The 144179-nt window shown below is 38.5% G+C and overlaps 2 protein-coding genes across 3 annotated transcripts; one reads left to right on the top strand and one right to left on the bottom strand.

Moving 5' to 3' along the window:
- The first annotated feature begins 35582 nt into the window (after positions 1 to 35582).
- On the top strand, positions 35583 to 97054 carry SRFBP1 (serum response factor binding protein 1). Its single transcript, XM_054652604.2, has 8 exons — positions 35583 to 35711; positions 57245 to 57333; positions 58255 to 58327; positions 74306 to 74377; positions 93407 to 93488; positions 94381 to 95119; positions 95539 to 95576; positions 96304 to 97054. Exons 1-8 carry the CDS (start codon positions 35682 to 35684, stop codon positions 96495 to 96497), a joined length of 1317 nt encoding a protein of 438 aa, XP_054508579.2. The 5' UTR covers positions 35583 to 35681; the 3' UTR covers positions 96498 to 97054.
- Positions 97055 to 100534: 3480 nt separating this feature from the next.
- LOX (lysyl oxidase) lies at positions 100535 to 113996 on the bottom strand. Of its 2 annotated transcripts, XM_077171157.1 has the most exons (7): positions 112866 to 113716; positions 112373 to 112481; positions 110923 to 111060; positions 108482 to 108638; positions 106026 to 106121; positions 105763 to 105878; positions 100535 to 104237 (listed from the first exon to the last, which is right to left on the bottom strand). In XM_077171157.1, the coding sequence occupies exons 1-7, from the start codon at positions 113587 to 113589 to the stop codon at positions 104231 to 104233; spliced, it is 1347 nt and encodes a 448-aa protein (XP_077027272.1). In that variant the 5' UTR covers positions 113590 to 113716; the 3' UTR covers positions 100535 to 104230. The 2 variants fall into 2 exon arrangements, with proteins under 2 accessions (XP_077027272.1, XP_054508650.2); XM_054652675.2 differs by lacking the exon at positions 100535 to 104237 and having other exon boundaries at positions 105759 to 105878; positions 112866 to 113996.
- Between the last annotated feature and the right edge of the window lie 30183 nt (positions 113997 to 144179).

Genomic DNA, 144179 nt, shown 5'->3' with positions numbered 1-144179 from the left:
AAATAATTCATACTTAATGAAAGACTGCTGACAATTCATTTAGGCATAAATGTTTTTTGAAAAAATTACTGGTGTTACTTGAAGTAATGCTACAGAAAAGTAATGTCCCTACTAGCCATTTCCTGACCAAGAAATCATTATAACTGTGACATATTTACCATCAGCAAATGATTATTCATTTATTCTCCCACATGCATGAAATTACTTGAAGTTTCACTATTACACTACTCCTCATTTATACCACTCTTCTCTGCCATTGTGCATATGTTCTATAATATTTTCTTGAAGACCTGACATTAGAAAACAATATCTTCAAGGACTTCACACAATGATTTTAATAATGCATACAGTTTGGAAATATGTTATTATCTTTGTCGCAGATCATTTGTAATACCTGGATTTTCTCAAGTATATTTATAATGATCTCAAAATAAATTAGTATGGCAACCAGCTGGCCACACCCTTGTGAATTTACCATTTCTTATTAGTGTAACACATGCCACAAATGACACCTTTGACATGAATGACACAAGACATCCAGGAGCTTAATATCCAGCTTTAGATGTCACTTGAGGTGTGGGAATAGCTAACAGTTCACTGTAGACAAGAAAATTTACAAGGATTTACTATCTTCTTACCTAAGAATAAGAAATTAAGTATGGTGCAGAATGTCCAAACAGAATGTACTTCACACTGCTAGAATGTGGTTAAAACTAAGAATTCCTGAAAGGTGCTCAATCCCACAGCAAAACTCAGATCACCAAATAGCTTTTATATTCAGTACTGAGTATTCATGTTCATTAGCTTATTAATTTGCAAACTGGACTTTGATTCTGTCACCTTTGCTGCCAACATTTGAGCTGTTTGAGATGATCTTTGGTTTAATTGATTCCTGCTTCTCTGAAATTGTTTGTATACAACTTGACAGTCAGATTTGAGAGTGATTTGTTGGGTAGAAATGCCATGACCATCGGGCTGCATAAGCCCCAGTGGGCATGTTAGACATAGCTTGGCTATTTCAAAGGATGGTATCTACCTGCAAAAAAGTTTATAAGAGCCAAACTATAATACATTCTTACTTCTGGCAGGTCACACTAGTCAAACACTTCTCTCACTGCTTCTGCAACACAAAGCAATGTGCTGAAAGTTGTACTCAACTTTCCACGACACAAAAAGCTAGAATAAACATCATGAAATCAGTATTGGGCAGGATAAATGTCTGGAGTAAGGGTAGTAAAGTTTAATGTAAAGAAGATTCCAAGATTCTGAGCTAAGAAATGGCAACTGCACTGAAAAAAAAGAGATCTGCAGTTAGAGTAGATCAGCAAATACTTGCTGATAATATAAAAGCTCTCCCGCCAGTCACTGAAATAACTTGATACGCATATATTAACCTGTCTGAAGTATGTTATTTAAAACCTCATCTGCAATTCTTACTTGAGAAAAACATCTTAGTTTCTGACTTTTCTACTATTTATACATTGTTCTTCTAAAAAAGTCAGTACTTGAGATGACAAAGCAGACTCAAGGCCAGGTATTGCACTGGAGAGGTAACTAAGCCACAGGGACTGACAGTGTCCAGATCCAGCAGACCAACTGAAGAAAATGTGATCAGCTGAAAATTGTGAGTCTAAATCTGAACTTCTAACTCAAAATATCATTTGACAGCCATTTTCATTGCTAAAACCTACTCAAGTATTATACATGCTTTTTCTGGGTCTACCTCTACTCCTCTCAATCATCCCATTTCTGCTTCTAAACGTTATCTGATTTTGACTAATTTTTGAGCAGCACAGCTTCACTAGCTTCGGGGAAACTGAACTTCATTTACAAATGGAGGAGTTACATTAAAGTTAAACCAATGATTTTGACATTATCCTCGTCAATGCAAGCTTAATTTTTCAAAAAGCAGATTTTCCCCCCTATTTGCTGTCGCTATGGCAACAACATCCCTTGACTTGATGCAAAAGCACAGGCAGGAGTTGGAATGGTGATGAAGATGAAGCCATAAAAATAGTCCTTTTGCAGCAAATAAAATCTGAAGCAGAATCATATTACTACTTTCTCTCTATAAATCTATCTTTTCCAAACTATCTTTCCACCAGATTTTTAAAAATCCCTGTTGGCTACTTCTATCCTTGTGATACATGAATAGTTTTTGCTTTGGCACTTTTAAAATTGGAGAGTGCTGATGCAGAGTTCTCAGGCTAATAAATTCAGGATTTAGCATTTATGTTGGCTCTTTAAGGCAATATTTTATTACTTCTCGTAATTACAGGAAAGCCCTGAGGGGACCTTGGGTGATATATACAATATAAATAAGAATATTGATTCACTCAGTCAATCAACCAAACATTTTTTTATATAGTACATCTACCTTTCAGTGTTTATATTTGGTCACTGCAGATAAATAACGCAAAGGGAATTAGAACCATAAATAAAACCTCTGCAAACAAAGAATAATTCTGACAGAAGATGTAGTATGTAATAAATATGTGCATGAGGGCAACTTATTAATAAGATAACTAGTATCCTACTTCTGTAGCAGCGCCCTCAATCATGCCATGAACCAGATGCCAACCACATTCCCCAGAGGCCAGCTATTAATTCCTTGGCTAAGCAGCAATATAAGCAACATTACTTTAAACACGGGCTGTTTCTCCTCTACTCTTTAACTAACCCACAGTGCTAAAATTGTAATGAGAAGAGATCTGGAGCTCAGCCAGACAGCCATTTGCAATCCAGCCAACTGGATGTTACTGCACAGACATTTTTTTCTTCTTGCTATGCTTTTTATAAAATTAAGGTTAAATATACCTGCTTTCTTTAAAATCCTCCTTTCACTCCTGTAAGTATCCAGACTTCAAAGTGGCCTCCATATTTGTAGATCTACAAATTGGAAAGAACATGTGCTGCATGGTGCTAGTCCAGAAAAATATTTAAACGCATTCTTAACTTCATGTGTAACCTGACTCTCATTGAATCAAACATTAAGTCTCATCTTATTTTTGACAGTGTTGGCTAAGTTTGGAGTGAAATATGTGTATAAATGCTTTGCTAGATAAGTTACAGAATTTTGCATTTCTGGTATTTCCTTGATAAATAATTGACACTAAAAAAACCCCAAAATTAAAATTGTCCATGGTATGTGCGCCTGGTGAAGTGAAATCTGGTTAAGTTCTGAATGTTATAGTAAACAATGTAACAGTTAGCAAGAATTTTACTGTTTTTTCAACTCTCAGAACAGCATTCATACTTCCTAACAAACTGTGCTAGGTTGGCCCTTGCTGGTAGGTAAGTCCTCGCCTCATTGTTCACTCACTTACCCCTAGAGTAAGACAAGGAAGAGAATAGGAGAACACATAAATGTGTTAAGACAATTTAAAAGCAAAGGAAAGAAGCAGGAAAATTAAGAAGTGGGAAAATGCTATGAAGAAAGTTAACTCCACCAGGTTTCTTATCTTGATAACTTCCTTCTCTAAGTGATAGAGGAGTTAAAAAGAGAGGTGTTATGCTGGATTTTGTTCACACCAACAAGGAGAGGCTGGTGGGGATGTGAAGCTTGAGGGCAGCCTTGGCTGCAGTGACCATGGAATGGAGTCCAAGATCTTTGAGGCAGTGAAAAGTGTGCACAGAAAGCTCATTACCCGGGAATTCAGGAGAGTTGACTTGGCATCTTCAGGGATCTGTTTGGTAACATGCCTTGGGATAAAGCCTTGGAGGGAAGATTGGCCTAAGAAAGCTGGTTATTAGTTGAGCATTTCTTCCTCCAAGCTCAAGAAGATGAAGAGACAATCTTATTAATACATACAAATAAGGACAGGGGTTAAACAGATAAGCCCAGGCTCTTCTCAATTTTAATGTGACAAAGCAGTAGAGAAAAGCCTCTCCACTAGGTTATGTGGATGATTATTTTTAGATTTATTGTTAATAAAATATCTAAATATTGTCAATGCAGTATATAGTATAAATAGGTCTAAAGAGATAAAATATTAACAGATTGCCCTAGAAATGTACAGGCTTTGGCCTTGTAGAATGCACATCTGCAAAGCAACTAAGTACCGAACTACTTTAAGATTTTATCTCTTAGGTAGGTTATCAGGATCTTAACACTTTTACGTATTCATTCAAAAGGGAGACTTTCCAGTGTTATGGCTGGATCTACCTGGCAGACACTCCTGGCTGGAGATGGGGGAGAAGGAAGGGGGGGAGTGAAGGGAATGGGGTGGGTGGGGGCAGATCAATCTGGAAGCTGCCTGCAACCCCAGGAGACCAGTCAGCTCAGTCTCCAGCAGCATTTTGTACCCTCTTGCAGGCCAGTGTGCACAAAACCCATCACAATCACAGCTCCCTCATCTCTGAAATGCTTTAATCATGTGATTTTCCTGAGTCCCCCCTGCAATTTGTCCTATGTTAGGACAAATCATATTGCCCATTAGAGAAAATTGCAAGGAAGAGGAGGTACAAGTGTGGAGAGAATGCAGGAGAAGGCATTTTGTCACCAACACACAATACTAAATACTTTTAGAGAGATATCAATCAATGCCTGACCATTAAATTGTTACTCTGTTTGGCAAGCCTTTATGGGATTCTTAAACAAAAGCTGAATGAATAATGGAGTTAATCTAGGGAAGAGGAATTCACTAAATTATTTCAAAGTGGCATTTACCAGAGTGAAAAGCCCATTATTGTGTTACTTCCCCCAGCATACTGAAATAAAAAGTACTCTTTGGAGAGGTCAATAACACTTAACTTGATTGAGTTAAATGAATTTGATTTCTTATTTGATGGTTGCTCTTCACACCTTAAAAACTAAGCCTGTCCAACTCTATCACAGTAGTCAGGATTTAAACTAACAGTTAAGGGGACAGAATGTAAATATCTCTATATTTTTTATCCAAGCATACATATACTGAAAAGTGCATAATTGCTGTAAGGCAAGGATATTCCACAAAATATGCAACAGAGTTTCAGTATTAAAATACATTTGGATTCTTGTGAATTTACGTAAAAAATTGTTTAATTTACAAACAAAATTTACATTTTTTATTTCACAAAAGTGTTATGATTTTGGAAACACTTTTGTTTACTTGTTAGAGCTGACCAACAAGTTACTATTCTCAAAATCCCCAGAGCATACAAATGCAGGCTCAGATATCCTCAAACCCAGCACTAATTTCCTATGAACATAGGAAATGTGTGTTATCTGTATTTACTTTGGAAAAATGACATATATATAACAAATGAACAACATTACTAGCATCATAACTCTGAGAGGATGTTTACTGAATACTGAATAATTTAGAAATATCAGGTATGAGTCTCAATTTAGTCTTCATTGATAAGACCCAGTTTGCTCAAGATGTAGTTTCAAAGACTGTGTAAACCACTTCCAACCTTTTAGAAAAAGTAACCCTTTACTCATACATTGTTAGAGGAGAATGTCAACATTTCTAATTACCATTTAGAAGGACAAAAGGTGGTCGGCTGGGAAATGTCACCACGGAAATCTTGCTGCATACTTCCTAAATTCTGACGGCTTTGGGAAAAAATAGACTTTCAGACTCTCTCATCTCTGTTATTTAAAGTATATAGAGACTTCAGAAGTAATGAACACTCTTCAAGTAAGGCCAGGGGAAGTTTAAGATGTTCAAAGATGTAGCCCAGCATTTTACAGGATGAAGCTGATGGCCACCACACTGTACAGGAAGAAGGCAGGCATGCCTCTTGGTTATGTACACTGACTCCAAATACACAGTAAACTTAGTCAGATCTGTCCACTCTCTCTATTCTCCCTAAAATGCCTCACTCATCATCACTGGCAATGATACAGTTTAAGAGTTTGTCCTTCTCATTGTTGTTCCCTGCCCTTGCACTTGGCCAGAGACAAAAATATGGACAGAATATGAGGGTCATTCTGGTGGAGAGGTAACACAAAGCGTCAGTCTCCTTGTTTGCCATACCTGACATGGCTATTGTGGGAGTAGCAGGTATGGAGTATGGAGTGTTAAAAATTTCCCCCTTTCACTTTGACCATGATTATAGCCAAATTTATCTGTTCTATATGGGAAAAAAAATGGCCATCGCTTATCACAAATATGGAATACCCACATATTTAGGAACATATACCCTAGGACATTCTGCTTTAAGGCATTATTCATGCTTCCTCGTTTCTGATAGATAAAAAGAAATTACATTAGAATGTGCCTTGTTCCAAGTTTGAAGACATTTACCTATGTGTGAATGAAAAAGGATGATGTGCTCTTTTCTAGTGAAATCCCCGCTTTAAAAAATGTGCTTAACAAATTTGTACACAACATTCTTAAGTCAATATTCAGTCATGGTGGCTTATGGCAGAATTATCTGTTAAAACTCTTCAACAGCTATCAGGAGCACCAGATTAAGGTGGCTTGACAAGATACTCTTAGTGTAAATACAGAATTAAAGAGCTCTAGAGATTACAAGAATGTATAAATCAGCTTTAGCAGATAATTGGAATCATTGAGCCCCCAAACAGAGGATGCTGGTTTTGTGAAGGGTTTTGGTATGCCAATTTATGAGGAACAAAATAGTTGAACAAAGCACAACAAAATTTCTCTATTCAGATGGCACAAAGTTACGTCTTGATCTTGGATTTTCGTTTGTTAAAAACTCCCATCTAGAAATCTGAATATTCCTGAAGCCACAGACTTCATGCATATGTAGTGATTTTGCCAGACTGGCACACATACAGGTCCTAATTAGATTCCAACACAACAAAAATGTCTATATACATAAACATTGGATAGATAAATGCAAAAAAATCCATTACTCTCCACAAATAGAAACATGGAGTTGAAGAGTTGATGTTGTCTGTCCAGAAGACCTGCCTTGGCCTGTTCCTTGCCAGCAAACACACTAATGGGCAGTGTGTATCTATTGCTCATGCTTCCAGTGTTTGCGTAAAGCAGTAACCATGAAACACCACTGGTACAACAGCCAAGTTGCACTGATGCAGCAGTTCCATCTGAGCTGGAAAAGAGAACAATGACACAATATAAACACAGTTTTATGGTATGACAGGCTTTTTGAGGGAATGTATACCCTCAGAAATAGGGGATAGGACACTGCACACACTAAGGAGCACAGTTGTAATTATATGAGTAAAACAGCACATCTACAACTCTGATAATCATACCAATTTAAAATGTTTACATTATCTCAAGGACTAAAATCTTCTCCACTATTTTCATATGTAAGTTAAAATTTGGGAACAAACTGTACTGTTCTGCAAGATGAGAGCAGACAAGCTGGATTCATTTTTAATGAATCTAAAGAGCAGAAATTTGAACTGAAGGCATTAGTTCCACCAGCTGCTTACAAGATGTAAGAAAATTTAGTCCCAGTTATTTAATTGCTTTCTTATTTTAAATTAATGGTATTATTGTAAAGGTACGGTTAAAATGCAGTTCTGTTCTGAAAAGAAAATATGTGTTATTTTATTATGTTTCCCCAAATGCAAACTACCACTTCATTCTTTCTAATTAACAGCACTAAAATAACTTACCCAAGATGTATTTAAAGGAAAAAGAGATGTGCTGCAAAGTAACCATTTTGCAACTGAAAGTTATTCACAACCAAAGATGAAATACAAACTGATTTACAGATCATTTCTCTGTAATGTTCACTATTAATTTTTTAACATACATTAACACTATTTCGCTCTTTATTTCTGTAAGTAAAGAAACAAAGCTTGGAACACATATAGGTAATAAAAAAAATTCATTGCTTTATCAAAATTCTACTTACTTTATTAAAAAAACTAAGGCTACTCAAAATGCAGCTAATAATGATTTTTTCTTATGTGTGGAGTTTCACTGAATCAGTTACAAAGTTGTAACTTTTTATTTCACGAAGGTTTATTCAGGGCAGGGTCCTGTACAATGCCCAATGGAAATTATGACTATGAAGATAAAAAAAAACCTCAGACCTCTCCACCAACTGTTGTCCCTTGGAATGGAGCGTGGAATGCGTGAACACGTGACAGCCACAAACAAAAATACCAGTCCATATTTCAGTTGAAATAACTTGTACTCCATATTCCTCCTTGAGATATACATCTAAATTCACACTTCAAATCAGTACATGTGACTTTTAGCAATATGACACATTAGGATGAAATCCAAAATCACATGCCAGAAGTAACATGGTTAAATTCATCTCTGTATGGCAACATTAAATCCAGGTCTGTCATCAACAGAAAAAATTGTGTACAATTTCATGCCTCCATTATATCACTATATAAGAATCAAAGAGAGCCTCAAGGCTCACAGAAGGTCAGCATGTTTGCTTAACTCTGGTTTTGTTTTCACTATAATGTCATTACGATTCACTGAGTAAGAACTCAAACCCTTTCTTAAGCAAACTATGGACATTTTCTATGTCAAACTTATATACACCTTTAATTCAAGGAATGGTTTTGTTCAACTAGGCTATTCTAGAACTTCATAGTTTCCAAAGTGCTAGATGACAATGAGCTAGAGTTAATGCATGTACTTCATATTCTCTCAGGCTGCTCAGACTTTCACTTGTGGACCTTGGCTGCCCAAAGTGGTTAAGTAACTACTTTCAAAATCATGGTGTCACAATTAGGTCAGGTGCTAGAATATTGGATGAAGAAGAAATTAAATGCAGTAGTTTTGTAAGAAAAAAACTCCGCAATAAAGGTCAAAAAATGCAAATGAGATTACTATTAATCATAACTTTGCAGAGATTTAACTGACCATTGCAGCACAAAATATTATTACACTGTCACCCAATAAAATTCCTGTGACTGATAGGAAAATAAGTTAATTTTTATCTCCTGCCATGAACTATTAACGCATTAGAAGAAGATATGTAAGTAATAAAGAGACTGTTCAGCTTTATCAATTTTGACAGCTAACCCCAGGAAACATTTGTTTTCACAATAGCTGGATGCTCTCATTTATTTTGTTGTTTATAATTTTTTATCTTAATCAGTTGCCCTTCAGCTGTCCCAATAGCTAATAAAGCTCAATTTTGTAGAGATTCCTAACCACAATCTTTTTGGTCTCTCCTCTATTGTATCCAGTCTGCTCTTATTTGCTTTTAATGTCCTCAAAATCCAGGGCATTTGCAATATCAGTGATTAAAATTCCCTTTGGTCTTCTCCCATAGCAATTTTACTGTCCCATGTCTAGGTTATTATTACCTTACATTTGTTCCTTTACAGTGTAGAAATCAGAATCATCTTGCACACTTACAAACCATAGAATATCTCCCTTTTAAATCTGTTTATCAGCTTCTGAGTTCCCGTCATACAATTTCTTACTTCTCTTGTCATCCTCTTTGATTTCTTTTACTGTTTGTTTTTCCCCAGGTACCTCAACATCTTACCAATTCTTCAGTGTTACACCTTTGCCTGATTATTACTTCATGCTTTCCAATACAGATGTCCAACACAAGCCCTAATCTACTGAAAAATGCCATATCAGACAAATGGGTGCAGTAGTACTTATAAGATCTATAATTTTAGTGCATGAAAACATTTTAGTGCATAAGAACCCTTTTTACTTGCAAGCCTGCAGAAATAAGGAATATGAGGTTTAACTGTACATAAAAAGGTGCAAACTGGCCAAGATCCCTTTACTGTGTGAAGCCTGTAAGAAGGGACAGTGAAGCATCAATCTGGAGAAGGTTCAGGTTTTGAGAGGAGTGTTCAGTAAATACTCCTCTACAGCCTACACAATTCCCTCAAAAGTGATGAAAATAGAAGTACCTATGAAGTAATTAGAAGAATGTCTCAGTTTCAAATAGATCTCAGTCAGAGAAGACTGGGGTAAATGAGGAGGAAAGGTTTGCTTTAGCAATGCTGTAGGAAAAAGACAACATGGCTCACAAAACAAACTCACAAACTCTTTTCCCTCTAACCTATAAAAAAGATCTGTTGAACTACATCATTCAAAATGCTTCTTTGGTTTGTTCTGCCCTTGGAAGTCATCAAGCACTCCATCAGACTTAAAATAAGTATTAAGTATTATTATTTGAAAAGCTCAGGGAAAAAATGCCACTGGGGACACTTAGGGGGCATTCTGTGGGATGGAGGAGGAGGCAAAACAAGGGCTACTTTTATTTCATTTTGCACTGAGGATTTTGTGAAAATGAATGTTTTTTTGCAAAGTGCATTATCTTAGCTTACCTCAATCAAGCCATTGAAATCATTCTGCATATCAGAAGTGTGCCAGACAAGAATTCTGCACTTTAAACACCTAGAGCAGTCAGTCTGTTCTTCTGTTCCTTATAAATTGAGTGCACATACCTGTTTTCTACATTGTCATTATGAGTTATGTAGTTATTTCTCATAACTTGTAGAAATTGCAAAACCCTTGAAACAAGCAACATACACTTTACTCATGTTGACAAAACTATCATTTATGGGGCCCCTACAGAGATGTGCTAACCATGATTATTTACTATGGTCTCAGGTGAGATTTTCAAGCTGATTTCACGTGCAGTGAGCTGTAACACAAAATTTAACACTTTGCCGACTTTAATCAGCATTTTGTTCTGGACTTGGCTATAGATATCCAAAGATTTAGATGTCTTTCTAACCCACATTTTCTATCTGAACTTTTATAACTACTGCTAAAAACCAACAATGGATAAACTAGTAAATATTCAGAAAAAATTAATTTGGCCCCTAATGCATGGTTTTTTATACAGAATGAACATTGGGCAAGTGGAAAAGTTATTCAGTCTTACGCATTCCTAGTTGATACTCTTGACGTGATTCACTTCCTCTTATCATCCAAAATTAAATCACAGAATCCTAGGGACCACAAAATGGTTTGGGTAAGGAGGGATCTAAATGATCATCTAGTTCCAACCTCACCACATGGGCAGGGCACACCTTCAATGAGACCATACTGCTCGCAGCCCCACCCAGCCTGGCCTTGAACACTTCCATGGCTGCTCTAAACAACCTGTTCCAGTGCCTCATGACCCTCATAGTAAAGAACTTCTAATATTCTAAACCAACTCTTTTTCAATTTAAAACCATTACCCATTACTAAGTCATAGTAAGCAAGTCTAAAATGTTAATCTTTCATACATGCATTTTTTTAAAAACCCACCAATTTAAAAAAATACATGCATTTACTGTCACTATGTTATTCTCCTTCACTTTTAATCCTGTATCACCCATGTTTTATTAGCCATTAAACCAGTCTGGCTTACTCATAGCTTTCCTCTTGGGAAAATTATATTTCATATTGCAACCATTTAATTTTTTACTATCACCTTCATTTTAATTTAGGTTTCACCTTGAATTTCTAATATCTTCTTCTCTTCACTCATTTTCACTTAAATAAAGGTAAATTGGGAATGCAGTGTCATTTCTATATTTGTTCATTAATTTTAATCTATTTCACTTTTTTTGGTTTTTGTTTTACTTTGAAATGTTTAATATTTTTCAAGGCTCTTTTCATTTAGCAATTATTTTCTTGACTCAGTTTCAACATAAATGCAAATAGATGATGTTCTGGAGTTTCTTTGCTCATTAGCCACTGAAGAGTCTTCTCCACTTAACAGTCTTTCCTTTTATTTTTTCAAATCAAAGCAAGAAAACTTCTTTTTAATGCAAATAAATGTTTGATGGTGATTTGTTTCTTAGGCTTGCTTTTTGCACTAGTCTCCTTATTTAATAAGAAAATAAAAAGAAACAAAATGAGTTAAAGTGTACAGAGAAGAACTTGTGCATTAACCTTTTGTAGAAAGGTGTTCTTTAAAAGCAGAGAGCATTCATTAGATCCTCTACACAAAAGAAAAAGTAAAGCAAATGGTGAATCCATCCCTCAGAAAAGAGTGGCAATAAATCTCAGATTAGTCAGAATTGAGCAGTTTGAAATAAGCAAAAGACAATAGCTTATCCCCTGCTTTTGTTTATCCCCATGCAGCATGTTCAGTCTAACAATTCAGAGAAGACTGAATGAATTTATATTCAAACTCACCAGCCAGAATCAAAATATGAAATTACTAAGATACAATTATTTTTTGGACAACTTAAGGGAATTTAAACTTTTCTTATAAATTGAATGTAGAGAGATGGAAAAGACAGATATAGCAGCAGGGGAGTTTAATTTTCCAGTACCCATGAGATCATAAGTTATTTTTAAGGTAATGTCTTACTGGGATTACTGGCAGTGGTAATTAGCTAAAATTGACAAGGCACTCATTGTGACATATTATGACAGGGAAGAATTTGTATCACAGCTCTACTTTAGCACTTCAACATATTAGAATAAATTTGCCTCAAGGTCTCAAAAGGATATTCAAGGGTATTCCTCTCTTTTTATGTTTTGTAACTATCAGCTTTCCTAATGTATTATTATAAGTGTTTCTTTGCCATCTGTACCATTAGAGGAGACTCGCTATATTGTTTACATCTGTTAACCATACAGACTTGATCACTTTTATCTCAATGCACAGCTACATAGAGGAGTTTTTGCTGAAGCGTGAAAGTCTTGCAGCATAATATCCTGGCTACCTTGAAATAACAGAAATCTTTGACACTTCAGAAGTACTTATTCTTAGTTCGCTTTTGATTTATTATTTGTTTGGGAATTAATGAAGTTTTCATCTTTTTGCTTTTTATCATTGCTGCATTTTGATACATGTCTGAGAAAGGGCAAGAAATAGAGTTTAGGATCACTTTAACGCTGACTTATTACTGTGCTTGCTTGCTTGAAGCTTTTAATGGCACATCATAAGAAACAATAGATGCCTGCCTAAACTTTACACTCACTAATGCCTCTTAGATGAAAGGATATTTTGGCATGCAAAACAGCACAACCAGGCAGCCTAAGAGTAATTACAAAATCATACTGCATTTCATTTTCTTTAACTGGTTTCTAAAGAAAAAGGTGGCTTTCTAACTTTGATCATCATGTACTAGCACAGAGGAAAGTGAAAAGTGGTTTTCCCTTCACCTGTAGTTGCAATCCCTACTAATGTAAACACTGTGGAAGCCTTCAAAGACAGATTCTATATGCTATTGTTCAAGAAATAGTTCAGTGTCTTCAGCTTATTTGGAAGCTCTCCAACACAAGCAATGTATAATCAAGTATTTGAGGAAGTTAGTAAAAAAAATTCTGCTTTTAAAATTAGAACCTGAGGAGCATGGATACATCTTTGTTCTGTGACAGATTTTTTTTATAATTCAATAGCTTTTTATGAAAATTATCACTTAAAAGCCTTGATACATATAAAAAATTATAATTTGTCATTAGAAAGCTGTTACAGTATGTGACATGTAAGAGTTTATTTTGCATAAATGCAATAATCTAGCCCAACTAAAAGATAATTGCTTCAATGGCACTTTATAGTCTCATTAAATGAACCTCCTTTAGACATTCATTTGTCTTGATAATAAATCACAAACTCCAAGTTCTTTGAATAAAAACACTGCATTTGGCTATCATCAGCAATATCTTTTCACCCAGCCTCTACAGGGTTGCCAGTTCAATTCCTTCCAAAAGCTAGTAAAGCAGCTCTTCAACCAGCGAAGGCTAGTAGAAATTCTAGTTGACAATGCTAAACCTATTTCCAAGCCCTAACTCACAAAAGTTGGGTTTGAAATGCAGATCTTGTTTTAAAATCACATTCTTTCCACATCATAAAAAATGCTTAAGTAGGAAAAGTCTTCATTTGTGTTTCAGATCCTGTGTAAGAATTTTATGGTTTTAGTGAAGAGAAAATTTTGGGGTGACCTAATTGAGGTCTTCCAGTGATGCCTTTAGTTTTAGCTCTCATATTTTTCAGATTCTGTACTGCATTAGTAAATAACTCTGAACTACATATAAAGTGTTAGCAAGTTCTCTTCACCGTTTAGTTGGACCACACAATCCATTTCCAGCCTGAAAACCAAGGTCACCATCGCATCTTCAAACCCAAGAAAGTATAAACAACAGCAAATTGAGAGCAAACCAGGAGGATGGGACTTCATAACCTGGAGCTGTAATTGGACAATTAATTCCAATATGGCTTTAAACTGAGAGTAGGTTTAGATTAGACTTCAGGAAAAAATTTTTACTGTGAGAGTGGTGAGGCACTGGAACAGGTCCAGAGAAGTTGTTCATGTCACATCCCTGGGAGCGTTCAAGGCCAGATTGGAGGGGACTTTAAGCAGCTTGGTCTAGTGGAAGGTGTCTCTGCCCATGGCAGGGAGGATTGGAATTGCCTTTAAGGTCTCCTTTAAGGTCTCCTTAACCCCAAGTCATTCCATGATTCCATGTGCAAAGCTGTCATACAACAGCCTGAGCTGAACCAGTGATGGGGTCTGTGAAAATACTACTAGTCTTCATTAAGCAGTAATAAAATTCAGAATTTTCAGATGTTAAGTTTTGTAACATTACACTTACAGCACTGAGCAAGGAATTTCCTGCACACATAACAGGAGGCTCAATTGCACATGCCACTTGTTTAGAATCTGTGGTGTGGTAACTTGGAGACTTTGATCTCATTGCTACTTTGATTCACAAGAGCTACTGAAACCAGAACTTTTGAAGCAAGTTCTTATTAAAAGTCCTTTCACCACTTCTTCATCAGTGTTCTTCTCCTCTTATTCATCTGGGAATACAGGATAAACATGTCAGCCCACACATTAACTTCAGGAGATTCAGACTTAACAGGAAAAGTTTGAAGTAATGGATACCAAACAAATCCTTTCTTTCTTCCGCTGTGTATTAAGAAAACACCCAGAAATAGGAGATATGGTCTTGAAAACGTCATCTGGTTAAGTCAAAGGAATTCAAGAATTTTGAGTCCTTTGCGTAGCTCTGTCTCAGGCCATTAACAACCTTGGGATGTTTTTTGCATTTGAAAATCATGATAATAACTACCTAGCAGCCTCAAAAAGTATTTGTGGTACTTTATTCTTCAGTGCTATTAAGAGCACTGAAGTGTTTTTCATGAGGCAATGAAGCATACAACATTATTCTTCCACATAGAGCTGACTATAAGAACTATGATGTCAGCATGACCACTTTTCCTTCCTGGTTCATGTCTACAAGTATTTAAGTCTGATACCTGGACCTCTCCTATTTTTAACAATTTTTTGAAGTCTCACTTAAGTTCTCTGCTTCTCTGAGCAGAAATTGAGAAGGCCCTACGTGGTATCCGCAGCATTTTCTCTATTTAACAGAAGGAACATAGGATTATTGACAACTAAAATCCTTTAACCTTGTCTGCTATTGTTATCAAACTATGCAGACAACTTTTAATATACAACTGGCATACCTCTCCACAAGGGAGTATTGTTTTGCTTGCAAGACAGAATTGTGACAACAAAGTTGCCAAGTATAAAGGTTATAAATCAATCCACATTTGAGAGTGAAACTAAGGAGATGTGATCTATGGAACTGACTGAATAATGGCTCAGAATTGAATTATTGCCTGAAAACATAAGTTTCTAGTTAAAACATTTCCAGATTAAGTAACTATGAGGAAATTATGTCTACAAATGCTTCAAGGTCAAAATTTGGAACAACTGGATCCTGCATGTAGGGACTGTGAGCAGAAGGAAAAGGAAAGTCTGTAATTCATTGGTTTTTGTACGTTTATGGCTGACATGGGAAACTCTTTTCCATTCAGTGTAACTCCTCACAGTGCTTGTAATACAAACATATCTATGACAGAAATTATATCTAGTCTTTACAAGTTCCTTATTAATTTTAACTAGAAAGAGCAAAACTGGTGCTAGATCACCAGTTTCTACTGAACTATTTGTGTTCCTGAAGGCTCTTGGATACAAATTAAAAAGGAATTTACTAGAGCTAGCACAGTTCCACATGTTTACTAAATAAGCAGTTGCTTAACTAATATTAATGCTAAAGCTCATTGTGACTTTTCCACAGGAAAACTGTTTCCCTTATGTAAAGCCAAAATCAAACATTTCATTGTGAGTCTATCTGATTCATATATCTTATAATGCACCAAAAGGAAACGTCCTTTTGACACAAAAAACGTTAAGTATGATTTCCCAGGCCCTATACTGCATTATGGAAATTATATGTCAGGCATCCATTTCAGCCAAGGCTCTCCTAATACCATCTTCCACAATCCAATGTGAACTTCTCTCTCTTTGACCTGGCTACATGATTGAAAAATTTGAATTCATCATAGAAGGAACTGGAAAGCAGAGAAGACCATACAACACAGTCCTTTCTTCTCTTTTCAAGTACTGGAACACTGAAATGACATCATACACCAACCCACCAAAAAAAAAAAAAAGAAAAACAAATTTTAGCCTCTGCCATTCTCCCCTTACCGTACTTTATGCATAGCATTTTAACTCCTAGCAGATTTCACTTTCAGTGTTGAACCATGCTGCTAATGCACCAACTTTGCTATGACCTAAGTGCATTCCTAGTGACAAAGAAATTTGTGTCAGAGTCTCTTTTCGTTGCATCCCATGAGTCATTGCTAATGTGCTCTAGAAAAATTTCAGTTTCTCAGAATTCTAAGAAAACTTTTCCATCTTTTACAAAAATATCCCATACAATTTTATTCTCACAGACCATTTATATGTAGACAAATTTTCTGAAAATACTTGTCTACTTAAAAAAAAATAAAATACAAATGTTCTTCATATAAACATTTCACTAAATTTCTTTAATGTGTTCTTAAAATGTGTTGAAGTGGGATTTAGGTAGTGGAGCAAGTTTTTGTCCAGGGAAACTGTGGGAATTTAGGTGTGGATTTAGGTAGTGGAGCAAGTTTTTGTCCAGGGAAACTCAAGCAGAGTGCCATATTGTGACAACTGGTACTGGTGCATCCCCTGCCCCTGCCCAGGGGGATGAGCAGGGCAGGGGATGCACCAGTAACAGTTGTCACTATGGCCTGAGAAATGCTCATTAGGCCTCGGCCTTGAAAAACAGCACTGGGCTCAGCTTTTCTTGAGCTTATCAGAAAAACTGTTCCTAGGAACTAGTGCTGTCCAGCGAGCTGCTGATTTTCAACAGTGTTGGAAATTTATTGTTCATGCCTGAAAAACTGCCCAAGGGAAATAACACTGTTTGAAGAAGGTTACCTACCTGAATTGCAGCTAGGATGAGAAATCATTATCAGCAAATCTCACTCTGTTGTAACCCTATAAACCATAGTCCAAAGTGAGATCCTTGGAGCTCTCCTGGACCTCAGCAGCTGTGACCAGCTCTTCCCTCTGAGCAGGGCCTCTCGGAGCCAGTGAACTCTCTGGTCTGCCGTACGCGGAGGATCGCTGAACAACAGGGATGTTGATACACACCCTCCTCCCGACTCAACCCTTTGCCTGCTGAGAAGACGCAAAGGCATCTGACACAAGTACTTCACTGAAATGGAAGGGAATTTTTTCAGAGGTGTATATCTGACCTGCACCCCTTGACATCTGTGTGCATGCTAATATGAATATACCATAGCAAATGTACTTGGAATGTCACTCTCCTGGATTCTTAAGTATTTTAGATTTGTAAGCAAGTTAGGCCTGTGAGTTACTACTATGCTATCATAAATTCTATATGAATTGTTTGATTGTTTAAATTAAGCTATAGACTAACTGCTCTTAAATTTAGGTGAAAACCTTCAGACCAAAAATTTCCGAAGCCCTGTTTAGCAAGGGGGTCTACTCTGAATCTTGTGAGCCAACAGGATCACCTTCTTTATTCCTTTTTCCTTTTGACCCTTATCCTTTCCAACCATTTTTTTCCTCCCCCTCCTCCTCCCTCGGCCCCCAAGCCTCGTCACAGATAATTCTGGGAGATTGGCAGATTGAATGGGTTTAGATTTTTGTTTGCTTTTTCTCTGTGTGTTTTAGTAGCAGCGTAAACCTGAGCAATGAACTTACTATGCTTTAGCTTTTACACGAGCCCTGCTTTTGCAGTACCTTTGCCAATGATTCTTTAAGCAACCCTAAAACACACATTCATGACAAGTCTCTGAAATATCTTGGCTCCTCAAGGTAAGTGCTCTCAGAAGGACTGCTCCCCACTGAGTCCCTGTAAATTATTTTCCTTTGAAGGATGACTTAGTCCAGATCAATAGACTGGTAGATCTATTTGTGGCAGACCACAATGTCCAAAACATCTTCTGGAACCTGGAGTCATGTATCAGCCTCTCTTGCTTCTTTTCTAAAGTTGGCTAGAGTTTTTCCTGCAAGAACAAATGTAGAATAAGAGAGAGCACATGTTCTCATGTCTGATGGTGTAAAGGAAAATACTGCAGAACATTGCTGCCTGACCAGAATTTCAAGGGACTAGAAACTTCTTTTTTCTTTCTTTTTCCTTTTGGCAGCTCTGTTTCACAGTGAGGCCCAGACAGGGCAGGAAAATAAAGGAGTACAGAAAGTTCAAATGAGAAACAGATGTTAGGAACAAGTCTTGAAACAAAATTCAATGTCCCAACAGCCATTTGTTTCAGTACGCTGAATACCCCAGGAATATAGGAATATATAGGAATTAGGAATGTAATAAGAATATGTTATAACAACATATGTATCAGCACAGTGATGGAGACTAATAATACCTCAACTTCTAAAAGTAAGTTCATTAAGTAAAAAGTATCTGAAAACAGCAATTAATATTTAAAAACTATTCATTAGCTAATTTATTTATTATTTACATAACCAAATTCTAACCTAACAATACAGAGCTTGGTAATGTGATTTATTTCGATATTAAACAAAAAATTGTTCTGAAATAAAATTCAAAGGCAAAAACATTGTTGAAATGAGAGTTAGCAATGAATGCTAACTTTCCAGCAGCTCCAGGGAGACCTTTTGTGACTATCACGGGGTTAGTACCAGCAGAGTAAATATAATACCATAACATAAATTAATTTATGACCATGAAGACTAAACTGAAACCCTATCTGTTGTGGTTTGTTCTATGTTTGTTCAGTTCTTCCCCCCGTTATTGTAATGGTTCTGCCCGAAATTTCCAGAAAGTGTCAGTCCCTGTACCCCTCGTTCCCAGTAAATGTCAATCCCTATACCCCTCCCACGTTGTCCTGGTTACCCCCATGTATCTCGTCTGTTCCCCTCCCCTGGCAGCCTGCCTGTCATCCAGCACCCCTGCCTCTTCTTCCAGAAGCTTCTGGCTGGGGTGTTGGGTGATTGGTTCAGGGGCCAGGGTCCCACCCGCAACTGTTCCCTGTTGGTTGTTTGATGTTATCAATCTTCCATGTATCTTTTGTACCCCTCTCCCGATTTGTTGCCCCTAACCACGCCTATCCCCTATAAAACCTGAGGTTTTTCCTTGCCTCAGGGCTCAGACTCCAGCTCCCCGACCCACCGACACCCCTTTCCAATAAAACCTCCTCCCCCACGGAGACCTGAGTCGCCCTTTCTTCTGCGCCCTGCGGCTTTGGAGTCACTACCCGCGGCCATCTGCCCCAAAGCACACCATCGCTTGGGCACAGGGTCTGGGCTTCGCGCCTGGGCAGTGCTCTGTTGGCTGGAGGCTGGCTGGACATTCTCTTCTCTAGCCTGGGCACCTCTATCATCTGGCCACCGCTCCACCTATCATATTTCAAAACTTGCATTGCAGACTGATCTAAGTAAGGACATTCATATACCACGTCTATGTACAGATATACACAGAAAAGTCTCCAGTGAGGGCCTCAGAGCATGTATCAGCAAGACCAATTTTCTATTACGCCATAATATATACCTCCTTCTCCATATGATATATGAGTTTGAGAAGAAAACATGCCTTATGGAATCATTGCTCCTTCATTTTCTTCTCTTGCAAGAAGTTTGTATCACAATATGTTGTACCCACATGGCTGTGGACCGTTGTTATGTTATCTAAGGTGTTTTCAAGGACATTCTGTCCAGTTGTACTTTCCTGAAGAGATTGCTGCCTCTCATAACTGCTTGGTGGTCTTCCTTGTAAAGAAGTGAAAAGGAACAACTAAATAAAACATATTTCTTACCTTAGTTGATCTGTATCTTATTATATATCTGACTGCTTCATGTACAGATTCATATATTTCTTCTATTGGCTGAGCTCTATTAAAGTCTGTATCCCACTACTTCAAAATTGTGATCTGGAGTTTTGCCACCTTTCAGGTAGTACTGAAGAAGTCTTTGAAGAACACTACCCTCTAACTTCTGCTGAAGAAATCTGATGCTGCAATTTTGCTTTCAGGTACTCCCACAAACCATACTGGAAACAACCATTAGTAATGACAGCTCTCCTACAGAGAGCTCCTGCAATAATCACTCTAGTATCAAGCAATTAAGAATGAATTGACAATCATATTTTTGTTAGTACAACTCTGCTCCTCACACTTCCTATTCTGTCGAGAATTAGAGATTACAGACATGAGCTGATCTTTGCACAATTGAGTAACAGTGGCTGTAGAAAGAAGGATTTGCTTTACATATTTTGAAAAATCATATTCTGAACTGCAATTTATTTTTACTTATAAGAAGTTGAATAATAAAGTAACCTTTAAGCAAATCTTGGTACATTCCTTAATTAAAAGGAAAGCAGAGTATTTAAGGATGTATGTACAAAACTGATTTTTACTGACATAAAGTCCAAGATATTCTGTAAGAAAGCTGTTTTATCACTAAGTCCCTTGCTCTTCATAAAGATTTTGAAATACATCCCTAAAGTCAAGATGCTTGCTTACATTACATTGTAAGCATATACGCCTTTTATACCTCTGCATATTATATATTATGCAAAAAATATATATTCTAAATAAATCAGAGTCACTAAATTTTGTGACAACAGATGTTATAAACATGTAATACTAGAGAGTATTTCCTTTTAACTGAAGTAAAATCTCTTGACCAGTTTCTCATAACTTCCAGTAATACCAAGAATATTGTGATGAATTTAAATTTCAAAAAAGTCGTCATAGATTTTTAGCATACTTATGATGATATTAAACAGAGTTAAGAGAAAAAACTCCATGGCAGCAAAATCAGCTGATGATACACATGTGCTAAGAGTTTTGTAATCGTGAAAAAGGTCTCTCTCAACATGAACATCTCTGCACGTTGCATCTTCTGTCAAGTAGACAAAAAAATTACCATTAAACAGTGTGAACTTTCAGAAAAATTACTGTGAACTTTTAGAAAGCTGTCCCTTTTAGCAGTGAAAAGTCCTTTAATAACCTCAACAGTAATTTTACTTTTCTTTCTTACAAATACAAGAATATTGGCATCAATAGAACAAAAGATAGGACACACATGCTTATAAACACCTGGAAGTTTCCTTTAATCAGTGAACACTTTCTACCCAAAAATGCTTCTAGGTTATGATGGTAGAAGACTGGCTGTTTATGTATTAGTGAGCAAAATTTATAAAAATAGCTGAAATTACGTGATCAGATCTGACTGTTGAGTGATGTCTGAAGGCATTGCTTGGTGATATTAAATGCTGAACTACTTTCATATCCACCTTAATTAGTAGTTGCATGACAAAGTTAAAATATGATTACATTTTCACTCTTAGAGAAAGAAAACACCTCCCGTTCCCATGCATGTGGTGCATCAAACCACCTGTTTTATGTGCCTAACTATATTCACAGACTATTACGTGGAATTGCACACATCACACAAACTACTTAAATCTGCTCACCATAATTTAGCAAGGATTGTGTGGACTTGCACTCATAAAACAGACAGAATTTGGTCAGTATTACATTAAAATTTCTCCAAACTACTTTCTCTCTCCTGACTTAAGCAGAAAGAAAATCCATTTAGCTAGCATGTACCTTAAAAGCATACTACAAAATGCATCTGAACATCCATGCTAGTGGGTTTTGGACCTCCCAGTTATAATAACCAACAACGAACTGTAAGATTTCCTCACTTACACGCATTATTCTGAACTGCATATAGGCTTCCTGCAAGCCAGATAAACAAATGTTTTGCAAGATTTGTGCATTTTTTCATCTTTCAGACTATCAGAAGAAGTGGTGACATCTTCTGCCAGTACAGTCATTCCTCAATTCACTGCATATGTTCAAAATGCACATAATACTTCCTGCCATTGAACTTACAAACATAACAATGAAAGAGGTTTAGTTATAGAGGGTCTAAATTATCTGCTGTAGGATAAAAAAATTTTATTAAAGTATTTATTAAAAAATCCAGCAGTAGCCAACCCAGAACTATCAAAAACCCCAAACCACATTGGGTTAAACTTCTTATTTCAGAGAAGTAAACCATAAGAATAGAAGCAGGAATTCAGAAATTAAGAGAGAAGAGATGGTATCATTTACTCAAAACCCAACAGCTGGGTCTATTTCTACTTCATCCTTTACCACAGACACCAAAAAAGCTATTTTAGTCTATAACACAGAGAATACCGCAACGTGAACTCTTGACCTTGTTGTACTCACTTTGCTTGCAGCAAATCTCTATAACTTCAGAAGGAAAAGCAATTCATAGATCTTAGAAGTTCATACACAAGATCTGTGAGAACCAACCAAGAGAACACACAATTCCTAATGCATAGTCAAATTTAAAATTAAGTTGCTATAACAGAGTTGAGGAAAATATTCAAGTGACTGCAATATTAATGTCATTAACGTTAATTATGCATGACAGGCAGTACCTTTTTGTCTATAAAGAACACATAGTCTTCTCTAATATTCAGGATGCAGAAAGAAACCTGCTGAAAATACCTGAATTTTTTGAAAATCAGAAAATTAGAATTCGTCCTTTAGAAATTAGATTACAAGCATAATCCACCATATACAACCCAAATCAGGGTTCTCAAGTGGAGCACACATCTTATAAATCAATTCTCAATAATGAGAATCATCCAAAGCATCACACATGGAAGAAATGGGGATTTTTACCCATTCAGACATCTGGTACAAAATCAATACAGCTAAACAAAGACTGTAGAGAAACTTCCTTTAATAAAGAAGTCATAATTTATCAATAACTTTTCCCCAAATTGTCAGACAATAATACAAAGAAAAGTGTAGCAGGAAATTTTTTCTTTTCTAGATGTACTTTCTAGTGTTGTTCTACACAATAGGAAAGTTGGTTTAAATGTAAGTGGAAAATTGGGGTAAATAACCATTACTTTAAATTTACAAACAGGTAATTTTGAACTTTCATTCAGGTTTCTGGTTTGACATAGGGTACAAAAATTAATTATTCAGAGAGTGCTTTTCAGGTTGTGTGTATAACGTAAATGCCCTCATTCCTCTTGTTGTACTTGCACAGTTCATGGATGCCCATGTATTACTTTAATGACTATATAAACATTCAAAAAGCAGTGTGGAAATTGGCTTCTGGTCTTTTTCAACAATTTTTCATTTTAATGGGATCATAAAAGACCTCATCATCTCTGAAAGTATCTCCTTGTGGTAGTAGAAAAATCCCCATTGGTCAGATCATTATAACAAGACTAACCCTGTGCTCATCCCAAACCCCTCAGCTTGCCTTTAGAGTAATCTTTATTTTTGAGCTTTAATGAGATGGTTGAATTTTACTGGTATAAAAAAGATATGGCTAACTGGATGAATTATTTACATGAGCTGAAGCCAAACTTTTTATGTGTGAAGTCTATGCACAAAGGAGCTTTTGCACTGCAGATTTCCAATATCATTTCAGCCTAGATTTTCTGGTTCGCAGTTGGCTATGCTCAGCAAGGAATTTTTGTCAGTTTCGGACATCCAGCAGCCCTGCAATTGGCTTTTTTGACCTTCACATAAATTTAAGCATCCTAATAGCCTGCTGCCAGCAACTGCAGAAAAGAATTCAGTGGCTAATGACTATCGTGACCTCTCTTTTTTCCCAAGGAGCTCCCACATCAGGGCAACGAGTAAAATCAGAATCCATTACCATTAATTAACCCCCAGAAGTTGTGCAGAGAAGTCTTATGGAGGCTGAGTTATCAACTTTCTATCTGCCTTCCAAAATTACTGCACTGCACAAATGCCAGGTCTTTCACCTAATGACAAAATGAATGAGAAATCAGAAGGACTGACATAACATTTCCATTGGAAACAGAGCCTAAAATGTTGCTAATGCAGTAGATAGGCCACAAAGCTAAAAGCATAAACCAAATTTATTTCCTTGCTTGATAGAAATTTGAGCAAGAATTTTGAGCAAACCAATCCTAAGCAGTCTTAAAAGATGTTCTTAACATGTATTTTATGACAGTCCTTCTCTCTGAAATTTTTCCAGAGGTGGGTATTCATCTTTGGACATCAAGAAATCAGATGACGAGAATCATTTCACAGAATTTCTTATTCATATATTCACTTGAAAATTGCACTTTAAACAGGCTTCTTTCTGATTGAAACATCAAGAATCCACTTGTTATTTTCCAGGCATGTTTCTATGAATGGAAGAACTACAACCAGGTATTGATCAAGATATTATTAAGGGTTGTAGAGACTTTGTGTATTCAATGGCAGAGAACTTGAGAAGTTCTCTATGTACATACATTTCTTCCTAAAATAACTGTTATTCATTCAGAGTGGTAATCACCCCAACTATCTCCCACTTATGAATATTTACTTATGGTGACCATTTTCAGAAAAGCTCACATACAAATTTACAAGTCAGTCATCCCTATAGAAAACTAATAAACACCAAAAATATTGCTTGACACTGTTGTCAATGCCATTGAGAGTTTTCTACTGCAGCAGATGCAACAGAAAATCCAGGTTATTCACTAAGCTCCTCTCCTGCTCTATTTGCTTTGAAAGAAGCAAAATCGGTTAAGAGCTGTGTCTGCACTAACTCAGTCATGTAGAGGGTGCTGTAGTAGTCCTATGGAGGCCTTGTGAATGAATTCCTCTAAATTTCTCTCAGTAGTGCAAAAGACTTTTCTATTTATTCTCTCATGCAGTATCAAAGTCACAGATCCACAATACATGTGCACACACACACACAAATATTAAAGCAGTGAAAAAAATCCTACTAATGTTTTATTAGCGAGCCCAACAAATTTGCTAATAGTAAAAATACCAAGAAAAAAAGCAAAGAAGAAATTAGAATATTCTTCCTACAGTTATAATAAACTAAGATACAGAGGTTCATAAAATTGCTGGAGTGCTTATTAGAAATGTCAATGAAATGCAAGAAAAATGAAAAAAAAAATCCAAGCCAACAGACACAATTAGTTTCCTATTCTGTTTCACAGCTTATGGCATCTAAGACAGGCTTTTATTTCGGAAATGCAAGTTAGACCAAGTTGAAAACAAGAACAGATATATATAATGCAGGCAACTTGGAAAAAGAGACAGGAAGAAAAACTGGGAAGTCCCTGACAATCTGTATGGTGGAATCTCTATTCAGAATAGTCTTCAGTGGACTGAAAAGGAGACTGTGAAGGTGCCTAATACATTTAGGCAGTAACAACATCCTTGAGTCTTACATGTTCCAGCTTATTACTCACTTGCTACAAAAAACAAAGTCCACCCTCCTACAAAATTACATCAGAAAAAAACCAACCAAACAACCCCCCCCCCAAAAAAAAAAAACAAACCACAAAAGAAGGAGTGCTCTTTTGTTCACCACTCTAGCAGTGTTCTTCTGACCAAAATACAAGATTCTACCCCTGATGTGTTCCCTCAAGATATGACAAAGTTGCTCAAAAAACCCAAAGAACTGAGATATAAACACTGATCAGTTAGGAACAGCCTACTCTTCTTCCCACCACTTACCTGTTTCAATACAGGATAATAAACACCAAAAAATTATACACTGGGTTTTGATATGATTATCAGTTTGCACCTGCTGCCTCTTGTTATATCAAGTAGGCACCACTTCATTCATCACATAATTAGATTCATTGGTAAGATCCCCCTGAGCTTTCTCAAGGCTGAGCAGTCCCAGCTCTCTTGCATGCTCCTGCAGTCATCTTGCACTTGACATGATCCAGGATGTCCATGTCTTTCTTGCACTGGGAAGCCTAGAGCTGGACTGACAGTTTCAGATGTGTCTCACATGTGACAGAGGGCAAGAAACAGTATTCTCAACCTACCAGTAGGCAATGTCATTCCTAATGTAATGCAGGAGACCTCTGGCCTTCTTTGCTAGGAGGGTGCATTCTGGCTCGTGGTCCTCTTGTTCCCACCAGGACACCACGGTGTTTTCCTGCCAAGTTGCTTTCCACCATGTCAGCCCCAAGCTTTCAGAATTCAGAAAATTATCTTGTTTTCAGTGATTTCACAGCAAATATTCAACAACAGCTCTGGCATTGGAAAGACACCAGATTTTCTCCATCACTTTGTGGCTTGAAAGCTCAGTATGTTTAATCTTTGCCAAAGGATCACATGTTACATAAACTCTGGGTATATCACATAATGTACTCTCTTGCAAAGACACAGAGTGCTTTTAAATGAAATACTTTTTACTGTTTGTGCTGGTTCAACAACCTTGTAAATTAAAAAGACTCAATAAATTTTCATCTGTATTTCTCAACTACATTTTAAAAACCTTGAAATTCTCCTAATGGTGCTACAGATTCATTAGTCAGAATTTTCACCACAGACTCTTGCTCTCAAATTTGCATCATAAAATTATGTTTAGATATTAACATTAGTTTTCTAAGACTAATTGAAAACTAGTTCTAAGCCAGGAGCGCACACACAAAAAAAGAACCAAGAAAACACGTGTTGTGTTTGTGTATTTTCCAACTTTAAAGCATAAAGTCTCCCAGCTTTCATGTTCCTATAAATTATATAAAACAAAAATCAGACTGTTTCATAAACTACATATTGAAGAGAAATTACTGAAAATTTTTCTAATTTTCTGCTCATTTTGATGAAAGAAATTATGAAGTTATCCTTGAGAACTTGATACTACAAATCAGTACTCATTGTTTGGACTGACATGTTTGTAAGTAGAACCTTCTTCTGTCAAGCTGCTACAATCTATCTTATATTAGATGTATCCTGAAATTGGCCAGTAATGTATTTTCCTATTCAAAGATGTAACAGATAGTCAGGTGAAGATATATAAGGGCAATGCTTGAAAAATATATGAGACCGTAAAATGCATTATGCACCTCATATTGCAACATTTGCTCATGTTTTTGGCTGCCCAAACCTTTTCGAACTTCCATTAGTTCTGTGATTATGCTCACAACCTAAGTGACAGCAGCTGTTCCTTTAAAGTCAGAAGACTTTAAAGTGAAGTGACAGGAAATTTGAGTGTGCCAAGACCTACTGCGTATAACTAATTACTTTAAGAAAACTTAGAGTGCATTCCAAACTTTTGTTTATATTTTGCTGATTGTCTTGGAGATAAAACATGAATTTTTTTCTAGAAAAAAATTAGTTTACTTCAAGAATAGGATATGAAGAAACAATGCCTTTAAAAAAAACTTCAGGTTGAAATGCCACAATCCTTTGCACATTATCGTAAAACAACTGTTAACTAGTACCCTGAAAGAAATTCAGAGACCTTAACATTGTAAAAATTTGTTCTTCTATGTCTTTTATCTTTCTCATATATCAAAACTATTAGTATCAACACTGAACCATGATTCTCATTAATCACCACTTAACAGTATTGGGTAAATATGCAATTTTCAAAGTAGTATGTTGTATTGTGTTTGTTAAAGTTGGACTGTTCTGTTCCCCCCTTCTTTTGTAATGGTTCTGCCCTGGTTATCCCTCCCCTCCCTGTTAATGTCTGTCACCCTAACTCCACCCCAGTTGTCATGACGATCATTGTATCTTTTTAAACTCCTCCCTGGTTTCCCTAGAGATCAAATGTATCCTTTCTGAAACCCCACCCCAGTGCCCTGCCAGTCACTCCCTGCCACCACCTTTTCCTCTAGAAACTTCTTTCTAGAACTCAGAGTGATTGGTTTAGGGGCCGGAGCCCCTCCCTCCTGTTGTCAGGATTGGTGTTTTCCTGTTGTCAATCCCCTGTACCCCACTCCCCTCTAGATTCCCATTCACTTCTGAAATGGTTCCACCCCTGCCTCCCTCACCCTTTATAAGCTCATGTAACCCCCTTTCCTACTCTCCTTGATTGCTGGTCTTCCCTGGATTTATAATGAACATGGACTTCACCCCAGCTGGAGAGCGCCCTCTTTTTCCTGTTGGCCGCAGCCCATAACCGGTCTCGTCCTGCACCAGGCAGCGCTTACAGCTATAACGCTGGGCATTTGCCTGAGGTGCTGTCCTGAAGCTTGGCTACTGGGACAAGTGCCCCGCCCCATACTGCTAGCGGTTGCTGGCCAGCCAGCCGGGATGTTTCTGTTGCCAGACCGCTGCAGTAATACTCTTTGTACTTTAATCATTTGATTTACCAAACTAAAGCTTCGTTTTATAAGTGAGGAAGCTTCACAGGTCACCTTCTGATCTGTGGAGTTTGATGAGTTCCTTGGACTGGACTCCTGAGGGAGGAATCCTACCTGAATTCTACTCAGCTTCAGACTTGACCCCTAGATCAGCTCCAAAGGGAAAAGAAAATAGAGAGCAACCTTGATCAGTCAGGTGCCCACTGGAATACGCTCTGAGACTCTTAATTCTTCAGCGGCTTTTCTCCATGAACCAATGAAACATTACACCGACCTAAAGGTTTTTAATACTCCAGGGAGCACTCAAGAATCACCTTCTTGTGTCTGGAGTAAATCACATCTGTTTGTGCTTTCAGTAACTACCAGTTTCTCTCCTTCTGTATTTCTGAGCTTTTCATCACACCTACAATGACACTCATGCTAAGATTCATCCTATCTCACTAATTTTTAATTGAGGCACTGTCCTGGTTTGAGAGGAAGTGAGTTTTTTGGGATGCTGTGGTCAAACCAATAGGTGCTCAGATTTGAATATTGGCACCTGGTGTGGCCACTGAGGACATGGATCCGCCTCTGAGAGCACAGGGGCTTAAAAGCAGAAAACTCTCGGGAAACCTTTCTCTTGGGTTCCAGCGGTGAAACAGGTCAGACCTCCCCGGCCCGGCTGCTGCGGGCTGGGCGAGGGAGGGGAGAAGCCACGTGGTCGGGTGAGGTGAGCCAGGGCCCTGAGGGATGGAAGGGTGGAGGAGCACAACCCCCTCCCCCCCACCGCCCCCGGAGAGAGGGAGAGAGAAAGACGGTGCCTGGGCCTGGGCCACCTAGAAATTTGATAGCATGGCCAGCTGAGAAGGAGAGGGGGGTTGGGTGTGGTGAGAAGGTGCCCAGCAGGGCAGCATGGGAGTTCTGGACAGGCAGAGCCTGAGATTTTTAACCCTTTTCTTGGATGATGGAAACCTTACAAATGCTGATCCTCCTGGAGTTGAATGAGAAGAGAGATAGTGGAGAAGACTCTTGGCTGAGCGGAGGTGATGGAATGGCCTTTGGCTGGACTTTTCTTGTATAGCCATGGACAAAACCATTTTTCCTGTGACACAGAGACTGCATTTAGGGGGAGGCAATGGCTTGGAGCCAAGAGAGTTCAGTGATTTTATGTGAAGGAGTGCGTGAACAGAGACGACGGGTGAGGAGGGTGGTGGCCTCCGTCTTCTGGGAAGAAGAAGATCTCTGTTCTCGAGACCCAGTGGGTGAAAGTTGGGGTGGACAGATGTCCTGAAAGTGAGAAACTGTGCTTTTTTTTGGAACTGGGCAAAGCATCCTTAAAAGGGGAACCCTAGAAGCAGCTCTGGTCCATGTTCAGTGGTGAGAGCACCTGGCATGGAAGGAAGATGCCGTGATGGCAAATGATCTCCAGGCAGTGCCATGAGTGACATGGAAACACACAGGTCTCAACTGTGTTTCCTGGGGAAGCCTATGGCACAAGGGGGACTCCTCACTCCTTGATGAACTGAGAATTGATTATCTAAAGGGTGGTGATGGACTGAGAGTTGATGATCTGAGTGATGGATGTATTGGAAATTTGGTGGGGGGAGGAGGAAATGTTTTTGGAAGGTTTTCATTCTTTCTGTGTGTTTCTTTCTATATATAGTTGTAGGTTAATAAAGTTTTTCTTCTTCATTCCTAAATTGGAGCCTGCTTTGCTCTATTCCTGGTCACATCTCACAGCAGACACCAGGGAGCATATATTTTCATGGGAGCACTGGCATTGCGCCAGCGTCAAACTGTGACAGGCACTTAGGTCAAGAATCTAGTCACCCTAGACTTCTGTTACCCTCAACAACAAGATCTTAGATAATCCTTAACTGTTTTCTGGAAGTATCCTGTGTCTCACTCTAAAGGTAATGGAAGTAATGAATAATCCTGATTTGACTCCTGCCTGATAAAACATTCTGTTTAAAAGCCTAACCCTGGGTCTGACAAACTTTGGCCTTCTGACTTTTCTATGTAGAAAATTTATGCTTACCAAATTGAAATTCTGGAACAAAATAATTTCTGAATTGTCTGAGTAAAATTAAATGATGCTTTGTTTTACATTTTCACTTAAGTAACTAAAATTATTCTATGGATGTGAAATTCGCTTCCATTTTAGCCTAGTGTCTCCTCTACTTGTCTGTTCACACCTCTCCATTTGCAGTAATGATTCCATGTTACTTCTGATCCTACTTACTAAAAATTTCATACTAAAATTTATTCTTTTCTTGCCCACTCATTCTCTGCAGCTTTTTCTTTGCCATACAGGCAGCAGACAGTCCTGTTAATCACATCAGTCACTCCAGTACTATCACATAGACCCCTTCCCCATCCATTTCTAAGCTCCATCACGCACTTCCAAAATCCTTATCAGGGACTTGGTACAAGGACTCATCCTGCAGCTCTAACTGTAGACACCACAGATGTGTACTCCCTGTGCATCTTTTACTGTGAATTCAAACAACCTCTCTCTATGAATGAGTCATTCCTAGTACATCTCTTGTCTGAGCACCACAACAAAGACCTACCTTCCATCTTTCGCTCATGGGATCTCTTCAGAGTGCTTCTGCAGTTTATTTTCAAGTGTTCCTCCTGCAAGGGATCAGAGACAGCTTGGTCTTTTGTCTTTTTCTCCCCCTAAATCTTGCTTTTGAGTAGTCTTTTCTGCTATCATAAATTCAGCACTCATCTCTGGACTGAAACAGAGGTGTTTTTTTCTACTCCAAACCCACCAACCAGGTTGTAACAATTTCTGGATATGAAATGTTTTGAGTTATCCATGACACCTTCATGGGATTTTTTTTATTTTTTTGAATTTGCAATAATACTTAGGGAATCTAGCAGATATTAGATCCCATTTTTTACTTAACACTTTATCAGTGTAATAAGAGAAAATTTTGGCTTCACCTTCAGAACCAACAACTGAAATAGCCAGCTGAACTAATGGAACTGCTTCTTAAAAAAGAAAAATGTAGGATATAAGAATTATTAAACAATGCATTTATGATGGATTGTAGAAGAAAATGATGTGCTTTACGCACTTAAACATAATATCCCAGGTGGAAGTTCATCACAAAATCTTCTTTCTAAGCTCTGTTTTCATACACATTAAAATAATAATTAAATTCAGATTTTTATTTTTTTAATTTAAATTCTCAAAGTGTTGCTGAAGTTGAGTGTATTCTAAGCAGGAAGGAATTTCAATGTTAATTCTGCTTTCTTAGTGACAAATGATCATAAATAGATCATTTATGATGTAAATATAATGAGTTTCACCAAAGTGTGTGTTCTAATGTGTACATAAGGACAGTAACACATGAAGACTCATGTCTTCTGTGTGCATGAAGACTTAATTTGCAAAATTGAAGAAAGTAATAAGGAAAACACCTGCAATATTAAGAACAATTTTTTCTATTCTATCTTAGAAGTCAAAACAACTAATTTCATAGAACTTGTTTATAGAGGATGAAGGTATTTTTTACTGTATATTTTTTCAATAATTTTCCTATGTAAATAAGAATCCCTCTCTTGGGGAAGAGGCTGGCATCATTTTCCCATCATTTACCCTACACACAGTCAGCAGCAGGGGCTGCCATCTTGGGAGGGGGCAGTACCCCAACATTTTGGGATTCTCCTTGTTCCCATGGGGCTCCTGAGATTTAGCAATTTTGTGTTAAGTGATTATTTACTAGTTGCTCTGCAGTTTTTTTGCTGTTGATGTTTTGCCTCTTAGTAACCGTTATTTTTTAACTTACATCTACTAATATTTGTTCCTTATTGGTGGAAAGGGATTGGTTGAAATCAGGGGGAGGCAACTAATTTTAATGAGTGTCCACATCTTTAAATTGTCATGACGAAAAGAAAGGGAGCAAGCCCAGAACACAGGCCTTAGTATCAGTAAAAATAAACTCCTCTGGCAAAAGTCAAAGCACAAGCTATTGGAAGCACCAAGTTGCAGAAAACCTTCTGTTTTTGTTGTCCTCAGTGCCTAGTTAACATTACTGGCACTTCTTTCTATGAAACTTCTTGAAGTTTAAGTTCAATTCACAAAACATAAAAGATTAATTGAAATTTCTAAAATTTACTTATTGTCATCACACAAAACAAACTTCATACATATTTCATTACATCTGTACTAGCATACAAATGCAAGTGTCTGCAATAATCACGTATTTCAGTAAGTGTTCCAAAAATATAACTTTTATGCATGGCTTCTGGGATCAAGGCCAGTTGTAGCTACAAGATGGTCTACACAGCTGCTACCACATCACATGAACCTGGAGAGTGCCAAGATAAAGGGAGAAAAATAGGACCCAGCCAAAACCCCCTCTTTCTTTAAGTAGTTTTCCATTTCATCTCCTCTGTGTTGTTCTGCAACATCTTACGTCCTACAAATAGAAACACAGAATTGTAGAATACCCTGAGTTGGAAGGGACCCAGCAGGATCAATCAAGTCCAACTCTTGGTCTTACACAGGCCACGCCAAGAATCATCCCACATATTTTAGAGCATTGTCCAAACACTTCTTGAGCTCTGTCAGGCTGGTGCTGTGACCACTTTCCTGGGGAGCCTGTTTGGCCATCTTCTGGGTGAAAAACCCTTTTCTTATATCCAACCTAAACCTCCCATGACACAACTTCAAGCCATTCCCTCAGGTCTTGTCACTGTCACCACAGAGAAGAGATCGGTGCCTGCCCCTCCTCTTCCTCTCATGAGGAAGTTGTACCTGCAGTGAGGTCTCCCCTCAGTCTCCCCTTCTCCAGGCTGAACACACCAAGTCACCTCAGCTGCTCCATGTATGGCTTCCCCCTCTAGGCCCTTCATCATCTTTGTAGCCCATAAATATATGCTGCCCTGCAATGTGCAAACACAGACAGTTGTTCACAAAGGAGAGAAAATAGTTCAGAAAATTGCATTCCAACACAGTGAATATGTGCCAAAATATTGGAGTGAAATTCTGACACCACAGAAGAAATGTCAGAACAAAGCATCAAAGTACAAAAGTGTTATATGGGGCAATGCCTCAAAGCATCCTGACTGTGACAAGCTGACAAGAAAATCTTGACTTAGAATGCATTTAAGTCAAAAAATAGTGTGACAAAAGGGCTGACAAGGAAGCTATGAGGCACAAAGATTCTTAACTCTGGACGACCACTGAGGTTTAAAAAGGCAGAAAGAAATAAAGCACTTATTTTAAGCAATGACTCACTAAGTGAGAAGAAAACAAAATTGTTGGATGAAGAAGGGCCAGAAGCGTGTCACTGGGGCCTACAAGAAACTTTCAAAGCAAGTTATTTCAGCGTTCAGAGGAAAGGAAAACTGAAGTAATGATAGGCTACACAGATGGAACAACTCTAATTGATGTGAGGCCAGGCTGGCACTGGTTGGATTCACAGAACCAGCTGGCTTCCTGTTCCTGCTTCTGTCTTTCTCTTTGCTAAGATGCACAATGGAACCTCAGAGTAGCATATGTAGGGATTATTTTTGCATGAAATACCAAGACAAAAGGAAGGAGCTCTTTATTTTCCTTGGAAGATTTTTCCTTCTGGATTTTTTGCATCAAATTTTACACTCACTGCAAACAAAAACAACCTAGATGTGAGATTATATCCAGTAATTCTTAAACATATATTGACAGTATGGTGTGTATCACATCTAGTTCTAATCTACACAGTCAAATTCAGCTCCTCCTCGCACAGGTCACAGGTAGCTGCCTGACATTGGTGGTACTACAAAGAAAAGTTCACTCTCTGATGGTTGGCTGACTTTTGCTAAACTGGATATATACTGTATGGATATAACTGTTCAAGTCTGAACTTTAATGAAGCACCAGCTGTGGTAAACACCTCTCATCTGCAGTGAGACTCAAAGCACTCTCAGCAAACATACACTTTAAATTAAATTCAGCTCCTGTCGGAACAAAATTCCTTTACTATAAGATGAAGGGATGAACTCAAAGTATTTCCAGTTGGATCTTCACTGATCCAGACGACATCTAGACTGCTACTGAACATCCAGCACCACCTTCAGAAACATCCCAAACAGAACTCAAAAGTAACACTTTGAAAGGACTGGCTTGGGCTAACCTCACTTGCATGTAAGGCTTGATAAAAAGCACAGCCAAGTGGAATTTTGTTGCAGTTCACTCACAGGAGAGTGAACTGCCTAAGCATCAGTTAGAAATCAAATATTAAAATATAACAAGATCCAAATGCTAGGTCCTGCAGATAAAATGTATTACAGAGACAGTTGACAACACTTGTATTTGTTGAAACATTCAGACTTCAAAGCAGAATTCTAGGCACAACAGTGCCATCCAGGGGCCAGCTAATTGCTGGTAAATTTCCTGAAACTATTTTGGGGGATTTTCTGTTTGTTTTGGGTTGTTTGCTTTTGTTTTTTGTTAGTTTGATTTTTTGTTTTTGTTTCACAAAAAACAGTGACAACAACAACAACAGCAACAACAACAACAAAAAACCAAACAAAAATTATTCATTCTCAAACACACTAAGCTTTGCTTACATTTAAGCACGGCCTTTGCAAAAGTTTCAATAGAAGAATATTTGTAGCAATTTAAATCAACAAATCCTCCTATCACAAGAAACTGGCAATGATGAGGAAAGTTCTGATGAAACTTTGCCAAAATTTTCAGACTGAGACATCACTCAGTCCAAAACACATGCTCAGCTACACTTCACCATGGCTATTTAAAATTAATTATGTATATAAAATTTCACACAACCAAAGCTTCAGGACGTATAGTTTCTACACAGCCCTAAATCTTCCTTCTGCGCAAACGGAAGACACAATCTTAAAATTGTGAGGCACTTCGAAAACGGAGGCTGTTTTGAAAACGGAGGCTCTTTTGTCATGGTGTCCATGGAGCAAAGTCTGGAGCTACGGCAGCGGCCAGAGTTTACTCCTGCAACGCCTTCCGCTCAGCAGCAACAAGGCGGGAAAAGCAAAAACCCCAGAATATTTCTACTATAAACTAGAAATATTTCTACGATAAGCTCGTGGGGGCAGAGGCCACTTCAGTTTAAGGACTACAAGCCTACATCGGCCGGATTAAGCCAGCCAACCAGCCGGCCGGTCGGCGAGGCCGAGCACAGCCCTGCGCCACGAAGCTTCAGGTTTCACCTGGGCCCAGGCGACCTCCTTAGGCTAGGCCCAGACACCCCGGGTAGGCCGGGCTCGGGATCCGCCCCCTATACGCACCGCCCGTCCCGGTGAGGCCCGGAGAGCGTCCCCAATCAAAGCTCTTTAACCCCGCGTTGAAGGCGGGCTCTGGGGCGCGGTTGCGGTCCTTGGGCGCCTGCGTGCGGTTTCGCTTCTTGCGGCGGCGTGCGGGGCTCGGAGCGGCCTGCGCGGTTCTGTGGCGCCATGGCTCCTGTGCTGAACCTCAACAACGAGGTGAGATACCCGGGGCGCTGCTGGGAGCGGGCCGGGGGGGCTTGGGCCGGGGAAGGGCCGGGGCGGCGGGCGGCGGCGGCAGCAGCAGCGGCAGATCGCCCTGCGAGCGAACTGGCTCGGGGCCGAGCCTCCCGCAGCCGGCGTGGCGGCCAGGAGCCGTGGGGGAGACCGCAGGTGACCGGCGCCGTCCGTCGGCGTGGGAAAACGCGTCCCATCGTGCTGGAGCTCCGCTGTGATGGAAACAAACATCCGTCGGGTGAAGTTAAGCTACTTGCGGGGGGTGGCACGCGATTCCGACACGTGTGCCTCCGTGCGGCGTCCTGAGCCCGAGTGTCGTTCCATCACGCCTGCCTTGCTGTGTTTGTGTTCGCACTGAAGTTTTGCAGGTGATCTAGCGGACCCACCAAAGCCCCAGCTGCCTGCCTCCTGGATAGCAAAGATATTGCCTTATTTTCTCGGACATGGAGAGATTGAAAATGAAAAATGAATAGGTTACAGCTAATTTCTTCTTGTTCTGTAAGAAGTTTGTATTTCATGTTTATTTCAGTATATTTTTTTCTTCTTCTTCACTATAGTGTGAATTCGGTTATGTGTGTTTCACTTGTGATGGGTTTTGGTTACATATTTGCAAATCATTGTGCACAGTAAACCTGACACAACTAAAGTAATGACTGTGGTGTATAGTTATAAAATGTAAAATAAGCTATTTACCAATACCTGGATATTTCAGATACCCTCTGTGTATCTGTTATAGAGATGCCCTTGTAAGATTACATTTTAAGAGTAAAAATCGTATCTTCCTCTAATAAAGATGAAATGGAGGCATTTTATTAGCACCATGTTTAAATAGATGACTTTTGAAAATGCAGTCTATTAAATAATATTTCGTGTCTATTCTTCCAATTTGCTAAGGGAAAGCAAATTATGGAGCAGCTCTATTCTGTGCACCTTCAGCTTTCCACAGTCAGACAATACTGTGGGGATCATATGGGTTTTTTCCCATTGGGCCATATACAGCAGGTATGATGGTTTTTGTTGCAGAGACAACCTTGTCACCCTTATATAGCTGATAACTTGTTTGTCTTTGCTGGATTTGCAGGAATCCACTATCTGAAGGGAGTCTACAAGAAAGCTGGAGAGAGACTTTTCTCAAAGGCATGTAGAGATAGTATAAGAGGGAATGGCTTTAAATTGAAAGAGAGTAGATTTGGATTGGATATTAGGAAGGAATTCTATGCTGTGAGGGTGGTGAGGCACTAGTGTGTGTTGGGCTGTGCATATGTGGATGCCCCATCTCTGGAGGTGTTTAAGGCCAGGCTGGATGCACTCCAAGCAACCTGGTCCAGTGGGAGATGACTCTTCCCATTGCAGCAAGGTCAGAACCAGGTGGTCTTTAAGCTCCTTTTTAACCCAAACCATTCTATGAAATTCTGTGATATTATATATTTCAGGCTTTAATTCTAGCAAAGAAAGACTTCTGCTTTTAATTAATGTAAAATACCATGTCCTGCTAAATGGTGGAATTTAAAGAGTTCTAGGATGATAGATTTCAAAATTTTTTTTACCAGTTCACCTTTTGTTTACAGGAAGAAAAGGTATTCTTAAGACCAATGTTTCCCAGTGAGATAAACTGGCACTTACTTTAATGTTAATTGACCTTTATTTTAATTACTTACTGTTTTTTGTTTGATATTAGTTGCTAAGAAATAGTTATAAGTGTCAGAAAGCTTACTTGTGTCTTCTTACAGTGTCTTCTACATGAGGTGTATGTGTGCTTTGAAAGTAGAGGACATTTAATTGCATGATGATTTAATGGTGATGATTTAGAAAATGCTCTGGGGAAATTAGACAAATAGTGGACTGCGATACCTTTGTCCTTTCTGAGAGCTTTTGAACTCACTGGTTAATTTCAGAGAAATTGGAAAGGAATGGAGACCTTAAAAGTTGTTGGGCTTCGGGTTTTTTTAATTATAATTTGCTTAAAGAATAATACCTCCATGGAGCAATAGTCTCCCAACTGTTCTGATCTGTGGGAAGCAAAGAACGAGAATGTTGTACTGTTTAGGTGACTGGATGAATAAGGGATTTAAGGTAGCTGTACAATGTTAAGGACCCAGGGTGAAAAGAGGAAATTGCAATTATTGTGATGAGGTGAAATAAGACAGAAAATAATGAGAAACCAATCATATTCACAAATAATTAGTTTAGACATTTCATTAATGTTTCCTTTCATGAAAAGTTGTTTATAGCAGTGTAAGTGCTTCAAAATATCACACTATTTTCATGTTAATGAGCAGGACTTGTGCCAAAACTGTATAAATTATTTATTTTGTTTAATTGAATATATACCTAGATAATAACAAAAAAAGTAAGGTCTTGGCAGAGGTCACAGTCAGCAAGGTCCAGTAATTTTAGGAAGCTATCTTGCTGCTGGTAAATAGCATGGTACAGTTTCAGTGTGACTGCATGACTGAAAAATTGAGATTGAAAAGGGTTAAGAAACACAATTTTTTTGTAATGCAGGCATTGTATTACTGTATGGGATTGCTGCTTTTTGATTACTGGATGAATTGGGTGGGTGAAGGAGGGAGGGTGGGTGCAAAGGAAATAAAAACCACAAAATTGGAACAAAGTGAAATAGTGAAGACTAGAGTTTTTGGGAAAGAAGAAAATGCAGCATTTCTTACCATTTTCTACTCATTGTGTTCACTGAAACAAAGGAAAGCATAAGTCGTAGAATGAAAATTTCAGTTTTGCCGTTCCATATTCACTGGATATGGTCTTACTTTTGAATGGTTTGTCTGTATTAAGTCTAATGGTATTCTCCAATTGTGGTAACTCTTACAAGCATCATGCTGAAGGAATCATTTTAAAAACCTGTTGCTGTCTTGAATGTGGTTCCTATTTTAAAAAGCTTTCTAAGAAATTTCAGGTGTCTTGCCACAGAATAGCTTCCAAAGTTAAACTTTTCTGGAAACATTTGCTAGATGGCAGCACATAATCATCAACTACCATGGATAAGGGCAAGTTTAAAGGGAAATAGCTCATGTTTAATGTGAAAAAATTATCCTTCTTGATCAGCAGTACACAATAGTATGAAACAGAAGCTGTTGAATGGGAGTCCTACAGATTTCTAGGGTTTTTTTCAGCAGCTGTGTTTCTTAAATTATGTTGTTCTGCTTTTACAGTCCTAATCTGCTAATGATATTGAATTAATGCTGCAAATTCAGTTCTCTTTCTATTCTCTTTTTTTTTGGATAGTATTGTGTTTGCAGCTACCTCAAGGAGCTATGCTGCAGAAAGTTCATGAAGCTAATGCAAATGAAGTCTGTATACAGTGTTTTAAAAATAAGTGTTCTTATATATACCTCCATGAGTGCTGTAATGGCTAAAGTTGAATAGTAGTAAGGCATCATATTATTAAAAGCAAATTCTTAGAGTTGAAAGTTGTTTCTGTGGGACACGTGAATCAAATTTTCCAAACTTGATTGGATATCAAAACTTTGCTATCAGGTGAATTTTTCTCTTAAATTTGTAGTAGTTAATCTTATGCAGACAAAATAGTTTTTCTCTGTATTTACAAAACTACAGGTTTTAGATAATAAAAGCTAATATCTGCATAATGCTTGTCATCTACAATGGAATTTTTCTTTTTCTTTCCTAAAAGGTAGGATCAAGATAAAAACATACCTTGAGAATGATGTGTGTGCACACCTATTTTTCAGCCTGCCAAGCAAAGTCCAGAATTAAAATTGTTATGTAGGGAGCTTAGTGATAAAGCTCAAGGTGATAAATTTCATTTATATTGTTTTGGGTCCCAGTACTTTGTGTTGTGATACTCTACATGGCAACACTCAGCTCTTCTACTCTAGATTTAGGGCAGACATCCTGGCCTCAGAATTAGCTGGGCAGCAGTTTAGGTCATGGCATGTTTAGAAAGCAGTCTGGACATGTGAATTAAGAATTTAAATTGGTGTATTGCAAATTCAGGTATGAGTAGCGTGGCTGATAATGAAAAAAATCAGACAAAAAGCCACGGAGCATAACCTTAACTTAGGGAGAAACTGACATACAGTCTCTGGAAGTCTGAAACTGCAGTCTTGAGCTTTGGCTGTAGTTTAATAATTGTACAAAACTATATCTGTAGTTATTTAATCTTTTATCACAGTGCAAACAGAAGTAAATGTATATTTGTGCTTATATATAAAGACTGAGTTGCCTTGGTGTAGCGTGGGTAGATGTTGTGTTTTGTCCTTAGGTGTTCAGATGCAGCTAAGACAGAAAACAAAAAGGAAAGAGCTATTGAAATTGCATTTATACATGTCTTCGTTCACAAATTGAAGAAAGTTCATGTACATCCTTTGCAAGTAAATAACTTTTGGTCACCAAAGTTTCTCTATAGCAGTAAAGAGAATGTGGTGAACAGAATATCAGGAAAGATTAGGGAGGGGGAAGTAGAGCGAGTCATTAATGATGATTAATTCCTGAAGCTGAATTGATTTCTATAACCAGGAACTGCATCATGTTTTTTGTAAGGTGCGCTAAAAGTGAAAGATCTGAGTATTTACCCATGCTAGTCCTTCATGTATTATGTATTTCTAGTTTTTATACAGTACATCTAGCATGCTTAAATATTTTTTAATTGATAATAAAATTAACCTAAAGTTTTTTAGTCTTTGAATGGTCACCGTTTTTGCAAGAAGCATTCTGTAGAAAGTATTTATTTGCAGTTACTTAAGATCTTCTGTATTTTCAGCCTTCTTCAACATTATGTATGACTGTTTTGTCATTCAGATGTGATATACCTCTCTGTGTTTTTATTGATTTAGGGTGATAAATTAGATACATAATTCAAAATCTTGTTTATTCAAGATCTGTTTTTTTACTCACATTTTATTCTATAGGAACCGAGAGAGTTGAAGCACCTTCAATGTTAAATATAAGGCTTTTTGTGGAGAATTGCTTTGCAGCTCAGACAGATGAGAGGGTCCCCTGATGGAGTGTGATTCTCTAACTGTGGTTTCACAAATGTCTGGACTTGCTGCTTCTGAATCTGGGACTTCTCACTGACCCATTCCAGCCACGTGGTCTTGCCTAGGACTTCTGTGCTCATAGGAAGTTTGTTGCTAGAGTAGTTTTCTGCTACAGATTGATGGTAACAATCTTACCGGGTTCTTACAAGCCGGTGGGAGCCGCAGCAATGTGGGACTTGACGTGAGTTGGATGGGTGCAAAGGTAGAGAGATGGTCTGTCCCACCACGGTGAGTGAGCTGTTTGATTGGCTGATAGAGCTGTGCTGTATTTCATCTCACTTATGTGCTTCTCTGTAAGCAGTGGCTTTCTGTGAAATAAACACAGAATTTAAGGAGGGTATTGAACCATAAAAACCTACAATAGGGTGATGCATAATGTACAGTTATGTTGTCTGGCAGGTGTTTTGTTACAGAAATAGTGGTCAAGGCTGTGAAGGCAGGAGAACTACAGAGTTCAAAGGGGAAGCCAGATGAGCTCTTATATTTGTCTAATCTTGATAGCTTCACATAATGAGTTCCTAGGATTTTTAACTAGGAGACTAGTTAAAAATCGACTTTAAAGAAGAATCTTAAAATTTCAATGGTGTCAGGGTATACAGGTGCCTAGGATGCTCTGTGGTCAGAATTGAAGCTGTGGCTGCATACTGACACTGCCAAGATCTGTTTATCCCTGACAATTTGTGTTCTTAAATACTTCCTTGAACCTGGTAATACAGTCTCTTGTATGTCACTAAGTTTATTTTATGGGAAATGTGACTAAGGGGGGAAAAAACAGTCTCTTACCTGTTGCAAAAGAACAAGTTGCAGTCTGGTAATAAGTAGAGGAAAGTGTAGTATTTGAGTTGTATTTCCAACAGTAATTTAAAAATTAACACCTATCGCTCTCAGGGACTTGTTGAAGCATGATGCTTCAATGGGCTTTCTTTTAAAATGCTCTTTACTATTGTGGGCAAATTGATATGAGCATTCAGATTTTTACTGTATTAGATCCAAGGATCCAAATGGCTTCTATTACCTAAGGTATGTTTTGATATTTTAAAGTATATTCCTAAGCCTTCCTTACTGTGATGAAAAAGAATTCTAGATGGAAACTTTCAAGATAACACTGACAGAGTGCTGTAGACACTACCGTGTTTAAGGCAGTTCAGAATACTGGACAGTCAGTTCAGTGCAGTGATCCAGCATCCCCCTGAAATAAAGTAGCTACCCCCAAAGATCTATTTTTATGCTGTCCCCTGGGCTATGAGGTAATTGAGGAATCCCTTAGGGCAATTTCATATTTGTGTCTGGTCTCCTCATATAAAGGAGAAGTGAGACTTGAGTGAGACTTGAGGTGAGGCATCTAACCAGTTACCTGGTATTGGACTGAGCTGTGAGATATCTTAACTGCTCATAATTCAAGATACAGTCTTTCTCTTTAAGGCATGAAGCTGTCTGAGGGGGAAAATTTTTAATTTGGTGGCTTGTTATAAAACTTTCCAGTAATTGAGAAAGCTGATGGATAGGTTCCCTCAGTCTGAGGTGAGTTTATTCCTGTGAATCTCAATGACCAGCAGAGTGCACTAATCACAAATATTAACAAATACTGTTGCTGGGCTACTGTCTGGCAAAGGGTGATTTTATGGAATGAGGGGAGCCTGGTCATGTGTTTCACCAGTGGGAGCATTTCCGTAGGAAAAGTCCTTGACTGTGCTCCAAGGGCTGCTTATCCAACAATTAGCACAAAATACATGAGCTCCCTGAAAGGAAAAACATGAACTCGGAACTCTTTACTCCTGAGAAAAATTCTTTTTGCTGGTCTATCGACAAGTTCCCTTGCTATTTTCTCTGTGGTTTATGAGCTGTATTTCATCCAGCACCTATACAGTGTGCTGGCCATGCCATTTTCTTGAAGTAGAAACATTTACCCTCGACTCCTATACCAGGTTTTTTCAATTCTGTTAAGTGCCCAGCATCTAAGCTGTTCCTCAGATGGTAGACACCAGTTCTTGTTCTCTCCTGAGCTATCTGCCAGTATGGTTCACACATGTATCACAGCATCGCTGTGTCTTGGTCAGCTTAAGCTGGCTTGAAGTTCATGTGTGACCACTTCAAAATTATTCTTAAGGTAGAGTGGCTAGCACTTGGATACTTTTGAAAAAGTATGGGTGCCTAGGATGCTTTGTGGTCAAATTGAAGCTGTGGCTGACTACTGGCACTGCCAAGTGTATCCCTGGCTCACACATGATCTTAAATACTTCCTTGAAGCTTGTTCTGCGTTCTCTTAAATGTCACTAAAGTCAGTCTAAAGTCTTGGAAAGGCATATAAACAAGTTATGAGAACTGAGAAAAGATAAATTTCTGCACGATTCAAAACTAAATAGCTAATCTTTTCCATCAGTTCATTTCTTAGTATACTGGCAAATCACTGTATTTTTTCTGTATATTATAAGTCTATGCAAAGTTGGAAAGCAAACACGGCTTTCTTTTTAAACTCTGGAATACTTGGCAGGAGTCATTTTAGCTCTGTGGAAATGCATGTAAAAATTCTTGCATTAGTTTTGTTACTAATAAATAATTGTAGGCACAACAGTTTCTTGAAGAAGGAAAAGAAAGTTGTGCTACACAGAGCTTGATTTCTGTTTAAAACAGTTTAAGTGTTAAATTGCTGACATTCTTTTACAGACCATGTAAATGTCCTAAGGAAAAAGTCTTTCGAAAGCTTATGAAATTTCCAAACTTATACTCTGTGAGATAAAATTCTGAAGAATTGTGGCTTTTTTTTTCCCCCCTAGGAACTGTTCCAGCAGCTGTTTCTAAAGTTTCTAGAGTTGCCACATCATCAGTTTTACTAATATTAGCAGCAAATTCTGATTTGCTTGCTCTTCACACAGTTTTTTTTCAGCAGATTACTGAAGCAATTAACCATGGCTAACAAGGCAGTTTTTTACTTCTGACTGCGTTGTATACAGCTGTTATTGGACTACTGTACTTGAGGACAGGAATGAAAACTTTTTCTTAGCTCAAGTGGTTTATATAAAGTGTGTGTGGTAGGCCACGTAGGCTAGTAAGATGCTCTCATAAAGCAAAAACATCTGTGGTTCCTTGGTGTGGTAGTGTACAATAATGAAAAAAACATGCAAATGGTCATGGGAAACTTAGTAACTTTTACTTTAAGGGAACTGTGAGGTAGTTGCAGTACACAGTGTAGTTTTTTTCATTAAATGTAATTTATGGCTATATATGCCTGAGTAAAATACAATTTAAAAATAGTTCCGTTACAGTAAATGGGCATAATTGCTTACTGCTGTCCTTGCAGAGGTCTTTCAGCAGCCTTTACATTGCTGGGTCTGGAACTTGGTGCTAAATGAAGAAGGGAGCAAGGCTGAAATAGGTGTAGAAGGGAAGGTGTGGTGTTAGACTTTTTCATAATAGGCTTTCAGATCTGGGGGCTTGGGGGAGGAGATGTTCCTATAAGAGAATAGTAGCCAGTTGTGAATTCATTGCAATTCCTCATTGGTATGCTATGATAAAATTCTTTTCAGTTTGTCTTGTGCTCCAGTAGTAAAGAGCAATTAATGGGGCCAACTACTAAATTCAGTGACTCTTTTGAATGTGTTTCAAGTCATATAAACTAAAGGGATTTAAAAGTCTTGTACTGATTTTGTCTGAAATAATACCATTATGTTATTTCCTTTGCAAAGAGGGGTCACAATGATACCTGTTTATTCATATGGCATTTAATACCAAATGAAGCTGTGCATAGAAAAAGAAGCTGAGGTGGGCAACTCTGTACAACTACCTAAAAGGAGGTTGTAGTGAGGTGGAGATTCGTCTCTTTTCCCAAGTAACAGGACAAGAGGAAATGGCATCAAGTTGTGCCAGATTGGCTGTTAGGGAAGATTTTTTCACCTAAAGGGTTGTCAAACACTGCAAGAGGATGCTCAGGGTAATGGCTGAATCATCATTCCTGGAAATATTTAAAGGTGTGTAGATGTGGCACTTGGGGACATGGTTCAGTGGTTGGCTTGGCAGTATTTGGTTTATAGTTAGGCTTTATCGTCTTAAAGGTGTTTTTCAATGTAAATGATTCTGTGAATCCTCTTTGCTGTTTAATGAGGACACATATGAGAAAATATAAAGTCATGTACGGGTACATTAATATAGCAAGAGATGAGCAGATAAAAGCTGTTTGCATGAGAGGCTGGTAAGAACTGTTCTGAAGGCACCTGGTTCAAAGGAATGAATGGTGGATTTCATCCAGAGGCAGGTGTCACTGAGGAAATGCTGCAGAGGTTGTGAATAGCACAGGAGAGCATACCTTACATGGATAAAATACGAATTCCAAACAGTATAAAACAAAAGGGCAGTTAAGGTGATTGCTTGCTCGAAGGAAGGAAGGGGCTTGAAAGTATTTGAATATTAGAACAGACAAAAAAGATGGGTAGGAGATGGGGTGTGTTAAACAAGAAGAATAGGTTGATGAAGATGAATGAGGAGAGCTTATAAGGATAGGAAAGGGGAAATCAGTTTGGTAAGAAGCACCTAGAGATGGAAGAAGGTAGCAAGCTTCAGAAGAAGGAAATCTCCCAACAGAACCAGCACTTAGTGTGGAAGAAAAATTGTCAATGGCTGGACAATGAACATGCTATTGGCCAGACACGTGAGAGTACTTGTTCTGTCACAACAGAGAAGGTTTTGCAAGAACCTTTAAGCATTGCTCCAAGTTGTTAGTAAGTAGTACTGGCATAGTTGTGTACAAATCTGTTCTAGATTTGGCATCTTGGCAACTGATGGAGAACAACTTATGGAAAGGTATTTAAATTAATGAATAGATGTCAGACATCTGGAAGGGATATTTTAAGCACTTTATTTCTTCTACTTTTCATACTTGTCCTTTTCCCCAGTTTCTCTTGATATCATGAAGAAGCTTCTAGGAAGAATGCAGATTATTAGATTTTTGGGGTTTTTTAAACCCAGACTTTCCCATGTGTTTGTGTTTATGAAGAATTTTCATCACGAAATTGTCTTGTTTTTTAAACTGATTTGAGGGAATATGGAACACTAACTGGTGTAACAAGGTATTTCTCCATTCCCACTAGCAAGAATTCTTACCATCCTTCCAAAAAGACAGAAGAGTAGCTTATATGGTAGTGTTACTTAATTTTTTTTTTTTTTGCATAAATCTATAAGTACTGAGAAAAAGTTTCCTCAAAAAATATAATTCATAGAGACATAATAGTAGAAAGTGCCTTAAGGGATGAGCAGTTTTTCTGTGAGAAGTAGGATAGTATTTCAGAATTTGTCAGGCCAATCATACTGCAGCATGTTTGAAGCCAATGGAAGTTTACCTCATGTTCTGGTGATTTTCATAGTCTTTGGCTGAATATTTATCCTGTTTGGAAGTGTAAATCAAAAGATCTGTGATGCAAATTTGGATTTCCCTTATAAGAGGTTTTTATCAGAGTGTATTTCCTGAGGCCATGGCTTTTGCTGGTCACTGGCATACTCTAGGTCTGAACAGGAGTTGGTTGTGCTTACATGCACTCACTGGATGCATTTTGATACTTACTTTTTTTTAAGAAGAAAGGCAAAAGTACCAAATACTTTGAAAGTCATAAACCACAAACGCATCTTTTCTGATTTCCCTATTTTCTTGTCCTCTTTTCTTTTTTTTAACAAAGTATTTTTTCCTTTAAAAATGTGGATCCTAAATCTTTCTTACTTGTTTCTCAATAACTTTTTTTCCCAGGCATAAGAAGAAAGTGGTTATGATTTTTTTTTTGTTATTATTATTTTTAATTTTTTTTGTCCTCCTGGAAGTCCACTCACTCATTTTTATGTGATCAGTGTTTTAGATTTAACATCTTTCTGTGCTTTTCTTATCGTGCCATGTCATTCCATGACATACCACTCTACTTACTTCCTGTGTGAAGTTTTTTGTTATGGTCTTGTGATGCTACTTTTATAGATTATTTCTTTGTCTTTCTAAATGTTATACATGCCATATCAGAACATCCGACAAGGAAGCACAGCCTTGAAAGTTACAGTTTAGAGAGGAGAAACTTCTATTGTTATTTTAAAATATACTTGCAGGACTGAAATTTCTTTGGGCTGTGAGGATAGTGCAATAGAGAGAGCTGCTTATCCCTCCAAAATGTATCAATGTGGTGGTGAAAATTAGCTGTAACTGTTGCAAGGTGTAACTTGAGGCGTGGTTTGCTTCTATCCAGAACACGGACTTCTGCATGAGCAGCAGAAGTTAATTGCTGTTCCTTTTGTTGACAGTTGATCATTCCCTTTTTTTATGGGAATTTTCACATACCTAAATAGTCTTCCAGCCTTTTTCTAGTACTTAGGCCTCTTCATACTTGTGTTGACAGAGAACAAACTTTACAGAGGAGGAGTTTGAAGAAAAATTAAATTTAAATTTTAAAACAAATGTAATTTTTTCTTATCATAGTAAGATTTCATAATGCAGGCAAAATGTATATTTATGGTCAATCTAAAAATTGTGGTATTTAGCTAATTTTTTTATCATTCAAATTTAGGGAGAAACGGAACATGATTTAGTAGGTATTTCTCCAACTTCATCATTCCTCTCCTGATGCTGTTTTGTTTCATTTAATGAACTTGAAGCCATTTTTCCTTAATGGTTGCATTATAATACCATTTTTTGCATTTTTCCTTTATGCTTGCATTATAATAACAACAACTATATAATGACATTGTAATACAAATTTTGAAATTAATAGGTCTTACTACAAAATGAGTGTTGGTGTTGTATGACAGATGATAATAATGCATTTTCCTGGTAATATTGAGATACAAATATTTGTCAAATATTGTGATGCTGTAACATTGTACAGGCTTCCCATTCTTTTCCTCACCTCTTGGTGTGTGAGACTAGTGCAAGCTGAGGGCAGTTGAAGTAACTATAAAAGTATCTTTCATGAACTGTCTTGCACAGAAGAAGCTCTCCTTCTTCTATCCCATTCAGCAAGTCATCTGTGCTCTGATTTCCCTTGAAGTTTCAATCACAAGATTAAATCATCAGTACAAACAATGTGATAAAAATAAAATGTATTGTGGGTGTAAGTTGAGAACCAGTGATGGTTCGCGACTGAGAACCAGTGATGGCCTGGCATGTAACAGGTTTCAGTCCAGTATCCATAAAACTTCATATAGTACATATAGTATAGATCATGAGTTATTCCTCTTTAGTTTTCATTGTGTTATCCTTGGGTTTTGTTGTTTGTTATGCTTTTGGAGTGTTCTCAGTAACTGCAGTTATAGCCCATGTTTCCTGCCTGTTTAGACAGTCAGGAGAGAGTGTTCTGTGGTTGGTTCAGAGCCACATGTGCTGGTGATGAATGAGTATGCATGTACTGTTCTCAGCCAAAATGGAAAAGACTTGAATTCTGTGTTCTGCCATGCTGATGTTAGTTCACAACTCCTACATGGCTATCAGTTTTCACAAAACATGTAGGAGCTGTGATGATTGGTCAACCTTGATTTCAGTTTAATAAGCCCAAAAGTTACCAGAGATGGATGCTGACAGACAAGCAGTGTGCTGACAAACCTAATTTTCTCAGAAACCACGCTAACAAATATAATTCCAGAATACACAGTTTTGATATTCCGCTCTTTCAGAATAGCTGAGAATAGTTGCAACATACTAGTGCTCAAGACTTGAAGTTTTTTTGTGGTGACTTAGAAGGCCGTACCACCATTTACACTAGCATCTCTTAATCCCAAGCCGAAGCAGTCACACCACCAAACATACCTCCAAATTAATACTGGAATCACTGTGATTGAATTTTGTATTTGTTAGGGGCAAAGGTTCTTATCCAGTTTTGATGCAATTTTCTTTTTGTCATGGCAGTTCAGCTCTACAGGTGTGGATCATGTTTGTTACCAATATAATTACATGTTTGTGACCAATATAATTAATGTAAAAAAATTACATAGATTGTTTGTGAGTCACTGTAGTCAAGCTGTGGTGTCATGCTTCAGATTATGCAAGTAATGTAGACATTCATAATGTTGCCTTGTGATCAGCGCTCTTTTCCAGCTGCTTTTAAAAGGTTCACCATTTGAAGAGGGGTAGAAGCCCTCAGCACTCTTACTATTTATTCATGCGTGTTCACCCTTGTAATTCTTATGTCACCACTGCAGGTTCTGCTGTTACTGTCTTTCTGTAAAGTCAAAGCTTAAGGAGGCATGAAATTCACGTGTGAGTTCAAGCTAGAGCTCTGGTCTGATTAAAAAGTCCTAGACATCAAAGTCCATTGAGTTGAGCTTGTCTGTATTGAATGCCTTGATCACATCCTTGTTCAACATTCCACAGAAATATTTTTAGCAGAGTGATAGCTGAGGGTTTTCAAACTTGCTGATCAATTAAATACCATTAGAAATTACCTTCTGGTAGTCCTCTGTTTTAGAAAACATGTATAGTTTCTATTTCCATGTGGATGAAATGATATTTCTAATATAGCATTTTGAGGCTAGTTTATAACAGTTATTTCTTATCTGGATGTTTACAACTACTGATGTGTATTTAGGGTTTAGAAATGTGTCTAGCCATCTCATGATACTGGTTTGGACTTGAATGCTTTCTGAAGTACAGCATGGAGTCTGACTCCATCAGTGAGACACTGACTTTGAAGCAGTAAATCCATTAAATTTTGGTCTTTGGCAACGATCAAGTAATTCTAGGCTAGCCTTACTCCTTCCCAACTGTCTTAGATACTTGGAATTGCTTTTCAAAACCTTTAGATGAAAATGATCTTTTTTAGCATTTCCGAGTACTCACTGTGGTTTCCGCTTGGAGAAATTGCACTAGAACTGACAACTGTTCTCCATGCAGGAGGAAATACAGTGCTGTATGGAATAAAGAAACAGACATTTCAGTGCTTCAGTTGAGAAAATACAAAGAAAGCAGCATGGGCAGACTGTGGAGGAAGGGTTTGACAGTAGCTTACAAGGGGTGTGTGCATTACTTTTCCTGTGAGGAAGGAAGGTGGAAATTCGCCCAAGTGGGTGGTGTGCTTTTATTCATTCATCCTTAGCAAATCCCTTGGGAAAACTGACAGGGTGAGCACTCAGAGGCCTGAGAAGCTGTAGGTGTTTTGTTTTCTGGATGCTTTAGCCAACCGTGGCATTTCTGTCAGCTTGGAGCAGCAGGGTGAAATAATTTAATCCAGAAGAATTTACCTCATGTTTCAAGAATTTTTGTATGTTCTGATAGTTGTATTGGGATAGAATTGAACCACTTGATTCAAACTGTTCTTATGTAGCTGCAGATGTCAAAGGCAAGATTAACATGACAGTGGTGTTGATTAACATGATGTTGGCACAAACAGTAATTGAAAAAACTCTGTTCCTTAGCACTTTCTGTGTTGGGATTTGATCTTTATATTAAATGAAGAGATAGCTCATTTTTTGTAATCTGATTTGTTGTGGTCCATATCTCTGTATTCTATGAGTTCTTACTTTGCTCTTTGTGCTGCAGCTAGGTAACATTTATGTGACCATAAGGGAAAACAGTTCAGGAAACTGATCTGGCTGAAAATTCACCTTGTTTTGGTTTTTTTAAAATATATTCTTTTTTGCAGTATATATTTGTATAAAACTGTTCCAGAACTGAGCATTGATACTGCTCACAGATGTGTTTTATGTTTGTGTTTCGTGTTTGTGTTTCTTGCTGCCTTTGCCACCCTACTTACATGTGTTTTTATAATGAAATGTATGAAGCTGTATTAAGTATTTCTGCCTAGTTCCACATATTTTGACATGCATAAAATATATACTGTAATACAAGGATTCTTTTTGTAAAAAAAAAAAAGGAAAAATAAAACTTGGCAATTGCTAGCTTTTCCTAAGAATCTAAAAACCATTAGATCTTTCAAGCTGGAATTCCAGATAACAGAGAGACATATTTGTAATGAAGTGCCAGAAACATTTTTTCACTTAGATTATTCACTCATAAGATTATGTACTATTGTTAGTTCTGGCTAATTTGTGATCCAACTGCAGGTGTTTTGAATTTTAAAACTCTGTATTGCCAAATAGCACCAAAAATTAACATTGAGAATACTCTGTTGCCATGGTAATGTCTTTGTTAGAAGACTGCCAAGTAACTATAAAGTGAAACCAATGCTTTTGATGTGCCCTGAAATGAGAAAGGGAAAGAAGATCAGTAGGAACTGAAACATTACTGAGTTCCATGGATTTTTTGCAGGTATTGGAGAGACCTTGAATATTTATCTTAAACTTTTCACTTTCTTTTTATTGCTTGATTTGGAGTTTTTAAAGCTGGATTTCTTGCTTTGACACTTGTTGATGTGTAACTTAAGCAATTTGTAAAACTTTGTAGAAAAGGCCACTGTACAAAACACAAGTGATTTTGGTGTATCTTTAGTGACTTTCTCCCTTTCTACTTTAGTAGCACTGTTTAAACTTGAGGGAGTTCAAAAGTAAGTATCTTACTGCAGTAAAATCTAAAAGCTATTGTGTACCTACAGGCATATATAAATAATTTTTTCCTTTTGCTTTGAGCCATTTTGATTTTAGTAGATCAGGCTCTCATTTCAACCTCCTAGGGTTCTCTTGGCATGAAGGGAATGAATTTATGAGGGCTCAAGTATATCCTGTACCTGCAATTTCATCTTTTTCCTGTCATTCATTCACTAGACCCTGGTAAATGGTAGTTAGTCAATAGCAATATGATAGGCTATATTTAAAATAGACTTTTCCTGGGACAGAATTTATGGCCTTGGTTCTTGATGTTTTCTCCTTGTTATCCACTCTCACATGTGACCCTCATGTCAAATAAATACTGTTAGCCTGGAGAGTACAGGAAGAAACTGAAATGGAAAAGCAAGCTCAGAACTACTGTCTTTTTTTCCCGGCATCAAGTGATAGAAAAGACATAAGAGACCTTATATTACACCTTATATTGAATTTGGATGTGTCTGTGTAAAATTACAGAACACTTCTTTAGGAACATTGTCTTCAAACTGTAAAAGAAATATTTTTGCAGTTGTCTGCAAAATTGTCTTGTTGAAGACAGTTTTCATAGACACCATACCATGTTGAGGGAGAGGCTGGAGGCCTCTGTTTAATGAGTATGTATTTGTTCAACATTATGGATATTTCACAATGTTTTAAACTCTTATAATAAGGGGCTTTTTCACTAGATAAGGTTATATGCAGTGTCCTTCCTTGAAGAGAACAGAATGATTTGTCTTTTCTGCTTTTTTGTACCAGAACTAGGAGTAGATTGTGTGCTGGCATAAAGCAGAAGTGGATGAAGAAATTCTGGTCTGTCTAGTGCTGGTTGTTTAAGGATTTAATAATTTAAGTGCATTATTGGGTCAGGACCAAAATATTCAGTACCTCGTGGACTGAAGCCCAAGAAGAGCAGTTGTATATGCTTCAGACTGCTCTGAAGAAAAGAACATGTCCATTAGTTTATTGGCTTTCATGCATTTTGGATAGCTGGGGCTGGCTGTGTAAGTTTACTTCTATTAAATTTAGTTAAGAAGAATTTAAAATATTCAAGGTCCTTCAGATATTTTCATATATAGTATTAGCTTTTGTATGTGGTAATATTAAAAAAAGCTTTTCCTTCACAAATGTTCTAGTATTTCAGTGTTGTTTGAATAAAATACATTCAAACAAGTCATAGGTAGAAACATATTAGTGTTTCTCTCAATCCATTGGATTTTTTTTGTTTTGAGTAATGGTTTGGTTTTGGGATATTTTTTTGTCAAGTACGGTTGATACCATAGTTCAGAGCAGACACGTACCTTTCTTGATACATCTACAAATCTTTAGTCACACTTTCCTTTTTTGTTTTTCTAATTGGCTGAACATTAGCTTAGTTTGGAGTCATGTTGCTTGTACAGACCTCAAAACAAGTTTCAGAACTGGCCAAGTATAACATTTTATTCTAATGTAATGCTTGTTTGAGAACTTTGCTGCTGTTGTCTTAAAAATGTGAAGGCAAATATCTTAGACTAGTCATGTGAATTTGAATGTATAATTGTACCTACACTGTCATTTTATCCACATTCCTTGGTGTTTTTCTGCCATCCCTAATATGAGGACTGTTTTGTGGTAATACAGATTTTCAGAACCTAAACTAGCCTTCTTGATGTTTTATCTAAAAGTGCCTTACATTTCTCTTAAAGAAACTTGAAAATTTTCAAACAGGTAGTTTTGGAACAGCTTAATTATGTGGGAGGCTCTTAAAATAACTTCCTCTTCTATTGTACATGTGTTTTGTCTTGTATTTTGTACAATAACAGCATCCCATTAATTTAAAAGGGATCATGTCTGTGATCAGAAGCCCTTTCCTAACACTGTCTAACACTGATTTAGGAATTGATTCAGCCCTTCGAAGACTTTTGTTAGTCAAAAGTAATTTGTAACTGCAAGTGAAATACCAGTGTCAAAATGGAACTACTTCATGGGAAAACCCTAGAGAAGACTTAAGAGGTACAATTAAGTAATCCTGTGTCAGTTTCTTTTTGGGCACGAGAAGGGCTTGGACATGCTCAGGATTGGGAAGGTCTGATTGAACTTCCACGCAAAAATACAAATCTCTGGGAATGGCTTTTAACCCTTTGGAGCCAGGTATAACCGGAAATAGAAAGCAAAGTAGTTGAAGCTATTAGATTCTTCCTTTCTCAGCTGTGCATTCTGGGTTAAATACAGTTCTTGTGATGTCTTTAAATGCACACTTGTTCTTTATTATATGGTAGAAATCACCCTCTTGGTTTGATACGTACCCTCTGGTATCTTTGTACTGTGTGAGTGGTACCCCATACGTTAAAGTTGGGGCTGTTTTCATTGCCAGATGAGTAGTGGGAGCATTGTGCCAAGTATCATGTTAATGTAGGCTGTGCTGAAGCCAGCAATTCCTGTTACAGTCTCCCTCAGTAATGCACACTCCTAGGAAAAGGTGAGTTACAGGAGAGTTTCTAGGTCTTGTCTGGCTTGTCATCTGCTGATCCCCTGCTATGCTCTTTGTTTGCCCTTTTCAGAAAGAGCAGCAGCAGCTACCATCTGCCTACGGCTTGAAATGGTTTGTGTGCTGCTGGCTGGTACATGTCAACATCTTGTGGCAGTGCTTACTGAAGGTGAAAGCTGTTGGGTTGATGGTTGCCTCTCTTTGTGGAGTACCGTTGGTCATGGAATTTTTTGGACTTCATCTTTGTTTAGCATCTATAGTAATATAACTACATTTTGCATTTGTTTTGTGAAAGGGCATAGTGCTAAATGGATGATTTTTGTTCATAACCATAGCTTTTGAAATATGTGCATTCTATATGTTACTACCTAGGCTTGTTTTCAAAAGTGAGTTCATTTCTTTTATAATTTCTTTTGTATTTAATAATTGATACGTGGTCTATATCTACTGTTACTTTGATATTATCTTTTAATAATGTGTGAACACAGACATTTGGTAGCATTAATGAGGAGGTATAGTTTAATTGTCTCATAAATAGTATTTCCAACAAAATAAAGTACTGTCTTCAACAAAGGAAAACATCTCTTGTTCTTTCTTCAAAGAAATCCTTGAAGTGGTTATTTCCACATACAATTGCAGACTTCTTTAATTTCCAGGAATCCTAGATCCTATTGATAGAAGAAATTGTTTGGTTTGTGTTTTGCTTGTTTATAATTATTCTTTAGTGCTTACTGTCACTGCTGAGTACATTAAAAATCCTTATTGCCTAGTCTTAAAGCATAAAGTCTGATCTGTACTTAGACTGCTGCCTTTTTATGTTTCAGTGCAAAGACTTGTCCTTTTCTTACTGTCTTTCCTAGAACTATTTATAAAAAATACCTTATTATGAATAAATACTTATTATTATTTTTTGAAAGTCATTACTATTCTTGGTGGTGTGTTGGTTTTTTTTTTGTTTGTTTGGTTTGGCTTAGTTTGGGTTTTTTTCCTACTGATGGCGAAGTTGCCTCTCTCCTTTTGTAATATAAGAGAGCAGGGCCTACCCTGGTGGTCTAAGCCCCATTGTTTCAAGCACACTGTAAATCTGAAGCTAAACTTTTTTGATTTCTTTCCCAAAGAGCTGACTGCTTTCTTGAGAACGTTATGAGTACTTCCAAGAACAGAGTTGATGCATACTGTCCTGTGTGAAATAAGTGACTGGATTACATAAATTGATACTCCTAGTCTGCCAAGGAGCGAATACCTTCCCTCATTCCTGCTGTCATGTCTATACAGTCTTCACTGGCTGGCAGCAGAGGAGGCTGAAGTTTGGCTCTTGTGGGCCCTGGAAACATGCTGTGTGTGCATTAATATTTCTATTAAAGAATACCTGACAAAATATTTTTGAGAGCAAGTTAAATATACTTCATGTTTGCATATGCAGTAACTAATATGTAAAGTATGAGTTACTTAAATTCCAGTATGTTTCTAGCTTATGGATGTTAAAAAAAATAGAGAATAAAAAATCCCAAACTCAAAACAACATCCCCACCCCAGACGTTCTAAGAAGGCATACCCAGTTTTCCTCTGACATTCCAAACATTCCATTGAATGTACCAGTATGTATGTTGTAGTATTGAAGTGGTGTTCAGACAGAAGCTACATTTTTTTTCTTTCTTCCTTTAGAAGATGTACTATAGGGACCTATGATAATCTCATTCAATTCTTATAAAAAAGAAATATCTGCATGCCTTGATGGGAAATGGTGATGTTACTGTTTTCTTCCTTAGCATGTTATAGTCTCGAGCAGTGCTGTTGTGTAGCAGAAACTTGGCACTTGGTGCTTTTTGGCATGTGGTTTTTGCTGTAAACTGAAGCTTTTGTAGGTAGATCTGTGTGTACTGTTACTTTTACTGGGGTAACTAAGATAAGTACTGACCTTCGCTGTAACAATTTTTGGAACAGGATACCACATTTAAGTCAGTTATTTTTATCCCAAAAACCTCCCTTACCTTTTTATTTCTCACGGTGCAAGTGACTAGCGCTGCCCCCATACAATTCCCCTCCTTTGCTTCTCAGAGGAGTACTGCTTCCATGTTCTTTCCCATGCCTGGCAGAGGCAAGGCTGACAATCTGACATGCCCCTCTCTGCAAATTGTTTTGCTCTGATTCAGCCTTCAGTTAAGCTACTGGTGAATACCATTCAGGGCTTAACAACTTGATTCAATCAGTACTCTAAGTAAGCTACAGACATAATCAGTTATGCAAAGTATGTGTTCTGCCTTCCTTTTGTTTGCTTATCACCTTTATGGTCTGTGCACAGGTGTATATGTACTAGCCGACTCCCTCTCACAGGTGTGAAGTACTGCTCTGTGAGCTTTGAAGATTTTTCTGGGTTTTTTTGTTCAAGCCTGATGTAGTTTTATAGTACTAATATTCTTGACCTAACTAGGTGGTGGAGTCATCATCAATCTGTCATTTTGATGTTATCACTGAGAAATTAGAATAGAAATCTGATGTAAAGAACTTTTTTGAGAAAGAGGTGCCAACTTAATTTTGAAACTTATCCCACTGGATAAATTTCAGATAAATTTGGCTTTTGTCAGGAAGACCGATTTGTTTGTTTGTTTTAGTATTTTATGTTATTCTAAGTTTAACTGTTAAATATATAATTTTAATAGACATAGTAAGATATATATGTATAATTAAGGGGGAAGTTGAGTGTTAAAAATAAATTATCACTATTGACTCCCTGTATCTGTAGTGTTCACCATTAGACAGCACCTGGGCTTAAGGTTTTCCATTATGGAATTTAATTGCAAAAGATTGCAAAGATTTCTTTGTTCATCCTATCTGTCTAATAATAATAATAATGGGAGTTCTTTCTTTGTTATTGGGGTAAGAATTAAGACCAAAATATCATTGCCAAATTTTCTGTAAAACTGCCTGCTTTAAATTTGGGAACAGAGTAGTGGGTAGGATGGCAGGTTGAGACAGACTGTAGCAAGTTAGAAACACTTGGACTTTTGTTTTCAACAAGAAAGAATTCAAATATATAACAGGAATTTAATATCTCAGATTCTGTTCCATAATAAATAATGTCAATTTTTGAGAGTCTTTCCTTAACACTTGATGGTGTTTAATAATTAAAATGCTTTTATGTATTATGCACCAATGGACTTAATGTACTGCTGGTGTTTCTCTGGGACAAAAGTAAGCTAAGTGAAGACAAAAGGTGAGACATTTCAAATCCCTAGTTCAGTCTAGCTCTAAGAATAATATTAAAGTATGGCTAGTAAGGAATGTTGTCTTCTATTTAGACCTCAGACACATTTTTAGACTGTTGGTTATTCTTCCTCTGATGTTTATGGAAGCAGTTTGATTTTAATGGAAATCTGAATTCATTTGAAATGAGATTTGGTTAGCAGGGAAATGCACTCTATTTTTAAAATATTTCTCTTTGTTGAGCTAATTTCTAAAATTTTAAGTAAATGTAATGAATGTATTGTATATGGAACGTAATCAAGGAAAACAGTTTCTAATGTCTTCCATATTTCTCACAGGTTGTGAAGATGAGAAAAGATGTGAAGAAGGCCAGAGTCCTCACTATTCGCAGACTAACCAGACACATCGGGAAATTAAAATCGAAAAAGTCAGTTTTAATTAATAGTGGGTTTTTGTGGTTTATAAATAAGGCACTATTTTAATTGTTTTCACAAAAAATTGAAAAATGGGAGAAAAATGTACTACATTTAAAACTTAAGGCACTAAAACACATATTTGTCTTATTTTAACTTAATTTTAGACTAAAAATACAAACTAAAAGGAGTTTCATAAAGCAGAATTGGGATTACTTTTTTAATGGGATTTAGTGTACTGGAAGGTAATCTGAATCACTCACAGAACCTTTTACAGCACATCTCAAAGTGTCAGATTTCATGTTTTAGATTATTCTGCTGTTGAATTTAAATTGCACCAAATTTTCTCACTGTAGTTGTCTTCAGGATTGTGTAGAAAAAATACTTCATTTACATAGATATACAGGTCATACTTGATTATTAGTAATTACTAATAATTAATTCTTATATGAACAGCTTAAACAATATATTGTAGATTATGTTTTTAAAGATTACTGGCCTGAAATAATTTAGCACATATCTTAGAGGTGGTGTGAGATACATCTCCTACTGTGTTCATAGTGTAAATTGAGGATACTCTCACAATTTTAGCAAGTTGTCCAAAATAAGAAGCAAATCCAATGAACTTCCATATTTAAATATTACAGATCTTAAAATGGAATTATATTTGAGACACCGCTGTCACCCATTCTTGATATGAATTGTGGTTTTGTATTTTCTGATACAGTAATTTTTGTTTTTCACATTGTTCTGCTAAATCCTCAGTGTTTCCTCTATTGTTCAGTACAGCAAAAGCTTTAGGCTATGTTCAACTCTTTGCTAAAATGTTCACTTGCCAATAAGGGATTGTGTTTATGCACCATCTCCTGATTTTTGAGGAAACAAAGTTACTAAACTGAGATTTTTTTAAAAATAATTATAGACTTCACTTGCAGGGGTTCAGAAGACTTGAAATTAAAGAACCAAAAACGAGTTGAGAGATTAATAGAAGAAATCCATGCCATGAAGGTAATGCAATGTTTAGATAATTCAATATTAGAGACAACTATTTTAAGTCTGTTTTCTGAGACTGCGTTACTGAAACTTTAAGTATTTTCAGAGAAAGCTTGAACATTAATACAGCTAGCAAATTGTGAGTATTTGCATTTGTCAGGTGTTAAACAATTTGAGTCTTAAGCGTTCCAGGCCAAACATGAATTTGCTTAGCAGTGTGTGGCGTTCGAAGTTTTTACTGTAAAAGCACAGAATTTCAATTTCTTGTGCCACTCAGGAGTATGGGGAGGTATTTTGTGTGTCTGACTTGGTGAGGTTGAGGACAGGGCTGGGTAACTGATGATTTTTGTAGTAGGCCAGCTTTAGGAAGTTGGTAGGTCTGTCTTCTAGTATGGCCTTTTTGCGTGGAATTTTTATATCCTAAAATACTAGTCTTTTTTGTAAATCTTTGTATCTGTACTAACTACTGTCATTTTCTTCTAGCAGTATTGTGTTCTTTCTTGGTTAATGGTTCCATCTTCTGTAACCTGGCTTTCAGTTAACGCCTCACTGTAAAATTGTCTTAAGTCAGAGTGGAAACAAATGCACTTTTTTGCTTTTTTTTTTTTCTCCTGGCATGTGTTTCTTACAGTATTGCATATTTTCTTTTAAAATGGATAGAAAACATTCATCCTACTGTTGTAGAATCTTTAATCTTTAAAAGTTTTTGTAAGAGTAATGGGAATTGCTTGAACTTCAGTGTAGTCAGCCTAGGAGCAGTTCTTCATGCTTCTCAATAAAAGGCAGAGGCACGGGTGGTTCAGCTTCCACCATGGTGTGGGCCACATGCCACTTGTAGATGATTTCAGGGAGGGAAGAAGGGGTAGAACTTAGTTATTCAGCCCTCCTTCAGTGGAGCAGTCCACATCCTTGCTTTGGTGCAGGTGTCTTTCTATCCATGGTGATGCATTCTTTGACAGTAATGCAGGAAGCGTGGGGCTTTGAGTGGCAGATATATCCACGTGTGCGTGGGTCAGACATAGATGTGTGAGGAGTCAGGCACTATTGGAAACGCAAAAGTTTGCTGCTTGTGCTCTCAACAGCACATTCTACTTTGCCAGCAGCAGTTCATGGCTGTTCTGGACAACACATGCCTTACTAGGGAGTATTATTTTTGTTAAAAAACTGCATATTAGTTCAGTGCCTATCTAAAATTATGTTAAGGTTGAAGTAAAAGCTCTCCCAAGTAGGGAACACAGTTTAAAGATCACTTGACATAATGGAGAAAAAGGTGGTGTGGATAAACAGTGCCCAAACCTGAATGAAACAGGAAATCCACCAAAGGTGAAAGCAAGAACAGACAGCCTGTGATGAATGTAGAAGACACTGTGGTGATGATGTGCAGAGATGATGTTAGTAAATACGAAATTCTGATGGATTTTCAATTAGTGAGGAAAGTGAAGCTTTGCAGGAATGGATTCTGTACGTACACTGCCGCAGAAGTAAGGCTAAAGGAAAATAAGAGTCCACAGCTCAGTGTGGAGCTATGGAAAAGGTGAGCTATTTAATAATGGGGTTTTTTTAATTTATGAATAAGAATGAGGAAGGAATGCCTCATCAGGAGCCTACATGTCTCCTCAATGTACCCATTTTATTTGAATATTCCTACTTACAGCCTTTTTTGATCCTCAAAATTAGCGTGGGATCTTGTACTATACAGTTGTAATTTGAAGGAAGAAAATAGCTGACAGCCATTCTTACTGTTTTATTACATTATGATAGCAGAAGTTCTTTGGCTTTTCTAATATAGTGAGATACTGTCGTGGATTATATAAAGAAAATGGGCTGCATGTCTTAAAAATAAAAGTCAGTAAAAACATCATCAGCTTCATTTTGAAAACTTTATTGTTGATAAGATACTTAAGTAGAAGCAGTTATTGTGGTTCTTTTCTTATGCATTAGATTCCTTGTTACAAAGTCAAAACAGATCACAAAGGCGGCTTTTTGTTGGATTTGAGACATCTTAGGGAAAATATTGGAGTATTTTCTAAGTGCAGGTTGTCAACTGACTTAAAAATATGGCTTGCAGATGAAGCTTTTTCTAATGAAGTCGTGCATAAGAATTTTACTCTCTCATTTTTTGTAAGGATGCAGAATAAGACATTTTCATTTTTTGAAAAAATAAGACTTGCAGATGAGACTTCATCTCTTTTCTGAATTCTGTGTATTTTCATTGTTTATTTTAAAAAAGAGGCAACCTTTGCAATAATATTTAAAAAACGCAACTCGTATGCCTTTATGTGAAGATGAGTGACAGCAAAAAAACCACTTACTATTAATCAAAATAATGACAGAAATGTCAGCTTGTTTCTGCACTCATTTTGAAAATGTTTATGTATATTCAAAATAGATTTTGTTTTGTACTCTTTTTGTACTTTTGACTTCTTTCATGATCCCAACATGCATTTCACTTTACTTAACCAATTTGGGCCTTTTCTTAAATGTCTCTGTAATTCATGAGAACCTGAAAAAAGAACATTTCTGTAAGTACTGCATACTTTGCTTTGTATTTTGATGATCCTATGCTGAGGTATTGTAGTCGTTGTGAGATCTCTGAGACTATTCTAATTAACTTCTTGCTGGTCTTTGTACTTAATTTATTCTGGAGAAGCGAAGAATAATATCTGCAATCAACAGTGAATCTTCTTAGTGTGGTGGATAAATACTAAACTGTCTAAATATCCTTAATCAACTGTTCTTTTTTGTCCTCTTTCTTCTGAAGAAATTTTCCATAGAAGTGAGATCTTTCGAAGGGTTTGTAGTGGGAGGATGGAAAGAAATTGGAGATTACTCTAAATATCTTTATAGTCACTTGGAAATGAATTAATTCAGAATGGCAACTGCAGCTGCTATGACTATTCCAACTGATGATTTTGTGTGTAAAATCATATTTCCCCCATAGCTACTTCCTGCTTAAAAAAAATAAATTAAGTCTGTTGGGAACGTAATGCTAATGTAAATATGACTTCAGTGCTGGACAGATGTATTGACACTTGTTTTTAGGTGAGGATTTAGTGAACATATAGATCAATAGTAAGAGGTAGAATAATGGTGCCTTTAGGAGATGAAAGTCATGCCTTGCAAATCAGTGGGAGGTCTTTGAAGGAGTAAATACGTAATACATATTGTTGGTTTAGTCTTTATATTGTTTCATATTATGAAAAAAAGCCATTGTCCAGCTTTCACCAAAGCCTCTAGTGGTTTTTATGTGATTTTAGTTTGGGTTTTTTTTTTTAGTTGTTCCTGAATATGAATTTTCTCCTTTTAGTCATAGAGTTAAACATAGCAGGCGAAAGAGAAGAATAAATGCTTGGCTTTTGTAGTGTTGGAAAGCTAACAGTGGAGTTTTGCGCAGATCAGTGCTGGAAATGATTCAGAAAAAGTGAATGAATGACAGAGCTTGATGATTCCAGAATTTTGAGGTAATGAAGATACTAATACTTAAGACACTGCAGAACTGATCAGCTGGGCAGCTAAATGACTGAAGGAATTCAATGGTAGTAAATGCTAAGTAGTACTTGTGGTGGTGTTGAGAATTACATTTCCAGTACTTCATTTTTACTGGATTGAAAGAAATTGGCTTTTGGCAATACCACTAGGAGGTGGATATCAGAGTAACCATACATATCTATGAAAATACTAGATTGCTCTTCCTTGTCTTCAGACAGAAGACAGACTGTTCCTATTAAAATTGTTTTACTGTATACTGCATAAATCGTCTTTGTGTATGGAAAAGCAACCAAATAAACTAGTGAAAGTACAAAGAAGGTGTCAAGATTGATCATATATGGCACAGCATCTAGATAAGGTGTAACAAAATCAGAGGAGGATTCTACAGGATATAAGGTGAACTACTGATGCTGGAGTTCTACACAATTCATGTCCTGGATAGATCTTGTGTACCAGTGTTTTTCTGAAGTAGTTTTAACAGCCTGTTTTAAAATCTGCATGTATTACAATCAAAACTTTTTTTTGTGTTTTGTTACAATCTCTTATTTCCGCCTTTACTCCTTATCCTGGGCAAATCAGGTGACAGGTTTCTCTTGCTGAAGTTTCAAGATCTATAGGAAAGGACAAAAACTAATTCATTTTTTCCTCTGTGGAACTTGAAGAAATGACTGCAGGAGGAGTAATTCTCCTGGAGACAGTGCATACTGGGAAAAGGAATGAAAACAAGAAGTTCTTTTTTTCCTGCACGGTGTCTAATCTTTGAACTCTTATGCCCTCTGGAAGCAGACAAAGAGGTTGTGCATGCAGGGTCTGTGTATTCACGTGCTTCTGCTTCACGCTGCATCTCTCCTGGTTCTTCTGTCCCCACTATTTGTTTTGGTTTCTGTCTCAGATTTCAAACCCGACCGTAGCGGGTGGGGGGTTATTACATGGATTGCAACCATTTGTCAGTCACTATCTTGTTGTTGGGGAATGCTGTGAGCATCTAGTGTGGCCTTTCGCTGGCTGCCTTGGTGGCGCCTCGCAGGCGCTTGCCGCTGCTGGGCAGGAGTGCGGGCGCCGCACCAGGGGAACCCACGCCCTCTCTTGGACGGTGGCGCTGCCTTCCTGCCGGCCTTCCTGCCGGCCTTCCTGCCTTCCTTCCTTCCTGCCTTCCTTCCTTCCTGCCTGCCTTCCTGCCTGCCTTCCTGCCTGCCTTCCTGCCTGCCTTCCTGCCTGCCTTCCTGCCTGCCGGCCTGCCTGCCGGCCTGCCTTCCTGCCGGCCTGCCTTCCTGCCGGCCTGCCTTCCTGCCGGCCTGCCTTCCTGCCGGCCTGCCTTCCTGCCGGCCTGCCTTCCTGCCGGCCTTCCTGCCTTCCTTCCTGCCTGCCTTCCTTCCTGCCTGCCTTCCTTCCTGCCTGCCTTCCTTCCTGCCGGCCTTCCTTCCTTCCTGCCTTCCTTCCTTCCTGCCTTCCTTCCTTCCTGCCTTCCTTCCTTCCTGCCTTCCTTCCTTCCTGCCTTCCTTCCTGCCTGCCTTCCTTCCTGCCTGCCTTCCTTCCTGCCTGCCTTCCTTCCTGCCTGCCTTCCTTCCTGCCTGCCTTCCTTCCTGCCTGCCTTCCTTCCTGCCTGCCTTCCTTCCTGCCTGCCTTCCTTCCTGCCTGCCTTCCTTCCGGCCTGCCGGCCTTCCTGCCGGCCTTCCTGCCGGCCTTCCTGCCGGCCTTCCTGCCGGCCTTCCTTCCTGCCTTCCTTCCTGCCTGCCTTCCTGCCTGCCTTCCTTCCTGCCTGCCTTCCTTCCTGCCTGCCTTCCTTCCTGCCTGCCTTCCTTCCTGCCTGCCTTCCTTCCTGCCTGCCTTCCTGCCTGCCTGCCTTCCTGCCTGCCTGCCTTCCTTCCTGCCTGCCTTCCTTCCGGCCTGCCTTCCTTCCGGCCTGCTTGCCTTCCTGCTTGCCTTCCTGCCGGCCTTCCTGCCGGCCTTCCTGCCGGCCTGCCTTCCTGCCTGCCTTCCTGCCTGCCTTCCTGCCTGCCTGCCTGCCTTCCTGCCTGCCTGCCTTCCTTCCTGCCTGCCTTCCTTCCTGCCTGCCTTCCTTCCTGCCTGCCTTCCTGCCTGCCTGCCTTCCTGCCTGCCTGCCTTCCTGCCTGCCTGCCTGCCTTCCTGCCTGCCTGCCTTCCTGCCTGCCTGCCTTTCTGCCTGCCTGCCTTCCTGCCTGCCTGCCTTCCTGCCTGCCTGCCTTTCTGCCTGCCTGCCTTTCTGCCTGCCTGCCTTCCTGCCTGCCTGCCTTTCTGCCTGCCTGCCTTTCTGCCTGCCTGCCTTTCTGCCTGCCTGCCTTTCTGCCTGCCTGCCTTTCTGCCTGCCTGCCTTTCTGCCTGCCTGCCTTCCTTCCTGCCTGACTTCCTTCCTGCCTGCCTTCCTTCCTGCCTTCCTTCCTGCCTGCCTTCCTTCCTGCCTGCCTTCCTTCCTGCCTGCCTTCCTTCCTGCCGGCCTTCCTGCCGGCCTTCCTGCCGGCCTTCCTGCCGGCCTTCCTTCCTGCCTTCCTTCCTGCCTGCCTTCCTGCCTTCCTTCCTTCCAGCCTTCCTTCCTGCCTGCCTTCCTTCCTGCCTGCCTTCCTTCCGGCCTGCTTGCCTTCCTGCCTGCTTGCCTTCCTGCCGGCCTTCCTGCCGGCCTTCCTGCCGGCCTTCCTTCCTGCCTTCCTTCCTGCCTGCCTTCCTGCCTGCCTGCCTGCCTGCCTGCCTGCCTGCCTGCCTTCCTGCCTGCCTGCCTGCCTTCCTGCCTGCCTGCCTGCCTGCCTGCCTGCCTGCCTGCCTTCCTGCCTGCCTGCCTTCCTGCCTGCCTGCCTTCCTGCCTGCCTGCCTTCCTGCCTGCCTGCCTTCCTGCCTGCCTGCCTGCCTGCCTTCCTGCCTTCCTGCCTTCCTGCCTTCCTGCCTTCCTGCCTTCCTGCCTTCCTGCCTTCCTGCCTTCCTGCCTTCCTGCCTTCCTGCCTTCCTGCCTGCCTGCCTGCCTGCCTGCCTGCCTTCCTGCCTGCCTGCCTTCCTGCCTGCCTGCCTGCCTTCCTGCCTGCCTGCCTTCCTGCCTGCCTGCCTTCCTGCCTGCCTGCCTTCCTGCCTGCCTGCCTTTCTGCCTGCCTGCCTTCCTGCCATGCTCACTACGGCTGCGCTGCTGGCAGCCGCTGCCGGCAGCTGCGCCAAATACCGCGGATAGTAATTCTAAACGCCCGGCACTTCCAGCCAGCCCAGGGCTGCTTAGAAATATGTTAACCCTCAAGTCGCATGTGGTTGTTATTTTAATGTTAGGAAAGCACTGTGGAACAAAGTGTATCAGTAACATGAAAATGCAGATTGCATTACAGTGCAAGGGAGCACTGACATTCAGAACTAAGGGATGTTTGAAGAAAAAGGAGTATTCAAATAATGATAATTTTTGGCATCATGCTTGCTGTGCTTCTAAGCTTGTTTTACTTCTCTTTTTTGTCATTTTTATATGCTTGTAATTGTAGTTTACTTTCATGATACCTTCTACTTCTGAAATTGTCACAAGATTGCAGGCTTGCTAATTGCTTTCTGTATGCTGAGGTGAAAATAGTGACTGCTCTCTGAATGTAACTACTGAATCAGATGTGAACCTCCAAAATGAAACAATTCGTTTAAGCTAATTGACAGAATAAAATGCCAAGTTCACAGTGTTCATCTCAGTAGACTGATGTAATTGCTGGCATTTGACTTGCATACCTCTTGAAATATTAAATTAGTTTATAAACGTGGCAGAAAAGAGTGGCTTATACTTGCCAAATAAAGTTTGGGTATTTTACAAGAGCTCAAACAATTAGCCATGTTAAGTGTTCTTTTGGGGAGTTGTTTTATTCATTTTGTTTTGTTATTAAAGAATGAACAAGTAGTCTTTCCCTCAGCTGCTTGTTCTGCTTTTAGAAGAGGTTATGCACCATAGAAGAATGAGGGCATTTAGCTTGAGGAAGGTAACCATTTGTGCAAAACTGTGTTTATAAGAATGTGGTGCCGATTGGTTAGATGGGTATTTTTGTAACTTTAATTTTCTAGAAAACAACAAACCCAGAAAACTATAAAATTTTGTATTGTGAAACTTATTAGATGAAAATTCACAGGTTGACACTGAATTTCACTTGGATCTAAACTGAGACAGCAATACTGTAGACATTTAGTAATGTTTAAAACTGGTGCCAGCAAAAACCTGACACCAGTATAGTTTACAAAAAGAACAATTGCTAGACAAGTTCCCCTTGAAGTACATTCTTAAATTCCCAATGATTAACTGTGATTTTGGAGTTGGGGGTTTTTTTTGACTGGTTAGGAATAGTTAATTTCCATCAAAATCAACTGTCCTTCGTTCATCTAAAGTGAGGTGATTCCTAATCTTCTGATTTTCTTGGGAAGTTGTATTCTGGTAATTTCCTCTAGTGACATCTTTGGTTTTGTTATTTTAAAATATGAATTAAATTTTACCTTTTTTTTTTAATCTGTTTTGTGAAATTTCTCTCCCAAGTTGTTATTAACCCAATAAAGTTGAAAATTAATGATTTCAAGAAAGATTACTTATTTATTTTGAGATATCTTATATTAAAATCAATGATCAGTTGAAGCAACATAAAATTCAACACAAGTTTTGAAAATTTTAGGCAGTAGATAAAACATGCAGAGTCGTGAAGAATACATTAAATGTTTTCAGTGAATACATCAGGAAAGTTAGAAACTGTAGAACCAATTCTTCATATGCTTTTCTTCCTCTTTGTAATACAGATCTTAGATAAGTTATTAATTAAAAACACTATGATTACTTTTGAACATCATAACAATCTTGAACCCAAGTGATACAGGGGAATGTATTTGAATTATAATTCACTTAACCTGTCTCTTCAATTAGAGAGAGAATGTCTTCATTTCTACTGGATATAACTTCTGTTTTCAGTATAAGGTGATACAGAACCAAATCATCCAGTCAGGTCACTTGCCAAAGCTGTATTGGCTATACTGGTGAAACAAATAAAAAAAAATTGATGGAATAATTTTTCTTACTGTGCTCTTGCTTTGCTGTAGTTGTAGGTCCTTTATGACACAGGTATGTACAGTAAAACTTGACTTCCACAGAAAGCTACATTTCTACATACTTATATTTTCGGACATTTATCAGACTTGCTGCATTGACTTTAAGCTTTAGCAAAGGCTAACTTCTTGAAGTTAGTTATTCAAAGAATATGTTGTTTCTGAATATGTGCAAACTTCTGAAATAGTATTTATTCAAGTACTATTAGATTTCTATTTGAAATCTGCTAGTACATATATGTCTTTGATAAAGCTTTGGGAAGCTTCCGCAATATGCAGAGCTTTGTTAGTCAGAAAGACATTCCCACCCCCATTGTAATGTGGCATCTAATTTTCTTAGACTAAAGAGTACATTAGTAATAATGCTGATTTGTTTTGCTTATATTAATTTTGAGGGCACATGTGCCTCAACAGACAGTCTTTACTTGGTCACTATAATACATTGCATTAGATAAAAAGGTCTTCCCAAACACATGCACCCCACAGTGGTTAGTTACTATCTTTTATGGTTTCTTACCATACGGTAGAGTCCTGTGTTTTTAAGAAGATTTACATGATAGCACCACGTAGATTTTGTGTTCTTCTGTAATTCGAAAAGCAGGAATTTATGCCAGTGAGTCACCAAAGAAATCCTGAATATAGCTCCCAAAAATAGATTATTTTATTTTTTCTATCTGAAAGGTGTAGGCTCTGGCATAAAGGTGCACAAACATTGAAAATCCTAGGTGTTGTCTTGCCAGGAAGAATAGCAATAGCAAAGACTGAATGAGGCAGAGAGATCTTTTTACCTTAGTGTGAGTAAATTAGGTAAAACTTGTCTTTTGTTTCTTTTCCTAAGAACTTTGTAGATGTTTCTGTCTTTCTCAAGTATTAAAAATTAATGGCATTTTATTTAAATCCAGCATTAACTGTGTCTTAGTAGGCACAGCAAGGCCCTTCCCTATGTGGTATGAGTGGATTGTGGTAACAGAGGGGAGCTGAATTGCTGAAGTTTCCCAGCACATCCTCTGCCCTGAGCCCCCAGTGTGGTTCACCCAAGAACTCCAAGAACAAGTCCCCATTTCAGCTGCATGGGCCAGCGAGTCAGCTGACGCTTTCAGGATGGGTGAGTGCAGGTTTTTTCCCCAGTGACAGTTAAAAAAAACTAGCATGAAAGTTTTTAGCATGGAGATGCATAGGTATTTACTAGATTCATGACAGATTATAGTATTCTTAACAAGTGACTTGGCAGTCTTCATAATTTTCTGGACATCAGTCAGCTTCAGACTTATGACACAGATGGCCCTAACAGCACCATCCTGGACTTCTGTCAAATCAACCTCTCATGAGACTGTTACTGGCCCCCCCCGGATTCTCACCTGTGGATTGAAAACCTCAGTCCTCAGGAGGAAACTCCTGATAAATAGGTAGTGCTTTCACACCCACAGATGTGCCTGCTGCAAGAGGAGGCAATGGTAGGTCTTTTGAGAATAGCTTTAGAAATGCAATGAATGCAACATCTTAATGATTATCCAATCTGTTTTTTTGCACCAAGTAAAATAAATTGAGCAATTGCACCATTTGGGCATTCTCACGTTGTCATTCAGCTGGAAGGATAAAGTTTTACTGGGAACTGTCACAGTCAGCAAAGCAGGAAATCATTAAAACAAAAGTGAGTTCTTAGGTGAAAAATGCTTTACTGTAGAAGGTGCAGTTGCAAACAAGTAGCAAGCACAGTGTTCTGAGTTTACCTATCATCAGAGTACAGTTAGGGAAATTTGGGACAAATCAACAGGCCTCTCTGGAAGGATTTTATGTAATTTACAGGTGATGGATAAAGATGAGAGTGACCTGGATTGCCTGGATTCCATTGAGGAAAAAACTAAAGCCAAATGGAAGATGAAATTTCCAGGGCTAAGGCTACAGACTCTTTGTCTAGGATCAGACTTCTCTTCTTCTGTGCGATACTACCAAGAAAGATACTGCCTCCCATTTTATTCCTGTTTTAAAAGTTGTAGTTAAAAAATGAGAGCAAATACAAAAGATGCTTAGAGACCTTACATATCTTTAAACTTTTATTCTGTAGATGAAGTTCAGGATATCTAATTACTCAGAAGAGAGATTGAGAGGTGTTTTCCTAATAGTTTATAAACACTGGCAGTAAGTCAAGCATCTACTTGAAAATGCTTAGCTTTGTCTGTGATAAAATTACCTAGACATATAGGGATTTTATAATAAAGCAGGTAAGTCAGTGTAGCACTGATTTGTTTAATAAACTTGCTTACAAGCTTAAGCCACACTTAACTAGACTATGTCATATTTTACTTACCAGATCTATTTTTTTTATTCTGTTTATTAATTTTATCTAAATTCTTATTCTGGTAGTACTTTTCATCTTGGTTGTACATCTAGTAAAATGGGGAGTTCGGGAGATAGAGGTTTGGGATTTATTTATTTTCTTTTTTTATATAGGCAGAGTGCCTTTTACTTTGGTGTGGTGGTCCACTAATGTGACTTAAAATGGAAATACTTGTGTGTGTATTTAGGTCACAGCTACTGACAAGGGATTTGGATTTATAAACTGCTAGGGGAAGAAGGTATTCTTTTTCTTCATAATCAGTTTGATAATAATCAGTTACAGCACTGCATTTCTGGAAAACATGCCTTCCTAACGTAAAAATAATTCTGCTTTTATAATGGATTTAATTCGTTTTTGGAAGCTGGATAAGCTTTCAGATGAGACATTGCTGATTTATTTCACTACTTTGAAGATAGCCCATTTTTGTGTATTTTCACAATGGTAATACTTACCCATAAGTCTAAGACTACTTTTGTTCTGAATAACTAAAATACTGAACTTCTAAAGGCTTAGGGGAGCAAATTGGTTATGAAAAGAAGACATATGGGTATTAAATTGTAGGTGAAAAAAAAGCCTAAAAAGTGTTCTGTGATTTCTTCTTTTATAGCTTTCTCCTCACTAAGCAACCTAGAAAAAAGAGATAAAGTAGCAAAATCAGACTGAATGCTCTGGAAAAATATAAGAAACTTTGTGAGGAAGTAGTCTCAAACACAGGTTTAAGAGTAAAGATTATGGTTGTGTTTTAAAAGCTGAAAGTGTATTAAATGGGTAGCAAACTATAGCTGAGATTTCACCAGAAATATGACTTTTGGTAAGGGTGTTCTATTTCTATATACCTTGATTATATTACTTATTTTTTGTAGAAGTGTCAGCATTTTATGATGAAAATTGTCTTTTCATATGGAAGGGTCTAAAACTTGCACAGCTAAGAAAATGTAAAAAAATAATGATGAGAAGTAATGGATTTTATGATAAAGGTAAAAAATACTAGTCAAAACAAAATTGAAATTGTGTCTTTTTAGTAGTCCAAGGACTCTTAAATTGCTTCCACAGGCCACTGGCAGCCTGGGGTTTTTTCCTGAGTTATCTAAAACTGCCTGAGACAGCATAGCTGGGAATACAATGAAAAATCTTGCATTTCTGAGATGTGTTGAAGCCTCGTTTGACAGCAAGTTTTTTTGCTTTTGCTGTCTTCCAGAGACTATTGAATAAATTACATTTCCATGCCTTTTAGATTAGAGCCTCTATCTTACTCAGTATCACTTGGATAAAGTGTCATCTGAGCAGCCACAATCAATATAAGCATAAAGTCTTATTTTCACATACAGTTTAAACTTGACGTACTTCTCTTCAACATAGTCTTGTCTTTCTGTGTAAGGCAGTTAGACAGTTATGGTCTATTAAAAAAAAAAAAAAAATCTCCCAACATTGCCATTCTAAGATTCTATAAGTACTGGGGTGAGCTCGCTGCCTCCATACTCTGTTCAGAGATGATTGCCTGCCCCACAACTACCCCTTCTATGCCCCAGTGCTCACTTTTCCCAGCCCTGGCCAGCCTTTGCCCCTCCATAGTTACTTTTTCCGCAAATTTGGTGTTTCACTGTAACTTTGTATGCAATGTTGGCTTCATGTTCTATTAATAGTTCAGTTACATTAGTACCTTGCAAGATGTCCACCCCTGAAGTCTGCCCTGTATTCCACCTTTCCATGGAGCTTGTCTGGTTTTTGTGTAACTCTGCTATGGTGGTCTGTACAGCCACTCTGCAGCTTCTTGCATTGTCTGTCACATCCAGCAGTTTTCTTATGTCCAGTAGTTTTTCACACCCTGTTTATTTATCTTAATATCAGGCCAAGGCCTGGTCATCTGCCTGCAGCCAGGATCCAACTGGCTGACAGGTCAGTTCTCCTGACAGTGCTCCATTCCCCACTGGAACAGCTGCCTGGGCAGTGAATGACTGGAGGAGCATCAGTCCCCAACACTGTTGGAGAAATTGAGTCAGGCTGGTCCTACTGCTGCCACCCATTCCTTTGCCACCTCTTCCCAGTGTCATCTTGATATTTTTGTTCTTTTCTTACCTGTTTGTAATTTCACCTCTCTGTCCGCTGCCTGCAAGTGCTTTGTCCCCTGCCTGTAAGGACTAGGTGCCAGCTGCTGAGGGTATGGGGCAAGCAGCAGGAATCAGGGCAGGAGTGTAGGTGCCCCAAGCCTGTGGTGTCAGCAGCAGTGGGTGGGGGTCTCAGCTCCAGGCACAGGGGCAGTAACAGCATAGACACTCAAGGAGGACAGGCAGTGTGTGTCCTGTCTGCATCTGCAGGTGAGACTGGGGTGAGTGAGGCTCTTGGCACATCTGGACTGGGCTGCTGGTCACAGTCTGTGCCTGTGCTAATGCTGATGGGACAGGCTGACTGTCTAATATTCATGTGCTTTGACCCCACGTGTGTGTCTCTTGGGCATGTTCAGTTCACTAGCAAACCTCAAATTGGGGTAGCAGTGTGTGGGAGAGGGACTTTTACAAGGGCATGTAGTGATAGGACATGGGGTAATAGGTTTAAACTGAAATGGGTTAGGATTGGATAATAATAAATTCCTTACTGTGAGGGTGGTGAGGTGCTGGGACGTTACCCAAAGCTGTGGATGCCCCATCCCTGGGAATGTTCAAGGCCAGGTTGGACAGGGCCCTGAGCAACCTTGTCTAGTGGAAGGGTGCCCATGGTGGGGGTTGGAACTAGAGGATCTTTAAGGCCCCTTCTAACCATCCTGTGTTTCTATGGTTCTGTGATCTGGGAAGGGGTGTCAGGTGGCCAGAGGGCCCTTGCTGGTGCCTGTAAGGTGAGTGTGTGCATCTACCTGCTGGTGACTTGCTACCAGCCAGCAAATGGGAGACCCATGAGAGGGACACAAGAACTATGGGTTAGGGGCATCCATTTATAACATCCCTTAGCACAATTGTAAAGACGGTTCCATAATAGATATTCAACACTAAGATTTTCTTGTGAGTCAGGTGCATCTCCAAGTTGAGAAAACTGTACTGGGAAAAATACCACTATTTCTTTTTTCTGTTTTATTGTCAGCTGCTGACCAGTAACAGAGACAGAATAAATATGTGTTTATTACAGTAACTTGACTCGTGTGGCTACGTTTACAAAACCGAACAATATTCTTCTGTGGAAGAATGTTTAAGTCAAAAATAGTTTGCCTTAAGTCTAGGAGAACTGAAGGAGATCATTTATAAAGTTGGGGATTTAAGCCTGAACAGAAGGTTCTTGGCCTCATTTTGTATCCTAGGCATTTTAGTGTGGCTTTAATGACTTCCTATTCCAAAGTGTAATTATTCTCCAGTATTATTCATGATTCTGCAATGTCTTGGGAATTGTGCAATATTGTCATATCAAAATTAAACTTCTGACATTCTCATGTAGGGATCACTGACATTTGTCTGCCTCTGCCCTGAACCCTGTTGCAGCATTTAAATCCTAAGAAGACAGGAAATAGGCAGTTTTATTTGGGATGAAGATCATAGGAATTATCTTTTTTTTGTGTGTTTTTGTTCTTTTTTTATAAAACAACAGCTTGATTTAATGGACAATATTGAGTTACAGAGCTTCATTTGTAACTCCTAACCTCCTATGTGACAGTAAGCATGTCACTTAACCAACGTGTCCTACTTTCACCATCTGTGAAACACTTTGGAAAGTCATGGAAAACTGAATCATAGGTCTTTTCCATCTCTATTAGGTCATCCAACTGTTCATCTGCCAGTAGAAGATTGTTTCCTACATCCACCAGTGTTTTTCCAGTGTGGATCCTGTCCTCTAAGTGATTGGGCTTCCACTAGTACCATTGGGAGATGATTTTGCAGAGTTCTAGATCTCATTGTCAGGAAACTCTTCTGACGTTCACAAAAAGAGATTTTGTTGTTGTTGTTAATTTAACTGAGTTCTATTACTTTTTTCCCGTTAGTAGGTAATTGCTTACAGTTTTAAGTCATACACAATTCATGATAATTAAATAGATAAATTGCAAGTGTCTGTAAAGTATCTTACCTATACAAATAGAAGAAAAACATGAGGTTTTGAGATGCAAGGTATGACCTTTCATAAGAAGGTAAGCTACTTGGTTTTTCCTGAAATCGTGTGTAAGGAAGTGTACAGGCTGCTCCAGATTTACAGCAGAAAAGGGATAGAATATGGAACTTAACAATGGAGTTAAAATGAAGGTATTGGAATAGGTTTCAAGAATGCTTAAGCAGGGAAAGAAAGAAATTAAAAATACAGTGTAGTTGTTTAACATGAAAGCTATCAGAAGAACTAAATTACTTCGTAGAGAATTTTAACTTTTCAAAATGTGTGGACGTTATTTGAGTCTGGCATAAGAATAGTTAAACTGCTTTTAAAACGGCTATCTGGGAAACAGCTGGTATGTAACATGTCTTTTTGTTGCACTGCTGTAGGAGGAAAATAATGTTCAATTAATTCATTTGATGAGGTTAATAGAGCATTTTGTAATACAACCTACATAAAGCATGTGTCTTAAAATAGCAAGAAATCTGTCATGGGGGCATGTTTGGTAAAATATTCAGCTTTTAACAAAATCCACTTGTCCAGGATTTTCATTCCTCTATTTCAGCTGTCAATGCAAATGCTTAAGTCCAGGAATGCATGTTCAGTCAGTCTCTTTAGAAAAAAAATAGTATTTTTTTTCACCTCAGCTTCAGTTTCATTGTCTTTAACTTATATATTCATGTACATTGATGAGATGTAACTTCATCAGAAGATAAGTTGGGAATTCAAGGCCTTCCAAAGTTTATTTGTAGTACAACAATATGGGCAATATTTCTGTGAATAAAACCACCCATCCTACTTATATTGCTGTTGAAAAATCCCTCTTGCCTTCAGCACTAGTATATATAGTCAGATTAGGTATAAGGTAGTGTTTTGAAAAGGTCAGTCAGTATAAATGTAGTGTTTACATACACACCAAAAAATTCTCCACACAATGAACTGGTTTTCTTCCTTTAAGAGATTAGGGAGGTGCCATGATTAGAATGTTTATAAGGAAGGTCAACCTTAGACTTCATATAGTCTGATCATAAGAAGAATAAACTTATCTTTCATCTACAGGAAATAAAACCAGATGAAGTTACCAGACTTGCTCTTCGGACAGAAGTTAATTTTGAAAGTGTCTGCAAAAAGGTAAGACTTGCTGGTTTTTGTTTTTCTTCCCCTGCTTCTCTCGGTGTGAAAAGGTGCATGTGTGGGTGCAAGTACATGGATTTGACACAATGTGTTTTGTTTGTTGTGTTGTATCTTCATTGTAGATCTTCCTTTTCTGAGGAGGTCTATCCTCTGGGACATATCTACAGAAAAATGAATAGCTATCTAGTATGAATTGTCATTAGTCGGGTGGGCTAGTCCATAGTAATTAGAGCAGAATACCAGGAAGCATAGTAGTGATTTCTTAGTCTTTATAAATAGATTTGTTTTGTTTATATAGTATATATACATGATATAATATAAATTCAATTAGTATAAATTAATTTTCAATTAGGATAAATAATCTAAGTAAGCTTTCAGCAACAGTTGGGAAAAGGCACTTTTAAGTACTTTTAAATGCAGAGAGAAGTTTCCATGTGTAAACAAAATAGGACAAACATTAATTTGAAATAAAGGTGGAATTCTAACACCTCTGTAGCTCATTCATTTCCATGTAATGTTTCTCTTGAAGCCTGCTGATGGTACAGTATCAAATATTAACAGCCTAACTAGAGATGTCGTAAGAGATTAAATGAAGACACAGAAGTGCGAAGACACTCGTTGAAATAAGCAGCTGAGGCTGAGAGCAGTCCTCTTTCAAAGAGCATGTTACATTTTTGATGCAAGAAAGCAATTCTGAGTTTAAAAATGTCAGTGCATGAAGTTTTATGGGTTTTTTCACTTTATCCTTAATTCCTATGGTTGGTCACTGAGGAAGGCTGACACTTGAAATGTTTGTTGTACACAGGGTAAGTTTTCATGTAGAATTGGGTCATTTACTCCTGTAATGGCATCATTGGTTTGTAATTTAACTCTGCTGTTGCATATTACAGTCGTGTGATGTAGTTCAGTTATTAGCATAGTGTGCAGCAAATTTTTCAATGTTTTGTGTCAGCAAAATCAAGTTAATAGGAAAATATCACAGGAATTCGGTATTTCTGGAGAAGTGTTTGGGTAGAAGCATCCTAACTGTTTTTGCTTCTCTTAATGATAGAAGAGAGTAAGGACATGTCACAGATACACTGGCATGAAGCTAAAAAGCATTCTTCTTTTAAATTTATTTGACCAGGATTTTCCAGTGTGAAGATGAGGCAGTCAGGAACTGCTTACTGTGATATTAGAATTTGGGCAGACACAAAGATTTTGAGTGTGTGAGGACACATGGGGAGCGATTTTGTTCTTGAAGAGGGATGTTAAATTCAGTGACATTTTGTCATTTAGCTGTAGGAGATTCTTCTGCCAAGATTTCAAATTCATCAGGTTTATGCTGATTTCATAAAGTGAAGGAGCACCAAAATGAAATTATTGATGCTATTTAGTAAAGGAGTTTGTAGGTTCAGAGTTGGAATTTTATTTTCTAAGGTGGCAATTTTATTGTAAAGAATGCTGAAGGAATTTAATTAATCTTACTGTCTATATATTTTTATATATTCATTATTTTTATATATTTATATATTTTTATATATTCATTATTTATTTATATATCAGTCATGACTGATGGACTGTTTCTCTTATTTACTTAAAGTCTTAAAATAGGCTTCAATTTAGCTTTAATTCTTGAAAATGTATATGCATGGAGTTGGTTCGGGTTTTTGATCTGTTGTTTTTTCTGTTACTTTCTGCTGGTGGCCCAGTTTTTCCAGGGAGTGGAAGTCCATTAATTTCACAGTTTTTAGTGGACGGAACTTACATTTCAAATCAAACTGATGAATAGATGCTGATCCTTTTTATAATCCGTAGAGGGTTTTAACCTCCTTGCAGTAGAAGAATATGTACAATATATATCATAACTTCACTGGTTGCTTTTGGTTGACCATAATATATCCCCAGCCAAAGAAGGCATCCCTTCTGTGCTTAAACAGAAGTTAATTCTCCAGTATTTTATTTCTTATTTTTCCAGTTAGTCATTAAACATATAATAAAAAATTTGATTTTCTATCCTTAGCAATATTCTGTAGTCTCATGAAATACAGACCACATTGTTTACCTTTTCATTAACTTGAGTTTCAAAATATTTGAAGGAAAACATCCTGTGGCTGTTTTCATTTTCAGAATCAGTTTGTTTTCATTGACAAAAGGCAATCTGCTTTTAATTCACTGTGGAATGCTGAATATTAGTTTTACATAGTGGTCATGTAGTCAAGATACTTTTTTAATTGCTTCTGCTCACTGAGTTTTTATGTTCCATTGCTGTTTCCCAAACATTTTCAGAATAAGTTAAGCATACTTTTCTGTTTAAAAAGAGTTTGCATATATTTCAGTCAAGTACAATGAAATTGTGCTAAGTGTTTAGCAGGTGGCACTTTACTTGGAGTTCATGTGATTTAGATTTCAATATGGCTGTATTGATAATAAGCAGATCAGATTTATTGAGTTGCAGGGGGTGTTGGCAAGACTCACCAGCCCCATGACACAGGACTTTTTATAAAAGCATTACAAGAAGCAGCTGGTAAACAATTCTTTGTGTATGTCTGCAGAAATATTTTTAATCAATTCAAATACTGCTGCAGCTAGCACTATTGTTACCAACAGGTGATAAATCCTATTGTAAAAATTGGATTTTTACAATACAATAATACAAAAATTGGATTTTTACAATACACAACGAGACACTCTCCTATCCCACATCATGTCAGTCCAAAACTCCTCCACACGAGAACACCTTCTCATAGCCCTCCATATAATTCCCATAATGCTTCTAATCCTCAAACCTGAACTAATCTCCAGTATTCCCATATGCAAGTATAGTTTCAACCAAAACATTAGACACCCACTCTAAAAAATAGAAGTTAAACCCTTCTTACCTGCCGAGGAGAGGTAAAACCAATGAGAACTGCTAACTCTTGTATCTGTAAAAATTGTAATAAATGTTACTATGCAACTTTGTTTAGGCTTTATATTGTTGGTTCTATTTACAGCTGTTGAAGAACAGATCCTGTATTTTGTAGATTTTCTCCAAGTCCTCATGCACTTTTTGTACCAAGTTGTGCATTGTCTGTCACAAATATATTTGACGGACATTAGTAAAATTAGAAAAACATGTCATAGAGCTCATATTTTAAACTCATATTTGCAGCTATGATGGCATTTTGAACTATTGCACACAGCATATATTCCTGCAGTGTACGGGAAGCTTGATTCATCAGTGTTGTGCTCCAGGACACTGAAGTTAGAGATTGGAAGCTAATCCTAATAATGCTCTTCATTACAGGCCGAAAACTGAACTGAACACTGGCAAAGTCTTAACTGTTATCTTCAACTTGCTAACAGAGATTTAGGGTAGTTCAGATAGGTGAAGATAGGCAGGATAAATAAGTTAATATGAATTAAAGTTTTTATTAAAAAATTATGTTTATAATCTGGGCTGTTTCCTTAAGAAAAGAGGATGTTAGTCCACCTGCAAACACCTTCATCATAACCACGGCTTGTTTTGCTGCCTTTGTTAACAGATGTTGACTAACTTACTGTAGCATCTCATTTAGCTTTTCTTCCAGTCTTTGGTGTATAGCACATAAGGAAGAAATGTATTTTAAACACTTGAGAATGACAGAATTCCAGCATTAGGGAACTGTGCTTACAAGCAGTGATATGGCATCTTGCCTTAAGTCAAAATACTTATTATTTTTTTCTAAAGAATAAACTTTGTTTCAAAATTCAGCAACAGTCTGATTTGGGGAGCAGGGTTGAAACAGAAATTAACTACTGTATTTTACTATTGAGTGTAGAATAGAGTACCAGTATACATTGTGATCAGAGACTGGATTGAGCATGTGCTTCTGACTTGCAGAACAAGCATTCACAGATCATAAATACCACCTATATTTTTTGCCTCCAGATGCAATATTCACATAACGGTAGGAGCATAATATTCCCTTCTTTTACACTGATCTTTAATCTGTGGTCCTTGAGAAGAATGCCACCTTTTCCTATTAAGTCTTGTATTTCCACACATTGCTCAAATTCTGTTGTGTTTGAATCATGCAGATGCTTGTCTGCAAAGAGGATTCTGCACAGCAAATACTGAGTGTATTATGATCCTCAGAGCTTTTTTGGGGCCACATCTCAAGATTACTGAAAAGCTTGCCCCAGTTTCTAAATATGTTTAAAAAAATTTGTAGGCCAGAAATGTAAGTCATTAGTAGCTTTCTTTTTTTTTTTCCCCTAATTTAGGTTGTGGCAAGCTTGTTTTGGATTGCTTCATGTACAGGAACCAACTTTGTTTGGAATTTAAAAGGAATTCAGAGGCTTTAGAAATAGGATCTCAGGCAGTTCATGAAAAGCCATAGGGAGACATGCCAGGTTTTAACAGCGCAACTGGGTACTCAGTGTGAGTTTGGTCATTTAAAATCTAAGCTGCCTGATGAGGACAACTCGGCTTAACATGATTTTGGAGGGTTGACATTAGTGCTGTGTGGCTTCTGGTGCAGAAATTTTTAACAGATGCCTAAAGATATAGTACACTTAGAAGTTCTGGGGTTGAGTGCATTTGGTATCTCTGGCACTTTACCTGTATGGCTAAAATGAACCTGGGATGGGGGAACCAACCAAAGTACTAAGAGTAATATGAAATGGTTTTCTGTGATTTGTCAAACAAGACTATGACTTATTCACATGTGAGAAGACCATTTCTGTTTCACCTCCCAAACTTCTCCTTGAATTCCTTGAATTCATTCAGTCTCTGGTGTGGGCAAAGGAAGTCCTTGGGCAACAAGGACATGAGAAAGATGTTAGAAAGGTGTTTCTGCCCAGGACATGGCAGAAGAATGACAAAGTTATAGGGCTAAATATGTGTTAATTGTATTTCTTTCAAAAGTGTGTTTCAAGCACATTATCAAAATAACATTTGTCAGATTCATGTCCTTTTTAAATTATGCAGGTGATTGCCTGAGATTAGTCTATCAATTCACAACCTCTCTGTCATTAGTAAACAAAGAGCGAGCAAGGGTGGAGTAGAACAATACTAGTTTTGTTCTTTTTAGATTTATATTGAAAATGTTTTTCACACCAACAGTATGTGAAAGGCAGTTTATGAAAGACTGTTAGCTTTGAGGCTTTAATTAACAGTGGGTAATTAATTGGAGCACCAGGTGTCCCAGAATAACTCACTAGATGGATACAAGCCATCTTTCTTGCTGGAGGAATACACAAGACATTGTTCTACTAAATACACTTATTTACTAAGGAAATTTCAAAATTAATACCCTTGTACTTTTGAACTTTGTGGCAGGATAAGAAAGATCTAAGTTCTGAATCAGGTAGAATTTTTGATTAAACACATCTACATCTATAGAGGAGCAGTCATATCTGTATTTCTTAATTTTGAAAAATAGAAAGGTTTCTCTCTCATCTGATAATCCTAAATGTATGTTTGTGATCTTTGCCTTCATTTATTTTAAAAATGTACTTCCTAGTTGAAAATATCTAAACAAACCCCTCTGCATGTACTGTAGATTTAATCTTAGCAAATGTACTAAATCATAAAAAGGGCCCCTAAAAAGTGTCTTCTGCATTTTAATTGGAGACTTCCTGCTAGCTTCAAAGGCTTTGGGTCAGACACAGAATAGTCGCTGTCTTTAGTTTAGTGCTCAGAGGATTTTTCCACAACCTCCCTTCTCCTCCCCTCAGCCTTCCTGAAGAATTCTACTCATGACACAAACATACTAATTAGTCTAGATGTTATTATTGATCTAAAACTTCTGTTTCTGTTGTTAGTGCTTTTAATAGTAGATTCTTATGTACGTGGATTTTTAACATTGCTTATGGAAATATTTTGTTTGCAGTACCTAAACCATAGGGACAAGACTACTGTATGAATCAATTTTCTTTGTAATACTGATGTGATAGTCCATTAGCGTTGTATAATATGCTTATCATTAATACATTGCAATTTTGAGGTTTGATTTTGGCTATGTGGGGGCAAATGGCTGGTGGTCTTGGGGAACCCATGAAAAACTTGATTTTCCTTTTTATCTAAATTTTGGTTGTTACACACTGATAATTTAATAGCCTACCTGGATTTCATAGATAATCCCCATCTCACTCAATCTCCCCTTCCCTATAAGTATTAAGTATTGGAAATGTTGTTATCTTATTTCCTTTTGCTTCAGAAGGAATGTATTGCCTTACTAAGTACATGGCTATTTCTATTCTCCAACAAAGTGTTTATGCTGAAAGCAGTAAAATAATAATAATAATAATCAATTTATTTTCCTACATGTTAAAATGTTACCTTCCCATCTCATTTCAGTATGAAACAAGAGATGCTCATTTGCATACTAGATGCCAGATAGACTTCTCTCTGTAATAGATGCATCTGTCAACATGTTATATTTTTTTGGAAATATGTTGCATTCATTTAATGTTACAATTTCCTGCATCACAGACTAAGATAATTGTCTTTATTCTGGGCATCATTGTTACAGAGTTTAATTCTTTTTGTGCCGAGTATTTTTACTCAGTTTCAATGGAAGTTACACTAAATGTATGAAGCCACAGTTTCCTGAGAATTTTCCATGTCAGACACCAGATGTTAGTCTTAAACAGGAATGTTTGTGATCTTCTGAAACCACTGATGAAGTGAAGAATTTTGCATTCATTGATAAATATCACATTCAGGTGTAAATACTCTCTCTGTGTAACTGATTGTTCTTTATTTTCTTTTCCTGAAAGTTCCTCAACTTCCAAATTTGATCACTTGAACTCTAAGCTGTTTAGCATGGCCTTTATTTACCAGGCTGTATTTTAGAACCTAGAATCCATTACTGTGGCTACAACTGAAATTTTATGTCAGTATAAATGAAGTCTGTCAGTTTTTGACAAATCTCTCTCCAGTCTTCTTCCCACCTACTTTGCTTTGCAATTGTCCATATATCTCCTAACCTAGCCAGTATCAATCCCTCCCCAGGCTTCCAGTGGGAGAGTACAGAGTTGTACTGGGTTCTGTCCATGTCACTCCTGCCTTATCCATCTTCTCCAGTTGCTCCTTCACATCCAAAATAGGCTGCCATACACACTCCAGTGTAGTGCCACTCTTTGAGAGCAAGGAGGTAGGCTAGCATCAGAGTAGCAATTGCAATGAGCTTTGATTGCAAACAGCTTTGATTTTGTTCATTCTGGAAGGAGTCTTCTTTTAAAGTTCAGTATTGAAATAAGTTGCTAGTAACTTTGGCAGTGTTTCACAGAGATATTGTTTATCTCTGACACAAAAGGGCTGTCTCCTTTCAGATTTTAAATTGCTAGTCCAAGAATCTTTCTACCACTCATTTGCATTCCTGTGAGGCTGGTTTGTTGCCTGGTTGAACAGGTCAAGTTTGCTAAAGTACAGTCTTGTCTCTAGACTCAGAAGTGGTGTGATTGCCTTTGATTTGAATGTGCTCATTTCACTTACTTGATTTGCCAGACCAGAATGTGGGCAAGCATATCATAGTTAGTAAAGCTCAGAGGAAGTTGGTTCACATTTTTGTGAGTGAGACTTGGCTTGGATCCCCAGGTAATTCAAACAAAATGAATATGCTTGTGAGGGTATAATGGATGAAAAGCAGGGTGGGAAGAACAGTATTGTTAGAGTCAGGTATGTCTGTGGCAGTGGTGTTGTGATGCATGATGCTGTACATATGCATGGCTGTACTTCTTCAGTCACAGAAAGTTTTATGTTACAGCACTCACAAAAGACAAGGGACTCACAACTTTCATTCCTATTTTAAATGAGTGTTTGAGTGATGTGTGATCAGTATCTATCTGGATATGAGCTGTCACAAGAATAATAGAGGAGAATATTAGAAGTAGTCTTGTTTCTATACCTTCCTTGAAGAAAATATAGGAAAAGTGGCCATAAAAAGAGGTTCTCAGGGTATTGTGGTTGATTTGGCAACTGTTTGGTTTGGTTTTTGTTGTTTTGGTGGGTTTTGGGTTTGGGTTTTTGTTTGTTTTTTTTTTTTAAATAAAGGAAGGTCAAGTTACTGATGGCCACAATCTCCTTCTCCAGAATATTTCCCAGACTTGCATACAATGCCTATGAGGCAGAATATCAGTGCCTAGACAAGTGTATGGTATAAAAATACGACACTTAGATATTTGTAGTATGTTTGGGGCCAGGAAAAGCTGACATGAAAGATGACCTGCAGCATAATCATTATTGCACTGGGTTGTCAGCACTAAAAATTTTAAAGGACATAAAGGAATATTTAAAAGCACAGGGAAGGTTAAATGCATGGAGGAACATCAAACTAACAGTGATGTGACACACAGGGAACATGTGGCTACTTTTGGGGATGTCTCTTACAGGCCAAGGAAAGAACAGCTTGATCCAACAAGTAATGAAGGTAAATCAGACTGACTACAGTGACAGTTGATTGACACCTCCAATACTAAGGTACAGGGAAAGAGTGTAAATTATGAATGCTTCAGTATTAACCCTTGCACTGAAAATAATAATGGCAGGGAACTAGAATTCCTGACATGTATCATCATCACATAATATGGATTCCCTCTTCCACCACATCTTCAAGATGCTTAATGCAATTGACCATCTTTACAGGGATAATGAGGTGTGATGTACATGCATGAGAGTGGTACTTTTCTGTGAAACACTGTAGTTTAACAGCTCAAAGGTATTACCAGAAAAAAAAAAGCACTCAGAAGTGTTTGGAGTGGGAGTTCCAACTGTGACAAAAGTTTGATACCAGTTATTTACTACAGGCCCTAGTAAGAATGGTAATAGTGAACAGAAAATGTTCAATGAGACTAGAGAAGCTACAAATTTAGGACAGATAATAAGAGCGGGTGTTTTCAGTTATGCTTAATCCTTTCGAATACTAAAGAGAGAATCTTTACATTGTATATTTTATGTATCTATAGGGAAAGTACTGGGTTTGTAAAGTTGATCCACATGAAGGGGCAGGGAGATGGATTTGTGCAACCAAATGACAAAGGAGAATGTTTCCTCTGTCTTTCCATCTATCTCAAAATCCTCTGGGAATAGATACACATTGAGTAATTTCAACCAAGCTTCCTGTAGCTTGTTTTAAGAGAGTTAACTTCCAGCAGGAAGGCTTTTTTTGTTTTTGTGAATGTGAGAAATCAGTGAACCCTGGAGGGGAAAATGGCCATAGTTTATTTTGTCTTGATCTTGCTTTGAGGAGCACGATAGAGTTGGGACTCTATGATAGTGTGCCAAGTGAATGCACTCCTGTCTAGAAGAAAAGTGCAAGGAGACCACATAAGGTAGAATTTACATGAGTTTAAACATTATTTTGGTTACTTGCTTAGAGAATTTTAAGTGTTAAGATGTCTTTAATGTTATATAAGCATGTGTGATTACTTATGTTAAAGACTAACGGTTCCTTGTGCATTATTAACTGGAAAAACTCTTTCTGTATATTTGCTTTGTCGTGTGACTCAGAATTGCATTGCAAAATCAAAAAAAAAAATCTGACATTCCTGATATTTCTGAAAATGAAAACCAGCTGCTGGTGTCTTATGCTACTTTTATTTTTACAAATAAAACTCTATCAGTTTTTCATTATGTATTTAATGTAAAAATAAAGTACATTTTTCTAATTTGTTCCCATCTCTGCTCTCCAGTTTTAAGTACCCAACTAAGTACTAAGAAATTGGTACTTAGAAAAATCAAAAAAGTAAAACAAAAGTTATGGAATTAAGCAGGCTCTTTCAGCTCATTAGGAAGCCCTTCAATCTGCTGTTAACCCTGGAAAACTAGGAAGAAAAGTGCTAGAGCCTCCGTTGCCTGAAACTGTAGATGGTATTCCTGAATTATTGGAATTCTGTTTAAAAAAAAATTCTCATGTATTGGGATGCCAATGAACATAGCTGCTAAGACCATACATGTGAAAAGGTTTTAGCTTGGTAAAATGACAGCATAAGTTTACAGTACATTGCACCTCACTAGCAATATTGGTAAGTAAGACAAAGTATTGGAAACTGGAGGTAACTAGTGACTTAATGGAAATATAACAACATTAAATTTCTACTGGTGATCTGGTTTTTCTTGGATTTGGAATTCAAATAACTGCCAAATGATTGGAGTGGTTCAGTGGTCACACTAGGGAAACAGCATGCCAGAGTTAAGTAATTATAATGTAATAGCCTAGAAGATGCCTGAGAGCCTCCAAGCATAACCATTCTGTGTGCCATATAGTGAAATACCAGCTATAAAATGTGAACACCCAGGATTGCCATCCATTTTACATCCATTCTCTGCTGATGTGCTCAAGTGATACCAGGGATAACATGTGTATTTGATGTGTGTTTATCTTTAGAGTTGGTCTTGAATGCGTTAAGTCAATAGACTTCACGATGGAAAATCTGCATTTTGATGCCAGAGAAATGGCATGTTTATCTCTGATGTTTTAATAGTTTTTCAGTGAACTGAACTTGTATTTCCATTTTCTTTTTCAGAAAAAGTCTAAAAGACATACATATATTTTAAAAAAAAATCTGTTTTCAATCATGCACACAAATTGCAATGTGGTATGCCAAGAAATGCTGTCTTGAGTAGCATATTATAACATGGCCTAACCCTGGTTAGTGTGTGCAGTGCTTGTGAAGTCTTTTAAATCATCTGTGCTTCCAATTCCCTCTCTCTTAGTTCCTTCAACAGGAAGGACTTGGAACAGAAGTACATCTCTCCTGAGAGTTTTATCTGAAGACATTCGCTTGACAGTACTTTAGTTATATGTAGGTGTGTTCCCAGGTAGTAATGCTTGCAAAGGTAAAGGTCTGAGCAAGACAAGATCTGTCCACAGGGATAATTTTTTTTCCTTTATGTTATAAATTATCTGAAATATACATGATTAAAGTGGCACTTGTTTTTGAAATGTTACCCAGTTTTAAAGCATTACATCTGGTTTAAATTTGAAGAGCTCAACTACATCTACTTTCTCTGCTATAAACTTAAGTTCATATGTGCTTACACTTATGGTGCAGTATCAGCCTGCATCTGAATAGTTATAATTTGAGGTTTGAGCATCTGTTTTAAAGTGAAATATTGTAAGGATATTTCAAGATTACTTCGCTGATAGTTTGGTACAGGATGTAGTCAGCATATCCATGTCATAGGGAGAGTTGTGAATATCTCAGTTCTGAAACTCCTTTGGTTCATCCAAGACAGAATATTTTGGACTTTTTCGTTCATTATAATAGTTTTAATAATACAGAGCTCATCCCTGTATCAGCAATTTAGTTGCTACCATGAGCTCCACTCTATCTTTGGACAAGCCTGTGATGCACAGCTGACTCATGGGAGTTCAGATGCATTCAGGTTAAAGTGAAGTCAGAGAATTCTGTTTACTGATTGTTTTACAGCGCTGCCTGACTGTTGTTGGTCTCCTTTGTGTGTCTGCTCTCTTTTCTATAACAAATAAGTATAAATAATCAAATTTTAATTTTTTTAAAATTTATTTCATGATTAATTTTTATATTACCTAGCTTAACTCTGTATTTGGACAGCTGCCTGTTTTCATTTTTCAGACCCTCATTCAAGATGGCTTGTTAAAAGAAATGATCTCAACTTTACTTTTTGTAAAATTCAGTTATTGTTTCAGGTCTGATATATAGTTGGTGTCCAACTAATTTGTTTATGATGTTTTCTCCAAATTTCATTTTCTTCTCTTAAGACTGTGTGAATTTTGTGGCAAAGAACTTTCTCTTTCTCACAGCTACTGCCTGTTATCCAAGATGTTTTTGTTTTTGGTTTCAGGGTTTCTATTTCATCTTATTTTGTTTTATGGTTTAATCTATTAATATGATTATCTCTTACTTTTTTAGGATGGAATGTTTGCTTGGTTTTCTTATGTGGGGTTTGGATGGGTTTTTTTAGTGCCATCTATTCTCTCCCCCAGAATTGTTTATGCAGTTTGGCACGGTGCATGTATTTTATAGCACTACTATGCCCAAACAGTTCCAATGTCCAAAAATATGAAAGGCATATATTTTATAGAAAGCTATATATTTTAAAACCCCAAAAACATGTAGACTTCATATTGCTATACTTTATGTGTTTGATTTTACATTTGTATAGTTAGAACTGTGTGTATTTTATCCTGGTCAGTTGTCCTGGATATACAATTTAAATTATTTATTTTTTTAAGGCTCTGACTTAGGGAGCACTCCCTTCACATCTGTTTTCTACTTGGAATTTGTCCACAGTTTTCTATAGCATAAAATAATGTTCAGCATTCTCTGAGGTTTTCATAAAGGACAGCAGTGGTTTCAGCGTTCATATGAATTAGACCATCACAATTCGGGGAGGAGTTGTCACAGAGCTCACTTTATGTCCTCTTTCGTAATATTTAGAAGTTGTTGGGTTGTTTTTTTTTTTTAATGTGCGCATTGTTTGTGTGGGATGCCAAATTGAGATCATTATAGACATATAGTCTTACTAGCCTTGGAAAAAATGAAGATGAGTTAGAAGCAGTTTCCTCTTACACCTAGAGTTGACCCTGTTCTCCATAAGGAAGTAATCAAGAATCCATGCCTACTTCTGACTTTATTGAAACAATCATAGGAATTGGTTTTTTGCATAAAGAGAAAAAGGAAAGAAGTGTAGAAGATTAAGTACATAATTTGTAATTGGGCAGGTCTGAGGTTTATGCCATGCTTTGCTGTAGATCACTCTGATAGTTTGGGATGAAAGACTCCACTTTTCTTTGACCATTTCTGAATCTGAAAAATAAGTATTTACTTCACACTTCTTTGCCTGGCTAAGTTAATTGTGACAGATTAGTCCAAAGAAACTCTATTGACTTTTTTTATACTCATATTAAATATGGTCATCTAACATTTGCAGAGTGCTAGGCTTTTTAAAGTCTGTTGTGAACATTTTAAAATGTTTAGATAGTAGGTACTTTTTATCATGCTGTTCAGTAAAGAACAGCAAATAATCTTATTTTTGTTTGAATTGATGACTTATTTGGAACTCCTATTTTAAAAGAAGAGGAGGAATGATAGAAACATGTTTATGCATCAGACTTATTTTTGATAAAAGACAAGCCAAAGAACAAGACAAGACAATGTGGAAAGGAAAGTGAATCTAAGTGGACAAATCTATTGGGAAAGGGTAGCTTTGGTCCAGACATTCAAATAAAATTACAGCAGTGTAAGTACCTTGATAGTATTTAGAAGAATCTCATGCTGTTCCCTGGTGCTGAATTCAAGAGGCTGTGGTAGGCAGTGATGAGTTGAGTCAGTGCTGCAGCTAGCAGCCCAAGCTCAGATAGATTTTGTGGCAAGCATTGAAAAGAATAATAAACAAGTTTTCTTGTGTATCTTGATGTTTTGTAAGAAATTGTTCAGTTTTAATTCAATAGTTCCATCACAGAACATTGTCTTGATGAGTTTTTGCAAAGGTTTTAGACCTGTTAAGACATCTTTTTATCTTCAAATGGAAATTTTTCATCAGCCTATTTTAAAATATTGTCCAATTATTGTCCAATTAAAAAAAATTCTGCTGAAACTTGGACAATTTCCTGACATCCATAGAGAATTTATTTCTTTAAGAACTTCTCACCTGTCATGCTATTAAGCTTTTATAACTGCTACTTTATAACACCTGTATGATCATTTTGCTGTTACATTGAAAATACTTAACACTTGAGTGAAACCAAAGTAGTAGATTATTATAAAAATGAGAGGTTTTGGCAGATGATGAGTAAAGAATTTGTTGTCATTTTTCATCATCAATGTGAGACACAGTCGACTACCAAGCCCTTGCTGTCAGGAGCTGAGACAGCAATGCTGCAATGAGTGATACCCTTAGGCAGTTGCTTCCCATGCCAAAATCTTCACCATGTCTGATGGCCACAAATCACATGCTGTATGCCTTACAGACATAAAGCAAGAGGGAGAACTAGCTGAGTTTCACAGTCAGAAAGTAACTTACTTCAAGTCTTGTTCCAAAGTAGTATGAAGTCATGGTATAGACTTGGGTGGCAGCCACGATTGGCACCTTCTACCATCCTGTTACTTCACATTAATCACATCTGTGGTTCTGAAGGACAGCTGTAACTAGTTAGAATTTTGTAAAAAATGTATGGATTAACAGGTTTTCTAGTTTGGTTGCTTTGTGCTGTTTTTTAATAGAGAGATCTTCTCCCAAGCTGCTAATAAAGGCTGTTGCAATGACATCTTTGGCCCAGAATCAGGTGTTACCTTTTTTATGCTTACTCTAATTAGCCCTTTTTTTTTCCTTAAATTCAGGGTGTTGTTAACATTTGAAATTAAACTGCACTTCTAGATAGTTTAAAAACTAGTATGACATTCTCCAAGGTCAGTTTCTATATAACGTTTTTTCCACGTACTGCTTGCTTCCCAGTGGGGTTTCTTACTGTCTCCATTTGAATGTCATTGTTTTAAATAACTGACTAATGACAGATGCAGAGCCACAAAACATTACCAGTTTGGTATCACTCTCACCCAGGTGGAACTCTAGTTGTTGTCCTTATAGTAGTATATGCTTCTAATAACAGTCTTGTTTCTGATGAGATATGTAATGAGGCAGTTCTCTTTTGTGCAAAAGTCAGTTGAAGAACAGAATATGACCTCTTTCCTATTATTGACTATAACTACAGCAGAGAGGGTACAGATAAAAGTACCCTGGAACAGAAAGATTGTTCAGAATATAACAATGGTCAAAAGTCTGCATTTCATTTTCTCAGATCGATCACAGGTTTCTGCCCTTTAATTCATCCTGAAGCTCTACTGTCTCAGGCTTAATACCAAGGCATACCGTTCAGCTCCTGCAATCACATCTGCCTTGAGACACTCACTTTCTCATTCTCACTTTATTACCTGCATTGTATGAAACAAGTTCTACCCACCCAGCTTCTGCCTGATGTTTACGTCACACTGCTCCTTCTTTTTTACCCCGTGGTGCCAGCTCTCAGAGCCATTCCAAACTTCTGACCTGTTCCAGCGCGTCTCAGAACTTGCATTGGGAATCTGCTTTTATCTTCGCAAGTTTGTAACTTCCATTCTCTTCACAGTCATTGCTACTATTTTTGCCAAGTTTGTCCCTCTTATGTGGGCCTTACATGTGTGTTTGATAATAGATGTTTTTAGTATTATTTACGGAAATAATATATTATTTGCCAAGATAGAATTTTAGGAGGCTGTCTCAGGTGGTTTAACTGTAGCCAACAGCAAGTTCCAGACAGCTGCTTGCTCACTCCTCTACCAGCAGGATCAAGGAGAGAATTGGAAGGATAAAAGCTAGAAAACTCATGGGCTAAGATAAAGACAGTTTAATAGAGAAAGCAAAAGCTGCGCACAATAGGAAAGCAAAACAAGAAATGCAGTGCTTCCTATGCCAGGCAGGTGTTCAGCCATCTCCAGGAGAGCAGGGTCCTATCAGACGTGACAGTGACTTGGAAAAACAAAAACCATCACTCCAACTGTCCCCCCAGTTCCTCCTTTTATCCCCCACTTCAGGTACTGAGCATGATGTCACATGGTCTGGAAATCCCTTTGGTCAGTTTGGGTCACCTGTCCCAGGTGTGTCTCCCAAGCTCCCATGCACCCCCAACTCCCTCACCACTGTGTCAGCATGAGCAGCAGAAAGTTCTTGGCTCTGTGTAAGCCCTGCTCAGCAGTAACAAAACATCTCTGTGTTATCAGCCCTGTGTCCAGCACAAATCCAAAACAGAGCCCCATATTGGGGCCACTGTGAAGGAAATAAGCTCTAACCCAGCCTCAACCAGCTGGGGTTTAATTTACAGAAAGTTAAAATTTATCACTGCAGAGTGTGACTATACATTGCTCTGTTGCTTTGTTCACTTTACAGAGCCTCAGTTGCACACTGAAGGAGGAAGAACATTCCTGTAGAAAGTACTAGCACATTCTTGCATAAAAAATAAGTAGTACAAAATAATGCAAGAAGTAGCAGAAGTATGTCAGAAAAAGGTGTACAATTTTAGTATCTAATTAAACACCCAAGGGATGGGAAGGACGGGGAAAAGTGTTCTTGATTGTAAAGACAGATTTCTTTTGTTAAGTTTTTTTTCTGTATTGTGTATATTTCTGAAACATTTTATATACTGGAAAAAACTTGAGGGAAAATAAATAGAGTATGGGCTGTGCCAAAAAAAAAACCCAAACCAAAGCAAAACCAAAAAACCCATACACAGAAAAATGAGAAATTTGAGGGAATGTGAATATCATATTGTGTGTTTGTTAGCTGGTGGCTATCAGTGTGAGTAGTGTTTGTGAAGTATTTTGCTGTAAGGAAAAAAATGTGGTTATGCCATATGGATTGGCCTATATATGCTTAAAGCCGTTCTATAAATACTTGAATTAAAAGACACCAGATGTTGCACAGAAGCTGCTGCTGCTGCTTTCTGAACGTCATGGTATATTCTTTCAAAACCCACAGGAAGTAGCTGAGGGAAAAAGTGTATTAATTAAGTTCAGAAATAGATTTTCCAGCTATAGGAAAATCTCCAAAGAAAATAGCATATGATCTTCAGAAATGCGAGCTTTCTGTCCCAAGAATCTGGTGGCAGCATGCAGCACTGTCACATGGGGATCAAAATTCAGAGTTCAAGTTCTTAGAGCTAAACTAGCCTGGAAATAAGCCAGTCTGTGGCCCTTGGAAATGGACCCATCTTTTGGCCTGTCCACTCTGGCCTGTATTCATAGTTCTAGAGACAGCCTTCAGAAAAAACATTTTTCCAGTTTTTCTTGACCTGAAGAAATAATGTTGTAGTAGCAGATACTTGAGGGGAAAGGAAAGTACTAGAATTCCCAGATGCTCTACACTTCAAACTTGAAATATGGCTGACCACAGAGTATATTTTATAAGCTCTAAAACTATGGCAAAAGAATTAGAAAATGGGATTTACTTTCCACTAGTTGAGGAAGAAGATTTATGGCTGGCAAACCAATTAAATGTTTCTGCATTTAGAAGTACTGACTCTGGTTTATTTGTAATGCCTTCTTTTGCTCTGTTTCCTTCAGAGCAAAGCACTGAGAGTGACTCTCTTGCACTAACAGTTGGTGGGAATTGTCCCATCTCTCTCTGTGCACTGGATATATAACTGTTTATGATCACATGGTTCTGCTGGAAGAAAATGGACATGCAAACAAGTAACATTCACCACTGAGCAGTCTTACATGGATCACGTCAGCTGCTTTAGGTGTGAATTGCTGATGTGTTGGGTATCGTGTCTGTCATGGTGGTTTGACCCCAGCCAGCAGCTAAGCACCCAGCAGCTGCTCACTCACCCTACCCCTGTGGGATGGGGAGAGCATCCCAAGAGCAGAAGTCAGAAAAACTACTGTCTTAAGATGAGGATAGTTGAAGGAGGAAATCAAAGCTGTATGTGCAAGAAAAGGAGAAGAAGGAATTTATTCACCACTTCCCATCACCAGACACATGTTTAGCCACATCCCAGAGAATAGGGCTTCACTTCACATAATGGTTACTTGGGAAGATAAATGTCATAACCACAAACATCTCCCTGTACCTTTTTGTTACCTCAAGCTTTTATTGCTAAGCATCACTTGAAAAGGACTTGATATCCTTTTGGTCCATGTGGCTCAGCCGTACCGGGGTGTTCCTTGCCTATGGTAGGGGCAGAGCAAGAAACAGAGAAGGCCTTGATGCGGTGCAAGCACTGCCCAACAGTAACTAAAACACTGATGTGTTACCAACTCTAAAATGTTTCAGTCACAAATTCAAAACACAGCACCGTCTTGTCTATTATGAGGCATGTTAACTCCATGCCAGGAGAGAGCCAGTACCACTTCTACTCCTTGTTATCTACAGATAACACCTGTGGCTTGGGCTCCATCTGCTGTGGCGATTGCTTAGGACAGGAGAGGCAGCATGCTTTGTTGAGTTGATGGCACCAAAATCAGCTCAGGTTGGGTCACCGGGCACTTGTCTGTTTCTTTATGAATATAATCCTCTGTTGATTCTGGTGGCTTCTGCTGTGATATTTCCATAGCACAAAGCTGAAATCGCAAAACAATTTGTATACGTACCCATTGCAATAGCACTGGGAGGAAAAAAGAAAGGTATGTCTTTTGTATTTGTTTTCCACTCTCTCCCAGAGAATTTCACTGCAAGCTTTTAAGAAATCTTCCTGCTAATGGTGTGTTTTACAAATCTGTTGGACCTACTTTTCCTCCACTCAAAAAAGAAGATAAGAAAAAAGGAAACAAACAAACAATCACACAGGGGAAAAAAAGCTAACAGAAGACAGAGCTGTCTTTGGAAAAGTCTTAGATAGCATTCATTTTGTTTTTCAAGCAGAGTGATGACAAGAACCTGAAAATGAGAGCTTTTGCAATGTGTTGCCTGTGATTTCCAGTATCAAAAAGAGGAAGTCAGAATAGAAGCAATTTCTTCTTGTCTGTTTTTTTTTTTTTTAATGAAGCAAGAATATTTCTTCTTTGAATCAGTTTGCAGAGTTCCAGTATTCTACCACATCAAATTTAAGGTGATTTGTCTTTATGGTCAAGTTAGACCCTGCCTTTCAATGGTTTATGTGTATTCCTTCAGTATCTGCTATGTCATTTTGCCAACTTTTATGGGATCAATACTGTAATTCTTGTAAGCTGTTGCATTCCTTCAAGCAGAATGCCTTCTACCAGTATGATGTTCTTTATTCAGTGAGTTAATTCATTTTCTTTGCTCTTGTATGAAATAGTAAGTGTAAAATAGCTGTCTGTTATGCTTTAAAGAAAAATATATTGTGTTATCCCTGTTCAGTACCTGAGAAATATAACATGTTGTGCATCTGCTACATTTCTGTCAATGTTTAGGCAGGCAGATTTTAATGTGTTTAGAATGATGGCAATACATGAAAAATAAAATACTTGTTAGTGTCATAAGCTTTGCTCTTGTTCAGTTCCTGGTGAGGATCACATTAGTATGCATTGCAGCGTACTGACACAGACCTGTGTAAGCTGACTGTTCTGTTGACATCATGCCCTTGAATTTTTCTTGTGCAGCCAAACTGTACTGCAGCTGAGCGAGCCATGGCAAGACTTGCAACACACCCCACCTTGAAGCCCAGATTTGCTGAGCTTAAAGGTATGAAACATTTTATTGAATTTTTTATTTCATCTATAGTTTACTGGTGTGTTACCTTGTTCATGTATATTTCTGACGTGAATAAAAATAAAAAACTAAAAGCTTCTGTAATTAGGCTAACTAGCTGCAATGAACCAAGCCACAAACTTCAAACCATTTATATGGCTTGAAATTTATATGGCTTTATATGTGATAGTATACAATATGACGTTTTTATTTAATATAGGGTGTCAAACAAACAGAGCTTATAATGGGAATTCTAAAAATCAAATAGATGTGATGGAGTGTTTCTAAATTAAATAGGAACATAAATGGATTATTACAACTGGATTTTCAAAGGCACCTAAAAGGTTTTACAAATCACTTTCTTAATTTTCCCTGAAAACTGTCCTCAGAATCCTTAGGGTATCTTTCCTGGTTATTTAGGATTTCTCTTGAAACTGGAATTTTCCACCTAAAATTAATGTTAAAAATGGTAAAGTCCTAGTAGTAATGTCACAAAGTTACTTCATTAGTAACAGAGCATATCAAATACCCATTTAATTATATATGAACAAATTACTATTAGTTTGCAGTTTTGCACACAAAGTGTACATGTGAGTACAAGTGTACGCTAAGTGAGCATGATTATCAGCTGCAGATTATTTTTGAAAGAGAAGTTCATGGTTTAACCCAATTCATAGTGTACTTATTGATAATATTTTCAGGATTTTTCCTTCACTTTTGTTGATACTGTGTTCTAAGGTATCTCTTGTCCCACGTGTTTGGTAAATACTTCATAAGGACATTCAAAATATGCTCAACAAAACACATACAAGTTGCAAAAATGTTTTATTATATAAAAATAATTCATATGTGGCTGCAACAAAATATTTTTCTGCCCCTTGTACAGCTGCTGTAAAAGCTTTTAAGGATGCAAGAAAGAACCCAGACAAAGCCACTCCTATGAAGAAGGATCAGTCAGAAGAACAGCCTAAATCAGCACAACATTCCAATAACAACTTGGATGACCAAGCTTGTAAGCAGCCTAAAAAACAGCAAGGGTGTGAACACAAAACAAAACCAGGCATGAAAGTAGAAACTGACAAAGTGGTTGAAGAGCTCTGTGAGAGTGAATCTGAGCAGAAAACTCTGGAAATCGAGACAGCTAATGCTCCAGAGGAACCTTCATTTCAGGCAGTAAAAATGCAAACAGTTACTCAAAACAAAATAGGAAAGAAGCTTGACTATCAAAAAAGGAAAGAAAATATGAGTATGAACAAATTAAATGCAATAAAAGAAATAATTTATGATAGTGACCAAGAGCATCCCAATGAAAAGGAATACTTTGATGATAGTACTGAAGAGAGGTTTTATAATGAGTCATCAGATTCTGACAGTGACAGCAATGATGATTTCTTCATTGGAAAAGTAAAAAAGAAGAAAAAAGTAGCAGCAGTTAATAATTATTCTTCAACAAAAGAAAAGGGTAGTGTTCAGAAAAATGTAATGAAAACAGAGAAGAGCACAGTGTCTGGGACAGCACAGGATTTGGTCATGGAAGAGAGAAAGCCACTTGCAAAAGAAACCAAGCTAGAGTCAGTGTTCTGCAGTTCTTTGTCTACCACAAATCAGAAATCTCAGAACAGAAGGTAAACCTCTTCCCCATGCTATGTTCTCCATTCCTTCCCTCCTTCATGGCAATGAAAATGTGATTTCTAGTTGTGATTTCTAGTAATCCTTACTAAACTAAGAGAATTTCAGCACTTTAAATCTTAGAACATTTTCACAGAAACTACTCACTAGTCTTCTTAAGCTTTCTTGACAATTTTTTTTATTCACAGTAGCACTGATTTATGATTCCTAACTAGATCTAAATGCAAATTCAATCACTTCTGAATAATTCTCTTTCTACTTCTTTATTAACATGGGTGGAACAGTATTGAGGAAGCTTGCATGTTATGTTTGAAGTTATTCCATTACTGTTGTGATGATGATGATTCTTTATTCACAGGTGTTTGTAATCTTAAAATTTTATTGAAAAATCCTAATTTCTGTTTTTGTTTTTTAGAAATACTAAAGACCAGCCTCTCAAAAAGGAAAGAACAGGTATGTATTACTTAACTTGGGAAAACTAGGAGAGAAAAAACATTTTGAAATTTTGTTGCCTCTGCAGTCTATTCATGATGGGATGTATTTGTTTCTTTTCGAATTTGTGGCACATATTTTAACATTTGTTGTTAAAATGGTCAAACGGTTCAGCTTTCATTTTAATCTGTGGATATTGTCTGCTCTTTTCTATTTTCTCACATTCGAAATACATAACGGAAGGTTTGTACTGGCAAGTGCTTTTCTGTCTGTCAAGCAGTTAGTATTACTTGTGCACGGGTAAAGGTAACAGATTGTTATATGTAACTGGTACCTTATCTCACATGTGATTTCTTCACTAGCTCCTGAATATGGAATATTTTATTCAGTTTATCTTCTGTGGTACTATTTTGGAGTTCATTGGACTAAGGATATAATTCCAGTCATATTGAGTTACATTATGTAACAGTCATTGGTTTATTGTGAAGAAAAAAGTTTACACTGTGCTGAATGTTTGTCTACACAAATTTAGAGTGTAGTCAGTATTAATAAATCTTAACTATCTGCAGCCTACCAAGTGGCAATTTACCAGGCTGCAAGATGAAGAAATCTTGCTGTGAATATTCAGATGACTGTATTACCCATGGCTCATTATGAAATTTTTGAAAATATCTGCAATCCCAAGGTAGTTTGCATACTTTTATGAAGGCTCCTGATGTAATTAATGTTTTGTTTTGTACTTGCACAGGTTTTCTTAAAAATGAAACAAAGCTCAAGAAGAAGAAACCATTTGCAAAAGCTTCAGGGGATATTATATGCAACAATAAAAAAGCACCTTTGGAGCAGCCTCTTCATCCTTCATGGGAAGCAAGCAGGCGACGCAGAGAGCAGATGTCTCAAATTACAGCATTCCAGGGGAAAAAGATTAAATTTGATGACTAGACTATATGTAAATGGAGGTTCTAAAAAAAATTTTTTTGCAACTGCTGTTTAAACATCTTTGTTATACTGTCCATATCATTTGCAACCCACAAAATTGCAACTATTATTAACCTACAAAATTGCAACTATTATTTACCATCGTAGAATATCAAGATTGTTTCCTCCATTGTTTGTGCTGTCTGTTGATTAATGTAATGGCCGTTTGGTGCTGGTTCGTAAGTCCCATTATGTAGTGCCACCATTCATGAAACATACCCTACCGTGAATAAAGGGTATTTAGGAACATAATTTGTGCCCTGTAGGAATAGTACAGATTCTTTGGAGGGGGGTTTGGAAGGGGATTTTTTTGTATGTAAAAAAATTTACTTTATATGAGAGTTTGGTTGTCAAAAGAAAGGTTCTATATTGTATTTCAACTAAGACAAAGTAAAAGATTCTTAAACTTGAAGAGACTTCATAAATTCATCAGTATATCGGGTAGCTGGAAAAGTCAATCTGTTTTAAGCATAATATGGAAATTTCTGGAGAGAATAAAATATTGTGCTTTTAAATTGTGATCTCTGTCCTCTGATTATACTGGCAATTTGAGGAAATGAAGAGGTGTCTTTAATACTTTGTTCTGGTAGTTATGTCTGGATTCTTCAACATGTGTCTTGCACTTTCTGAAAGAATGTGAAAACGTGACAAAACTTTGTACACTAAGAAACATTTCACTTTTAAGTGCCAGTTTGACACTGGGAGTTCATCTGATTAGAATATGACAAAAAAATTCATTGAATACTTCTTCAGGTGCTTCTTCTACTACCTAATTGAAAGAAATTCTGAACATGTAATTCATCTTTAATAGTGTTCTTTATATAAATATAGTTACCTTTCATAATCAAATTAATTAATAAACTTGGTAAATGACTGGACTGTACTATTCATGTAGCATTTGGAGATGCCTTAGGAAAGCCCTGCATCACCCCAAAGGCCCATCTAACCTAGTATCTTTGCAAGTAGTCAGAAAGGTGTGCTTTAAGGACAGAGGGAGCTCACAGTGATGCATCATGCAACATCCATCTCTTCAAGCTTCCAGTTTTACAGCTCAGTGACATCTTGTGATATTGTAGCTCAGGTGTTTAATAATCCTTGATCAATTTCCTGTCTTCGGGTTTGTCTGCTCTTAAATCTCTGGAAATTTGTAGAATATGTCATTCCTTAAGGTGTAGATGGCCTTCCTACATACTGCAGTCTGAAAAAGCTTAGTCTTTTTCTGTGTCTCAGCCAAAGCCATCAGGCCCCTGGGCTGCATTAGAAAATGTTGCCAGCAGTATGAGGATCCTTGACCTGGACTAAGCACAGATAATGCTACATTATACATGTCCCATCTTGTGTTAAGTTCTTGAAAACTAAACCTTCAAGCTGGTCTGTTCTGTATTAATATTTAGGCATGGTTTGCCTCAGTTAGTTAGGCTTTTTTTTTCTATGTACTCAATAAATGTCAGTATATGTAATACTGTCTTTAATGGCATTACCTCCCAGAGGAATGAGAAATTCAAACCACCTTTCATTTCAAAGTGGTTTTGTTGCTGTTATTTTCACTGTACTGTATAGAACAGTATTGAAGGCCAAAAGCTTCAAAGTAAAGCACAGAACCTTGTTTACTGTGATTTTGTAGGATTGTATTTCACAGAAAAAGCCATGCATTTGCCTGCTTTCTACAAACTTCAAGATTTCAGATGCAAATGTTAATCTTTAAAGCTTTAAATACAGTAAGTAAATAAATCCTAGATGAATAACACAACAAACAAAGGTTTGGTATGTAACTTCTCTGCTTCCAGTGTAAGGCAAGAGAAGTGTCTTTTGGTAGGTGTCATCAGTTGTAACAGTTTTTCATGGACTGCTTACCTTTCTTTTAGCAGATGAGTACCCTATTTAAGGATCAAAAATTTAAAGATTGCAAATAGTTTGAAAAAAACCTCAAGACTTCAAGGAGCCAATGTTCTAAAGTGCTTTTTTGCATGTGCTTAAAAGATCTAGGAGCATTGGTTTATCTTGGCATTAGAGCAAGTTTCTTACTGCATTATTACAGCTGTAATTTGTGGCTATAGAATTCTCCCTGAAGGAAGCCTGACTTATCAAAACATCCCTTTTTTTTTTCTTCAAAAATATTCTGAGCTCTTACTTTAAAGAAAAGAAAAAAGATAACATACACTGGACATGAATGAGAGAAGAGAGATTAGGATATTGGCATTACTTCATATTCTAATGGGTTACTGCTACTTTCTGCTGGTGCTTAGTGACTCACCTGGATCACAGCCTTAATACATTGTACAAATGAGTAGTGATGGTGGAGGCTTGATAATATCTTTTATGTGTAACTGGGCGGTTTGTTTATGAACTGATAAACCCAGTGAACTTGCCTGGAGGTTGTTGATAAAGTTTAGAACGTTTTCATTATAACAACATAACATTTTCAGCATATATGTGATTTTAACTTGATTTTAACTTACATCATATCTGTGGCACTGTTTAGACAGAGGCCTCTCACAAAGTACTAGCAATTTATTTTTATAGTGACATGGGAAGTTATTTCCTTCTGTGATGGTTAGATTTTAAAATGTTGAGAACCATGCTTTTCAGTTCAGTACCATACCGTAGAAGAAGTATCTTTAGCCAGGTAAGTACTGTCAGATACTACTAGGCTGCTTCAGGTGCACAATTTTTTCACTTCAGGCTTACCAACAAATCCATCTCAGATTTTTTCAGTATCTTTTAGACAGTCATCACTAGTTTAAATGTGATTGTTGGGGTTTTTTAATAGCCAAGAGGTGTGTTATTGATGGGACCATTTTGTAGACTTCCAAACAGGCATAAATACTTCTTTAATCAGATTTTTTTTGGAATTGTTAGATCAGGAAAAATGGGGCTTGAGTGAAAATTCAGTTACAGCAATACTTTCTGGAGCAAAAGTGTTGAGCTGCTTTGTGAATTGTGGTATATCTGCTGGTGGTAGATCATTTTGTGATACAAGGCAATGTGAAAATGAGATAGTAGAATGGGGGTAGAAGGTACGTTGGAACTAGGAGATGCTTTATTTTCAATAGATTTGAATATACTTTCTGCAATTATCACATGCCATTTTTATTGCATTTTTGTATTTGCACAGAAGCTGATCCACTCCAGGTTCTGTGCTCTAGGAATAACACTTGGAGAAACTCTGTTTGAAGTTCTTAGCTCTAATTAGTAGTAGGATAGGAAATACTTTTTAAATAGAGTATAACATTATATACAAAGAGGGTTATATCTGAAATAATTCTACTTTTATGAATTTTAAAAGATACTACATTGGTTTTGTCTCCATTTACATGAAGCCAAGACTGCAAATTAGTTGATCTTTGTGTGTTTGATGACTTCCAATAGGAAGGAGTCTCCAATAAGACTCTTTTTAACTATTAAACTATTTAGACTCTGAGTCTCTTTTCAATTATTCTCTTCTGTAGTAGTCCCTCAGGGAAGGGACAAGAGATGCTTCACAACTCAGACTGTTTGATCAGTTCAGCATACAGATTGAAGAGGCAGCAGGACGCTGGGTTGTACTCAGAGGATGTAAATAACAGGATAGAATGTGTTTGGAGTAACTGCATGTTTAATCTGTTAGTCAGTTTTCTAGAGAACATAGACTTCCTACCATGTACTGCTCAAGTATTCTTTCTGTGAAAGCTTAGTTTTTGGAGCAGAAATTCTGAAAGTGCTTTTTAAGTTCCTGTTTTTACCAAGACAGATATGGTAAGGAAATCGTGTGTCCAGATGAGCCATATGCCTCCTCCTGTTAAACTTTGACACGTTAATCCTTTTTGTAGTGTGGGAGGTAGTTTATCATGCCTTGAATTTTTTATTTTTTTGTTTCTAGCTTCTTGTCATATTTTTTCTGAGACCATGTCAGCAAGACAGAATTTTCTTCATTTTCATGTAGACATAACAACCTTAACTGAAGCCTTCTCACTGAGGGATGGATCTGGCCTGTGCAGTAAGTGTAATACTTCGACAAGCAGAACGCTTGAAACATTTTATTCAAGTCATTTTCACATAAACTTGCAACCATAATACGGGCAGGTAACACAAGAATATGAAAGTGCAGTGAAGAATACAAAGCTAGTGCATGAATATTATAAATTAGAGCTCTTCAGATAAAGATGCAAAGTTACTGAAATTAAGACTCTTTGAAGAAAAGTGAAGAAAATAATGAAAAGTCTTCAAGAAAGTTGCAAAAATAAGTGGCATTTCACTGTATCTGTAGCATTTAGTTGCATAATAAAAACCTCCCAATTACATACTCTTTGGTTTTAATTCAAGTTAAAAATCTTTCAGCACCTTTTAGGATTTGGCGAAAATGAAAATGCCTTTTTGGCATAAATGTGAGACACAGGATAAAACCACCTTTCAATGTCTCATTTATGAAAACCACCCTGCTGGTTTTGAATGAGCAGACTGCAAACAATGCATGAATGACAATAGGAAGGTACATTTCATATGTGCATTCATTCTGGAGCAGAAAAAAAAACGAGTAGACTTTTCCTAACACAAAAACGTCATCTACACAATGTTTTGGTTCCATTGGTGACCAGTCTGTCATTTTGGTTACACTTTTGTCTAGAAATACACAAATACCAAATGTATTTCAGGATTAAAAAAAATATATAGCAATCCCTTCCTCTAATGAGCCTGACATACATTATGTTCCTTATGTGCAATTCTTAAGTAAAGATTTGAAGTGTGGGAGGTTATTGTTTCACGCACATTTATACATTCTGGCTTTTCAGAAGAAATTTCAGACTGCAAGACAGCAAATTCATAGTAGAAATCCCACAAAATTTAAATCTGGTTTTGCTTCCACTGAGACCAATGTCAATTCAAAGATAAGGGAACAAGCCCGATGTCTGGTAAAATGGAATCCAAATATAATGTGCAGTAAAAATAAAAACTTTTTCTAAAACAGTTTTTAAAGATGTTCATAATCCCAAAAACATATTCCAGTATGCAAAAAATAAGGTGTCAAATCTGCAGAGCCAAGATACTGAAAATATTGGTTGGCGCTCCCCTAGTTAGAACTACTTCTACACATGCTATATAATAAACTCTTCTACTTCTACTGCGTTGTGATTTACTATAGTTAGACAGGGTTGAAGTCACATTCCTTCATTTTTTTTAATCCTAAAATCCCTTGTTTTTCTGTTCATGTCTTAGGCAATTTTTGTGCTATTGTACATCAATGTCATGTTGCTTAACACACATTTCAAAACAAATACAATATTTTGCTACGGAAAAAAAAGCTACATTTTCGTAGCTCCAGTATCCCCAATATTCAAAGTTACAGCATTGAACACCTTTCCAAACGAGGCCATTCCCACTAGTTCCACCTACGCAGATGCTCAAGGCCTTCTGGCTCCTTGCTGACTTCAGTGGAGTTCTGCAAGTACTTAGGGCACAGACGTGAGAGCAGGTGAGTGCGTCAGGCGCGAGGGCACCCCCTTCCTGCAGCTGCTCCGTCTCCACTTGGTGCTCTCATATCCCACTTCCAGCATCAGGCACCATGAGGTACGAGCACACCACCTCTTCCCAGGAAGCAGCCCATGCCCACAGCCTGGCTTCCATTCAGTAGCTTTTGTGTCCATTGCCCAAGCTGCTCTCAGGACTCTGACCCCAATTTTGACCTAAGTCTATAGAAAGGTGAATGCGCTTGCATCCCTTAAAGCCTCTTATACCTAAGAACTCTTTGGGCTGAGATTTCAGAAGCCTGGACTTTAAACAGGCCCTCGTTTTTGCAGACATATGTAACAAATGGTCTTCTCATAAATCAAGTTTCCAAATTTTGCTTCTGTTCATTTCCCGTACTGGTTAGAGATTGCTATAATGGATCTCACAGCAAACAGAAAGGGACCTGCATGTATAAATTAGATTATTCTGCACCCTCTCCCACTCGTGGGTAGGAATCACCAGGCTGGTGGTTCTCAGGTCCCTTTTAAGTTCTGATTGTGCAAATTTGTAACTAAGTTATGATTAAGGTGGAAATAAATAAATGTACTAAAGAACAGCTGATCTGTGAAGGATGTTATGGTAATTCATCAGACTTCCAAATTGAATCCATAGGGTTCTAAAGCATAAAATATTTCCAAATACTACCTGAAGTATTCTCAATAGTGATAATAAAACCTCTCCATACTCCTCAGATTTTTAAATTTTTAACTATATTGAATAGCACTTTTTTCCTTTTTTTTTTAATATACTGAGCTTCCAATATTTCATTAGGTGTTTTGAACTGCTCATCAAATTAATGAACACCAATCAATATTTCTAGGTCCCATTGCTCCAAAGTAGATTCTTCTTCATTTTACATGATCAGAAATCTTCTGGAAAAAAAAAGCCAGATCCCCTTGTGATATGTCATTTCACAGTTTAAAACAAAAATCACAGCTACTGTAGCTTACAGCAGGGTGCACTGCAAAAGCAAAATAATTTGGGGATGGGAGGAGGAGTAGTACACCCAGCACCAGTTAAGCAGTTCAGCAAAAACCTTAATTTGGGCTGGAAGTTTTTCCCCTTAACAATGTTGCATTTGGTTCCTGAACAGCCTAAAGTAGGATGTCAAATACACTGACTTTTGCTTTTCCTCTCTACATAGTATATTTTCAACTTTGCTATTTTGAATACTAAGATATACATTTTAAAGTCAACTACAGTACTTAAGGGGGAAGCAGGTAGTAGGTTTTCTTCACACTAAAAATACTTTGTAAGAGATTCTGACCTACTTCTGTTTGTGGTGCCACCTGAGTTAATTGCCTGTATTATTTTGATGGTTAACCTGTTCAAGTTGGATGTTTTTCACAGATGACCACATCAGGGTCTCTTCATCATCTCCAAGAGCCCACTTCTTGACAGGTATTTTTTTATCCACATTAAGTTTGCAGGACTTTTTTAAAAGTCCCACCTTGAAAAATTTCTTGAACATATAAAGGTGGGCAAGATTTTTAATTAATTTTCACAGATGAAAGTTGTATTTCAAAACCCCATCTGTTTTTCACTTAAGAAAATGGAAAAACTTCTAATGTATTAAAAATGTAAACATAACTTTTCTTGCAGGGGTATAACTGATATATATAATATATATGTATTTCTCTGCTATATGTTAATATTCCTTGAAAACTGAACATACTTCTCTCTTTCATATCAATGTGTCCTAGCAAGAATTTTTAATAGTACTGTATCGTCACTCTTAATCTGTTTTTCATCATTGTCTTTTCTGAGATAGCTGACATTAGTACTTTCTCTTGAGTTTTATTTAATTCATTTTGTGTACATTTTTTTCTACGTTTTTAAATATGTTCAACTCACTCACCAGTAATATTCCCACTGCAATCTACTATCACGTAAACTCCAGATTTGAAGGAGCTAAGAAATGGTCCCGTTTTTATGAATGAGTTAGATTATCAAAATTTAAAATATCTCTAAATGAAGCACCAGTTTCACGCATTTCAATAGCAATACAAGTAATGCCAATTTAGATTCTCAAAATCCAGTTAAGTTTTGGTTGAGAAGCAGCAGAAGTGCTTCAAAGTCACATAAGGTGTGTGGGCATATCTGTGTATGTTCTGTAGTTTTGTTTCTATAGTGTTTGCATCCTAGTGAAGTTTGTATAATGATACTTCAGTTCAAAACATCTGTCACCATCTCGTCCACTTCTTGCAAATTTCTCAGTATCTGTTGAAAGAGGAGAAATAATTTTATGCAGGTGAGCAGGCACGCACAGAAAGAGGAACTGCTGAATACCCACTTGTCAGCTGGAAAGCACCAAGTCAGCCAACAGTAACAGACATTTGGTTTCCTAGCCCTGCATGAATATGTACCTGAGAGGAGAGATACAATGTATGGTGTACATATATACATGTGTGTATATATACATATATATATATATATATATACACATATACACACACACTCACACACATGTATATATATGTGTGTATATATATATGAGGTGTTAGCCTGGAGAAGAGGAGGCTGAGGGGAGATCTCATCACTCTCTACGAATCCCTGAGGGAAGGAGGCACTGGTGAGGTGTGGGTTGGTCTCTTCTCCCACGTAACCAGTGAGACAGGATGAGAGGAAATGGCCTCAAGAGGAGGTTTAGATGGGAATCAGAGGAAACTTCTTCACATAAAGGGTTGTAAAGCATTAGAGCAGAATACCCAGGGAAGTAGTGAGGTCGCTATCCCTGGAAGTGTTCATAAGCCATATGAATATGGCACTTGAGAATATGGTTTAATGGTGAGCGTGGTGTTGGTCCGAGGTTGATGGCTGGACTTCATGATCTAAAAGGTCTTTCTGACATTAACTATTCTATTATTTTATGTACTCAGTAATATTTTCAGAGGTAAGATGGGGAGATTAGATGTTAAAAGCGTGAAATGTAAGTTTGGCTCGTTTAACTACTGAGTTCCTAATGCAAAGTAAGGAATTAATATTTCACAGGCTAACTAGGCAAGTCACACTAATCCAGTCTATTTCACTGATACTGTTATAGAAGACTGCACTGGTCATATGTTTTACTTTTCCTTCACTGCTCTGGAATTTGTTTCATATGAACTCTCTACAATGTTAATGCTCCTTATACAAACCAAATGAAGTCTCTTGATAAATATTTCATATGAGGAACTTACACAGTGTTCTGAGAACTGCTTACCTCTGTGTTACAGAAGACTGCTTTCTCTGTGTATGTTTCACAGATACTAAGGTACAGTAGATCTATCATGAGGACATTTATTAAATGAATTTACCTTTTTGGAGGAAAAAAAATGTAAAAAAGGCACTTTTTTGGCATTGCTTACACTTTTAAAGAGCAAAACTGTAAATTAAGGATGTGTGAAAGAACTGTTTCAGGGAGAGTGGCTGGTCTGCAAGCAGCCGCAGCAGTGAAGTAACACACATGTTACTTGGGATTTTGCACAAGATCTTAAAGAGCACTCTAGCTGCTCAGTTGTGTGTGGGTGGTGTAAAAGGGTACTGAATGATCCTAGAGAGGTCCTAATGCCAGTACAAAGGAAGGTGTGCGAGCCAGAGGTTGTTATCTGGCAGACCAGACAGGAGCAGCAGTTTTGGGAAGTGTTACATATTCCAACGGTGTGAGTGCGAGAGCAAAATTCCTGCAAATTTTAAAATTCCCACGAAACAAAATCCTGTCAGTGGGGCCCAGTGGCAGAGAGGGCAGCAGTGGGGAGGCACTCACGGGGAGATGGTGCAGCCAGAGGCGTAGGCGTGGTGGCCCGTGTAGCGGATGTCGCAGCGGACGATGTTGTTGGAGTAGTCGGATTCGGGCACCAGGTAGCTGGGGTTCACACTCACCTGCAGGGGAGAGAGCACACTGCTGTCTGCTGCCCCTTCAGCTCGTAACTTACATGCCAAAGCATGTATGCAAATGATTTGCTTCTTTCTTTAAACAGGAAAACACTCCCAAAAACCCCCAAACCTCCCCATTCCCAATAGGCTTACCTTCAGAATGTAATTTCCAGGTTTTACATCAGTAATATCAATCCATTGGCAATCTATGTCAGCATTGTAAGTGTCGTAGCAGCCAGGGCTCAGACCCTTAGGAATGAAGTTAAGATGGATGTGAAAAAACATGAATCTTTAAAAACAGTGACATTCTAGACATTAGGGACACTCAGACTGAAGTTCGCTTAGCTATCACAGTCCACTTAGAAAATTAACTTAGAAAAGGAATCTTATTTTTAGCTGGCAGTTTATTTGTGTGTCTAAGCTAGAACACCTAAGTCTAATGTACCACTTTTATAGACTGCCCTTTATTGCTACTGGATAAAAAACACCTATAATATTGACAGTTACCTCACAGTCGTTCATCTCTGAGGTATCTATATTTTCTTATAATCACTTGTTACAGTACTCCTTTTATGTCAAAACTGTTGATGATATTGTTTCCTGTTCTTCACATAAGATCAGAAGACAATAAAAATTGACCAAAGACTGGAGGTAAGTATCTGTAATTGTTGAGTGAATATCTTCTGAGATCATGAGTAGAGACTTGATCACCATGTTGGATCCTCTCTCTACCCTTAGGAATGATGTAACATTTTGCTATGGATGTGCCATCTTTGAATAGTAGGGCTAAGGGCCATTTTCACGTTGAGCTTTGCATGGAAATAGTCTCTCTTCAGACAAATAGTGACACAAGAATCTGAGGGAACTGAAAATGCAGCCTTTATTCCAGATGCATCTTTCTGAAAAATTCTTCCTTGTTAGGAACATGAATAAGAAACACCACATATGAATGTGTTGGTGGTTCAAAGCTAGTGTCTTTAGCTGTGGCCAATACACATTGCTCTAGGCAGAGCTGATCTGTTCTGGCAACACACAGAGTGCAGAAAACCCAAGTCCTGCAGGAATTCCCTCTTGACCCAGCTGGTGATCAGCTCAGACTCTTGCATGTTTGTGCCAAGTCTGAGGCTGGAGGAAAGTTTTACAGTCCAATTACAAACCCCTGAAATATGGGCTTCCAATGGAAATGCTGACACAGCCGTGATTCTAGTGACAGAAATACTCAGCTGTAAAATATGTATGTTGCTTAGTTAGATGTCATAGTCTACAGAAGTAGAAAAGGTATTTATAAAACCTCTTCAAAGCCTCTATGTATTGCAGATCATTCATTATAGTTAAAATTCAGATGTGGACACGTCAGCCAGGGAAACATAGCTGTCATTTCTCTGTGACAGAATAACTACCTTCTAGATTAAAAGCTGCAGAGTAAGGGGTATAGGTTTGTGTGTACGTATGGCCACACTGAGTTAAACCACAGATCCAGCAAAGCTCAGTGTCACGTCTCTAGTGGTCAGCAGCAGATTCTTAATGAGAAAAGAGCATAAGGAATGGGATGTGTAATGTCAAGCAAATTCCTTCCACCAGGCATTTAACTGTATTTAAGGCACGGGGTACCATTTGATCTTTGTGTTTAATAACATCTGTTACTTTGTCTAAATTCTTCTTGAGCCCATGGAGATTTTTGATCTCTGCAACATCCAATGCCTAGGAATTTAATACTTCATTCATGTGTCCAAAGAGCAGTCCTCTCTGTTTTAAAGCTGTTACCTGACAGGTCTTCAGTTCATATATTGACAGAAACATCAACTATTGTCAGTAAATATCAAAAATTTCCTCTTTAAATCCACAACCAGTCAAGTTTTGGTCTTAACGTCTGGTTTTCCAGATGGAATAGTCTATGAAATTTCTTAGCCATACTACACTGCTGATCAACCTTGTTCTGCTGGGGTTGGCTACTTAGGATTTTTTAAGCTTTTCTTTAGCAGTTCTGAGAGGTGGTGATGCAATGTTCAAGGCAGGATTCTTGCATGGATTTGTCTATCATAATGGTATGTTTCCTTTTCCATGTTCCCCTAATAAGCCCTGGCACCTGGCTTTACATTGGTATGTGCCCCCATAACATCCACACAGGTGCCACTCTCTTAAACAGCCTCCTGCTCTGCGGGCACAGAACAATACCCTGAGATTCCTGTGCCAGGATGCCAGCCAGCAGCTGCAGGTGTTGGAGAAATCCAGCCCCTTACAGCTTCAGACTCCACAAGGGAGAAAATACCAGCTATGAGCTCTGGCACCAGCCTACAATGTCAGTTTGGGGAGATGAACACTGGGAACAGCTTCTTTATGGGCTGTCTTGTGTGCCTCTTAGCAAGCCTGACCAGTCCTACTGCCACGAGCACTTGTGGTGTGTTTTAACACAATTCAGTTAGCAGTGGTGCTACGCTAGTGAGTGTCACTGCCCTTTAACAAGAAACCCACCGTTAACAGCACGTGGGGGAATTGCCAGTCTCCAGGTTAGTATCTTGGTCTCTATAATGGGGAATTCCAGAAGCTAGTTAGGGAATCAGGTGATTGACAGAAAATTTACCCAAACACAAACCCAAAGCAGCTCCTACCTGTGTGTGTGCTGTACATGCATACCGCCTGTAATATCCATAATCACAGGAGGTATCTTCAAGGCAGAAACTTGCTTTGTGACCCTCAGCAACTTTTCTGTGTGAGCTTGCATCCAACAAGTCATAGTGGCTGAATTCATCCATGCTGTGGTAATGTCTGTTAAACCACAGATACATTATTAGAGATGGATCAGATCTCATCAATAACATTTTCACATATTCCTATTTGATCTACATCCCGTTAAATCTGGACAAATTTAATTACTTCCCAAAACTTGTGTGTTAGTACACTTTCCTACTACTGACCACTCAATTATTTTCATTACTCTCATTTTCAAGTACCACATATCATCCTATAAATAAATAATGGGTTTTAATTTGTTATGGGAAAGATTCCATAGCAGCACTGTTTTTCCAAAATTTTGTTTCACCTCTTTTCCAACAACAATAGCAAGTATTAAATAGTTCATATTTGAATTGAACATCTTATAAGTGCCTTTGACCAGAGGTTTGCTAGGAATACTTACCTTACATACCATAAATTCCATGGAAGTTTGCTACTTGCTAGCAAAACCCCAACAATTTGGTTTCACATTTCCATGGCCCTCAGACAATGTAACATATTTGTATCATTGGTGAAGACAAAATCTGCATAAAGAAACCATCTTCTGTGTACTGGCAATGCAGATTTCATTCAATATCAGCTATTTTTATAGTCTGTCCTTAATACTGTCTCTATTTCAGAAGTGTTTATTCTTTTGATTTGGGCAAAGTGATGCATTTTTCTTGCTTTCACACAAAGGGACTTCTAGCTCTTACTGTGGAGTTTTAGCACCTCTTATTCTTGTAATTTCACCCTTTCCAAAAGGGTGGGAAAATAAACTTGTCTTCTCTACCTGCACTGTATCTTTTGGCTGCCATTACTTTTGAATGATTTCAGCTCAAGAGGGATATGAGAAAGACCTAATCAACAAAACTCAAATGTGTTGGTAAAACAAAGCAGCGCAGGAGCCTCAAAGCGCATCCAGAACACTAAAACCAGTCCACAGATGATGATGACTAACACTGAGGTCTGATGGCTAGCCAAAGCAACTGGCAGTTTGGGCTCATTTCTGAACGAGTTTGCTTCACTGTTATGGAAAGGATCACGAGAGCTGCATTTTTTTGTAGGCAATGTATTTTCTGTCCAAGAACTGAATCAACATCAGAGACACTTTGCATCTGGACACTAATAGCTGGGCTATTGTGGCACAGTAAGAAACTGTTCTACAAATGGAAAACTTCAACTGCTCTCTACTCATTTCATCCATTTATCAAGTTTGTAAGCATGAGGGTTGGATTTTTGTTATTGGTGGAGATTTTTTTTCAGGGATAGAGATTAACTAAAGCATTTGTGGAGGTCTTTTTGTTAAGTTTGATTTAGTTTTAGCTTTTTTGATGCATGTAAGATTTATAAATTGATAATATGAGTCTTTTTTGAAAGAATTTGTTCTAATGATACTGATTTTTCATTCTATACCTAAAGCCTCTACACCTAGAGAGAAATATTCCATTGGCTCAGAGGCCTTCAGACCTAACCCACATTGCATACCATTTTTAAAAAAGATTAAGTTATCACTTATGTGCCTGTAGCAGCAGAGTTGTACTATAAATAAGGTGGAAGTAAGTATTCTGAGTCATTAGTTCCAGTATTTTATAACTGCTCCTGCTGAGAAGTAGCAAAAACTGGAACAAACCTGCAAATTCCTGCATATGAGTTTTCCACAAAAGGTACAGGTTTGCAGTGTTACCTGCTTGTTCTGCTACATTTCCCTTGCTGTGTTTCCAGCAAATATACTATTTCTAGAGCAATGCTGCTATGTCAAAATATCATCATATATAGATAGAATATTATTGATAAGGGGATCAGTCAACTCAGTAGCTTTCCTTTTCCAAATTGATCAGACCATTCCTTGTGAAGAACTAGATCATTAAGTTCAGCTCAAGAGGTATGAGTCACTGTTTAAAATGAGGTGTTATTATAGGGAATATGCTAGTAAATGTACATTTTAGGGTTTCTATTTATTTTTACGTGGTTGGGACTTTTATTTACTTAAATGTACACTTAAATGTAAGTGGACTATATGTAAAATAAAAGGAGAAAGTGCTACTGTCAAATCTCATTTCAAACTTGTATTTGTATTTAATCTACACATTGTAAGAGTTTCCTACGTATGGATAAGTTTTGTATCCATCTTCGTTTCATGTGTCTGTGCAAAGTGTAATTATCACTACCTACAAACAGTAATTACCCCAACATAAAATTAATCAGATAGTAAAAGGCTAAAGTTTCCCCATGGTTTCTCTCTACTTCACTTTAGTTTTAGAAAATGTTGCCTTGTAAGCGACAATTGTTAGTGAAAAGCATAATTAGAAGATGCCATACTGAGCACTTCACTCACTGGTGACAGCTGTGCCACTCCCATGAGTAACGGGGTCTGCTGGGCAGAAAATCCGATGTGCCTTGATTTTTCACTCTTTGGGGGAATCTCAGGAGCACCCGATTGTCATAGTCCCTGACATCTGCTCGATAAGCTGAGCTGCAATGGTGCAAAACAAAGAAAACAAAGGAAAAAGCCATAAGTATATGCAAGAAATACTTTGAAAAAATGCTTTATATTGTCTCAGAAGTAACTGATAGCAGAGATCTTTTCAGGCTCCATAAGCCTCATGCATTGGAGATTCACAGAGGAATTCCATATGGTGTGGAAATGCCTGGTGTCAGACCAATACCTGAGTAAAATTCAGACCTGGTTTTAATTTTATAAATGGAAGTTTGACCACTGACTGACTCTCTCTATGAAGAAGATCACTGCTGAGCTGTAAAATTACTCTGGTAACAAAAAACATAATTTTATTAGTTGCTGTTAACCAAAATAACTCCCTGTGTATGCAAGATCACAAAACAGATGTCTGATTCTGTTATAAAAAAACCCCAAAAAACTAATATGTATATGAATGAGGCTGTGTTTTCCCATTCTACGTAGTTATTATCTACACTCTTTTAAATTTTTTAAATACTGGAATATTTTAATCAACTAATGGCCAGCAAGAACACTTTAATGAGTCTTCACTGTGAAGCTAGCAAAAAAAAAAACCAAAAAAAACAACTGGTATGTCTTTTTTTTTCTTTTTTTTTTTTTGCAAGTGAAGAGCAGGCATGACCCTGAAACATAAATTTATGATGCTGGTAAATAAATAAATTTGTTTTGCATGATAAGGTATCAAACAAGTTAAAGTGGTTAAAACCAGCCATGTTGATTTCTTTCCAAAGAAAACAGGAAAAATCCATCTTTGCCAACTGGACAAGACCTAACTTCATAACAAAGCTGTTATTTCAACCCCTTAAGAGACTCTGAAACACTTTTCAGAGGGATTTTAGTTTTAGGATACATTAAAAGGCATAGGCCCAGAAACAATTAGCTTATTATAATCTTAAGAGTAAATTGTGCTGGTTAAGAATAGGGTTTTTGTTCTTCAGTTTTTGGTTTTTTTGTTTTTTTTTTTTAATGAAGAAACATATGATCTTGTGGGAGTAGAGGAGGGAGATTAACAGAATGAAGTTGTTTTCTAGGTGCCTCCATTTAACAAAATTCAGAAATGTTCAAGTAAGCCTGACAATAAAAACATGTAATACAACTTTCCGCAGCGTGTAGGTTCTTCATGAGATCTGCAGCTTGTCTCTCTAATGTGGCAGGACTGCTTTCTCTACCACCTGCCACAAACTTGGAAGAAGGTTACAAAGGGCTGTGTTTCCGTGAGCCCTCCAACCTCACTTTTCTCCTTCCTCACCGCGTTCACAGGTGGAAACAGGAGCACAGCAACCGGGCAAAATCTTGGGACAATGCGTACCTTGCCAAGCAGTTCTCCTCGGCAGCACATCTCAAGTTATACATGGACATCCTCTGGACATACGTGGACGCCTGGATGTAATAGGGATCCGGGACTAAGTCAGGGAGACCTGCAGTTCATCAAACCAACCACATAACAGTAAGATCAACCCAGGACACGTTTGCAAATATTTGGCTACCATCCCAGTCGTTAGGAGCCGTCGTTTTGCTACGGACCCCTGCTCTCCGTTAACCTCGCATTCCCCTTTGCCCAGGCTTATCCCAAACACCCCTCCGCAACCACGACGCCCGGAACCCCCGGTGGGTTCATCGGCAGCCCGCCCCTCTCCCGGGCGCGGGGACTGGGCTGCCCGCAGCCCGAGAGCCCCCTCGGGTTCTGCCCCGAGCGAGGGCCAGGCAGGGCCAGCGGCCCCCGCAGCTCCCCCGGCCGGCAGCGGCAGGACCGGGGCCGCGGGCAGGGCAGGGGCGGCGCGGGCGGAAAGGAGGGCTCTTACCGTACTGGAAGTAGCCGGTGCCGTAGCCAGGTCTGTACCTGCTGCCCTGGCGGGGCCTCTCGTAGGTGTCGTAGTAGTTGTAGTAGGGGTTATCGTCCGTGTACTTGTAGGGGTTATAGGGGTCGTCTCCTACCATGACATCTTCCCGGCCGGGCCTGAAGCTGCCCAGGGGCGGCAGGCTGCCGGCCCCGGCGCTGCTCCCGTTGCCGTCGGTGCCGGTGCCGCCGGCGGGGCTGGGTCGCGGCGCCCCCGAGGAGGCGCCCCGGGCCGCGGAGGTGGCGGCCCCTGGGCTCCGCTGCGGGGCAGCGGCGCGACCCCCAGAGGAAGCCTGGTAGCCGGCCTGGAACCAGTGCCGAGCCCCGGAGCCCCCGCGGCTGCCGGCGGCGGGCTGGGGCTGGGGCTGGGGCTGCGCGGCGGCGGCGGCGGCGTTGCGGGCGGCGGCTCTCCGCGGCAGCCCCGTGCCGTTGTTCCGCAGCAGCAGGATGGGGCTGCCCGCCGCCTCGGCCGCCTGCCTGCGCCGCGGGGGCTGGTACTGGGAGCCCAGGCTGAGCAGGCTGTACACCTGCCCGTTGTTCTCCCACTGGATCCGCTGCCTCCAGGCGGCGGGGGGCGGCGGGGGATCCCGGCGCGGCGGCTGCTGCTGGCAGCCGGCGGGCCAGAGGCAGCTCCAGTAGATGCACGCGTGAAGCTGGGCGAGCAGGAGCCCCGGCGGCGCGAAACGCATCTTCTCCTCTTTCGTGGGCGCCGGCGGGCAGAGAGATACGGGCGAAACCGAGAGGAGAGGGAGGGGGATGGCGAGAGGAGAGCGAGGGGCGCCTTTCCTGCTCGGGATGGAGCGGGAATGGGGGGGGCGGGGGGGGAGGGCGGTGCGGGGCGGCCGAGGGGTGCGGGCTGCGCTTCTGGAAGGGTCGGGCGGGCAGCGGGGTCTCAGGCGCTGCAGCACCCGGGAGGTGCCATCGGGCAGGTCGGGCCGTCGGAAAGGAAACCCGGCCCGGGGGAGGCGGCGAGAGCGGCTTTTCTTCTCCCCGGTATTTATAGGCGAGGGGATGCGAATAGGAGCCGGAGCAAACAATCAGCCTCTCATCGTCCTCCGGCCCGCGCTGGTGTCTGGAGCGAGGGAAGGAGGAGGAGAGACCAGGGACTTTAAACTTGCTGGCACGCTCGCAAAGTTACACAAGCCCCGCTGGCTGGGCTGGCTGCACCCCCGCCATTTGTTCACGTAATGCGGCTGGAAACGTGCGGCCCTGACAGTTCCCCCCACGGCCGCCCCCCGCCCGCCCCGCGCGGGGGCGGCTCGGGGGGAACGGGAACGGGGCGGCTCGGGGGGAACGGGGCGGCTCGGGGGAAACGGGAACGGGGCGGCTCGGGGGGAACGGGGCGGCTCGGGGGGAACGGGAACGGGGCGGCTCGGGGGAAACGGGGCGGCTCGGGCCGGCGCTGCGGCGGGGGCTCCCCATCCTCCCTCCCTCCCTGCCCTGCCCTGCCTGCCCTGCCCTGCCTCCCCCCGCGCCCCGAGCCGCGCCGAGCCGTGCCGAGCCTGCGGCGGGCGGGCGCGCTCAGACACACGTAGGCTGCCAGAGTATGCCGTGGGGCAGCGCCAAAGTATGCAAAGGAAAAATGCTATTAGCTCATCAGCGCTGGAGAGACTAGAAACGGGGTGGCGGGGAGGGGGAAGGGGCCGCTGGCGAGAGAGGAAACATGTTTCTGGAAAATGTGCTGGCCGGCACATCTCCCGGGCTGGAGCAGCTGCTGGTGACCTTCGTCTCAGCGCTGAGTAACAGTCGGATCCCCTTGATGACCTCTTAATTAGGAGAAAACCTTCATCAAATAAACTCTTGACTATTGACTTTTGGGTTTTGTGCATATGAGTCACACGAGAAATATGTTGGCGATGCTCCTCTTGGAGTAAGTTTTCATTGAAAAGTGAAATTTCACATGGGAGAGGCTTAGCCCTATCACCAGAACAAATAAACCTAGTTTGGGTAGTGTCTCCCCAAAATCGGGCTGGGGAAGAAGAGGACGCTGTGGCCCGAAAACCTCTCCCTTCCTTCCTGCTTTTACAAGAGTTCATCAAGGCTGTGTTTTGATAAGTACAATCACCCAGTAAGGCAAATGAATTAAGGTCCATGGATTTCAGCCAAAACTTCTTTTGGGTGTATTTTTCCAAAGGCTGTTTGCTTATGAATCCTTGCAAAGGAATTGAGGAGAATACACAAAAGTTCTCCTTCACCAAAAGTTTGGTGGTGAGAATATTTAAATGAATCTTGCCACTCTGCACTGGAAGTTTTCACCTTACTCAGGTAGATTCAAGGCACCCTAGGACTACTGCCAGCTTCCCCAGGTCAGGTTAACAGGTCACATGTTACCGCCCAGGTGGATATTGTGACTAGATTTTGATGGTTTTGTAGAGTTCTCCTGTCATTTGTTGTGTTGTAGTTTATTTTAATTGCATGTTATTTTAAATGGTACACAATAATAGAAAAACAGCAAAATGTGGTCCCACATTGTGGCTGTGATGGATGGTGAATGCTGATTTACACTGCTGTATTATTTAATAATACAGCTAATATTAACATTAAATTAACAGCTAACTAATATTAACATTAAATTAACAGCTAACTAATAATAGAATTATTAGTTGCAGTGCTCATCTTTAAAGTACTTGCACCCCCCTGCAATCAGCGGTGCCACCTGCGTGTCAGAGGTCCCCCCGCGGACTGGGGGTCATTGGCTCTGACTGCCACTGGCACCGGCTGCTCGCCACGCCAGGCTTGCTGGCCATGCTCTGGCCACAAAAATGGTCGGTCTGCAGAACACTGGGGAGCACAGGGCACTTGTGCTCCAAAGACTGCAAAGTCTTCTTACCTGAGAACATATCCAGTAGCCAGGCGGGTGCTTGCTACCATTGCTAGCCAGCACCAGGATGGTGGGGAGCATCTGCTGCACTGGGCCCCCAGCCAGAACAGTAACTGGTGTCTTTCCACAAGTGTGCTGTGCTACTTTGGGCAGTCTGCTGCAGAGGTGGTTTGGTTCGGGTTCTCTTATTCATTGTATTTGCAGGCTGCTCATCCCCTATGATCTTCCTCACTGTGGCTTTGAAAATATTATTCTCCATTTAAGGGTTTGCCTGGAACAATCAGTGACTAAAGCTGAGTAAAATGGAAAGGTTGAAGATAGGGAAAATGCAACACTGAAGGAATGAGATTTCTGTCTTTTTAATCTTCCTCTAAATCTTACTAATGTTACAAACAGCAGGTTGTTGCCCAATGTGTGATATTAGACAATGTTTCCACACAGTGGGATTCCAGCCATTTTTTCTTATGCCTGATTAAGTTACTATTTTTCATGAAACTGGAGAAAGCATATTTGAGAGTGCTATTCTCACCCATCTATCAACTATTCTCACTGTTTGCGATTTTCTCCATAGCACAAGTTTCATCTATTAATCAATTTAGGGTTCATAATGCCTGAAAAGCATTATTAGCATTACTAGAGAGTCATGTCCTTCCCTTAGCATTAGGTGCCCATGTCCATTTAACTACTTTCCTCTCTCCACAGGTTGCCCAATTACACCAGGTTTTTACATCTTAGGTCTGAAAAGACCATCAAAAAGCTCTGTGACCTAAGGTGTGGAGGTGAAAATTTCTGCAATACTTTAAAAAGACTCATAAGCAAGTCAGGTACTGTGACTGCCCCAAAAACTGTCAAGCACTCTGATATTAAACTTTCTCATGAGGTTGATACAGCTGCTTTGTAAAGTCCAGTTCTGATACTGATCACAGTTAATTTAGTTACTTAAGCATTTGCTTACTCCTTTCTTTTTTGTCTGGAATGACTGGTATGCCTGAGTACTTCTTGCACTGGCAATTTTGATTTCTGCCACCTACAGAAATAAATACAGTGTATATCAACTGAAAAATAGAACCTTCCTTCACAAAAAAATGACAAATAATTAAAGCAGATGTCAGTAAGCAATTGCAGCAATGTCTCAGAACCTGGTATCAGGTGGTAACTTATATTTAAATTTACATTTCATTGTAAGGTTTTAGCAGTCCTCATTCAGATGTTACAAATGGAAAAATGTCTCCAATGGCATTAGTAGCATTTGGAGTTATGTTAATGTGTACACTACTGCTAAACTGCTAATTCAGTTGTAAATCTTGAAAATTGAAAAATATTAACCTGTTCACCACAAAAATCAACAAAAATACCCCAAACAGAACCAAAGCTATTTGAATTTGGCATGTCTTAATACATCTCTTAAGACACGCATTTTAAGATTCTTTAATATTGATATGTGTATGAAAAGTATGAGAGTGTAAAAAAGGGAAAGCTATTTTAAATGTCAGTTTACATCAATCACGTTATTTGTTACATTTAATATTATTTTTTAAATATCTGCTCTGTAGGAATGGGTTGGATAATTCATGTTCTTGTTTAGTTAAAAACTGGCATGCTTAACTAGGGTAGAATACCGGTATGCTTAGCATAAACCAAGAAATATAAATAATTTTATAAAATCCTAACAGGAAACTAGACAAACTTAATATGTGTTAAGTATAATTATAAGCTGTTATTTTTTCCCTTGGGATTGAAGTGTTGTTTGTTGAGGAGTCACTACAATGAAAAATCTTGAAAAGTAGGGGTTGGTTTCAGCTTTTTCTACCTGGCAAATATTCAGTGTACTAATCTGATTTATGTTTGAATAGACAAAGAACTTACTCTGATTCTTCACTTTGCATAAACACTGAGTTGCAAGTAGATTATTCAAATTGATCTTATTTTGTAGATCTTACTTATAATACTTTTTATTCCTTCAATATTAGAAATTTTTAAAGTAATTTAAAATTACTTCAAATGTTAAAAGTTGTGTGATTTTGTTGCACACCAGAACACTGTGGATTTTTCTGAAGCATGTTTTGCAGAAGGTCCAGGTATCTTTATTTAGGAAGTCACTTTTAAGTCTTGGATTAAAAAGTTCCTAATTTTAATGAATTCCTCTTAATAATTGGGATTAAGATATTTTACAGAATGAGAATTTTACTAGAAACTAAGAACACTGAGCACTTTCAGATTCATGTCTGTAATGAGATTTTTTTTACAAACCAACTTAAGTAGAGACAAGAGTTATAGACTTTTTCTGACATCAGTAGTCTTTGGAGCAGACAGTTCTTATTTTTACAAAAGTTAGTCTTCCAGTTAAATTTAGCTACCCTTTGTATGTCTGATTTTGAAGTCTCTTATCAGGCAACTTTCCACTACCATAAGTAAAATGCAAACATAAACTTTCAGACTTTTTTTTTCTACTCGGAACTTATAAAGGAATAAACAGATTTTTGTTCATCAATGAACTTGTCAATTTGTTGAAAAAATAAAATTCTTATAATTTTATTAGCAGGTAAGGTTCCCGATTCAAAATTAACAGCCAAAATGCCACCTGTCCCTTATCTAATATTTTGGGTTTGTCTATCTGCAGTACAACACCAGTTTGTGGTTGCTTTGTTTTATGCACCATGGGTAGAACTGCTGAATTGCAAATACCTGCACCAGATGAAGTAAGTTAATTGCACCTTTCTATCCCTTCAGGATCTGACAACTTGATCAGGAAAAGCAGCTACAGGGCCTGAGACAGGTGTTGCTCTTTTCTTGCATGGTGAGGGTGGTGAGGGTTGAAGACAAAGCCTTCTGATATCAGTGAATTTGTCAAATCACTGGTTTACGATGAGGCTTTAATAGCAGTATTATTAAGCCTAGGGTATTAAAGTGTCGCTAAAGCTGAACATGAGTGATTTCACAGGATGAAGTTACATGGTTTCTTTCTTGAATGGAGATTTTTAAAGAGCATAGCGAATATTAAACAAAAAGCCTTTCACTTCTTGAATTTATAATGCATTTCATCTCGGTATATTTTTCTAATTTTCCTATTTGCTTTCTGTCTTCCAAGATTTCTATAAAAGCGAGATTTCGAAAAATGTGAAATAAATAGATAAACATGCAGTTGCTGCAAATTTATTCAGAGACTTGAAAATCCACCAAAGCTTTTTATTTTCTTATATATCAGCATCTGTAATGAAAGCTCCCCTACCTATAATTTATGTAGTATTCATGGCAATGGTATGTAAGTTGTCTGATGACATATACAAAAGAACAGAAGTCCAAGACACTCAAAGTAAAGATCTGTGCATTAACACCTGTGATTGGAACTAGAGTTAGCTTCATTTAACAAGGTCGGTAAAATTCAGATTAGATTAGACAGTGCATGGTTAAACAGTGCCTTACTGCTTGGGTAGTTCAGTCCTGTATTGTCTCCAAAGCTGAGCAGGTGCTAAAGGACTGCCACCATTCAGGCACAAACACCTAATTTTATTGAAACTCATGGACACTGAGGAGAGATTACTGTGAAAAACAGAAACTGGCTGAACAGTTCTATACACATCTTTGTTGTGGCAATGGTCCAAAATGAGTCTTTCCTTATGTATATTTTGCAAAAAAGCAAGAAAACCCATCTAGTAAGTTTAAAGAATGCTTGAGAGAATAATTAGTTTTGAATCAAGACATTCACCAGGTTGAGATTATGTATGAAGGGAGAGAAATGGACAGCCTTCCAAATCTGTCATTTTCCTTCCATCTTCAGCAGGGGATGAGTGCCTGTAAATCATTAACAAAGAGGAACACTGCCCAACACACTGTAAGAACAGAACATGTCAGTAGAAATTCTGGAACATGATTTTACCATGCATCTCATCAAAACCTCTCCTAAATACCTGGATCTGATTTTTTTTTTAATAGCATCTTTGTCTTCATAACCATCCTCAAATTTGCATGGCCATCACAGACACAGGTGACTTTATTTGTGGAACTTCAATGCCTGATTGAAAAATGCCAGAGAAAATGCCTGTTTCAAATCCCAAGGTGAATTTTCATAATTGACATTAGAAAAAAATAGTGTTATACTTAGAAGGCTCAATTAAAACACTGATCAGTATTGTCCTTCATAATGTGAATGTGAATGCATAAAAAGTGGGACACTGATGATGGTAAATAAAGAACTGGTAGAGGAACTCCTATGTCTAGGATTTTAATTGTCTACTTTGTTTTCACTGGAGAATATGTACACAATAAAAACAGGCAACCCCCCTGAGCCTTTGCATTAGAGAGAATGTTTAGAGGCATCAAGGACAGTAGAAATAGAGCTTGCAGTTTACATTCAAAAATAAATGAGGGTAAAATAGAAACAGCTGAATGGTTCCAACTTGTGAGTTGTATTAGCCAAGCTCCTACAGAAAAACAGTATTGTTTAGGCATCTATCCCTCCTGAATATCTACAGCAGTGCTTTGCTGTACATGATGTCAAAATGGAAATACCTGATCAGGGGGAACGATGTTTCTAAAATAACACATTTGCAACTCAGTCTTGGTTCCTAGCATGGTATTGGCTAGTAAATGTTTGATATTATTAACACCTATTGTTTCTATTTTGCTTATCAGACAGCCATGTTCAGAAAGTTTTATGTGTAAACTCTGAAAAAGGTTTTTTTGTGTAGGTTACATGAACATATCCTCCTGGATAACCTGTCAAGGCATGTGGATGACAGGGTGTTAATTAGAGGCAGCCAGCATGGCTTCACCAAGGGCAAAATCCAAAGAGCTGCCATCAACAGCTCAGTGTCCAAATGGTGATTGGTAACAAAGGGTGTCCCTCAAGGGTCCATATTTAGACCAGTAGTGCTCAATATCTGTATTAATGACAAAGGCAGTGGGATTGAAGGCATCCTGAAAAAGTTTTTTGAGTGGTGTAGTTTTCTCTGCTGGAGAGAAGGGGTACAGCATGCACTTCCAGCCCAGAAAGCCGACAGGATCCTGGGCAATTCTGCTCCTCTGTTGTACTCAGATCCCACCTGGAGTACCGTGTCCAGTTCTGGGGTCCTTAGCACAAGAAAGACATGGACCTGTTGGAGCAGGTCCAGAGGAGGGACACAAAAATGATCAGAGGGCTGGAGGACTTGCTTTTGAGAAGGCTCCAGGGAGATAATCTAGCAGCCTTTTAGTCTATAGAGGTGGCTTGTAATGAAGATGGAGGGAGGCTTCTTACTGAGGCCTGTACTGACAGAACAAGGAGGAATATTTTTAAACTGAAAGCAGGTAGGTATAGGTTAGATACAAGGAAGAAATTTTTTTACAATGCTGGTGGTGAGACATGGAAAGAGGCTGCCCAAAGATGCTCCATTGCTGGCAGCATTCAAGGCCAGATTGGATGGGCTTGGAGCAACCTGGTCTAGTGAAGGTGTCCCTGCCATATCAGGACAGTTGAAACTCAATGATCTTTGAAGGTCCCCTCCAATCCAAACCTTTATATGAGTCTGTGAAAATAGACATATTTCCAATCCTGAAACAAATCAGTATACATTCAAGAGTAGAAATATGGCAGTTTGCCTAAAGTGATGGTCTGGACTGGTGAGCATTTCTTGGCTTCTGAGCATTTCTTTGTCTACGCATAACTAATTAAACTATTTCAGGAAGATTGAAATAAGTAGTATCTAATTGAATAAGTCTTGGGAAAAAATGACTTTATTTATTTGTCTTCCTTAAAAGATGAAGAGAACACTAAAACTATTGAGAAATTGTTTGTTGTTCAGATTCTCATCCTATCCTACTTGATAGGATGAGAATCTGAACAACATGATCTTGGTTCTGTTATCTTTCCTCTTTGCTACTCTTGTTTTTTTCCAATTGTTATGTCCCTTTTTCCCCAGGGCAGGGACCATGGCTTCCTGTGTGTCAGCCCAGTGATGCTCACAGTAGGGCACTGAGTCTGACTATTACTTTTGGCCTCTGCTACAATATGAAGAGTAGTCCTGAATACAGAATGCTGCATTGAACAAATGCGACATTTAGAACATGTGAAAACCCTCATGCAGCTGTGTGTGTTATTGAACAGAGTTGACACTCAGCAATTCTGACTCAAATAAAACACCCATGGTGGTTTTCCCTTTGGTCTAAATTTCATCATAATATTTTGTCTTACATACCAATATTATGAACTCTTTTACTATTCTGCTTTATAGTAGACACTTTTTGAAATACATTCCTAATCTAATCCCTATTTTCATCCACACATAATTATCAGATTTAGCTTTAGATATTCTCAGTGATTGGGGAATTTTTTTGAAGTAAAACATTAAATCATGCAGTTAGATTGAAAGGAATGTTTATAAAAATATGCTGAAGGTATATCAGGGCAATGACTTGAATATTTGCTTTACCAACTAAGAGTAGAAGAAAAGTGTATACTTAGAAAGAACTTGTTTGACTTTAATGAGCTGAAATAAGATTGATGTTTAACACTTTTTTCCCTCATAGCAAACAGACTCAAGCAGCTCCTAATGGAAGACCAACCATTCTTTGAGGGCAAGCTCAGAACCTGTATGGTAGGCCAAGCTGATTTCACTATGTTTGTTCTGAGTTGAAGTCTCACACAGCAATTGGTTTAAACTGCTCTTATGTGCATTATTTCAGAGAATTCAAGATTATCTCAACATTCAATGTCATGTAGTCAAACAGAAGTTTCTGTGAAAAGAGGTAGTTCACTCAAAAGTGTGCACATTCAGCTGTGCACTGTGTGGCAGAGGTGGCTGCTGCCTTTAACTGGGAAAGTGAAGCCCCTTCTCTATCTATCCAGCTGACTTGTGTCATCTCCCTGTGCTGGGCAGGGTGGTGTGACAGCAGCAGGTCAGGCACTGGGCTGGGCTGGTGCTGCTGCTGGGGCCCATGAAAGGACAGGCAATGGGCTGAGGGAGTGCACACACAACAGCCTTGACTGGTGCAACACTGACTTCTCTGCGGCATTTAAAGCTCTGGGGGAAAGCTGTGGTTTCACACCGTGGCTGGGTTTGTATGAGTTATCTGTGTGGTGACATGGAAGCATGATGTGAGGACATGAGATGGGAAAGACCAGGAAAAATTAAGCCCCTTACTTATCCTTCCCAATAAATCTACAGTTAAACCCACCATGCTTTTTCTTTTGGTCTAGTTTTACCATGGTAATTTCTTTTTGTACTTGCTCTTGTTTAACACATTTTTCTCTATGCATCTGTGTATATAACACTGTATCTAGGTACAATTTCCTGGCATAGCTTGAACAAAATCAAATTCTTGGATCTACATAAACCATCAAAAACCCCATATAATATCCTAACCTTCAGGAGATTTTATACTTCTGATCCCTCTGTCCTTTGTTATGGAGAACTCAGGAGGGTGGCAGCTATTCTGCAGCATGGGATATATTAGCAGTCATAGTATGACAGACTACACCTAGCAGCACAACAGTGTGAAAGGGCTTTAGGGAGGTGTGCCTGCTTCAAGGTTTTCTGCTTTTTCAAGTGGAAGTCTCTGTGCCTGCTCCAGTGAAGTTGTTGTTGTTGGGTAAGCCAGAAAGAGCTTTTCCAAAGAGTAACGAGAAATCAATAAAGAATACAAAAACCTTGACTTCGTGGCATTGTTTTACTCACTCTCATGGACCTCTTGAGGAAAGAAGAGCAGAAACTACAGAAGCTGCTATAGGGCTGCTGTAGGAGTCATATCAGCAGAGGAGACCATGTAGAAAGACAGAACCTGATTAAGCATTGGCAGGGTTAAGAAGCAAAGATGCTGCTTGAGGAGAATGAATGTCTGGTTCCAGAAGTGGATTTTTCCCCCACAGACAAGAAAGGAATACAGTATGTCTGGATTCCCTTTAAAAGTTTTGGGGATAATACTGAGTTCTAGTGAAAAACTCCCATGGAAATTAATTGAGTTACCAATTTCACCAGCGTGAAACTTTGCAGCTGAGAGTAGAGTATTTAACATGTTTTTATATGTCCTGTGATGAACTTTTAAAATAATGTAAATTGCTCCAGGTATTGTATTTTCCACTTATTTCACAGAATTATGAAATGAGAGAATATGCTGAGTTGGCAGAGACCCACAAAGACCATCAAGTCCAGCTCCTGGCCCTGCACAGGATGCCCCAAGAGTCACACTGAGAGCATTCCCCAAACACTTACTGAGCTCTGTCAGGCTAGTGCTGTAACCAATTTCCTGGAGAGCCTGTTCCAGTGCCCAACACCCTCTGGGTGAAGAACTTTTCCTGATCACCAACCTAAACCCTTCCTGACACAACTTCAGGCCATTCCCCTGTGTCCTGTCACTGCCACCACAGAGCAGAGATCAGTGCCTGCCCCTCCTCTTCCCCTCACAAGGAAGCTGTAACTGCAGTGAGGTCTCCCCTCAGTCTCCTCTTCTCCAGCCTGAACAGACCAAGGGACCTCAGCCACTCCTCACAAGACTTCCCCTCAAGGGCCTCAAGGCCCTTCAGCATCCTTGTGGCCCTCCTTTGGGCCCTAATGGCTCAATGTCTTTCCTATAAAACTATTTATTGTAGGTCTGGCTTTGGATTTTGCTTCTCATTAAAACTATAATGGTTAATAGCACAATTGTGGTGTAAAACTTTGGTTAAGACTAAATGTGTAGGAAGTGGATCCAGAGCACAATCTAAAAGTCCTGAGTTAAGGGCAAGGTACTGTATTTCTCAAACTACTACTTGTCTTTCCATCATTACTGCACTCTCTTTGCAGGTTATTATTTGCCAAGGACTGAAAACCAGCAAGAAGAAACTTTGGTTTGTGTCATGTCGTGAAAGATTCAAAAGCATGTTACAGAAATCTCTCCTATGACTGATCTTTGCACAACACCAAGGAAGAGAATGTTAACTCTGTTGAAGTAATGTAAATGAGCAGTGTTGGACAGAAAGAAAATTAAATACCCTTTTATAGAAATCCCTGGGAAAATCTGTAAGTAAGATTATATGTGTTAGAATTTGGATTTACAAAATTTTAAAGCCAAGAAGGACCTGTACAGTCTGATCTTCTGCATAACACAGGCAATGGAATTTCACCCAGCAATTTCTGCATAAAGATCATAATTATCTGAGCTAAGATATCTTTTTTAGAAAGACAGTCTTGGATTAAAGAGGTCAAATGATAGAGAGCACACCACATCCCAAAGTCAGCTGATGCAATACTTTCTTCCCTTCCCTACAAAACATAACAAATGTGCCTTGTTTATTATTTGAATAGAACACCTTCACTAAAGTTTTCATTCAGGACAGCACTTGTACTAAGAAAACATCTGTTAACACAAGCATGAATAAAAATGTTTTAAGCATGGCAAATGTTGACTAGAGAATTAAGAAAAAGAAAGCAAAGTTTTGTTTACTGTTCTTGTTCCCTCATTTTTATAAGGTCCCTCACTTTTCCCTCCTGGCTGCTTGCTTCGTGAGGGAGGATCAGATGAGCTGCAGCAGCTTTGAAAATACCCCTGCCATTATCTGGTCTTCAGAGTGACTGTCTTTCCTTGGGTTTCTAACTGAGAAAGGGACACGTTGCTGTAAAGGAGGTTTATGATTCAGACTCTGGTGTGCTGAAAATGTATTTATCCAACTTTACATTTTTCCTATGAAATGATGGAGTGCTACTGGGCTGAGAAAACCACTAGTAACTGTCAGCTGGGAGGAAGAGATCCATTTGTACTCCAGAAGCATTTTGGAAAGTTTTCATTCACATGCACCTAAAGACAGTTTGATGTCTTTTTCTCAAGGAGTCATCAAACACATTAATTAGGAGAAATTGCTAATTCTTCTCTTTTGTTACATGGCTTCTGCTTGCCATGAAGCTTGAACACGGTGATCAGAATCAGTGCTGGATCCTTGAAAAAATTCAAATTCCTTCACCATTCAAAATTTATATTCAGAACACATTTATAAATGTAGTTTATAAAACTACATTTAGCATCCATACTGTAGTAACAAGGCATACTCAGTGGAGGGACTTCTCAAAAAAAAGCCTGGTACTGGGGCACCACAGAGCTCCTTAGTCTTACATCATGATTTGCAGCTATTGGCCAGGCTTGAAAGGTGTCACACAAACTGACCCAGTTTCTTTCTCTGGGGTCAAAATATATCAGTCAGAGGCCAGAAACAAGGTACAGATTTCCACTGCAATTAGTGTGACCCAGGCAGTCCTGTCTTGCCTGTGCAGTCCCACTGAGTCCTGTGCACCTGCCTGTTGCGCCTCCACCTCTATGTGATAAAACCCTTACTGAAAAGTACTTTTCCAAAAAAAGCCTGCCAATCAAAATAGAGATTGCTGGTACATTCCTTCCTGTTCTGAATCGTTGGTGGCTGTATAGCATCTGGACAGCATCTCTTATCTCTAGGTTTTAAAATACTGTTGAGAAAAATTTGCCTTTATTTTTACTTTGCTCCCTGTGGCAGCACCCCAATTGTAAAAGTAATGCTCTCATAAACAACAAAGTTTATCCTCTTGATGAACATAAGATTTCATTAAGTCATTTTCTGTGACCAAAAAAATGGTCATGTTGTTCTTCATATCCCATGAAATCATGTTTTTATAAACAGGTATTTAAAATGTATTATGTCAGAAGGATGTTCCAAGCAGTGAGCAAACTGTGCAGGATAAGTGTGAGAAAACAATATCCTGGAGAAACATGAACTCAACTCGTCTGAACCCATAAAAAACTAAGCACTGAGGTTAAACTATAAAAAGTGGTGGGCAGTTTCTCACTGCAGTAAACCACTAGACTATTAGGTATGCAAGCAATATGTGTTTGTTTGCTCCCGTGGATACTAAAAGTATTCTGAATTCCTCAGGACTTTAAATATTATGTTATAAAACATTAAACCAATACCTTTAGGACAAAAAAAGAATCCAACACATGCCACCTAAATTACTAAGGCTGAAAAATAAAAAATCAGAACTTGAGCTTCAGAAGAATATTTTTTTGGTGGAACATATTTCCACTTCAGCTATAAAAAGGCTCCAGTTTAAACCCCTGCACTTGTTTATACCTGAGAATAATGATGTACCTTATTCATTTGCTTTTGGAGAGGGTTATTTTTGTTTCTGCTGAAGCAACTTCTTTTCTTTTAAATTTTTTTATTACAGCATCTTTGAAGTTAACAGTTACCCTGTCTTCTTAAACGAAGAAAATTATATGCCTCAATACACCAGTACAATTTATTGTTGTTTATGTCTGCAGTGGACTTAACAGCAACACGCAGAGCAGCAAGCATTTTTCTTCTGGGGAAAGCAAACAAATGCTGTCCTCTTTTTGTTAATGAACACATAGATTTTTCAGAGTTCACCCAAAGTTGGGCTTCCTGAAAGTGACTAAAATGAGCTAAATAGGTTTCTTAAAAAGAATATGTGCTGGGAAAGAAGCAACTTAAGAGTGCATTCATGTGAAGACTGTTGTGAAAGCAATTTCTTAGAACAGATCTTTTTCAATGGGTTTTCCACTTCTAAATGCTGGTTGTTGGGGTGGTGCTTTTTTGTTGTTGTTTTCTAATGCAAATTTCTGTGGCATTAATTCTGGGAATTTTTCCAGTTAAACACATTCTTCCATTTAGCGCAAGAGGAAATTCTCAGCAGCAATTCTGAACTGCTTTTTATTTTAGCAAGATGGATGAGGAAACCTTTGGTTTGTTTTGAGAGACCCTGAGACTTATTGTGTGCAATGTGGTAATATTTAACCCCAGAATTGCAGCTTCTTCAGGGCCAGTGATGGTGCAAATATATATTTATCCCTTGATAAAAAGAAAAAAATGGCATACCATTCAGTAACTTGGGCCTTTCTAGCTATCAGCAATATTCTGTGTGCTCATTGCCCTCTCCTGGTTTCCTCTGGTAAGTTTTCAGGTTTAATATATCCAAAACGGGTTTCCTAAGAACAATGAGCACTCCTTGGATAGATTTTTGCCTTTGTCAGTCGAAGGTATCACTCATGAACATCTTTTTTCAGGTAGCACAAACAACTCCTTTCATCAGGGTGCAGACACCAGGCTAAAAGGCTTCACTGGAGTCACACCTGAGAGCTCTCTGCTCCCTGTGCTGCTGCAGCACCTGTCTGCAACACCTACTTTGGGGCATGCAGGCAATTCTTGACTTTTTTTTAAGAAAATCTTTTGGTAACATCCTGCCTTACATATTTGCAACAAAAAGAAGGTGTTATGAGATAACAGTTCACATAATCCCTACATTATAGTAGAGATTCCTCAGAGGGCAGAGGTGCCTGTTTCTTCATGAAGCATATGAAGCAAAGCCTCAGCAGCTTGCTCAGGTCAGTGCCCAGGCTGGTTCTGAGTATCTCCAGGGATAAGGACCCCACTTGCTTTCTGGGCCTGTTCAAGTGTTTCACAACCCTTGCAGTAGATATTTTTTCTTAATATTAAATTTCCTACATTTTAATTTGATGAGGTTGTTCCTTAGAATAGGACCTTTCATTTCATAGAGGAGAAAACTGATGTTTTCAAAGGAACAATACAAATTAAAAGTTATGACTGATGCAGAGAAGGGGAATAGGGAGATTTTTTTTCGTACTAAAAACTATGACCATTGCCAAGTTCATCTTAAAATGTAATATTTTTTTCACTATTATATAATTACCTTGTAAACTTGCTACTTCTGATTAATGTAGAGGCACAATGCTATCTTATTTCTACACACATTTCTTTTATGTGTGTGTGTATACATGTTACACAAACAAGTGTGCATGTATAAAATCTAAATACAATCAGTACATTTAACTTAGAAAGTTGTTCTCTGACCTGCTGTCCTGCTCCTGTGAAATGATAATGCCTAAGTAGTAAAAGAGACTCTGAAGGCCCACACCTGAGGGAAGACTCTCCCAGGCGTGGAAGTGTGACAGTGAGCAAACCAGGTGTCTTCAAGAGCAGCTCCATTAGGGTCACATCAGCAGTAAGCCTAGGGTTGTAACTGAGACACAGTAGTGAATCATCCCTGATTTTCCTCCTTTTGGCAAGACCCTGTGTTTTATAATGCAAAATCAGCATTTTAAATTTATCAAATACCCAGTCATTTGCTCTGTTAGAAAACCTGCATGGACATCTACAATTATTTAAGCAAAATTTTGGAAATACAAATTCATATACTCTCACAAACTTGCAGACGCAGTGTTGTTGTGATAGCCAAAATATTGGGACAATCCTGAAATTTCACTTTTCCTTTAGCTATGTTATGTATTAATCTACATTTGAAGATAATTCCATTCAGATTCCAAATTGTCCAGGAGGTATGTTGGCAGTTTCAAGACCTCACAGGAGTAAGAAAAGTCTTTAACTTCTGATGGGATGAGACTTTAAACTGACTGTTTAGACTAAAGAATTTGTCTAAAATAACTTCATAGTGCTCCCAAAATAATCTGTCTGCCAGATTTAACAGACATTCTGGTAGGTTTTCATGGAAATGTCCACATCCTGGAATAATCTGGCTTTTATATAACATGGTAATACTAACAGGGGTTAGAACTTTTGGTTGTTCTACAGCTAAAATATACAGTGACTATTAGCATACTATCCACAAGGCATCATATCCTATGTTGTTCTAGGTAGATCTATAGCCAAAAGAGGTTATATCATGTGCCACATACAGGGAGTGGTTATCTAAGGCACATCCATGTCTTTGGGTTCAAGATAAGAGAGCCTTGTGGTTTATTGAAATAATGCCACAGAAATTGAAAATAAAGAGCTATTCCAGTAGTGGTTACATGTAGATTATTTGTTATGTGACTACCTACTTCTGACCAATCCAAATTCATGACAAACTACATGACTCTTAAGGAGATCAAATGCACGAAAATCAGTATGTCTTATTTTGTCTTTCCTTTAGTAAATCTTCAGGAGTATACCCAGCACCAGATGCAGAGCCTTCTTAAACAGCTCTGGGAATGGAGAATCCACCAGTTGCTCCCTGGGCAACTATTCCAATGTCTGACCACCTAACAGGGAAAGATTTTTTTCTGGTATCTAATCGGAATCTCCTGTGTCTCAGTTGAAGGCCATTTCTACTTATGCTCTCACTGCAGGCACCGTACAGGAGACTGATCCCCACCTCACCACAACCTCCTTCCAGGAGGCACAGCAGGTCGCCTACCATCTCTTCCCAGGTTGTGCAGGCTTCACTAATCTCCCCATCACCAATTTCCATCTCAGGGAGAAGGGTATCTAGAGGACAACTGGTTTTGATATTAAAGACTGAGGCAAAGAAAGCATTAAGCTCCTTTGCCTTTTCCTCATCCCGTGTCATTACAGTACTCTGCTATTCACAGATGATGGAGACTCTCCTTAAGCCTCCTTTTGCTGCTAATGTATTTATAGAAACTTTTTTGTTATCTTTAACTATAGCTGCCAAATCAAATTCTAGCTGAGTTTTGGCCTTTCTAATCTTCTCCTTATATGACCTCAGGACATCCTTATAGTTCTCCCAAGCTATCTGACTCCCCTTACAGACATGGTAGAGTCTGCTTTTCCCCTAAGCACTAGCCTAACTTCTTTGTTTAGCCAGGTCAGTCTTTTTCCCTTGATAACTTGTCTTTCCACACATTTGGACAGCTTGCTCCTGAGTATTTAACAGTTTTTTAAAGCACACCCAGCCTTTCTGGACTCCTTCATCCTTCAGGACTCATTTTTGCTACTCTCCTGATAGCTCCAGGGCCACATGTGTGTGTAAGACCAACAAATTTGATTTTTCAAATAGTAGCACCGAATTAATATTCAGGCACAGATTTTCAACATATTTTTAAAATATATTTTTAAAAGAATTTTATACTCTAGGCTCATTTCTAAGTGTTATGATTTATTTAATTAAGATCAGGAAGCCCACTAGAGATTGAAGAGTGCAAATACTTTTCTGTTAAAAAGTGTTTAAAAGGTATTTAAGAAACCATAAATGCAAAGCAATTTTAAAGAGAGCTGTTGATTAGCTAAAACAATACAAGAGAATAGTTGAGAAGCAATATCTTAAATGTAGTCCAGAAGAAGGCAGACTATACATGGTCAGCCCTCTCTGTCTCTATGGAAGTGTACTGCTGGAAAGTTCTGCAGTATACAGTGATAACAGCCTTCTTTTGGGTCATTGCTAACAAACCTTGCTGTCCAGCACAAAGGTAGGAAGTGCTGTGTTGTTCAAGGTACAGCATGTTATGTGAGTTGAGGGGAGAATTAGGGCTTAAATAACTTGCAACCATTATATGTAGAGAAGTGTTCAAGAAAGAAAGGATGTTAGCCTTGGCATAAAAGCCAAGTGATAATGTGAAAGAGTAACTACACCCACATAAATTCCCCTTCATACTTGCATCATACTCATTGATGCAAAAAACAATTTATAACTTATTTTCCCAGCAGAATAACATGTATATAATAATAAATTACTTATCATGTATAAGCAGACAAAGAGAATTTTGCAAGGCTGATGTGATGGTAGTATTTATATTTCACTTAGTCTTCACCTAAATTATTCAATTCAAACAAATATGCTAAATTATACCTAAATTATTTAATTCAAATGAATAAGTTAGAAGAATGGTATATTTAACTCTCTATTACATCTTGAAATGTCCCCAGTCCAAACAAAATTCAAGAATTTTTATAGAGTTGAAACCAGACAAAACTCTATATAAAGCTTTAATTATACCTGTAAATGGTACTAAGATTTTTCTGGAGCTGCAATCTGATGGTCTGTGATTTCACATTAAGATGATTCTGTGCACCTGGCTCAATGATTCTATGCTCCTGCCTCAAAATACAAATTTGCTCTGAAATGTTAATCTTTTGGGGGACATAATGTATTGCATATTTTATGTTTTTCCATCACTTCTTTTTCTTGTGGCTACTCTTCACAATGACACACTCCAAGTGTGCATCTCTGTTAAGCCATTCTGTCAGCCTCTATCAACTTCATCCCAGCTAAATGGACGTGATTCTTCCATTTTTTTGTACTACTGTGATTCCCACAATTTGACAATGAAGGGTGACACAGCTGGTGGCTCTGCCATTCCAGACTTTTAGTCAGTATGAACCACTTCCAAAATACAAACATAAATAGTATTTACTTCAGTTGACTTCCTAATTTAACAGGAAGAGAATATTATTTCCAAAGATCATTGCAATTTAGAGTCAAAGTAAAGCTGAACTATTATTTGTGAAGCAAAACACACTGTTTCAGCTAGATGTAAGGGATGAGTTGCTAGATCTACAAGGATGAGATGGGGAAATTCTCCAGCAAGCAATATGAAACAAGAAATGTTGGAACACACAGACTTGCACATAGCTGTCATTCTTAACCTCATTTTAGGACAGGACATGATGCTGTATGTGTATTTCCTTGAATAAGGGAAAAACAGGTAAACCAGACAAAAACAGGAAAACCAGAAAAAATGAAATGCTCAGTTTTTATTAAAGTAGGTGTCACTTTACATCTAAAGAAAGCGAATAAGTCATAGTTTTCCCAGCCTACTCCTAGAGAAGGCCTGATAGGTTATAGCCTAGACAAGAGGTCCATGTGGAGGCTGAGGGACTGCCTGAATGCACCAGGGGCATTTTAAAACCAGAAGCCTGGCACAAGTCGGGTCCCCCAAGGATCAATACTGGGCCCAATGCTCTATTTAATAGCTCTGTAAGTCACTGATAAAATGGCACCAGGTATAACCTGAAAAAGTTTGCTGATGACTCTAACCTGCGTGGGGATGTGGACACTTTGGAAGAAAGAGCCACCCCTCAGGAACCATAGAATAACAGAACATACTGGGTTGGAAGGCCCCCATCAGGATCATTGAAGTCTAATTTCTGGGCCTGCATAGGACACCCCAAGAGTCACACCATGTGCCTGACAGCATTGTACACATGCTTCTTGATCTCTTGTCAGGCTGGTGACCACTTCCCTGGGGAGCCTGTTCCAGTAACCAGCTGATCTTTTGGTGAAGAATCTAAACCTCCCCTGACACAGCTTCAGGCCATTCCCTCAGTTCCTGTCACTGTCACCACAGAGAAGAGATCAGTGCCTGCCCCTCCTCTTCCTCTCATAAGGAAGCCACAGAACTGCAGTGAGGTCTCCCCTCAGTCTCCTTTTCTCCAGTGTGACCTCAGCCACTCCTCACATGGCTTCCCCTCAGGGCCCTTCACTGTCCTCATGTTGGATACTCTCTAACAGTTCAATGTCTTTTTTGCGTTGTGGTGCCCAAACTGCCCTCAGCACTCCAGATCTGTACAGGCTGGAAAAATGGGGTAACAAGAATCTTATGGAGTTCAACAGAGACAAGTGGAAGGTTTGGCACCTGGAAAAACATAATCCATGAATGCAGCAGGGGCTGGGATCTACCTGGCTAAGGATCTGCTCTGTGGGAAGGGACCTGGATGTCCTTGGGCAACAAGCTCATTGAACAATCCTGCTATGGCAGAGAAAGCCAGTGGGATGCCAGCCTGCATCAACAAGGACACCACCAGCAGAGATAGAGGAGTCATTGTCTCACTCTACTCAGCACTTGTCAACTACACCTGGAATACTGTCTTCAGTTTTGGCCCCTGCCACACAAAACAAAAGAAATGGAAAGGCTGGAGACAGTCCAGAGAAGGGACACAAAGAACAAGGAAGCCTTCCAGATGGGAAAAGACTTAGGGAAGACCTAATCAGTGTGTTCTAGTATTTAAAGGTTGGCTACAAAGAAAATTGAGACTCCCTTTCCACAAGGAGTCTCATGGAAAAGATGAGGGCCAATCGGTACAAATTACTCCTGTGGATATTCTGTTTAGACAGTAGAGGAAAGTCTTTCACAATAAGAGCAATAAGCCATTGGATTAATCTCCCCAGGAAAGTAATGAATTCCCCAGCATGACTCGGGAATTTGGCTGAACATGGTGCTGGGTAATGTTGTCTATACTGTGCTTTTCCCAGGATGATCCTTGAGCTCCCCTTCCAATCTTATATGATCATTCTATACAATAGACAGTAATTCAATTGTTAAGTTACAAATTAATTATTTGTATGTATATTATTTCTATGTTATGGTTTCAGCAAGAGGTGGAGGCAGAAAAAACCTGACCTAAGGAATCATCACTGTATTTTAATACAGAAATTATTTTGATTGTAAGCTTCTGGCAAAACAGGCAAATAGCAACTATTGCTATGAAATTTAAAAGGTTGACAGCCTTATAAATTGTCTTGTCCTTCTCCAGAAGAATTCATTGTAGCATCCTCTCAATGCTTGGTCAATCTGTCCCTGTCCTGATCTGCACGTGCTCTAAAACTGAAATCAAAATAGTTTGCACTTGATCCATTGCATCTCCCCTTTGTGCCAATAAGTACTAAAAATGGGAGAGACTTAATTTTATATATCCATTAAGTGACCCCATACAAATCATGGGTCAGCAGGAAACTGTCAGACAAGTTTCTTTAGGACAGCATCATTCTTGAAACATTGGCTACACATATCCTTTTTTTCTCTTTCAAAAATATCTTTTTCTCATTTCCTCCAGCTGGTATTTTTGCTCTTCTCCTGTTTTCAGAAATATTGAGTTCCAAAAAGGCAAGAAAAAAGGAGACTAGGAAAAATAAGTATCTCCTAGAATCAAATACATGAGAACTGGAAACCTCTTCCTCTGAAAACATTAAAGTGCTTCAATAAGGCAATTAAATGTGAAAGCATTTCCTTGTTTACTTCATCATACTTGAGAATCCAGTGTAGCCAGAATGTGTTCACATTGAATATGTAGTTTTTAACTTTCAGAAGTTTCCCAACTGCAGATTTTTCTGTTTTCTCACCCTTATGATACATTGCATTTTACTGGTCATAATTCAGGTAAAGATCAGGCTGTTTAGTATTACAGGGCTGATACAGGAAAGATTACTGACACTAAGAGTTCAGAACTTGTTTTAAAATCTGCAGTTTCTGTAGTCACCTTCAGAATTCCTTTCTTTAAAGTATTTCTTAGAGGTGTAATATTAAATAGATGCCAATTTTTCTGTAATGTGTTGTAGCAGCTTGGATCAAATACACTTTAACCACCACTGTCCTCAACAGGTTGCTTTTTTCAGCCAAGATCTGACACCACAAATCAATTTCCATTCCTAAAATGCTGTTATTACTCCATTAATCCTTTTTATTTTAACTCTACATTCCTCCCAGCTTTGGTATTCCACCAGAAAAACGGAGGGATCTTGTATGATACATATTTACTGGCTAAGTTACATACAAGTGAACATTCTTTGAGCCTAGTTCAGTCTGCGCCTACGCATGGTGGGTTTTTTAGGCTTTTTTCCCATACGTAACTGCATCTGTGGCTGTTTCAAATGCCTCATAATATCTGGAGCATATATGTTTTTAAGTTCCCCTTCTTAATGTTCAAGATCTTTCTCTTCATACTCTCACTCCCTATTTTCCTTTTATCATCTATCTCTTCTTTTACATAAGCACACAGGCAGATAAATGGCTGACAATATTTGTTCAGATGATTAGATTGCTATAAGTACAGTACTTCCTTTCTGTTTAATCTTTCCACCTGGTTCAACCTATGAGTTTTCATAATGTTTTCTGGAAGCTGAGAGAAGGATGCAGAGAAATGAAATTTGCTGGGAAAAAGGAATGGAAACCTTCAACACTAATACCACATTCCAGTCCCAAATTTTTGTCACTTTGCCTTGCATAATGTCATAGCACAGAGTGATATGACAAAAACAAGTATTATGGCAGGCACTTCTTTGTACAGTTAGGGAATACAATATTGGCACTGTGTCCAAGCAAGGTTTGGGAGCAGTCCCTGCAAGAGGAGATCAGAGGCTGCCCCATGGGTCACAGCTGCTCAAGCCAGCTCCATTAGATCCACCACAGGACACAGGTGAGCCCTTCAACCATGCTGCTGGTATGTCAGGGAACACTTATTTTAAAAAGGGCAAAATGAGAAAGTGAGACAAAAAGAGTGAGAAGCAGCACAGGGAAAAACCAAGGTCAGACAAGGAGAAGGAGTTCCTCCACAGCAGAGCAGAAATTCCCTGAAGACCATGGAAAACCCATGTTGGAACAGGTTTATCCTGAAGAATTGGAGTCTGTGAAGAGTACCCACATAGGAGCATGGGAACAGTGTGAGGAGGAAGGAGCAGCTGGGTGGGAGTTAGACTGCTGTGGGTTCACTGCAACCCCTGCTGTGCAACTCAGCGGGGACAGAGTCAGGAGTGAAGGAGTCAGTGTGGGCCTTGGAATGGAGGGTACTAGAGCTGTTCCACTGACTGTCTTTGTATCTCACCATCTGAATCTATTTTAATTGAAAATAAGTTTATTTTCCCCGAGTGTGTTTTCCCTATGGCAGCAACTGGTAAGCAATCTTCTATCTTTATCTCAGCCAATAAACTTTCTCAACTTACTTTTACTCCCATTCTTCTGGAGAGGGGTGGTGAGCATCTGGGTGGGAGTTGGGCTGCTAGCCAGAGCTAACCCACCACAATGCATTACTGTGTTGTGGTGGCATGCAAAGGTCACAGTTGTCATTAGACAAGGAATGACCCTTGACTGTAAAGATTATGCAGGAAGACCACCCTGGAGCAAGACCCAGAATTCCTGTGCCACAAGCTTATGAATCAGCTACACAGTCACCAGTTTCTCTGATGCTCTAAAATACTTGCCACTGGGGGAAATGAAACCTTGACATAAAAAAAACACACGCTCCTAATTGGTACCTCATATAACAAGTAATTACTGATGTACATTGCTGCTTTCAAAAAAGTGGACTCTGTGGACTTTCTGTGGTGAGACCCTGTAGTCAGGATAACTCTGGCAGCTATGAGCACTTATCAGTTTAAAAACCAATACTGGAAAAAAATCCCTTTTCTTAAATTTTCTATAGTCAATAGCAGAACACCGCAAGAAAATTTGACTCCACTGAGATTATGATAATGGAAATGAAGGCTGGATTTGAAGAATATTTCAGGGTTATGCAGTAACTATCTTTATGTCCTTTAAAAAAAAGAAAAAAAAAGAACTAGAGATGCTGGAACTTATCCATAAACAGTGTCATTCTTCCCATGCCCATTCTGCCACTCAGCTTGTCCTCAGGAACAGGCTTTCCTTTCCTTAACATCAAATGGAACTCAACACAGCTTTAACAGAATCTTCTCAAAGCACCAAAGAAAGAAGAATAGCTCATAGTGGGTTTGTTTCCTTGGATTTAATGTTTTTAATTAAAAGAAAACAAAACACAAAAGTTTATGCTTAAAGCTTCATTCTAAGCATATTCAGGTGCGTGCCCTCAGCAGCTGGGAATGAAAACAGTTTTATTTTAGAGGGCACTGGGTAGACAGCTTGTGTTGCTACTTGTTTGGGAATAGTTTTGCGCTCAGGAAATCTGTCCATCAGCTTTGGTAATGATCTGTGTTTAATCTGCTGAAAAAGAAAACAAGCTCAGATATCGTATGCTTCTCATCTTTACGACAGGTGTATCAGCATGAGAAGTTTATTTTCTTTTTCCAGTCAGTTTATTGTTCCAGAGATAGCCTTGCTGCATACGAATGCCCTATTTTCATGTGAGGTTGCAAGTTCATTACACTGGGATGTTTTTCTTAACTTTCACTGTGATAGTTAAAACACCTACACCTCAGCTTCAACATGCAAATCATTATTTGTCTGAGTAATGGCAAGAAGTTTTGCTCTAATATTTCACAATAAAAAAGATAAAAAATGCACAATGAAATATATGTAAAATCGTTTTGTTTATCCAGCTGGACCAGGCCTTTGTTAGAAATTGTTTGAAGTGGATGGATACTGATGTAATTTTGGAAAATGCATTAAACAGGGAAAAAATGTTTTTCTTTTATTATAAGTCAATACCAGGAGGGAAGGAAATACAGTAAAATTTGCCGCAAGCACTCTCTCAGGGGAACAACAAAAAATGACTGCTTAATGGACATGGCCTTTTAATAAATTCAGAAAAGAATTTATTGAATATTTTTTAGGGATATGCAAAGGGTGTTTTTAGACAAAGAAGTCTGATAAAGTTTGTATTTCATGTAGATTAATATGCAATTTTATTTAGGGGAATGTTTAGTCAAAAAAGTAGTCTTTCTCTTAATAATCAACAATTTGATTTAGTAATTCTTCTGTAAGAAAAAAATCTTGCATAAAGTAATGTGTGGTTCCCATCTGATTAGTTACAGTTTTCTAAATATGTTTGTTATTGAACCATCAGTACTTTTCTCTTGAGTACTCTTCACAGTGAGGCTGCTTGAAGGGACTACAAGGGCAGTACTCAGCTCGTATTTTGAATAGACAAGTGTTTTCCAAAACAGGAAAATGTTTTGTTAAGCAATGCTGAGGTCAGACACGAAATGACAGTGGCTTCTGACTGACTGGCTTTATGTGGTTGAGGAAATCTGGACCCTATTCTTGATGAGAAGATGAAGTGATAACCTACACAAAACTTTTCCTTGAGGAGTATTGCCAGGAACTATCATGCTGCACTCTATAGGATAAATGACTCAAAGACATGGAGAATAATCACTCTTTTGATACTTTTATAATGTGGAATAATGTTTGTATTGTTGACACTCTCTGTAGTGTCACTGTATATGCCAGGGTCCCCTATGATGCCTGAGATAATTACATTTCCAGAGAACCTGATCAAAGGGACATCAGATTTCACAGATCTGGTCAGGCAGACAATTGCACAATAAGTTACTCCTTATTGACAACCATTCAATATTTTACTAATGGCATCATATCACTGCCATCCACAAGTTTCAAGTGAAAGACAGGTCCCTGCACATCCGGGTCATAGCAGAGAGAAGACATGCCCTTTCAAGTTCACAGCTGGGGTGTGACTAAAGACAAAAGGTACAAGCGAAGAACTCTTGTCAGAGAGAGATATTGCTCTTAAAGCCTCACCTGTCCAAGTGTGTGAGACTCACTGCTTTCACTGAAAAGTTAACTAAGTTCTGATCCCAGGACTCTGCTGAATCTGGCCTGTTGACTCACTGAATGCCTGCAAAATTGTTGACTCACTGAATGAAGCAAAAGCAAGAAAGAAATGTTTGCCTTTGGTTTAATTTACGCCCAGTGAATCTGGGACTATTCTTATACCTCCCTTACTGGCCAGCAAGGAGTTCTTGTCCATTCAGAAGACAAGTAAGAGGAGTTCAGCACTGATACTGTGCTAGAGTTAAATCCCACAATTTCAAACTATGGATGGAACTCATCACACTGAGATAACAAAAATGGCACTATCTAGAGCAAGAAGTTATTTTCAAATTCTTGCCTCCAGCAAAAGCAATTATGATGGGTTTTGTGCAGCTTATTCTATAGGGAGATCATGGGCTTAATATTTAATAAATGCAATGCTTAATTGTGAGGCCTAGACAGCTGCTTTTTATCAGAGGGTACACAAAAGGAGGGAGAAGGCAGACAGTTAATGAGAGATGATTTGGAATGGGGGAGGTAGGGGATAGCAAGTGGCAGGGAGTTACAGCCCTGTGTTGCTTTAGACACTAAGGCAGCATGTTTGTTACAGTTTTTGATTTCAAACAAGTTTTCATTCCACTCTTCTGTTTACGACCATGCAGCTATAGGATTACATATAGAGAAACCAGACTGTGAAAAGTCAGAGATCAACTGTGAAAAGATTTCGAAAGCTGGACGTAATACAAAACTGAAATAACATGAGAAAGGAACTCCTAAGAAACAGCATGAAACCCATCGTGCCATTCATTAAGTTCCTCCAGTGGAGTGCAACAGTTTGCCTTATGGAGGATATAGCCCCTGACTTTTAACTTGGTAATTTGCCTTTAAGGATCAAATAAATAAAAATGTCAATGACCTTGGCAACATGACCTGAGTGTCTTAGTTTCACTAGGATGAACTGTTCTTGGAAAAAATTCTCCCCTGTCTGAGTCACAACCAGGTTTTTCCTTCTGGAGTAGGAATGTGTGCTGTTCTTCCCCCTGCTCCCTTCCCAGCTAGCAACGCAGGCAAATTCCAGCTCACTAGTCTGGCATTTCAATTTCTGTAGGGTCTTCTCATGTTATGCCAGTGTAGAAGCTTTCACATTTTTTGTAACATTCTTTTGAAACAGAACTCTTCCAAAGCACCTTGCTAGAGTCCAGTGATTGAACTTTATAAAGGATGGGGTTTGGTCTTTGTTCACAAGATGTGCAAAAGTAAATTTCATTATCTGTGGCATATTAGAAAGGCCTGTGAGCAATGATTGCAAAAGGTACTACATTTAGGCTTAAGAATACAGTGGGAGGGATAGTCACATGAGAAACAAGGTGGCAGAAACTATACCAATTAAACACTAATTATATTGTGTGAAAAAGGTATTTTTACCTTCTATTAAACAAAAAAAGCAAAAATGTATGCATTCTTTAGATCAACTGCATTTAGTGATTTTTTTTGTTTCTTTTTTTCTGTCACTCTTTCCACAGGCATATAGACTACCCATTCAGAAAACAAATCATGCAAGTAGTTCACATGTTTTTAAGAATTAATTTTAAGAGTTTAAAGTTTTCTGCAGTTAAGTTTTTTAACAGTGAACGCCAATGACAGTGCTTTTAATCATTACTGGAGTCTCCAGAGCACTCAGTGACATGCAGGATGCAGATCTGATACCTCCCTCGGGTCATGGGAGTTATGGTTTGAACATCCTGAAGCAAAGAAGAGCTATCTGCTCAGCCAACCAGGAAATATGGAGATGGCTGGGCTCTCAAAGCCCCTGGCCTGACGCTATCTTGTCTCAGAAGCTGGTCATGTTCACCTCCAGACTGCAGAGTCCTTCTCTCCCACTAGCTGTCAAATGTATTTTGAGAGCAGCAGGTTAAGTGCTTGTGCTAGGACACTGATGTGACAAGTAGGTTCAATCCTTTTCCTGCATCACGCTAATTTTTACTGGGGTTTCCAGCCTCTTAGTCTGACCTTCAGTAACACCATTTTCTCTCAAACAAAGAAACCATTCTCTGGCATGAGCCTATTTTGCATTACACTATTTTGAAATAGTTTTTAATGGCAGTTGTCCAGCCAAAAATAATTATGGCGAATTCTCCATTATCTGAGGAAAGACACAAACATAGCAGAAAAACATGGATGATGCAAGTACCAGGAGCAGTCATGGAACCAGTTCTCATAAGACCAGCCAGACCTAGGAGTATCCCTTCACTGTACCCCACCTGACACTCCAAATTGGAGGAGTGCACTCATTCATGCACAACACCCGACCTTAACTGATCTCTAAGTGTACCACATTTCAACAGAGCTAACAAGCTTTCTAGGAATCCAGAGTGCTCTGCAGCACAGTGGGAGCCAGATGATGCCTGATACAGCATGAACACAAGTGCATAAAATCTGCTGGCCATTGGATGCAGTTTCAGAGGGTTCCACAGTTCTGGTTTTGTGTGCGTTGCACAGAGACAACAAATCTGGCTCTATAGTGAGATAAAACCCAGTCCAAGCCTATACTACAGTCTGCATAAACTGCATTTTTCCCAAAGATAATAACCCAAGGAAACTAGATAGGTTTGTGCAGAGCCAGCATTGTCTTGTCTTCTGTCACACAATTAATGAGTGGTACAGATCCATTACTGACCAATAGACAAGTGGGAAATAAATGGAGAAATACGTTATGCTTGTACCACTTGATTTCTTGATGTTTCATGTCTTGCCACCTGTAAGGAGGACATGAAAGTCAAACAACACTGTGTTGTCCATGAAACACAATGCTATTGCTCTCTTATTACCTACAACAACATCCTTAAGTATCTTGAAGGCAAATCTGCAAGAGTCAGCTACTGGCAATACCTGCAAAGACTATTAGGGAAGGTGAAAAGGAAAAAGCAAGTATGAAAGGATGATACAAGTAATGTAGCTTTAGTCTATATCCAAAATTGCCAAACTTATACACAGTCAAAGATCTCATGTTTTATTAATGGACTCAAAACTTTTAATCATTGTATTGTACTTATATTATAACTGATGCCAAGTAAATAACAACATAAGCCCCATTCTGACCTCTAAAAAATACTGAAGTTGAAAATTCAAATGTGTCATATAGCATTTTTACAGTTGGCAAATACCTATTACAAAGTGGTTGTTAATATTTTTGCTCTTTGTAACACAGGCAACCTCAAAAAGGTCCTCAGTGAGGTCTGAGCTACACTTCAAGTTTCTTCTCTAACACAGTTTAAGAAAAACAAATTCAGCATTTGTCATTAAAAAACCAAAAACAAAAACAAAACTATGGAGACAGGATTTGCAACATTTTCAGCTGTATTTCCAATCACTGTAAACTTTTCTAAATTATTTGGCCACACAATGTTCATTAAAAATAACCTCATATGCCCTCTTTAATCTGTATTGACAGCATTCAAATCACAGAGAACAGTGAAATTAAAGTGAAATAGCTGAGCAAACAACTCATATTCTCAGTCTTCAGAAAACAGGATTGAGAATAATCTTGAATTTTCTCCTAATTATTTCCTTAAAAATACGGTTCATGTATATACAATATCTTCCTTTTTTTTCTGAATCAGGTAATAAAAATTTCACTCTCCTAAAGGCTCATGAAATCTCCTGCTAATTCTGGTAACACCAAAAAGTCCTGTTAATGTACAGCCAGAAGCAGAGCATAGAAGTCTGCTGTAGAACTAAGGATGAGAAGAACTACAAGAAATGTACTGTCCATACAGCTTGTGAACAATTCAATAAAAGGCAACTATAAATTCCTGTCTGGTGTGCCTAGATAATACCACAGCTACCCTCAGCCAAGTACAAAAAAAAAAAAAATGCAGAGCAAACAAACAAAATACCCAAACCACCTACAAAATTAAGTGAAATACTGCTCTAAATCCTTATTTTCTTGTTATTAATATTTCTGGTTTTGTCTCCCTCCTGCAGCTCTTGGCAAACACTGAACCTAAACTATTTGGAAAAGCAGTCCATTCTTCCCACCTCATCTGTGCCTCTTCTTAACCCCCAAAATCATTAAGCATTGTGGTCTTTGCTGAAATCCTGTTTACCAGTGTTGCTTTGTTACGTGGCTATTTTCAAGTTTTCAAAGGAACTTTTTGTTCCTACAGAGTGAAGTCTCTTCATGTCATGCTGCAGCCAAGTTAGCCAAGGTGCTGATAGCCCCCTGCAGTGAAAGAACATGAGGAGAGTGAAAACTGGGGGAAACAGAGCAGTCTTTTCAACTGTCAACATTTATTTAAATGTAATCATGAAATTTGGCTGTTCCTTGGGCCATGTGGTGTCTGCCCATTCTGCAGGGTGGGGCTGGAATTACTGCTGGCATGAATTTGTTTGGCCTCTTATTTTCATAACCCTTCAGAGCCACACAAGGGGAAAACAAGAGACTACATAAGTACATTTGAGGGCTAAATGTTTGTCTGGCATGCTTGCATCACACAGGACTTGGAACGGCCAAGGAAATCCTCTAAGCTTAGGGAATGTGAGGTGAGCTGCATACTTTGATGTGCAGACAGACAGCTGAAGAGATACAGAAAGAGAAAATACTCAAGAAGGTACGAAAAGAGTTCAATATGTGGGGATCAATGTCGGAGGAGAAAATGGGTTTGTCTCCGTTGTTTCCCATTATAATGATGTTAAATCCAGTAAATAGCAGAGGATTAATAGGGCGTCCTCACCTACAGGAAAGGGATACACCCCTGCATTTCACCCAGCTCTTTGATTTTCTGAAGCATTTTGGGGATGCTTTTCCCCCCCCCCCCCACACTCTCTGATTTCTCCTGTAGTAATCTTGGCCCCTACCTCTTCATAAAACTTGCCGTATATCTCTCCCCCCATCTCCTTGCAGGTCCCCCTCCTCCCTGCTTAGCCAAATTGTCATATTGCCCTGTTCTCCTGACCAGGCTGCAAAGAGGGGTGTTGCTGCTGCTCCTGCTTCCCACCAACAGGAAAGATTACTTTAGCAGGTGACAGCAATTGGAAATGGCTCCCATGCTTTGTTGTCAACTCCTCTGCTTCTCTTCAGCAGCAAAAACTGAGTACAAAATAATGAGAAGAATGGGAAAGCACAGAGAACGTAAAGGTTGTGGTGGTATCTAGAGAGGTTGAGGGAAATATAGATGATGATTCAGAGGAAGTAGAAGAAATACTGGAGGAGAATTGGAATTGTTTTTCAAACAAGCAAATTAGGAGATCAACACAGTGTTTGCAGTTACAAGTTATTCACATGTATTGAATGGTAAATCTGTATATGGGCCTGCATAAAACAAGCAAATAAAAGAGTATCACAAAGATGGATGATAGGTGTAGCTGTTGAGGATGTGAACATATGACTGAAATAGGTAAATGGCTTAGAAAGGAGAGAGAAAATGCCCACACAGTGCAGCTGGACAATGAAGACAAAGGGTGAGCATGCTGAAAAGTGAAATGAGAGAGAAAGCAAACTGGGGGGAAAGAGAAAGATGATGAAAA

This window comes from Agelaius phoeniceus, chromosome Z (genome assembly GCF_051311805.1).
Source record: "Agelaius phoeniceus isolate bAgePho1 chromosome Z, bAgePho1.hap1, whole genome shotgun sequence".
Classification (NCBI taxonomy): domain Eukaryota; kingdom Metazoa; phylum Chordata; class Aves; order Passeriformes; family Icteridae; genus Agelaius; species Agelaius phoeniceus.
The sequence above is the reverse complement of the archived record's forward strand: the minus strand, read 5'-3'. Positions and strand labels throughout refer to the sequence as shown.

Bases quoted from the DNA above. Each gene is read 5' to 3' on its own strand.
- SRFBP1 (XM_054652604.2), top strand. From the start codon at position 35,682: ATGGCTCCTGTGCTGAACCTCAACAACGAG. The intron at 35,712-57,244 runs GTGAGATACCCG...TATTTCTCACAG, and splicing joins TGCTGAACCTCAACAACGAG to GTTGTGAAGATGAGAAAAGA. The intron at 95,577-96,303 runs GTATGTATTACT...GTACTTGCACAG, and splicing joins TCTCAAAAAGGAAAGAACAG to GTTTTCTTAAAAATGAAACA.
- LOX (XM_077171157.1), bottom strand. From the start codon at position 113,589: ATGCGTTTCGCGCCGCCGGGGCTCCTGCTCGCCCAGCTTCACGCGTGC. The intron at 108,639-110,922 runs GTGAGTGAAGTG...GTGGTTTAACAG, and splicing joins GAGTGGCACAGCTGTCACCA to ACATTACCACAGCATGGATG. The intron at 105,879-106,025 runs GTAAGCCTATTG...TCTCCCCTGCAG, and splicing joins CTGGAAATTACATTCTGAAG to GTGAGTGTGAACCCCAGCTA.